The sequence below is a fragment of the Melanotaenia boesemani genome, chromosome 13, assembly GCF_017639745.1.
Source record: "Melanotaenia boesemani isolate fMelBoe1 chromosome 13, fMelBoe1.pri, whole genome shotgun sequence".
Lineage (NCBI taxonomy): Eukaryota > Metazoa > Chordata > Actinopteri > Atheriniformes > Melanotaeniidae > Melanotaenia > Melanotaenia boesemani.
Window position 1 is genome coordinate 29390368 of NC_055694.1, and position 143458 is coordinate 29533825.

Consider the following 143458-nt stretch of genomic DNA (forward strand, 5'->3'; position numbering starts at 1 on the left):
ACTCTTCGTTTTCGCCTCCACTTTGCATCCACTGTCAAAACGGTTGCACATCTGCTGCTATGGCTTTAAGTATGGTTTATAAATGTTGCTACTGCTTAAAGTACGTTGACTTTTTTATGTATGAACAGATATTTAAAATGGTCTGTAGAATAAACAATGAACCATGTAATTCTTTATTATCACAAACAATAAACAAAAAACTTTCACCAGGCTTCAACGACTATCAAACTAGTTTCACTCTACCATCACTTCCGGTTCTGCCTGCAATTCATTTCAAAATAAGAGTCTAGCACTTGACATTGGCATAAGTGTGGGAATAGCTTTTGATGCGTAACTCAGGTTATATATTATTGCTATCATAAATAGAATTCAGAATTCCTCTACTGGATGTTTGTTCACTGTTAAATGTTTTGTGTAATATAAAGAATAAATCAGAGGTTTTCAGCAGTATATTCATTCTTCATAAAGTTTTCTAAGTTCACCTGCTTCATTCATGTTGACAGAGAAATGTTTAAAGAGTCTGGACACACAGAGCTGGAAACATGAGTCTTTTTATTCTGCAGCTGCATTATGCAAACACGGTGTATGAGAGGTGGAGATTATTGTAAAACTTTTCCAACCAAGAAACTGTGATTCAAAGACTTTCACTTTGATATTAAATGACTTGTGAAATAAAATGATAAAATATCTTCATCATGTGATTGTGTGACTCATGTTTCTTTCTGTGATCACCACTAGATGGAGACTAAACTCCCATTTTGTTCACATTTACAATCTTAAAATGTTTTTATTGATTTGTCTTTTCATACATGTGAAATTAAGTTAATTAAATATTGAAGAGCTCTGTGAAGGCATCATCACATCAAAGCACTTTTTCTCCCTTAAAGTCCATGAAAACAAAGTTTGGTGGATTTTCATCTCAGAAATCTAGTTTTAAATCTTAGTGAAGAAAATCTGCTTTATAGAAACTAAATTGTGAGCATACTCTGTCTGTGCAGACGTGGACACAAGAGTCAGTGTTCAAGCTTCTTTATTAACTCCAGATGAAAGGCTTTCTGGTGGATCCCAGTGGGAATAAATGAGGAAGACTGAAACTGAATGAAAAGCATTTCCTCACCTTCATCATCCTGTTGAAGTGAAGTCAGAGCTCAGATCAGATTTCTTCCTGTTTCTGATTTCATGAAATCAAGAAGGAAGCTGCAGTTCCAACCAAAGATTTAAAGCTTCAATGCAACATTTCTGATATTACAGGAAGATTTTAACTATTAACAAGGAAATAAAAAGACATTTTATTGTTTTAGATTATAAAATACTCTGATTCTTCTGAGATGAGATTATTTTTAACCTCTAATATGAGTCAGTGTCACCATAAGGTGCCTTTTGGTGTCGTCATTATAGTCACTCAATAATAATGAGAATGGCAGAATATTGTTGAGAATAAATTGTAAATGTCGACCCAGAAGCCTTGTATTTTAGCACACATGGCAAAGCTACGCAGTAGATCAGCTTCTGTAGACTCACATTTATGACATGTGAGTGAAATTTCAGGAAAGATGTTATGTAACTTCACTTTTGAAAAATAGATTCTATGTAGGACTTTGAATTGGATTAAGCGATGTCTGGCAGGTATGAGCAGGTATGGACATTTTCTAAGATGGACTTTCAAGTGTTTTCAGTAATTGATAGTCCTAATTATGGGGGGGCATGGCTCAGTGGTAGAGTGGTTGTCCAAGGGTTGCTGGTTCGACCCCCACCTGGAGAACTCATGTCGAGGTGTCCCTGAGCAAGACATCCAACCCTAATTGCTCCTGATGGGTCGTGGTTGCCTTGCATGGCAGCTTCTGCCATCAGTTTGTGAATGTGTGTGTGACGTATATGTAAAGCGTATTGGGTAAAAGTGCTACATAAGTACAGACCATTTAATTCTCTCTCCCATTCAGATTTAATCTTTGTCATCTTTGGCAACAGATTAATAAATCCTCCTGTGTCAATAGCACCTGAACTTTGTTCCACCAAGGCCTGCAATGAGTTTGCCACATTCTCCATAGAAAAAATCCAGAAAATCAGACAAACAGTTGGTTCATCAGCAGCAACAGGTTCAGGAATCATACTGTGTCCATTGAAAACCAGCTTAAACACCATGACGCAGTTTAATCCCATCAGCAGCAAAGAGGCGATATCATATGTGAGTTGAACTCCTCCTCTTGCTGCTTGGACATCCTGCCCACAGGCCTTTTCAAAAAGGGCTCAAGAACTCTGGAGCCAGATCTGTTACAGATTGTTAACTTATCTTTAATTTCGGGTGTCTTCTCAGAACTTCTAAAAACAGCTGTAATCAAACCCCTGCTAAAAAGAGACAATCTAAATGAGCAACTACAGGCCGATCTCAAATCTTCCTTTTCTAAGCAAGATAATTGAAAAAGCCGTTTTTCATCAACTAAACGACTTTAACACAAAACAACTGCTATGATGTCTTCCAGTCAGGTTTTAGACAGCACCACAGCACAGAGACTGCTCTGACCAAAGTCATTAATGACATATGTTTGAACACAGACGATGGAAAAATGTCAGTCTTAGTCTTACTGGACCTCAGTGCTGCATTTGATACAGTCGACCACAATATATTACTTAAACGACTGGAGAACTGAGTGGGCCTCTCTGGCACTGCACTACTCTGGTTTAAATCTTATTTAGAGAATAGAAAGTACTTAAAAGGTAACTTTACATCTGAGCGGACAAGAATTACATGTGGAGTTCCCCAAGGTTCCATCCTGATGCCTCTTCTGTTACCATAGCTACGCAGATGACACACAGATATATATTACAATTTCACAAGGAGATCAAGGCCCTGTACAGGCTCTTGGTAAATGCATTGAGGAGATTAATGACTGGATGTGTCTAACCTTTCTTCAGTTAAACAAAAACAAAACTGAGGTGATGCCCTTTGGTGCGAAAGAGAAACGATTAAAGGTCACCACAGAGCTTCAGTCTATAAACCTAAAAACCACCAACCAGGCCAGAAATCTGGGTGTACTGATGGACTCAGACCTTAACTTTGAAAAACACATTAAGGGATTTACAAAGTCAGCCTACTATCAGCTTAAGAATATATCAAGAGTAAAAGATCTCATGTCTCAGCAGGACCTGGAAAAACTAGTCCATGCGTTCATCTCTAGTCAGCTTGATTATTGTAACAGTGTCTTCACAGGTCTACCTAAAAAATCAATTAGACACCTGCAGCTTATTCAGAACTCTGCTGCTCGAGTCCTCACTAAGACCAAGAGAGTGGACCACATCAGTCCAGCTCTGAGGTCTTCACACTGGCTGCCTGTTAGTCAGAGAATAGACTTTAAAGTTCTGGTGCTGGTCTATAAAGCTCTGAATGGTTTAGGACCAAATACATCAGTGACCTCTTGACCCAGAGTCAAAACCAGACATGGAGAAGCTGCATTCAGCTTCTATGCTCCACATGTCTGGAACAAACTCCCAGAAAGCCGAAAATCAGCTGAAACACTCAGTTTATTTAAATCAAGGTTGAAGACCCACTTGTTCTCTGCTGCATTTCACTAGTTTTTATTTAGAAGTCCAGATCTGCATTTGGTTCTTTCATGCTGGAATCTTAATGTCCCAGTGGGGACAGTGGAAGTGGGCCCTGGAGTCGTAGAGGTTGGCTTGATAGATGCTGCACCAAAACAACCGGAGGTAGCTGACGCGAGTCCTGCTTTCTCTTTCCCTAAGGGAGATGAATTGACTGAGGAAGAGCAGAGACAACTGGACCAGCTACTGAATCGATGGAGACATGTCTTTTCCACGCATGAGGAGGACTATAGGCGAACAGGTGCTGTGCAACACACCATACCAGCAGGGGACACTAATCCTATTCGGGAGAGATTTAGGCCAGTACCCCCAACCCTTGATAAGGAGATACGTAGCCTCTTAAAAGACATGTTAGATGGAGGGGTGATTCGAGAGAGCTGCAGTCCTTGGGCAGCCCCCATTTTTCTTGTCCAGAAGAAAAATGGGTCTTGGCGATTTTGTGTAGATTACCGGAAGTTGAATGCGGTGACGCACAAGGACGCTTACCCCTTGCCTAGAATCGAAGACTCTTTAACCAGTCTGACTAAAGCGGAGTAGTATTCCACGTTGGATTTAGCCAGCGGTTATTGGCAGGTGGAGGTAGAGGAAAAAGACAGAGAGAAAACGGCATTCACAACCCCTTTTGGGTTGTTTGAGTTTGAAAGGATGCCATTTGGGTTGTGTAATGCACCCGCAACCTTTCAAAGGTTAATGCAGAGGTGCCTGGGAGACCAGTTATTGGAATCTGCAATGGTTTATCTTGATGACGTGATTGTCTTTTCTAGAAGTTTTGCTGAGCACCTCCAGCACCTAGAGGCAACCTTCCAGTCCCTGGGTCGCTACGGTCTTAAACTCCGCCCAGAGAAGTGCCAACTGTTCCAGAGGCAGGTGAAGTTCCTAAGGCATGTGGTCAGTGGTCAGGGGGTTTCGCCTGACCCGGAGAAGGTGGCGGCTGTAGCAGACTGGCAACCCCCTACTACAGTCAGGCAAGTCCGTTCATTCTTGGGGTTTGTGGGGTACTATAGGCGATTTATAAAAGACTTTGCCAGGATTGCTAAACCTCTGAATGGACTTCTAATAGGCACCTGTCGTGACAGGAGGCGGCACTCTCCTCCTGTTGAGTGGACGGAACAGTGCGAGGCGGCCTTTCAGCAGCTAAAGAGAGAGTTACTGCAGGCTCCCATCTTAGCATATGCAGATTTTACCTTACCCTTTACCCTGTATACAGATGCCAGTAACACCGGACTTGGGGCTGTTTTGGCCCAAGAACAGGGTGGGGTGGAGCGGGTGATAGCATATGCTAGCAGAAGTCTGCATCCAGCGGAGCGTAATGATGCCAATTACAGCTCATTCAAACTCTAGCTCCTTGCCATGAAGTGGGCGGTAGTAGAAAAGTTTAAGGACTATCTCTGGGGTGCTAAAGTTTTTGTTGTGACTGACAACAACCCACTTGTACACCTGCAAACAGCTAAGTTAGGGGCTGTCGAACTGAGGTGGGTTGCACAGTTGGCAACCTTTGATTACTCCATCAGGTACCGTCCAGGGAGAGAAAATACTAATGCTGACGTCCTTTCTAGATTCCCTACTGTCCCTTCAAAGCAGGCCCCGAAGGAGCAGGAGCAACTGGTGGGAGCAGTGGAAACCGCCATCCCCCCACAGACTCTGGCCAGCAACTGGGAATGGGACCTGGAACGATGGAGGAGCCTACAGGGGGAAGACTCGGATCTGTGCAAGGTCAGTGAATATATTGAGAGGGGTGAGCTGCCAAGTGCTACAGAGAGAGAATCACTGGCCCAGCGTGCTAAAACTCTGTTGAGACACTGGAGGAAGTTGGAGCTGAAAAATGGGGTTGTGTGTAGAACTGTCCAAGATCCCCAAACATTAGAGACGCTCCACCAGATTGTTGTCCCAGTATCCCAGGCACAGTTGCTGTGGACCGTGTACCACGAGCAGATGGGACACCCGGGGTTGGAGAAATCAGTGGCCCTACTGCGCAGGAGTTTCTATTGGCCACAAATGGAGGAGATGGTGGGCATCTGGCTACAAGCCTGCCCACGCTGTGTGCTGCACAAGCCCGGACCCCAAGGTAAGGCCCCTTTAGTACCACTTATTGCAAAAGCCCCAATGCATATTGTAGCCATCGATTTCTTGACACTGAGCCGCCCTGCTGACAGATATCAAAATATCCTGGTTATGACTGATTTGTTCACCAAATTTGCATGGGCAGTCCCCACTTTAGATCAAACTGCCCTCACAACAGCACGTGCCCTGTGGACCCATGTAATCCAGCCATTTGGTTGCCCTGAAGTACTACACTCTGACCAAGGCACAAATTTTGAGTCTAGGTTGGTGCAAGAACTCTGTCAGGTGTACGGGTGCCGAAAAAGTCGAACGACCCAGTATCACCCTATGGGGAATGGAGCCTGTGAACGGTTCAATCAGACTGTGTTGAATCTACTTGGTACACTGGAGGCAGAAAAACATCAGAGGTGGGTAGAGTATTTACCTGGACTCATTCAGGCTTATAACAATACTGTGCATGCGTCTACAGGATACGCACCTGCCTTCCTGATGTTTGGCCGCCACATGAGGACACCTGTGGATTTATTGACTGGGGGTCTGGGAACTGAGGCCCCCATGAGTACCACAGAGTGGGTGGCCAAGCACCAGGGTCAGCTGGCTTATGCTTACAAGACAACTTCTGACAGCCTCCAAAAAGCGGGCCAGAAGAACAAAAGACTCTATGACCGCACTGCCAGAGATGCTCCGCTTCTGCCTGGAGAGCAAGACCTAGTGCGGGACCACAGAAGGCGGCAGACTGGTAAGCTCAGTGATCGTTGGAAGAGGAACCCTTATGTTATTGTTGATAGACTTCACCCTGAGCTCCCTGTCTACAAAGTACGTCCAGAGAGAAAGAATGGCCCTGAATGCGTTATGCATCGGAATAATCTCCGGCCATGTCTTTACTATGAGCCTGCTGAGACTGAGATGACTGAGCACACAGACAGGCCACCAGTGCCCATGTGGGGACTCTTACTACCTGCAGGAGGAGGTGTCCAGGAAGGGCCGGCCCTCCCACCTGGGCCAAGAAGGTCCCGAAGACCTAATATGGGGGCACGGCCCCAAAGGTATATGGACTAAGGTGTTCCAGGGACTAGAACACATTGGTTAAGGGGGTGTCCCAGGGGTGATAAGACACCTATAGTATATATAATTAGTCACAGGTGTGTGTGATGAGCAGAGAGAAAAGAGTGAGGCAGGGCTTCAGACGCGAGTAGTGTGTGGGAAGGAGCGGGTCTGACGGTCCAGGGGGAATCGTGTACCAGGTCGAGGACGCATAGAAGACGTCCAGCGGGGTCAAGAGCGTGGATAGTGAGGACTGACCGAGTGACGGGATGGCCATGGGCACAGACCCCGGAGGATTGCCTGTGCGACAGGACGCACCGTGGGAATTTTGGAGGGAGGAATGTGTCCGGCAACCTCCCTCCTCTGAGCTAAGTGTTTATTTTGGTTGTGTGGGCTCCGCTTTGCATGGACTAGATGTTTTCCTTCTTTGTTGGGCTTGAAGTGAATTGTTGCGTGACAGCGGTAGCCCTACTTTGACCAGACAGCGAAACCTGCAGAGTAATTCCTGCCGCCGGCCTGCTGAGTCACGGCCTGTCCCCTACACAGGTGTTCCAGCTTTCGGCGTCCCCAGAGTGGAGGAGCAGCGGAGAGACTGAAAGAGACGCGCAGGTCGAGCCGGGGAGGGGGAGAGTCCAACAACCCCCCTCCTCTCAGCTAAGTGCTCCTTTCTGTTTTCCTCTGGTGGCCTCTCGTGCCATACGATAGAGGATCAGTTAAAATATTACTCACTGGACTCACGGATTCCTTTCCCCCCCTTGGTACAGGATCAGAGGGACCCAGTCACGTATAGGAGCTGCCAGTAGAGGGCCACCCCATTACTTGGACTTGGCTGAGGCCTGGCTTCTACATTTTTTTTATTTCTTTTTTTACTTTGTTTTTATAAAGAACTATAATAAACATTTATTGGTGGGGTTTCTGTTGCATGTTCTTTCCTATAGAGTACTCCCTCTCGGACCTACAGCTGGTATATCAGGGCTTTCCGCCCTGTGACATTAACTTTATTTCTTTATCTGAGCTTTTTCTGGCATTTTTTAAGGTAATCAATTTTATCTGTTTTAATCTTTGTTTTTCTAATGCACTTGTATTTTTTTTTCTTCCACTGCACCTTGCTGTAATGTTTTTTTGTTTTATGTAAAGCACTTTGAATTGTCTTGTAGATAAAATGTGTAATACAAATAAATTTGCTTTGCCTTACCTTTGCTAAATCCATGCAGCCCAAAGCGAGCAGATGTGGACCAATGACAGACGACATGAGCGAAAGAGTTCTGCCAGAGAATGTTTTGAGCAAAACCTGTAGCAATGGCGGAAATTGGTGCAAACGAGGTGGATACTTCCGGTATGATGGCGCCTGTGTTTAGCTTTGCCGCTACCGGCAGCTGTCTGTCTAGCAAAGCTGCGTTACTGCTGTTTTTTGCTCTACTGTTATTGCTTAGTTCCACTAATGTTTTTGCTGCTATAATTTACGACCGCCTGGCACTTTAATCTATTGGATCGTATATGATCGGAAAGGATACCTCATCTCCTTGCGCTGGTGATCTCCATTCTCTACTCCCGGAGGCTGGTTTCCCATCTGGAGTCTCGGGATCACGCAGACCGCGGAGGAGAGGAAAAAGAGCTGGTGTCCGGGTGATGATCAGGCTGCTCTGGAAGCGTGGAGTTTCCGGTAAGCGACGTCGAGCGTCCATGGTCAGCTGAGCTCGGTCGTTTTCCATGGGTGAGAGTTTTTTCTCCGTGTCCCTGCCTGGACATGCAGGGCCTGGACTTCTGAGGCCTTGCTATCTTTGGAGTGTTCATCCAAACTCTTCGTTTGCTTGGTCTCATTTTCCCGTTGTGAGCAGATTACCAGAGAATCAAGGAGTTAATCCACAGTTCCTGCGGCCCTTGACTCGGGCTGTCTCTGTAAAAAAAACAGGCTTCTGCCCCTCTGAACATGGCTCTCCTTAATGCCCGATCTACATCAAATAAAACTTCTGTGTTGAACGATTTAATTCTCTCTAAAAATCTTGATTTCCTGCTTCTGACTGAAACCTGGAAGCACGCCTCGGACTTTTCATCTCTCATTGAACTCTGCCCAGCTGGTTACACCTTCATCTGTCAGCCTCGGACATCTGGCCGTGGAGGCGGAGTTGCTGCGGTTTTTAGGACCCGTCTTGCATGTCGATCAGTGAACGTCGGACACTTTGCTTCGTTTGAACTGCAACTGATTAAAGTGGGTGATTAAAACCCCCTATTACTGCGCTATTGTCTACCGTCCACCTGGTCCAAACAGTCGGTTTTTGGTTGAATTTAGTGATTTTTTTATCCTTTATAGTTGGTGATTTTAACATACATGTTGATGATGACTCTGACCTCTTTGCCAGAGGTTTCATCAGTGTCATGGATTCTTTTCATTTTACCCAGCATGTGTCTGTGCCCACACATGCCAAAGGCCACACATTAGACCTTGGTTTTACTTTGGGGTTGGATATTGATTGTCTTTTTTCTGAGGCCTTTTTTATTTCTGATCACCTCTGTATTTTTTTTTAACTTGTCCTTTCCTGTGTCGATCTCTCCTGCTCGGAGAGAGGTGAGCTCTCGTATCCTCGACTCCTCTAGTGCTAGTGTTTTTTCTGATGCTTTTGATTTAGTCTTATCCTCTGATGACGACCTTGATCTCTCCATTGATCTTTTTAATGATTATAGTCTTTCCATTTTAGATAAAGTATGTCCTGTTAAAGCCAGATTTGCTTCTGTTGCTAAGTTTTCCCCTTGGTTAAACGACAGCACTCGCTTTCTAAAATGCTGCTGTAGAAGAGCTGAGCGGTTGTGGAAGAAAACTGGTTTGCATGTCCACCTGCTTTACTTGAAGGATCTCCTGGCTTCCTTTAATGATGCTGTTAGAGGTGCAAAGGCTGCCTACTTCTTAGATTTAATCGCAAAAAGTCGTGGTAATCCTAAAGTGTTATTTAACACCATTACTAATTTATTTACTCCTACTGCTCCTGCTGTCCCTATTGCTTCAAATGAGGATTGTGAAAAATTCCTAGCCTTTTTTTCTGATAAAGTCAAAACCGTGAGAAGCTCTTTGTCTCCATCAGCTGTGATTCTGTCTGTTCCCAGTCCAGCTCGGCCTGTAATTATAGATAAATTTTCACCTGTTTCTTTATCCTAGTTGGTGACATTAGTTTGCTCAATGAAGGCATCTTCCTGCTCTCTTGATGTTCTACCTACATCCCTATTTAAAGATGTCTTCCTGGCTATTGGTCCCTGTGTCCTCACAATAATTAACTCCTCTCTGCTGCTTGGTCAAGTTCCTGACTATTTCAAGAATGCTGTCATTCATCCACTCTTAAAAAAACCCAAGCTCGATCCCTCCCTCTTTAACAGCTATAGACCTATTTCACATTTGCCATTTATCTCTAAAATTTTAGAAAAAATTGTTGCTAAGCAGCTTATAGCTGCTTAAGAGACACACCATATCCTGGATCATTTTCAGTCTGGCTTTTGCAGGGCTCAATCCACTGAAACAGCCCTGCTCAGAGTCACCAATGACATCCTGATGCAGAGTGATGCTGGTCATTGCTCTGTGTTATTGTTACTAGACTTGGCCTCAGCTTTTGACACTGTAGATCATCGTGTCCTGTTGGACAGGCTGAAACACTGGGTTGGGGTTTCAGGATCTGCTCTTAGATGGTTCTCCTCTTATCTCTCTGGGAGATTAGTTTATGTGGCTGCTGCAAAGTTTAAATCCTCTCTTTCATTTCTTGATTTTGGTGTTCCACAGGGGTCTGTTCTGGGTCCTTTATTGTTTATTTTATATTTGCTGCCTGTGCAGCACATTATAGGCTCTTTTAAAGATATTTCTTATCATTGTTATGCTGATGATATTCAGCTTTTTTTTCTTTTAAACCTTAGGATGTTTTTAAGATTCGGATCTTGCTTGGGTGTTTGGATGCTGTCAGGAGATGGATGAATGATAATTCTCTTCAACTTAATGATGTAAAAACTGAGGTCCTTGTTTGTGCCCCTGACAGATTTTTCCCTGAGATAGCTGAGAGTCTTGGCCCACTTGCCTCATGTATTAAGCCCTCGGTCAGGAACCTTGGTGTAACCCTTGACCCTGCAATGTCTTTAGATGCTCATGTAAAATCACGTGTTCGCTCTTGTTTCTATCACCTCAAAAACATTGCTAAGCTGAGTCCAGTTGTTTCATCATCTGAGATGGAGATGATCGTTCATGCCTTCATCTCATCCAGACTGGATTACTGTAATTCCCTCTTCACATGTTTAAGCAAAAAATCGCTTGACCGTCTCCAGTTGGTTCAGAACGCTGCTGCAAGACTGATAACTAAATCCCCCAAATTCACCCATGTCACTCCTTTACTAATCCAGCTGCACTGGCTTCCCATTTATTACAGGGTGCATTTTAAAATTCTGGTTTTAACTTATCAAGCCCTACATGACCAGGCACCTAAATACATCAGGGATCTTCTACAGCTCTACGCACCCAGCAGGTCCCTGAGATCGAGTCATCAAGATCTAGTGGTTGTTAAGCCAACACGACTGAAAACTAAGGGTGACAGAGCCTTTGCAGCAGTGGCTCCTGCCCTCTGGAACTCCCTTCCTCTAAGCCTAAGATCTGTGGACTCCATGATCTCTTTTAAAAAGCAGCTAAAAACACATCTTTTTAAACTTGCTTTTACTTAGTTTTATTTGTTTTTATTCTCTCTGTATTACTGTTATTTAGTGTTTTGTCTTATTGTTAAGCACTTTGTGATTTTTATCTTGAAAGGTGCTATATAAATAAACTTTTACTTACTTACTTACTATTATTTGTTTTCACATCCATTTTCTTCAATGTCTTTCGAGGAAAAACTCAAGGTGAAGAAGCTGGGGGCACACCATCAAAAATTGTCAAAATTACACAGAAAGAAAAGCGCCAAAATCGCAGCTTTTGTGTAACTTGGTTTCAGAGAAAAGAATGGCTAACAGCTAGCCAAGCTAAAAAGTCACTTTTCTGTTTCCCTTGTAGGAGACACAGCTTGGACTGAGCAAGGTATTGTGGATCTGAAACATTTATCATATAAAATAAGGAAACATGACTGCAGCACAAGTCATATCGGACATGGCGTAAAGCTGTCAGTATTGGGTAAAGTGAACCTTGCCTGCCAACCGCATTGCTGCACAGCGGCACAACAAACTTGTCAAGAAAAACAGGCATTCATTCATTATCACGTATTGTGGACTGTATTAAATTTTGCGGGGCACACAAACTCGCTTTACGTGGATCTGATGAATCTTCCACTTCGCTTAATTGGGCGTGTTTCTGGACCTTGTTGACCAGTTCTCCTTTTAAGATAGCCAGTTAGCTTATCACCTGTCAAACACACAGAATGAGTTGCTTGACTACATGCTATCAGTTTATGAAAAGAAATTGGCCAATGAAGTATCACAAGCACCATTTGTGGCTGTGCAAGCTGATGAGACGACAGACGTGGCATGTTTCAACCAGTTTGTGATTGTGCTCCGGTACATCACTGAATGTTCTGCTGTGGAGCGATTTCTTTGTTTTTCTCCATTAGTGGACAGAACTGCAGAGGGGCTTTAAAAAGTTCTGAAAGAAAAACTCCAACCATATAAACTGGAAAGTAAACTGATCGCACAAACGTATGATGGGGCTGCTGTTATAAGCGGCACAGCATCGGGCTTGCAGGCCTAATTAACAGTAAGGGTTGTTGGGAAAATAGTGGTCTGGTCCAGACCATGGTCCAGACCACTGTAATGAGTGGTCCCTGCCACTAGGGGGCAGCTATATCAATGGTCCAGACCACTGTAATGAGTGGTCCCTGCCACTAGGGGGCAGCTATATCAATGGTCCAGACCACTGTAATGAGTGGTCCCTGCCACTAGGGGGCAGCTATATCAATGGTCCAGACCACTGTAATGAGTGGTTCCTGCCACTAGGGGGCAGCTATATCAATGGTCCAGACCACTGTAATGAGTGGTTCCTGCCACTAGGAGACATTGAAATCAGTGATAGCTACATACTATACTTTCAGATACCAATATAAGAAAGGCTAATTTTATTATTATTTTTCTTTTTTTTGTTCTTTTTTCTTTTTTATGGAAGAACAAAATTCATTATAAATAAAAAAGACATTTGGTAAAATAATATGAAAAATGAAGTATTAGAGCATTAGATTTTGAGTCATTGATAGGTACCATTATTTATGATGAACTGGCTTGAAGTGATTAGTCTGTAAAGGGCCCTGAGATTACATTGTTGTGAGCTGATGTTATACAAATAAAGCTGAATTATATTGAATTTTACCTTTTATGGTGAGGGCACTTGCAAATTGCAAACATGACCAAAAACCAGCCAGAAAGGATGAAGACACAGAAATGCTTGATGGCCACCACGTGCAGGAGCATTCCTTTATCGGGCTGGTCTTGTTAATTCCCTCTTGTCCATCTAATTTCCACCTGTCGTCGGTTCCTTTTAAAATTTATTCACAATCAGTGTTACTTCCATATCCCAGAAGTTAATGTAACTTTGAGTTACATGCTTAGTGAGCAGGCTTATTTCAAAGAATTAATTACCAGGGTAACAGACTCAGGGTTTGACTCGTCTCTCTTTCTGGAACAGAAAACCCAGATCTCTTCCAGGATTAACATAATCAGAGTTTGGACATAATCTGATTTCTAGAACAACCCACATGTCTACAGTATCCTAAAAGATGGATCGTCATGGAAGCTGTAAATCTCAGAGGAGGAATTACAGCTTCTGTCCAAACTCAGTCTGCTGGCTGTGCAGCTTTAACCACTGAGCCTTTGCATACAAGCAGCCCACTAGTGTTGTGATTATCCGAGATGAATCCTGCTTGAAGGCATTGCCTGTAAATGTAGCTGTCACATAAATGCAGAGCAGGGAAAGTTTAGAAAGCTATGAACTTCTATGATTGGATGCACAAAATTAAAAATAAAAAAACCCATCCAAACACAAATAAATAAATCAAAACATTTTAATAAGAAAGTTGAAAAACGGCAGTTAGGTACAGAGGACCTCTACTTTCTAGGGAACGAGCGGCAGAAATGTTGCAACACAACATATGAAAATAATCTACACGTCAAGATGACGATTCTCACAGAAAGATGGAAAAAAGATGACTGTAAATAATGCATATTTAAAAATAAATAAATAATAGAAATTCATAATCATCAAATAATGCAGTAATCTATCTATGTTATTATTGCTGGTATATATTACCTTTAAATGCATTATGAATGATTTAGAAACAGACATATTCTCACCTCATTCCGCTACAGAACAAAATCAGCATGGTCAATAAAACCAGTTTTACATTTAACATGGTGACACATGACTTAACCAGTTATGAATCAGAGATCAACATTCTTTTTTTCTTTTTTTTTTTTACTTTTTTTCCTCTTTTCAACCTCCCCCACCCACCGACCCAGCCGCTGATGTGCTGTGTGGGGAAATTATGCCAAGAACAGAATGGATGTACAACCCCCAGCAAACACTCATTCATTCAGGTTTTAAACCAGCAAACAAACCACATATGACACAAAGTTCTGGAGAGAAAATTCACTCAGCTTTCCACCAGCAGTTGAATGCAGCATGTATTTGTAAGACTGAAAAGTAAGTACGCAGCCCCTCCGGTGACATCTCTAAAAAAAATTATTCCATCAACAGCTTGACCAATGTTTTGGTTTTTGTTTCAAACTGTTCGCCTTCAGCACTTTTTCATCATTAGACCTATTATCACTGCCTCCTGTCTAAAATGACACCCAAAATAAATAAAGTGTATCTTTGACAACAACAAGGGCTGTATGTATAATCCTGGTTTTAACAGAAAGCTGAGACAAGTGAGATTACTACAGAAGTGTCAGAATCAAGATACGTGTTACTCTGCAGAGTAAATTCATCTGGAACACAGAAGAAAATCTCCTCCTAAAGGAAAATCACATGCTTTCTGTGTAAACCAGATGATAGCAGACAAATCAGCTATGAATGAGTAAAGTGATGTCTGATAAGGAACTGTGTGTACAGTAGAAGGTAAAAATTGAATCTGAACAGTTTTCCAGGTGTTGAAATAGAGATGTTGCACCGGTAAATATCTCATGAAGCCATCTGCTGATGTTGATGATGGACGCCTCTATCAGTGCTCAGAGTCAGGAGGATCCAGGGATAGCCCCACATTCACATTAGAAACACCACGAGGATCCAGAAAGAAGTGAAGCCCAAGTTAGTCTATGATAGAAGGAGATAATCCTTCACTATAAAACCTCCTTCATCTCCATGGAAACTAGCCGACCTTTACATTCATTTCAAACAAAGGCAGAGTCATGGGAGAACACATTAGCAGAGTTTTTTAGAGCTGTAAGACAGGATTTATGATGTTGGCTGCTGGCTTCCAAAGTTTTTGTGATGAGACAGACATCTTTGTAACCAGCAGCCTCTGCTTGTTTGTGTTTGGTTTGCTTGGAGTGGAGAAACTAGCTCTGAAGCAGACAGTGCTGTTCTCATGTATTTGTTACATGTCAGTTAGATGTGCTGCATGTTAGGATTGATGCTTCCTGGTGTGTGGACAGATATTCTGTATTGCATGTATTTCCTGCTGCCCCTTCTACAGAGGGGTTGAGTCGAGAAGAGGTTAATTGTCCCGTTGTGATGAATCATGGTGTGATCTGTGATAAATGACTGCAGGATATCATGGTAAGGGACCATCTCGGTCTATAATGTTCTAGGTTTTTGAGTAGGATTTATGTCCCTCCAGGGCAACCATAGTGCAGGCAAACCTTTTGTAGGATTTGTAGTTTTGGGGGAACAATATGACTGTGGAGCAGCTGTTGATGGTGAACCTAGCTTGTTGTTTTGAAGCTAAACTGTTCAGTTAGGTGAAGCCAGAAAGCTCGGTTACAATGTTAAATACAGTAAATTACATCAGGAATGTGCATAACTAACACGTGGCCATAAGTTAGTGATTCTTTCGCATCAGTAATGCGTGGTTATGGGACAAACTCTTGTTGCCAATATTTGTTTGTCATTTTTTTATTTGACTTTTTCTGTCTATGTCACCAGAAAGGCTCCGTGTCTGGACACTGAAAGTAGTCTCAAAACACACAAGCTGAGAAATGTCGTCTGATCCGTGCACATCAGACCATGCGTGCAGTTTTTGTGCAGAAGCATGTTTTTGAAGACAAATGATGACATCTGAAGGTAAAAATCTGTGCTTGTACAGTTCATAATGTGTGTGTGGGAAATGTGTTCAAATTGTTTGATATTTGTGTCTGGATTCAAACACAAGTTTGCAAGAACCCAAAGTTACTGACATGTTTTCCACAGTTTACAGGTCATGTTTTACATGTGTGTGACAATACTGACAGTATTTTCTCTCCATAGCTCAGCTGGATATTCTGGCTGTATAAAACATTCCTAAATGAAAAAAATGCTGGAATTTATGCCCCCCGTCGCTCAGATCAAGTGGAGGAAAAATCATCTTTTCATTTACATTTCTACAACACACGTCTGTGTTTTAATATCCAGATGAATGTGATGTTAGACAAGCCGCTGCTGATTGACAGGAATCATAGCCCCAAACAGCTGCCAGGATTAGAAACGTCACTCATGTTGAAGCACGTTACTTTCACCTGAAATAAAAAGGTTTATTTTTCTGAATGAACAGATAATTATAGAAAATGATATTTTCTGTTTGGTTTCTCTGAATTAGTGAGATTAAAACACTTTGTTTACTCCTGAGAAGCTCCATCATGTCCCGCTGGCTGGGAGATCCTCTGGTCTCTAAGTTCTGGAGATTTTTTTAGTTTGATGACTGTGGTTGTAGAGACCTGTAGAAACCCCCTAGCCCCCACCATGTAGGAAAACATCATAAACTTGTCTAGCGGTCATTTCTGACTTCACAGCTGAGCAGGAGCATTAAAGGAAAAGGACATTCTGCAGGATTAGACTGAATTACTACAAGTTTTTACTCTTTGCATGTGAGAGATTTTCTTTTTTTTTTAGCCAAATGATCTCATCGTGTTTTATCTGTACATTGTGGGAAAGGATTCTGTGTGTTCCCAGTCAGCTGTGATGGAACTAAATGGGAAGTTTGTAAGAAGAAACCAAGAATTGTGGATCTTTTTGCTTTGCTGTGTGAATCCATATTTCTTTCTGACGCTTGATCTGGATCAACATCAATTCCATATGTTGGAGACTAAATCAGAACATTCAGACATTAAATGAAGGTATGTTTTTCTGGATCTTGTGTTTCTGTAATCGTTGCTGGGGGTTGCACGGGTACAGCACCTCATCTGTTCTGCTGCTCTTCGCCTTCACTGTGCACATAACGGAGATCATTCTTCCAGAAGAGTAACACAGACAGTTCTGAAGGACGAGTAGGAGTGACGACTTCTAGTGCTGATCATTAGCTCGGCCATGCATTTACTTTTCAGGAGAAGTGTCCACAGTTACGTCTGATAGTGAAAAAGTGAACAACTTATATTATTTGGGTGGCTTTTGGCTTCATGTTTATTGGAAATCCTGAGGAGAAAGAGATCAATCCAACTCCCAATGAGACATCACCACATTACAGATAAAACAGTTTCTTTTCCTCAAAGGTGGAGGTGGGTGAGCAGCATTACGGTTCAGCCAGCGGCTGGACTCCATAAGTCCCCCCCGCTAGCATCATCCTTGGCTGCCGCAGGATGACAGACTGTCGTACAGAGAATCGCTCAGAGATTCAGGGGTCTCCAGGACCTGAGGCCGGCTCGGGGACAGAGCTTCCTCCGGCCGCTCCCTGAGCAGTTCCAGCCCAGTCTCCCGGCTCATCTCGGGGACGCTCGGGGTGCGTGTCTTCCCCCTGCGGCTCATCCCCATCTGGGCCGGGACAGGCAAGCTGCTTGGGTCCACGCCTCGGTTGGAGGAAGGTCCACTGGCCTTCATGTTCTGGGAAGATGCAGAGGGGTTGGAAACATTTCAGGTCATCTTATGTAACGCTTTCCGGTAAAAAAAAAAAAAAGTGGGTCAGAAAAAAACAGGATTTTTAATAATTAAAGCGATGAATAATTTGTGAGAAGAGAATGTGGTCCAGTTTTTCCCATTATGTAAGATTTAAGTGCAGATTCTAAATTGTTTAAATGCTCAAATTGTTCAGTTTATAAATGACACATTCCTTCCTCATCTGCAGGAAGTAGAGACTAAATATTCATCTTTTGTATCTGCATCAAATTTTTTTTCTGAGGTTCTTTAACCCTTTAATGCACCGTGTTGTCAATATAGATTTTAAAACAATTTGTGAGCATTTGTCTCATTTTCTTTTAGTGTTGTGAGCTTTTGTCATGGGTCTCTGGCAACACACCAGGTTTCATGGTCGGGTTTGTAGACATCGTTGGGGCAACAAATCCCAACGATGGAAAACTTTACAAAGGTGGGAAGACGACAGGGAGCCAGTAACAAAACTTAAATTTGACTTGCAGGAAACCAAACAGAAACCCTTTTAGGTGGAAACAGCTTATATATGCTAATTTCTAAAAGAACATAATTTTCTGCCTTTTTCTGTATTAATGCATTATTTTTCTTAATTAATGTAATGTCTGATATGTTCATTTTATAAGGGGAGAAAAGATTTATTTATGATAGTTTAAATGCAAGTTATTTATTAATTAAATGATGTAAACTAACTGCTGCCCTGGTGGAAAATTGCACATGTTGCTTTCAAGCAACGTTGAGCCATGGTGGAATCAACATGACTGCAGGAAATGTTGCCGTTGTGTGTTTAGGTATATTTACTGTTTACAAATTTACTAACAAAGATAAAGGTGATGTTGGTAACGTCATGTTATGTAGAACAAAGGCTACTATTACAGTGTTTCTCTCTTATTTACTCAGAAATTCCACATATTTTCCTCTGTTTACAGAATTCAGCCACATTCTGTTTCTAGAAAGAAGAGGATAGAAAGTAGTAAAAAAAACTGCTTCATGGAGCTCCATCAGCACTGAGCAGCAACATAACAAATGATGGCAACACATGTCAGGAAAGCTCTAGAAAAGTGACAGAAACATTAAATAAAATGAAGCAACGATGATCAAACTCTAAAATCTGACTCTAGATTCTAGTTCATATATATTTATATATATATAAACATATATGATGTATTTAGGTTCTGTTTATTTAGTCTGTTTTAACACAAAAAGCCTGGCATCATAATGCAACAGTGGATTAAGTTATTACCTTTTTTTTTTTTAAATTTCCTGTCTGATTTGAAACAAAAGAAGCGGGTGAGTCTTAAACCTGTCTGACGTTCATTCAGCATCTTCCTGAAACAGTTTGAGCTCTGGTTGTTCTGCTGTAGCCTATCACACACACCAACCAACAACTACAACAACAACCAAGTTTAAATACGCCTTTACAAAATATAACCCTAACTCTTAAAACGAAGGAATGCAGAGATCTTTAGGGGAACAAAGGATTTTTGCTGGGGTGGTACCCTCAGAGGTACCGCTGCTGTACTCTCAATGATGATCAATGGTAATGTACAATTATTTATACCCTTGAAGTTTGTAAGCTTGGTGGTACCAATAACATATATATATATATATATAATAAAATAGCCAACTGCCTCTATTCTGAGCAGACTTGTTCCCTACTTGTTTGTGTACTATGTTTATTATCAGAGTACTTCACCAGGGGGCACATTAGCAAACTAGTCAACTCTGTGACATTACATCCAATTAATTCAGTCCCTACACTCCCTCTACTAGTTGATGGAAGTTGTGAAAACATAGTACAGATTTCTGAAGACGTGCACAAACAAGCTTAAAAAAGACAAAACTTACTCGATATGCTTACTCGTAATCAAAATTATATTCTCTGCCTAACTCCTCTATCAGGAACTTTCCACTTTCAAAAAGTTTTTAAGTCCATCTCCTTGTCAGTGGTAAAGTAAAAGAAATCACTGTGGTCATTATTTTGCAACTAAGCCCATGTTCACTGAAGAATGACGTCCAAACAAAGTGCCCTAACTGCACAGTGTTGCCCTTAGGCGACAAACAAAAACCAGAGTTTTAATATACAAGTAATAACAAAAAAGTTTTAAAATGATCAAAAACACCTCTTTACATGTTCATGCACATCAGCATATTTTAATTAAATCTACCACAAATATAAACATGTTGAAAAGTGATGTGGATCTTGCCAAATGGTAGCAGTGTCCACCATGAGACATGCACTTTAACCCCACTTTTTATTGGACACAGATATGTCTAGTTATATTTTAAATTTTTGACCTCAAAAAACATAAAGGGGCAGTGTGAGGACCAGATGTGTGGTTTGTTGCCTGCAGGCAACACCATGCTAGAAAGGGCTAGAGTTTCTCTGCTACCTTCCAGTAAAATGATCCTAAAATAAAATGTGATTTTTACACATAAAATGTGGTTTAGAAAAAATGAATCATAAAAATTCTTGTTTCTTTTGAAAAGTTTTTATAGAAGTTTGTGTTTGTTTATGGCTGATATTACAGCATGTCCCTAACGTTCCTCTTTCTGGCACTTTTTATGCCTCCTGATGTTCCAGTTTCCTCATATTCACATGTACAGCTGTGCATGTGCAACAGCCAGAGAACACAGAAGAAAAAAGGCCAAGCAGGAATTTGGGATTTCTCCTCATCTAAAACAGAAGTATGGTGATCCTGAGCAGCAGTAAAATCCAGTGATTTATTTCAAACAGATGAAGCTTGAGTTTTAGCGAGCTTTACCCCTCTGAATGGCGATCCGAAGGTCACTGCCTCCTCCTCTTCCTCTTCCACTGCCAGGTACACCTCTGCAGGTCCTGCAGGTGTCTTCAGGTTGGGGAAAGTCCAGGTCTTGGAGCGAGGAGAGAACATGTTTGCTCCATGGACCTCTTTATCTGCAGATGGACCAATAAAAGCCACAACAGAGGGGTTCACTCATGTGAGTTGTTTTTTCAGAGTGAGGAAGGTTAAAACTGTGTAACAGCAGCGATAAAACAAAATAAAATGGTTGTTTTCCGTATGCACGAAAGTTAAGGATCACCTTCTCGGATGACGCTGGTGGAGCTTCTCCCCTCCAGCGCTGAGCTGTACTGGATGGTGGGAATTAGCTGCTTGTGGGAGACGGAGCACTCTTCCTGCGAGGTCAGCTCCCGGTCCAGGGTCCGGGCCCGTCGTCCAGCCCGTCCCGGGGAGTCAGCCCCTGGTCTCGTCTTGGACAGGCCTCTTCCTGTGGCCCCACTGCTGCAGTCAGGGAGGGGGAATGTCCCAATGCCGCTGTCCAGGGTGTAGGTGGAAGCCCCGGAGCCTGCAGGGCAACACGACGCAGCTGGGACGGTCATTTAATGTCACATTACAGAAACCACTTACCCACAACAGTAACAGACTAGTCACACTGGTCAGACTGGTCACACTGGTCAGACTAGTCACACTGGTCAAACTGGTCACACTGGTGACATAAGGTGGACCCATATGAGTCATCTATCATTCTCACATGGTCATTTTCTGAAGAGGAACACCAGTGATCATACTGGTGGGACTGATTACATCTTTAAATACCAGGAGTTAATATTCTTACTTTGCACCACCTTCATCATTTTATTCCTGGTTTCAGGTTATCATCACGTCCAGGAGTCCCACGTCTCTTACCTGTGAAGTGCTGTGAGTGAACCGGATCTGCCAGGTTTTCATCTGATGTGATCTTACTGATTCTATCTGACCCCTGCATGAGAAAGGAGGAGGAGGAAGAGGAGGATGAGGAAGCCAGTTTTCAGCTTCACATCAGGTTTCTTTGATCAAGGTGAGCTGAACATGAGTCTGAACTAGTGAGAAGTGAGGAGGTACCTTCTCCATGTTTTCATGGCTGGAGGTGTGGCTGATGATGTCGCCCTGCTGGGTGAACACTGGTTTAGATGTCTTACAATCAAACGAGAGGCGGCGTTGGGGCACACTGATCACGTCCTTCCCATCCACTCTGGATCACCAAACACAGAAGTTAGTTCAGATCACAGACATCATGCTTCATATGGAGAGACAGCTGCTGCTTTATGTTTCCATAAGATTTACAGACACAAGACAGATTGCTGGCCTCATAAAAGCTGCTAATGCTTGTCTGGTAACTCTTTAAAACCATTACAAATAAAAACTGATCATTCAAAACTGATAATGTCTGGAGAAGCCATCAATGTTCTATCAGAAAACGTAGGTTTGTTTTAGTCTCCCCTCAGCAGCTGAATGTGGATTTGTTGAAACTTGTTTTATGGAGCAGATGACGCAGCAGAACGCTCGTTATCCCTCCAAATAATCATTTATTAATAGAAAACTGTGTTTCTTGCTCTCTGCAGCCTGACAGCAGGCAGGTAACATGCTGCATGTGGTGATGGTGGGAAATAAAAGGATCCATACAGCTGTCCGATTACCATTAAAGCTTAATTATTATGACACTTCTATCATTTCGTTTTTGAGAGACACGCAGATCTGAAATCTGGAGTGATCTGCAGAAACCTGGAGCTGCACATAAACAAATAGATGGACAATGTGCGCTCTTCCTCAGGTGTTACCACTTAACACGTACATTTATTGACAATTATATGCAAACAAAATAAGAGTGAAAATAACTGGGATAAATCAAAATACCAATCGTTATAACTTATTTAATTTTCATTTAAAACTGCACATAAAATCTCAACCTTTTTAATCCAGTCAACATGCAGACATGATGTTTCCAGGACAGCTTCAGGTTTCAGATTATGAGGCTAAAATGATGTAAAATGAATGTATCAATAGATTAAGCAGCATAAAAGCCGACCAGAAGAAGAAAGGGGAATTTATTACTAATTAAACTTTGTAGAAATAACACATCTCATCTGCACATCATTCTCTCCAGTCTTGGCTTTCAGGAGAAAGAATATTGGCATTGAAACAAACACACAACAGAAACTATTTACATATTTACATTTTTCCTCCAGTTGTATATTTTTTATTATTTATTTTTTGTTGTTTACAGTTATTTATGCTACTATTTACTTACTATCCTCACAAACCAAATACAACTTAGCTGCTGGCGCCACTCTGCTTCAAAACATCTTGGCTTTACTCCAGCCATACAGGAGCATTATTTTTGTTCAGACGTAGAACTTTCTGCTCACTTGTTGATCTTTAGCATCTCCTGATTGGACATTACCATCAATTTAGCTCTCTGATTGGTGGAAAGTTTGACAGGAAGTGGCTTCATCATAATTTACAGGTCTAAATAGAAGTCTCTTAGCAACATAGCAATGATATTTATTTTTTTATGATGAAAATGTGATTGTGGATTTACCATGTTCACGTTACCATGCTACATATTACGGCTGGATTGTAAACCTGGATGGGATATAAATACCTGGAAAACTTCCATAGATAACCTAAAAGATGAGCTGTCCATTTACCCCACAGAGTTACACACTACTGTTCCTGAGAAACTGCTGATGATATAAGTGATAGTGTTTGGGTGTGCCAGAGATTAATCAGAGTTTTAAGAGTTAAATAGTAAATAAACTAATTAAATAATCTAATAATAATAAAAACAATACAGAAATAATAGTAAATAAAAAAATAAATTAAATATGAGAAAAAAAAATGTGAAAAAGGAGCATTAAGTGTTAAACTGTGTAACCATGGAAACATATTAGTTTAAACCAGTGCTGGTTGAGGTGTCACCTGTTCAGCAGCTGCTGCATGAAGCTGTCTGAGCGCGCTCCTCGGTACATGACCGCCAGCTGACCCTGAGCCTGGTCCATCACCACCTCACAGGAGTGACCCCTGCCCGACCTCTCCACGTAGGCCCTCTCCTCCTCCAGGGCCCTCCGGAGACCCTCGGCCTTCTCCATCAGGGTGGAAATGTTCAGACCCTCCACACCTTCCTTACACCTAGTAGCCATCTTGACAGAGTCCCTCCCCACTGATGGGATATTTATTTTCCACTCCTTCTTGTCCTCCTTTGCTTTCGTGGTCTCTGTCTTGCGGCTCAAGGCAGGCAGCTTACTCTTCTTCAGACCGAACCAGCTGGCGATGCCGTTGGAGGCTTTCTGCTTCACCTCACCCCCTTGTCCTCCTCTGTCCTGCTCCTGAAGCTTCAGCATGTTCTCCTCGATGCCCTTCATCACTTTCTGCTCGATGGCGGATTGTGGGCTGGGGGCCGGCTGTGCGGTCCTCTCCCCATCGGATGCTGGTGGTCTCGGAGGAGGAGGTGGTAGGCTGTCCCCGTACATTGGATTCTTCTTCCCTCTACCGCTGATCTTGGTCCTCTCCTCTGATTTGGACGAATAACGCGGGGTGTCTGAAGGCTTCCCCCCTCGGTGGACAGACGGACCTTGGCAGGGTTTGGACGGGGACTTTGGGGGGACTTTGTTGGGGCTGCTGCTGCTCGGAGGACCAAAACCAGGTTTATACGGTAGATTTAATGAGCCAGGACACTTCATATTGTTACGTAGTACCTGTGGAGCGTCTGTGTTGGGGGACGGCAGACTGATTTTGCTCTTGGAGACATCCACCTTGGTGACACAGAGCTCTTGTTTAACCACAGGTGGACCACCTGTCCTCCTGTCCTCTGGTCCAGATGATTTCATGGCCTGTTCATACAGCTGAGAGGAACCCGGGTACTTCAGACCAACGGTGCTACCTTTAGCCTTACCATCAAGAGAGTCTGTGTTCTTTGAATGCCTCTGCTCATCTTTATGGAGCTCCATGGACCTCTCCTTTGTCCTTTCGTCTCCGTGGACACTTTCATTCATGGCACCCATCTGGAGATCCTCTGAGCTCCGCAGCTTTCCAAGAGCAGCCAGTCGGTCTTTGAAGGCGTGGTGACTGGAGTCGGCCTGAGACCTGGATGTCCCGGCTGCAGGCCTCTTCGGGATGGATGAGGACTCAATCCTCCGAACTGGAGCTGGCGGCTGGCTGACCTCAGAGCTGGCCATCCGGATCCCCCTCATGTCCAAATCCTGTTTCTCTCTGGTTTGGGAGTAGTTGGTTCTGCCCTGAGCTTTGCTGGGCAGGCTGTGCTGGTTGACCCACACGGGGCTGTCAGAGTCCTCCTCTTCCTCAGACGTGGACTCTGAAGTGGATGAGGAAGACTGCTTCTGCTGAGGAGGAGGATTCAGGACACTTTCTGGTAGCGATTTGACCAGCTTCCTCTCACCGTTCGTCTTGGCCTGGGATGGAAGCGTGGTTCTTTTCTCCAGACCCTGGGTTGGTTCCTGGTCTCTGGGTCTGGAGATGTCACAGACATTTTCATAATGGGGAATCCTCGGAGGACGTTTGGGGGAAGCAGCAGACGAGGCCCCCAGCTTTGCCCCAGAACTGGTTTTAGGAGTAGAGAGGCTGCTGTAGCTCATGTCCTTATCCTGCGGGGAGCAGACATCTTCTGGCTGTGGGGGGGACGTCGGTGCCGAGTGTGTGGCAGGGTAGGACTCAGACCTGGAGGGTGGGGGTGGGGGCTGCCTGCACCTCTCTGTGGTGGTGGCTCGGCGGGTGGGAACAGGGGAGTGGTAGACTTCGTAGTTGTTGGTGCGACAGGGGATCCTAGAGTTTCGGGTGAGCTGCGGGCTGAGACGGACTGCGGATGTGGAAGGCTGAGACTTCTCCCCGATGGACGGGATCTTTAGGAACTTGAGCAGCTTGGATGGAGAGTTTATGGCGGCAGCTTTCACGTCGCTGAGGCAGGAGGGGCTTGGGCTGACAGAGGCACTGGCTCTGACGGAGGAAGACGGGTCTGAGCTGTCCACCTCGGGGACGGCTGAGGGGTCATTTAACGAGCCATTGGGAACGTCTTGGCTTGTATCACAGATTGGTGCGGTCTCCTTCACAGAACCAGACAGGTGAGAACCGTCAAGCTCTTCCGAATCAGCAGAGTTCTGCTCCACCTCCAGACCCGTCTCCATGGCTGCAGGGTGGGCTTCATTAACACACAAAGTTACAGACTCTCCTGCTCGGGTCTTACTGTGACATTCACTGGCGGCAGCAGCAAGGACTGCAGGGACCGAGGGGGGGGCGAGGCCAGCTCTAGAAGGGCTACAGATGTGGCTGCATGGCTTTGAAGGACTGCCTGGACTCCGTTTGCAGTGTAAACAGCAGCTGTTCCCTCCATCACACTTCACCCCCCCGTCGCCATTGACGTGCTGTTGTACATCAGCGTCGGAGCAGGAGCAGTGGCAGTGTGATTGGTGGGATTTACACTGAAGGGGGTCCGCGGTGGCCAACACTGCCTCCGTGGACATCAGCACCTGGTTGTAGTCGCAGAAAGACAAGCTGGTGGCAGACGGGTGGAACTTCAGGGGGTCCGTCTCCTCCATCTTACGCAGTACTTCTAGGATGTGTGCTTTCTTTTTGAAGAAGGGAGACAGGGCCTCCATAGAGGTGGCGGGGCCACGGGGGCCGGGGGATGCATGTTGTGTGCGGTAGCCGTTTCCCTTTGGAAAGAAAGAGATGAATATCAGCAGAGTAGAACAATTCAGTCCACAAAGACCTTTAAGTGCATGCGTACAGGAAGTGAGTGTGGGAGAGATTAGCAGCCACATTTGAACGCAGCTGGGAAGATAAAATGTCACATCTGGGGGGGGCGAGGGGGTTCTTGATAGTCACCTTGGCTTGTGCTTCAATCTGTGCAGACTCGACCTGTTTGGACGGGTCATTGTGCAGCTGTGCGTTGTAGTCTGGGAGGGGTCCGGCCTGGACCTGGAACGGGACATTCAAGCAGTCAGGATGAGGAGGAGTCAGAGCTTTTCAGTAATAGAACTTCTTTAAACTTCTCCTACAAAACAATAGACCCATCTCGTAACTGCTTCTGCCAGTCAGAAAGCTAAGCTGTCAATTGAAATGCAGGATTTCAGATTTTACCGAGAAAATTAGAGCGATTCCTGACAGGTACTGTGCAGTTGATTTTTGAACTCGTTAGGCAAGAACAGAAAATCCGTTTTTACCCTTTTCCAATTAATTTTGCAGCGATGGACTCAGTCACCTCCTATTCTGCCTGTTTTTCTCTTTTCACATTTTTAGTGACATCACATGCGGCAGGATGGCTCAGTGGGTAGAGTGGCCATCCTGTAACCCAAGGGTTGCTGGTTCAGTCCCGGCCCAAAGAGCTCAAGTCGAGGTGTCCCTGTGCAAGACACCAAACCCCTAACTGCTCCTGATGGGTCGTGGTTAGCACCTTGCATGGCAGCTTCTGCCGTGAATGTGTGTGTGAATGTGGAGTATATGTAAAGTGCTTTGGATAAAAGCGCTATATAAGTATGGACCATTTACATTGAAAAATGGAGACTAAAGCTGGATTTATACTCGCGAGGTGTTGTTTACAGCATATAGGTGAAATGTCTGAAAACATCTGATATGTTGTTTCTGTTCTACTGGGAATAAAATATGGTTTGAAGAGATTTGGAAATCATTGTTTTCTGGTTTTATTCACATTTTACACAGAGGTTTTGGGCCTGGGGTTAAAACATGGCACAGTCCTCCGTGAGCTGACTTACCTGGTAGTGAGAAGTGGGGTGGTTTGGCAGCTTCTGCTGAAAAAGCTCACAAAGCGCTCGGTTCTGTCTCTCCAGGTCAAACACCAACATCTTCAACTTGATGCACTCCTCTCTCAGATCCTGCTCAGGAAGGACAGGAAGTAAGAGGAGTGGAACTACGTTCATGTTAGAATAAAAAGGAAAAGTCTGAAAACTAAATGGGGTTTAACGTTACCTTCTGATTTAGCAGAGCTTGGACCACATGGTTGGCAACCTATTGACAGAAGAGAAGATGAGTTTATGTTTGAAGAAAGAGTTCACAGAACACATTTTCTGTTTCCAGATGAGCTTACCTCATCCAAACATCTCTCATAAGCTTCTCTCTGACTCTCGTTGGCTAACATCAGAGCAGAATTCTCTGCCTGCAAAACACCAAACATAGATTTTACCATCACATTCAACAACAGTCATTAAACAAATCACACATCTTTGGTGGATTCAAGCAAAAAGAAAAGAAACACATTCCAACCCAGAAAAGTCCAGGACAAGTGGGATGATTTCACACTACAACTTTCAGTCTATTTCACGAACAACCATCAGAAGAAGGTTTTAGTCACTTTTAATCAATTCAGTTAAATAAAAAGTTACATTCTAGAGAAACTGGACGATTGCTAAAACTAGCAGGAATTTGCTACAATATCAACAGACAAAACGTGGGAAAGGGGTCCTTTAAAGGGAGCACAACATGTAAAATATACATGGTGAGAATCACTAGGAAAAGCTTTTTTGTCTGTGTGTGCGGTCACAAGCAAAAGCAATGTCCAAAAATCCATATATTCAATTCAACATATAAGGAAGCAGTCCTCAGATATTAGGAAGCGTACTTAATATCACCAGGTGTTTCTGGTGGCTAACAGCTTATTATTACATGCATTATAATTATTATAAAAAAGCTGTATACCGACTACCGATCTCATTATTATCATTATTATTACTTCACAGCCCCATTATAGATTCATGTGCCATTAAGTGGAAGGGACAGTAAATGTTAATGAACATTACATGAAAATATGTAAACCCCAGATTTTGGCTGAAGGCAAGGCAGATTATTTATACAGCACATTTCATGTACAAGACAATTCAAAGTGCTTTACATAAAACATTAAAAGCATTAAAGATGGTGCAAAGGAAACATTAAAAAGTATTAAAAGGCAGCAGCAAATAGCAAAAATCAAAATAAAAACATTATAAAATCCTAATTACATTATTAAAAGCAAGATAAGTTAAAAAGTTAACATGCAGATTTCATGCATAGGTGCATGAGAAAAGAAATGTTTTTAACTTGGATTTAAAAATGTCTACATTTGGGGAAAGTTTAATCTCCACTGGCAGTTTGTTCCACTTGTTTGCAGCATAACAGCTAAATGCTGCTTCTCCATGTTTAGTCTGGACTCTGGTCTGGACTAGTTGACCAGAGTTTTTGGATCTAAGAGCTCTGCTAGGTTTATATTCTCTACATATCTACATATCGCAGATGTATTCTAGGCCTAAACCATTCTGGGATTCATAAAAGACCAGAAGGGTTTTAAAATCACAAAATGTGAGAGTTGTTGACATGCAGATAAATGCAGCTGTCTGGCCTTGCACAGCAGGCCTTGTTATAAAACCTTGACGTGTGTGTGGGGGGGGGGGTGTAATCATTGAGGTATATATATACACACACACAGTGGGGCAAAAAAGTATTTAGTCAGCCACCAATTGTGCAAGTTCTCACACCTAAAAAGATGAGAGAGGCCTGTAATTTTCATCATAGGTATACCTCAACTATTAGAGAAAGTCACACTGTCTGATTTTTAATGAATTAACTGGTAAATTCCTCTGTAAAATATGTATTTGGTCACCTACAAACAAGCAAGATTTCTAGCTTTCACTGACCTGTAGCTTCTTCTTTAAGAGGCTCCTCTGTCCTCCACTCATTACCTGTATTAATGGCACCTGTTTGAACTCTTTATCAGTTTAAAAGACATCTAGACACCTGTCCACAACCTCAAACAGTCAAACTCCAAACTCCACTACGGCCAAGGCAAAGAGCTGTCAAAGGACACCAGAAACAAAATCGTTGACTTGCACCAGGCTGGGAAGACTGAATCTGCAATTAGTGATGGTTCAGTGAAGCCCTGTGAATGTGTTGAGTCTTTCGCGGCAATTGCATCGCCAAAAGTGTCGTCACTCGAGGCCCCTTTTAACAGCTCATTTAGTAGTACTGACATCTGCTGGTCATTTGATGTCCAGCAGTCTTGTAGACTACATATTGGTGGAAATGTTCCTCCCAATCACGCCCCTCCAGGTCTCGCTGTCATTGCCCACGTGAGCATTGAAGTCCCCCAGCAGAACGAGGGAGTCCCCGGAAGAAGTGCTCTCCAACACCCCTTCCAAGAACTCCAAAAAGGGTGGGTTCTCTGAACTGCTATTTGGTGCATAAGCACAAACAACAGTCAGGACCCGTCCCCCTACCCGAAGGCGGAGGGAGGCTACCCTTTCATCCACCGGGGTAAACCCCAACGTACAGGCGCCAAGTCGGGGGGCAATGAGCATGCCCACACCTGCTCGGCACCTCTCACCGGGAGCAACTCCAGAATGGCAGAGGGTCCAGCCCCTCTCAAGGACAGTGGTTTCAGAGCCCAAGCCGTGCGTTGTAGTGAGAACAACTACATCTAGCCGGAACCGCTCAACCTCGCGCACCAGCTCAGGCTCCTTCCCCACCAGAGAGGTGACATTCCACGTCCCTAGAGCTAGCTTTTGCAGCCGAGGATCAGACCTCCAGGGTCCCCGCCTCTGGCAGCTGCCCAGCTCACACTGCACCCAACCCCTATGGCCCCTCCTGCAGGTGATAAGCCCACAGGAGGATTTCAAAATAGAACTTTTCGCAAACACACCACACGGGCAACGAAGGAGTGGCTTCGTAAGAAGCATTTCAAGGTCCTGGAGTGGTCTAGCCAGTCTACAGATCTCAACCCTATAGAAAATCTTTGGAGGGAGTTGAAAGTCCATGTTGCCCAGCGACAGCTCCAAAACATCACTGCTGTAGAGGAAATCTGCATGGAGGAACGGGCCAAAATACCAGCAACAGTGTGTGAAAACCTTGTGAAGACTTACAGAAAACGTTTGACCTCTGTCATTGCCAACAAAGGGTATATAACAAAATATTAAGTTGAACTTTTGTTATTGACCAAATACTTATTTTCCACCATCATTTGCAAAGAAATTCATTAAAAATCAGACAATGTGATTTTCTGGATTTTTTTTTTCTCATTTTGTCTCTCAAAGTTGAGGTATACCTATGATGAAAATTACAGGCCTCTCTCATCTTTTTAAATGGGAGAACTTGCACAATTGGTAGTGTGTGTGTGTGTGTGTGTGTGTGTGTGTGTGTGTGTGTGTGTGTGTGTGTGTGTGTGTGTGTGTGTGTGTGTGTGTGTGTGTGTGTGTGTCTGTGTAATATATATATATATATATATAATCAGTCCACCACCTGGAGCTGTGGGGACTCACTGTGGTTTCAGACACACACACTGAGCATGCTCGGTGGTGAAAAACACATGCAGACATCTGAGTTTCTTAGAGAAGGAATGTAGGAGAAAAGATTTTTTTTCCAGGTAAATGAACTCCAGCTGTTCTGTTATTAATGTGATGACCTGAGCCAAAAAGCTGCAGCTGTACACGAGAACAACGTCACAGAGTTCTTCTAAAGAGACATCCTCTCATCCTCTTCATATATCTCTACAGAAACAACTAAATAAAGTATTTGTAGAAAATGTATTCACTAACAACAGATCAATAAATGAAAGGGTTCAGGGTTTGGGCTTTAAGTTTGTGCTTTTTGTGTTCGTGTTTTTTTTGGGGTGGTTTCAGGTTTTGGAATAAAATGATAAATATTCCACCCACTGATCCATGCTGACCCAAATAAGCTTTCACCAGTGTACCAATCGGCTTCCTCACCTCCAGCTCTCTGACTCGGTCCATGAGCTCGCTGCTGTTGTCCTCCAGGTAAGACTCCACGTCGCCTTCCTCACCCTCCTCATCAGATCCAAAATCCTCATCACACATTCTCTGTTCTGTCTCATCGGACATTGTTCTCATCTGAAACACAGAACATGAACATCAGAGACTCTGGGACAGGGTGGGGACGGCGGATTACTTGTTCACATGACATTAACATTTTATAGTTAACAATGAAATCACGTCCAAATGAAAATTAACCCACTCACACTGATGGATACACCGCAGTTAAGGTGGGGTTCAGTATCTTGCACAAAGATACTTTAAAATGTGGTCTGGGGAAGATGGGGAGCGCTGTGAATAGTAAAACTAGACTTAAAGGTCCCACGTATGATGTTTTCTTCTTTAACACACAGGGTGTAAATCACAAGCTTGAAATGATGTCATATAAATACTGTGCTTCCAATTCAATCGTTTTTATCTATATAACATATATATATATATATATGTGTATATATATATTGTGGTTACCAATGTGCTGTATTTAAAGGCACACAAAGACATTCCACAGAAGCCAGAAATACTGGACTCTGTATTATAATACTGGACAAAGACATAAAAAAGTGAAAAACAAAAATATACTAATGAGTAGAAGACTAAAATATAACTAAAATACACTCAAAGAAAGAAAAACAGATGAGCCACATTCTGGATGTTGGGTCAAATGTTCACATCATGGAAAATTGAAAGAATACATTGCTATTTGTACAAGCCAGACATTAAATTTTTACTATTTGCTCATAATAACCAAGTTAGCACGGTAGGAGCTCATCAAAGAACCTGATCAGAAATATTATGAGAGATATGTTCAACATCACGGATCACATTTCACATAGAAGACAGACCCAGGCTCAGATGTTTTCATCATGATCCAGTTACTCCACAAACTTCTACATGCAGTCAAAGAGGAACCGTGGAGGAACGCTCAGAAACCAACCTGCATAGGTACACGAGTTTATTTTAGAGAAAGGCTACTAGAGCTAAAACAAACTGATCCTGGTTCGTGTTAAGCACTTACTTTAACTCTGTAAAACAACATACTAAAATACTGTGAGTAAACATGTAAAAGTGACATTACACTTTGTAAGGATGAGTCAGACTGAGTTTAATCAGCTGCAGACAATGAGGCAGAGGAGAAGGTGGGATACCTGTGGTTGCTCTCTTGCTGGGTCTCATCTCATTGCTGGAATCCTCCAGCCTACATTAAATGATTGATTCTGTCAGTGTGACACCTGCTTCTGTCTTCCTGTTATCATTGAACCACTTTCTGATGTCCATTGGTATCAGATTTGGAAATTATATACACATAGATTAAATATACAGACACACAACTTGCAAATATCTGGAGAAATCAGTTTTCTCAGTGCAGAAATAGTTATAAGTTATAATGACTTAGTACCAATATAAAAATAGCAGTTAATTAATTATAAATGAAAATTATGTTTAAAAAATATATAAATGAAAAAGACTAATTTCTAGGTGGGATAGCCGGTTTTGTGAATGTGTGGGCCTTGCCCACTGGGTCAAAACAAATGAAAGTTTTTATTATTGTTTAATCTGCTGTGCATAAAAATATGTGAAAAATGTCCATTAAACTCCCTAATCTGATATGTCCAAAACCAAAATATTCAGTTTTCTATCAGGACCTGCGGATGGGTCTGAACTGTGTCACTAAAAGTGAACCAAGGTCTGCTCCACATCCGCCTCCAGCTTCATCTCCAAGAATGACGTTAACATTCGACAGTTTTCTCATCCATCCTGTAGCTGTGTTCAGATAACATTCCTCTGCTTCTACACATCAAGCTGCAGCGCCACGTCGAGCAGGAGCATGGCGCTGTCCCGAGCATATGGCCGAGCATCAGGAGTGGCTCAAGGTGAGTGTGCGTGAGCAGCAAAGGGTTGTGAGAGGCAGTAGGTGTGTCACCAGGAACCCAGATCCAACTGACACTTCTTAAGGAGTCATTAGAGCGGATGAGACCGGCCTGATTCTGTGCTTTGAGGCCAATCAGGAACTGGCACAGTTTCCAGTTTCCTGACTGGGACAGGTGACACAGAAATGGACTTCAGTCTTATGTCTTCTTTACAAGATTAAATAAATATTTTTATTGTGATTAATAGCCATTTTGTTTGTGATACAACTAGAGCACGCTGTATCATTATAATTTTCTTGACATTCATCTCATAATCAGTGGTCTTATCAGGGAATTACTACAAAATAATGGCCCACTTCTTTTGTTTTCTGTCTGTGTATTAACGCTTTTCTTTTTTTTAAAAAAAATTTAATAAAGTTACATATTTATTTCATCCTAAGAACAAAAAATGTCACCTTCACAAAAACTGATGTAAATATTAATATATTAATATTTCTTCCACTTCAAATCAGTCTTTTAAAAAAAAAAACAACTTCAGTCTGTAATATACATATCAAATAATAATTATTATAATTTGTTGTTTTTAACACTTTCAAGGCCAGTTTGTTTACACAACTCCAGTTTTTTTAATGGAAAAAAACTAAAATACTTACAATTATTTCCATTGACTATTTGCTAATTATTATTATTATTAGGCCCTGGAACAGATAAGTGACCGGCAGCAATATTGATTCTCATACATTTTTTTCTATCCAGAAAAAAAAAGAAAAGAAAAAAAATGTTTGATTTCACAAAAATGTCACTTTTGGAAAAACTGCTGTAAAAATATTATGTTTACATATTTATTTCTACTTCAGATGAGTCGGTCTTTTAAAGCAACTTCAGCCTGAAATATAAATATAACAATCTAATTATCATTTGTAGTTATCCTTTTATTAATTAAAAATAATTAAATAAATTCCTACAAAATGCCCTACGTGCTTAGCCCTCTAGGGACGACGGACAGATCACAAATCCCATTTAAGGTGACCAAGCAGCAAGACGCAGCCAACTACCCCTGATTTCCACCGGGTGTGTGTGCGCCACGTCATGGCTGCACCACGGTTTTGTTCCAACCTCCGTGGCGCTACACCGGGAGCATGTCCACCTAGCAGAATGGAGAATCTTGTGATTGCGCCAGTAAGTCTCCTCAAGTCTCCATTTCAACTTGTGTCAACAGTGCAGACTTTAAACTATAAACCAGTTTTTAAATTGTGTTGTTTGATGAAGTAAAACCAGAGTTATGATTATATATATATATATATATATATATATATATATATATATATATATATATATATATATATATATATATATGTTTATTTATATATATATATATATATATATATATATATATATATATATATATATATATATATATATATATATATATATATATATATATTTATATATATTACAGCCAGTTGCTGTAAAAAAATCATCATTCAGTTGCTGGGGCAAAGTTGTGGGAGTGCTGGTGAAACAAGAGACAGCGATAGGATAGTGAGTCTTGAGATTTGTCACATTTACTGTGTTCGAAGTATGTTATTGTTTTATATTATACATTTTAATTTATAATCAATGTTTTTTTTTTAAGTGGCACAAATAACATCTGACATCTGACTGTTTTGTAAATAGTTGTACAAAAAAGATGCCTGGGGTATTGTTTGCATTTTAATGTAAATAATTGTATATAAGTGATATTTTACAGTTTTGTACATGATTTGTTTATAAAATTTTGCATCTACATTTCTATTTGAAATTATAGAAATGCTTCGTTAGATTTGTTTGTGGTAATAAATCCAACTTTGTCCCACTCGGACGTGTGTTTTTGTGTGATTTTGGGTCCAGTGTTTTAATGTATGAGGTCAAAATTAAAAGATAACGGTAAATTCACACAAGTGAGATTATTCTAAAAAGAATGATACTGATACTCAATGCAGGTTAAAGTGTTTTTAAAGGTGAAATAAGCATAAAATCAAAAGTAGTCAAAACTGGCATTTATACCCCAAAGGGTTAGAAAAAGTGGCACAATCTGACAAACATGCAAATTAAAACTAGAAGGTTTCTAGTCCTAATGAAACCTTCAAGGAATGCATTTGTTTATGTTAAGATACACGTGGCATCAAAAAGGACATTTATAATCTTTTTTATTGGGACATTTTCTGTCCATTGGGACCAAATGTAAAATTCTAAAGTTACCTAAAAAGAATATCCAATGGGAATTCCCAGGGATTTAACACAGCTGAAATGGCGTGAAAGTGAAAATCAGAATGGGATAAAAAGTCTCTTGGATCTCTAAAGCCCCGCTTTCAACAACAGGTGTGGCTCAGCATGGTATGGCAAGGTAGGGGATGGGTTAGTAGGGTACAGGTTGGTACGGTACAGTTTGGTATGCCCACTTATTTGGGAATCTTTCCTTTAGATCAGGGTTTACCAAACCAAACTGTCCAGTATAGCCAGATATCACCTTGCTTTGCATGATGTTGTCACTCCAGGTCTGATGGAGAGATGAATCTTCCTGGACAGAGAACAAAAGGCAGAAACATCCAGAGAAGAGCTTTTGTCCTTCATGGATCCTGCAGAACTATTTCTGAAGACTACTTAAAGAACTATTAAGAAAGTTTCTCTCAGGGAGTTCAGACTGGGATGAAGAATAAAGATTGGTAAATGAAATATGACCACCATTATTTAATCCATTGGAACCAGACGTCTTGTGGGTGGGACATGACATATAAATGTGTGTTTACTTAGTCTCCCTTCCAGGTTCCTACAAATGTTAAACACCATTGGAAAGCTAAGATTCTTAGGATATGAATGAAGATGACCAGAAATCATAAACTCTGGTCTTCAAGGGCCGGTATCCTGCAGGTATTGGATGTGTCCCTGCAGCAACACACCTGATTCAAATGAATGGGTCATTAACAGACTTATTTCAGACCAGTCGCAAATGCAGTTTGTTTTTGAAGCCATACTGTACTCTAGTAACAGATGATACTGCAACAACAAGCCTGTTACATCAGCAAGAGTCCATTCAAAGTAGTCTTGTAAAACAGTCAATAACAAGTCTTTTATGCATAAAAACCTGTTTTTAGGCAAAAATTGCAGGATTTTAAGGGGTTAACTGTTTTTACTTATATCCTGTGCATGTTTAAATAAATCAGTGCACCTCTTCTCTATTTTCTTGGCAGTATATAAAGAAACTACACTGTTAACTTTAAAGGTCCAGTGTTGAGGATGTGATGACATCTGAACAGAATTCACACGATGCAACTATTGAGTGAAAGGATGAGGAAGAACTTTGGAGCTAATGTCCTCTTTTTTAGGAAAATAAAAAACACCAGTTTATAATTTCACAAGTTTTCACACCAATTAAAAATTTGCAAAGTATATTCTAGTGTACTGCTGCAACTGTTTCACATTGGGGCTTTAAATGAATTTAAAGTAAACAAAGTAAAAGCTAAATGTAAAGATGTGGAAAGAATGAAATCAGTGATGGGAAGTGCTGAGCAGAAATCAGCAGAGACCTGTCAGTTTGTGTAACTGGACCTGTTTGTAAAGCATTTACAGGAAGATTATTGAACTTCACTGACTGCGAACCCTCATGGACAAACCTAAGCAGCGCTATCCAAAGTGTAGGCTGCTTATTGAGCTGTGAGTGACTCAACACAGACAAACCTGAATGTATAATGGAGACCCGATCAATGAAGCCCATCTGAGAACGGAAGCAGATATTCCCTGTTCAACTGACCTTGGCTGCAGGAGCAATCCTGAGTGCTTATAAACAGCTTTTTCTTTACTAATAGCACATTACAGCTTGACTCTGCAGCTCCAGGCAACAATGCCCCGAAACATGCACACATCTGTATGTGACTGCAAACATTCACATGGAAATTACAGTGTGGAGCAAACGACAACAAGAGTGAGACTAAATATAACATGAAAATGTGGTGCTGTGGTTTTTTTTCAAGTGCAAAGTAAATGTCAGAAGATTTGCAGAGAACGCCCCAAAGAGAAACAGCTCTGAAGCTGTGTCTCATACAGAGAAAATCCAACAATGACTGGGTTCAACACCCCCCCCAAAAAAACAAGCTATTCAGTTATGGTCATCACATTTTGCCACTTGTGTTTTTTTTTTTCCACAATTTTCCTAAAAAGCTGTAAAAGTTTGGCCTCTGTAATACATTTTGGTCATTACTGAAGGTCATTTTCACTCCCACCAAATCAGGAGTGACTAAATTAAACAAATCACAAATGATTTCCAAACTTAAAATGGCCTTTACTCAAGGTCTACAAGATGCTGTCAATCATTCAGATAAGTAAAAGTCTTTGTAAATGTCCACATATAATTCAGCAAGAAAAAGATTATTGGTGTAAAGGTCTAAGATTAGCTTCTGAACAGGGTAAAAGAGAGCTGTCGGTTCTTCCCCATCTTCAGATAACTAAGCTTAAACTTGCCCCACAAGTCTATCTGCATCAGTTATTGTCTAACTTTAACTAATCTTCATTTTTTTGTATCTCAATAATGGGCCCTTAGGCCCAGTGTGGAGATGCCTTTTTTATCCTCTCCAGCTACATCTTACTCCCCTAATGTTACCTTTCACCTATATCTAAGACAAGGAGCGCTGTAGAAATGGCTGCTCCGTCAGTATGCCTGTTCTGTTTGTGTCATCATATGTTGTTTTGTCTAGTCTTGGATGGGTTGTACTGAAAACATGAATTTCCCTGCAAAGGGATTAATAAAGTATTTTTCATTCATTTCATTTCATTCATTCATTGCGCTGAAGATCTTCTGACTTTTCCAAGATGATGTCGCCAACATTGAGGTTTCTTTCTGCACCATGCCAGCGTTGTCTGGAGGAAATGTTGGAGATATTCTCTTCCCCAGCGACTCCAAAATTGCTCTGGCAGATATTGAACCTGACACCAAATTTTGCAAGCATACATGTCTTCTGATGAATTTGCCAGGGCGTGGCAAGGCTCCAACAGGTTTCATAGTCAGCAGATGATTGAGAGGCAGTGGTTCAAGACTGTTTGGGTCACGTAGTTTGTCAACTATGAGTGGACAATAGTGCTTCATAATGAAAAGTGCAGAGTGAGGCATCGTCCCTTCTGCCTGATAAGAGAGAGCTAAGAACCTTTCTCACCATTCTGATTTGTCTCTCTGGTACTCCTCTGACGTGACTTGAATGAGGAGAATTCATGATGAAGTCACACTGCTTTTCAGCCAGAAATGTAGTCAGCCAGTCCGAGTCCATTTGCTTTAGTGCATCATTTAATTCATTCTTAGCTCCCATAAAATTTGTCCCCTGATCACATCTTACTCGGCCTACTGCTCCTCTAACTGCAATGAAAGAGCGGAGGCTGTTGATAAAGTTGGCTGACATGTCATCCAACATTTCAACACGGCTGGCTCGACAGCAGACGTGAAAAGCAGGCTTACCGCTTGTGCACTTTGCAATCTTGTTTTGAAAAGAAGAGACCAAAGTAGTCCATTCCACAGTGGCCATGTTTTTTAATTAGGAATTCATTATTCAGAATTAAATCATTCACAATTAAAGTATTCTACTTTGCATTTACATAGAAATAGAAATTCCGAATTGAGGTTTACAACACGTTTAATCACCTTTATTCAATTCTGCTTTAGATCTGGGGGCTGGGAAAGGTTCTGACTGGACAGGGGACGGACATGACGTATTTACGTCTACCGGAAGAAATTTGAATTCCTGCTTCTTTTCATTTCATCTACAACATGGAAGACCATGTAATAATAACCTTTTAAGCTCTGATTTTGATTCTAGTTTTGAAGCAGCAGCTCAAAATGACAGCATCATCATGACAGGACAAGGAAACGAGCATGAACAGAACGACCAAAATTGATTTCAAGCAGAATGAACATATCGAGGAATTGTTCATTTTGGATTTAAAATCAGAATAAACCAGCCATTTACTTTGGATTTAAATTTAACTGGAAAGGCCATTTTCATTCAGAATTATGTGTTTACAATGTCATTTTAAAGAGGATTTAATTTGTATTCTGAATTAAAGGGGAATTAAAACTCTCATGCAAAAGCAGCCACTAAGTGAAAGGTGGGAATGGGTCTACACACTCTGCTGGCAAGTTTGCCATTCGCTGCTCTTCCACAGCTCTCTTGAGCCTTTAACATTTGACACATTTAGCACGTTTGCTGCAACAGCCCTGTTGATGCCAGGTATCCAGTATCCGTTTAATCTGATCTGATTTACGGGGAGTCCCTGTCCCTGATGTTAGACTTGCTAGTGAAAGTGAGCTAGCATCATTGTGATGTAATGATCCCTTGAAAAAATAACGGGGTGTTTCTGTGAGGCAGGCATGGATGCACTTTTCAATCTCCCTACCACCTTGATGATTCAATCTCTGTCCAGAAAGACATCCATCTGATAAAATTCACTCTGAGATGGAAGCTGTGTGCCTTTACTGAGCAACTTTATCTCCTTTGAATACACTTGTCTCTGCAAGTCCTTTAAAATGACACAATGAGGAGATTCTCGCTCCTCCATGGTGTTGTGACTGGCCCATGTGTCTCCTTTGACACGGCACAGAAGAAGCTTGTGTGGTCTTACCATAAAACTTTGTCAGGTGTTGTGATAGATTTAGATGCTCTTTTGTCTGTACATTCAGTATCTGAACTCTTGACTTCTGGGTCTCGGTGAAATTTCTGCGATGACCTCTGCAACTATAGATATTAGCTGTGTCCCATTTCAGGGTCTACGCACTTCAAAGTGCAGTTTTTTCAGCTACATATGTCACAGTGGAGCGGCAAGCACTGTCCTATTGGGAAGCGCCTCTGAATCCACCCTACAAACCTGCACTCTTTTTAGACCATAGCGAAGGGTGCTGGTGGTGCATCCCTTACGGCCTCTTTTCTCCCAGAATACATTTTGCACATGATTGTGGCAAATGAGCAATAGAGCTCAGAAGAGTATGTTTTAAGTGTATTTTGTTTTCCTCACCTTAGTAGAAATGTGCCAATACCAAATACATTAGAAAACATGTTTGTTAAACTGGCAATAAAATCGTCTAATATTTGATATTCGTGGATACTTAAGGGATTATTGTCTATTGGCTAGAAAACAAGAGAATGTGGTATACTCAGACGAACTGGTTCCTCTCTTCTGGAACCAGAGGCCAGTTTGGACACTGGTTCCTCTCCTCTGAAACAAAACACCAGTTTGGGTACTGGTTCCTCTCCTCTGAAACCATACACCAGTTTGGGCATTGGTTCCTCTCCTCTGAAACCATACACCAGTTTGGGCACTGGTTCCTCTCCTCTGAAACAAAACACCAGTCTGGGCACTGGTTCCTCTCCTCTGAAACCATACACCAGTTTGGGCATTGGTTCCTCTCCCCTGGAACCAGAGGCCAGTTTGGGCACTGGTTCCTCTCCTCTGGAACCAGAGGCCAGTTTGGGCCGTGGTTCCTCTCCTCTGGAACCATACACCAGTTTAGGCACTGGTTCCTCTCTTCTGGAACCAGAGGCCAGTTTGGGCACTGGTTCCTCTCCTCTGGAACCAGAGGCCAGTTTGGGCCGTGGTTCCTCTCCTCTGGAACCATACACCAGTTTGGGTACTGGTTCCTCTCCTCTGGAACCAGAGGCCAGTTTGGGCACTGGTTCCTCTCCTCTGGAACCATACACCAGTTTGGGCACTGGTTCCTCTCCTCTGGAACCAGAGGCCAGTTTGGGCACTGGTTCCTCTCCTCTGAAATCATACACCAGTTTGGGCACTGGTTCCTCTCCTCTGGAACCAGAGGCCAGTTTAGGCACTGGTTCCTCTCCTCTGGAACCAGAGGCCAGTTTGGGCCGTGGTTCCTCTCCTCTGGAACCATACACCAGTTTGGGTACTGGTTCCTCTTCTATGGAACCAGAGGCCAGTTTGGGTACTGGTTCCTCTCCTCTGGAACCAGAGGCCAGTTTGGGCCGTGGTTCCTTTCCTCTGGAACCATACACCAGTTTGGGCACTGGTTCCTCTCCTCTGGAACCAGAGGCCAGTTTGGGTACTGGTTCCTCTCCTCTGAAATCATACACCAGTTTGGGCACTGGTTCCTCTCCTCTGGAACCAGAGGCCAGTTTGGGTACTGGTTCCTCTCCTCTGAAATCATACACCAGTTTGGGCACTGGTTCCTCTCCTCTGGAACCAGAGGCCAGTTTGGGTACTGGTTCCTCTCCTCTGAAATCATACACCAGTTTGGGCACTGGTTCCTCTCCTCTGGAACCAGAGGCCAGTTTGGGTACTGGTTCCTCTCCTCTGAAACCATACACCAGTTTGGGCACTGGTTCCTCTCCTCTGGAAAAAGAGGCCAGTTTGGGTACTGGTTCCTCTCCTCTGAAACCATACACCAGTTTGGGCACTGGGTCCTTTCCTCTGAAACCATACACCAGTTTGGGCACTGGTTCCTCTCCTCTGAAACCATACACCAGTTTGGGCAGTGGTTCCTCTCCTCTGAAACCAGTCAGTTTGGGTACTGGTTCCTCTCCTCTGAAACCAGTCGCCAGTTTGGGTACTGGTTCCTCTCCTCTGGAACCATACACCAGTTTGGGCACTGGTTCCTCTCCTCTGGAACCAGAGGCCAGTTTGGGTACTGGTTCCTCTCCTCTGGAACCATACACCAGTTTGGGCACTGGTTCCTCTCCTCTGGAACCAGAGGTCAGTTTGGGCCGTGGTTCCTCTCCTCTGGAACCATACACCAGTTTAGGCACTGGTTCCTCTCCTCTGGAACCAGAGGCCAGTTTGGGCACTGGTTCCTCTCCTCTGGAACCAGAGGCCAGTTTGGGCCGTGGTTCCTCTCCTCTGGAACCATACACCAGTTTGGGCACTGGTTCCTCTTCTATGGAACCAGAGGCCAGTTTGGGTACTGGTTCCTCTCCTCTGGAACCAGAGGCCAGTTTGGGCCGTGGTTCCTCTCCTCTGGAACCATACACCAGTTTGGGCACTGGTTCCTCTCCTCTGGAACCAGAGGCCAGTTTGGGCACTGGTTCCTCTCCTCTGAAATCATACACCAGTTTGGGCACTGGTTCCTCTCCTCTTGAACCAGAGGCCAGTTTGGGCCGTGGTTCCTCTCCTCTGGAACCATACACCAGTTTGGGTACTGGTTCCTCTTCTATGGAACCAGAGGCCAGTTTGGGTACTGGTTCCTCTCCTCTGGAACCAGAGGCCAGTTTGGGCCGTGGTTCCTCTCCTCTGGAACCATACACCAGTTTGGGCACTGGTTCCTCTCCTCTGGAACCAGAGGCCAGTTTGGGTACTGGTTCCTCTCCTCTGAAATCATACACCAGTTTGGGCACTGGTTCCTCTCCTCTGGAACCAGAGGCCAGTTTGGGTACTGGTTCCTCTCCTCTGAAATCATACACCAGTTTGGGCACTGGTTCCTCTCCTCTGGAACCAGAGGCCAGTTTGGGTACTGGTTCCTCTCCTCTGAAATCATACACCAGTTTGGGCACTGGTTCCTCTCCTCTGGAACCAGAGGCCAGTTTGGGTACTGGTTCCTCTCCTCTGAAACCATACACCAGTTTGGGCACTGGTTCCTCTCCTCTGGAACCAGAGGCCAGTTTGGGTACTGGTTCCTCTCCTCTGAAACCATACACCAGTTTGGGCACTGGTTCCTCTCCTCTGGAACCAGAGGCCAGTTTGGGTACTGGTTCCTCTCCTCTGAAACCATACACCAGTTTGGGCACTGGGTCCTTTCCTCTGAAACCATACACCAGTTTGGGCACTGGTTCCTCTCCTCTGAAACCATACACCAGTTTGGGCAGTGGTTCCTCTCCTCTGAAACCAGTCAGTTTGGGTACTGGTTCCTCTCCTCTGAAACCAGTCGCCAGTTTGGGTACTGGTTCCTCTCCTCTGGAACCATACACCAGTTTGGGCACTGGTTCCTCTCCTCTGGAACCAGAGGCCAGTTTGGGTAGTGGTTCCTCTCCTCTGAAACCAGTCAGTTTGGGTACTAGATGCAAACACATTTTAAGTTCTTTTAGCCTAATAACTGCACTTCTTTAGTTCTGCTGCTAAAGGCCCAGTCTGCTACGATGCACTGGGCTCTCTTCTTCACTGTCTATGTCATGATCTGTTGGCTCATTGTGAAGTTCTGTCCCAGGGGAACTGGTGGGTTTCTCTCAGCCTGGACCTCAATTTCTAAACTGAGACATAGAAACAAGAATCACGCCAGTGAAAATAAAAAGGAGAAAACCGATATTAGGACGGAGCAGAGCTTTTTGTTTGGTTTTTGTGAATGCACCCTTCTCAGAAACACACCACTCAACCCAACATGTCCCAGTGTAAACAGAGAGTTCACGGCTTAATGCTTCAATCACGGAACAAAACAGACCGGATCAAGTGTTGGCCTCAGGCCCAAACCAGCATGTGGAGCTTTTGTTCCTTTAAAACGCCTCAAACAGTTACCTGCTTATGGAGAACATGAGCAGTGAGATACTGCCGTGTATCCATCTGCAAACAAATATGTTGCAACACGACACCAGAGGAGAAAGCTATCCTCTATTGTAAATATAGACCAGTGTCCTCTATAGGGGTGTGAAACATCTGGCCTGGGGGCTAAAACCAGCCCACCACAAGGTCCAATTTGGCCTACAGAGTGAATCTGGTTAATGTGACAATAAAAGAAGATATTAACTGTAATATTTTAATAAATGTAACTGTAATTCTTACTATATCCACTTGAGGTTTTAATTTTTTATGTGTAAATGTAAAACACTTCCAAAGCAGGGGGATAATTTGTTTTATCTTTTCGATCTTATAGACTTATAGATCTGCCTTCAGTTTGTATTACAAGGCGAGTCATTTCAGGTCGTCAGAATTACTACACACATGTGTAAATGTAAATGTATGTACATTTAAAATAACTTCTAGATATGGAAAGGTTACTCTGATTTATTACTTCCAGCTGACTGGGATTAAATGTTTGGTGATTTTATAGATACATTGTGATCTGGGAGTTGCAATAAATGTGTACATAAGTCTAAAATAATGTAAATTAATAAAATGAATTTAAAATGTAATAAAAACAGAATAAACATGAAATGTAGATATGAAGTTTAAAAGTGCACTTTCCCGCAAATACAAAAGAAAAAAAAGAAAAAAACTTTACACATAGTTTTTGCGTCACTAATCTGGTGTCTGTGTCGGCTGCAGACGGCTGTCAGTGATCAGCTGATCGGCTTTTCTGTCGCTAGTACCCTCTCGCTTGTTGCGTTTCTTTATTGTTTAGCAGTTCATGGTTCATTCCAGCAATTTTTTACACAAAAGTATTATTTTTGGAGGTGCTACCAGTGGAAAGCTACATTTATCAGTCTCATGTCAATCAGACCCATGTCACTATCAATTGAAGCTGAACAATGGAAATGCTGACAACAGCAGCCTATTTCAATTAAATATGGTTTTATTTTGTATAACTTTTCAGCATTAATGATTGCTAGAGAAACAGCTGTATAATCTACTAGTCATTAGACAGCCATGCACTCATCTACGAAGATGATCAGATTCAGAAATCTAGTGAGAGTGAACCAGCGAAAGGAAGCAAGTGATGTCTTCTCTAAATCATTGCTGCTGATGTTGGAGTCCTGCTCATATTAGGCCATGAATGTGATGAGAGAAATTATGAACAGGGTCTAAACTACAAATCAGAGCAGGACCCTTCTTTCTCAAAGTAGCTAACAGGTGGTAGAAAGGATTTATACTCCAGATATGCAGAAGCGAGTCTTTAAAAGTGTTGATAAGGGCCAGACAGGAAAAGGAGGGCATAAATGAGACATATATTTTAAGGTCTTGATTTTATATAATACTGAACTGATTATTACAACAAAAGTGATCATGTAATGCAAAAAAAAAAAAAAAAAACCCAGGCAAGCATTTGCTTGCTGTTTCTGCTCATACAATTCAATAAAAACGGGCAAATTTCAGGTATAGTCGCGAATGGTGATTAATCATGATTATATATATATATATATATATATATATATATATATATATATATATATAGAGAGAGAGAGAGAGAGAGAGAGAGAGAGAGAGAGAGTAAAATATATTTTTATTTATTTGAATTAGATTTTATTATAAAAAATATAATAATATATCAAATATAATAAAATATGGAATAAAAATAAATAAAACAAATTGTTTCCTCCAAAATTTTCAGGTTGTTTACAATGTTTTAAAAGGATAGTTCATTAAATGTAAACATCTTGACAGTTTAGTAGTACATTGTAGTAGTTTGCAATGTAGTAGCTTCAGTACAATGTAGTACTTTATTGTAATACTTCTTTTATACTAAAACAAAGGTAAAATGTGGAGTTTTCAATCATTTTATATGTTATTATGCTGTTATCTTACTGGTCTGATCAGATTGGTTAACTAAGATGAGTCTGACCCCCTGATCGAGACCAGTCACTGATTGGTTTATTTTGGTTTTCACCACCAACACAGAGGAAGTTTGTTGTTTTGCCTGATGATGATGAAGAAGCACAGACAAAGGAAAATAAAAGAAGGAAGTGACATCACAGACATTCCTCCATCAGGGAGTTCACCTACCTGTGGGTTGAGCTCTCGTTATGACTCTTGAACAGGATCTTCGTCAGGCACCTCTGACCCCAGTAACACCACCACGGAGCTGACGGAGAGAAACACCAGGACAGGTTTTAATAAATCGGCTCCTGGATGAAAGTTTCTTGTTCAGGTTTTCAATCATGAGACTAAATAAAACACACAAGAGCATGAAAGGTGCCAGGGGAAGAGTTTGGGGATAACTGAGGCCAATGTCACCTCTGTGACGGACCGCAGGAAACTGAGAGGACAGGAAGATGGTAATTCCCCAAGGAGATACCAGGGCTGGTCAGAAACCAGCATTCCCTTTTCTCCTCTCGTCTTCCCTTTCATCTCTGAGTCATTGTGAAATGTAATGAAAGAAAGAGTAATGAATTATTCAGCTTTTGGAGGCATCCATAACAGTCCTTTCAGTCTGACGTGGGATTTCTCCATCAAGCTATTTGATTAGCTTCCCTCATTCTGCAGAATCAGGATCTAACAGAAACCAGTGCCTGCTGCAGCATTAACTCTTCATTTCAGAAAGCAGTCTGCAGGGTAACCGGGTCTGATCCTTTCAGATCCCGTCCGACTGCAATGAGATTAGCGGTGTCGAGCATCTGCCCACTCAATCTGGGTTTTAATAGATCAACTGGTATGGCTGGTCCAAGGAACCCAGAACCGTGATCCATGTCATGCCCACAGAGAGCAGGTCAGCATTTCAATGATCCCCAGAAACGTTTCTTTCATTTCTGACGGATGAAAAACTGTGAAACAGGAAGTAAATAAAATTCAGATTTGTAAAATGCTGCAAATAACGATAAGCAGAACCAGAGAATGAAGCTACACACAAAAAAAATCTAAATCAAAGGCGACTCGGCTGCAGCAGAGAGAATAAATGTACAAAAGCTTCTTAAATCATGTCAGTGTCACTGCTGGGGATTTGGCACAGCGAGGCCGTCTGAGGATACATCCAACACCACCGTCTCCATCTGCCAATCTGGAAAGGTGCAGGCTGAAGTTGCTGCTGTGAAGGTGGGAGATGCAAACAGCATGACAAAATCCAGTGGAATTGAAGAGGAAATGTAGGCCATGTTTAGATTCTTTCCAGCAGATGCAGCAGTTCCTGTCATGAATTCACATGTGGATGAATATGAAAGAGGAGAGATGTGGGTGAGGCAGAATCAGGCCGGCTGCTGCTTCCTGTCTGATGTTTGCCTGCATGAGCCGAGACCAATCGTACACAAGCAATATTTGGGATGAGGAGCAGAGGCGGTGGAAAGGACGTGGGGGAAGGGGATGAAGGAGAAGGAGGAGGAGGGGAGCTCCTTTCTCAAAAGGAACTGAAAATGTGGCTGTGAGCCATGTATGTCTGAAAGCAATCAAAGAAAACAGGGATCCCTCTGAAATGTGTGGCGGGCTGCCTCCACACCCACCGGCAGAGGCAGAAAACACACCACAGGCCTTCATCTGTGATATCACACACACTGAACACACCACCGCCCAGCCAGGAGATTTATGACACTTTGTTAGCTGAAGCCAAAACAGTCCAACATGCCTGAGAGTGGTGACAGCGCTTAGCTAAGCCTCCACAGAGCCAATCAGACCTGAGTGTGAGTCTGGACAGCTCCAGGAAAGCAGACAGAAGTCAAACATCAGCTTAGTTTGGACCCAGAAAAGCCGGACCCAGAGCGACAGCCCCTGAAAACACCCCGTCACCTTCCTGAAGAACAGACAGTGTGTCAGCTCACCTTGATCCTGCCGGCTTTTCACTCATCCAGTCAGAGCATCTCAGATATCCTTCAGCAGAAGCACATAAGGCACCAGCAGGGAGGGGGGAACAAAATAGCTCCCAACCTTACATTTCTGCTTTCCGGCTGCAGAGGAGATTTCCCCCCCCCTTGTTAAAGTGTCGTCAGTCGGCGAGCGTGGCAAGGAAGCTGGTTTCCTCTACGCTGCAGCTACAGGCCTGTCCTGTGTGTCTGCAGAGGCTGCCATGTCTCCCATTGTTTCAGGACGACTGAGGCAGCCTTCCTACCCCGACAGACCCTGCCTACTACAACAGCTGTGGACCAGCCCCCATCTCTCTGCTGCTCTCCCCTCCTCCTCCTCCTCTTCCTCCTACTACTTCTGCCTCTGACTGCGCTGCTGCTAAACATTAACCCTGCAGCTGCTGGCGTGGGCCATGACAAGGAGGAGAGGGGGTTGTGTTTCAGAGGAGGCCCGTTGCATGAAGCAGACAAAGAGCCAGGACAGAGAGGATATCCGGCAGGGAGAAAACAGGCTCTGGGATAAGAGGATTGTCTTTCTCAGTCACTTTAATTTAAAGGTGTTGTGCGTGAGTGCAGGATAACTGCAGCGAGGAAAAGCAAAGTCAAGGCAAATCAGGGTGAATTGACAACCAGAAGCTGCAGCTCAGAGCACATTATTGATTGACTAGCTCATGAAACCACAGAAAACTAGAGATAGGTGATACCAAAATATTTCCTGTCAATACTATACCATTAGTTTACGGCACTTTAGATGCTTTTTGTCCCTTAATGGGACATCACACAACTGCAGCGCGTGCATTAATATCTTTTTTTAACAAGGGGAATATGAAAAATGAATAAAACTTTTGATATTTGTCCACTGATCTGTCTTATATGACTCCAATCATTTTAACATTTTCTTAAGTAAAATTGCTAAATTCACACATTTCCTGATCTAAAAAACAGGGCAGAAAAAACTGAGATGAGGCAGCGGTCAGCTAAGCTGAGCCTGAATGATCGATCCCATTCACGCTGGGTTGTATGGCACATGCCCATTTCTGCTCCTCAGCAATATAAAGTTTACAGAAAGATTTATTATCCATCATTACGTTCTACAGTCTGTGTAATGTTTTTAATGTAAATCTGTGACAGTTACTCTCACTGATTGGACAATAAACTGCATAGAAAAGTAATGAAGTGAGGCAGACAGAACTTTGCAACACCTTGAGGTGGCGGGTGCTTGTTGCTATCATGCTAAAGTGTTAGCTAAAGTCAGCAGGTCACATGGTGCAGCGGTTTGATTATTTTATGCTTTGCTTCATTTGGCTGCCCAGATGGAGAATAATACAGGTGAAATAAGACTGATCAAGAAAGACTAAACTCTCGGGTAATCCGTTTTCTCTTCAGAGGCCGAGACACTTTTAAAACTACAAGAAAATAAGTGAATTATTCTACTTTTTCATTAGCCTCTTGATGAGGTTCCTGTATTAAAATTGATTAAAACACCACAATTAAAAATAATTAGGAGTTTAACTAAGAATCAAAACTGAATTTGTGTTCACATCTTTATACTTTATGTTGTTTAGAATTAATTAATTTGATTGCTGTTCATCACTTAACCTTGAATATAGATTGTTTAAAACACGTTAATTGGAGCAAATTTTCTTTATTCATCATCTTTTTCAGCTATAAAAGAAACGTTCTGTCAAGGCCAAATATGGTCATGTGTGTTTGTTTCTGTTGATGTGTGACTGAGTGAGATGAATGCTGATGAAACATTTCCAGTGGTCAGTATGCTGCCATTTGAATAGATCTTGAGATCTTACAATTGTAAATCCAAAGGAGTCAGGGCCTCACTAGCTATGAAGCTGATGATGATGATGTAAAATGAATTTATCAATAGATATAGCATCATAAAGGTCAACCAAAACAACCAAACAGATCTTTACTAACAGAACTTTGTAGAAATAACACACAGATCAACCGTGACCAAGTCTTTTCTCATCTGCACATCATTCTCTCAAGTCTTGACTATCAGGAGAAAAAATATTGGCACTGAAACAAACACGTAACAGAAACTGCTTACATATTTACACGTTTTCCTCATTTACAGTTATTTCTAGCACTTTTTACCTGCTATCCTCACAAAACCAACTCCAACTCAGCTGCTATTTGGCACAACCGTGCATCAAAAACATGTTGGCTTTATTCCAGCCATGAAATCCGATATTTTGATGGGCAGATATCAAAGTATCAATTCCAGAGTGTCGATAAGCCCATCTCTACAAAAAACCACAGGAAATTAGATTTTTTATTGTTGGACTCCTAGTGAGACAAAAACAGCTGTGCATATCTGAGCTAATTTCAGATGCTGGTGTGACTGTGAATCCTGACAGAGAAGCGGCTGGAGTTCGAATATTAACACCTTCCAGTTGGGTCCTTCGGCAAGGCAAAAAAGTGTCTGCTAAATGACTGTAGAGAATAAAGAAGAATAAATAGAGACGCAATGGCCATCTTTCTGACAAGTTCAGAAGATGGCTTTAGAGGGGTATATATACATATGGACGGGGGAAACAGGCAGAACAAAAACACAATGAAAAACAGAAAATCTACAGATGAGCTCCATCCATTAACTAACCATTTATTATCCTCTAAAAACAAAAAAAATCAAAAATATTAAATGGAAATAATCTAAAATCTACTTTTTTCTGGAAGATTTACTTAAAATCAGTACAATGTTCAGGACAAAAATCCTAATATGGCCGATTTATGCTCCCGTACTTCCATGTGTGTTTTGCGGCGCCATGGTTGTTAAGTCAGTTCCTCCACTAGTGGGCAGTACTGAGTTCAGGCTTCACTCCCGCGAGCCGACGTCAGTTTCAGACACCGTTTGGCAGCAGCAATGCATCACTATGTTTCCACCTGCCCAACACATCCTAAACATTCGTTTAAAGTCTTTCTTCAAATGCTTGTGCAGTTTCTACAGTTTTTATCCTCGTCTTCATTCTTCTTCTGCTTTTTTGCTCCCTTCCGGATTCTCTTCTTCTTCTCTAGTTTGTTTCTTTCGCTGGTTGCATATCAGCTATTCTGCTCATCACTGTCTAAAATAATTTCATGATATGTATGCAACAATCTTGACTCAATAATCTTGATCACTGTACAGGAGGCAGCATGAGATACTACAGTCTAGAACAGGGGTGCCCAAGTCTGGTCCTCGAGATCTACCATCCTGCAACTTTTAGATGCAACCCTTCTCCAACACACCTGAATCAAATGACTGGCTTGTTACCAGGCCTCTGCAGAGCTGAATGACATGCAGATGACATCTGATACAAGTGTGTTGGAGAAGGCTTGCATCTAAAAGTTGCAGGATGGTAGATCTTGAGGACCGAACTTGGGCACCCCTGGTCTAGAAGATGTTTGTACACACTAGGAAGAAGCAATCCTAACATGCAGCATAGCAACATGACGGGGAGAAACTCCATTGTACACTTCAAGCAAACCACACAAACAAGGAGTCATATGAAAGCAGAGACTCTGTTGGTTACAAAGACGTCTGTCTGATGACTGTGGGACAAAAACTGGGGGGGGGGCTATCATCCAGAATCAGAAATGATGTCTTTTGCTGTTTTGAGGTGAAAAGTTTTATTCGGGCTCTAAAAATAACTCTGCTAATGTGTTCTCCTATGACTCTGCCTTTGTTTGAAATGAATAATGAAGGTTCTGGTAGTTGCTGTGGAGATTAAGGGGGTTTTATAGTGAAGTATTCACTCTTCCTATCATAGACTGTCTTGGGCTTCACTTCTTTCTGGATCCTCGTGGTGTCTCTAAGATGAATGTTGGTTCTATCCCCGGATTCTCCTGACTGACCGTTGCTAGATGTGCCCATCATCAACATCAGCCAATGGTTTCTTGCTGTTGTGAAGACACACTTTATTCATTTTGAGTATGTCATTTCAGACAGGAGGTAAAAAAAATTGGCCTCATGATGAAAAGATTATTTTAAGAATGAAAAACAATCATCCTCAGTGTTCAGTAAACAAATGATTTAATCTGAAATCAGCTCAGCTGGTTGGTGGTCCATCTCAGCCCACATGACTCATCTGCTATCCTTGTTAATGAAGCCACATCATCATCCTCATACTCCAGACACACCAAACACAGTCTGAAAAAACCACTGGGAGCCAATGCAACAACAGCTGGACGATGATGAGGAGCGCTCGATGGAAACGACCGTCCTCCGCCATGTCTGATCTAAACAAACATAAAGACAACACATCCACACGGAGGATCCACACATTCTCATTTAAAGTTGACGTTTTTAATTTGACCTGAATTATTCAGACTGACCCCTGACCTGGTGCCCCCTAAAAAAATAAATAAACAAACACCTCGCTATGGTCAAATCAATGTCTCTGGGCTCTCACATGAGTTGTTTCAAACTATTATCATTCTGAACTCACCACAGCAGTCTGGAAGCCCCAGAACTGTCCCAGATTTCCAGAGAATTCCAGCTCCTGTCTGGAATCAGAAGTCATGCTTGGATTTCCAGGATCAATCTGATAAATCCCACATGGAAAATCAGGGGAAACCCAAGGATTAAATATCATTTAATTAACTCAACTCAGCTCTTTATCTTTAGCAAACAGCACTGGTCATCATCAGGAGTAAAGCACAGCAAAGCAAGAGGCCGAGTTTCTCATCAGGAATCACCTGATCAGAGCAGCTTGTGTAATGTGAGGATTTATCCTCTTAAAGCCAACACATGCTGATCCTGCTCAGTCCCCAAACCTCTGATCTGTGTCCACCTAGTGGCTAAAACCTTCCATTTCTTTTATCTTCTGCTGCAACGACCAGTTCATCTGCAACTAGTTTTATAATAAATTTATTTTTAATGAAAAAACAAAACATGTTTTCTGTTTACAGCCTCTCAGATGTCCCCATCTGACCTGTTTACAAGCAAATCAACTTCTCTGACTTCCAGGAACTGTAGAAGACTCTATACAGGCTAAGGCACTATTTAGTTAATAATAATAATAATAATAATAATAATAATAATAATAATAATAATAATAATAATAATAATAATAATAATAATAATAATAAACCAATCAAATAAATTAATTCTGAAAATAATCATTTGTCCTTACAGTGTTAATGCTAACCCTTTCAGAAGGGCCACGTTTTCAGAAAAACCTCCTAAAAAGACCTTCCCAGAGCACAATAACACAGTTCATCTTCATGTTCCTGGAGTCTAGGGTTCACAATGAATCCTCTCTGGCAGATAACACCATACTAACAACGACTCATGAACACAGATGTCATTGATCATTTTCAGCAACTAAATCATTTCTAAACATTCAGTCTAGTTTAATGAACATTATGGTCTAATATTTAAGCAACAATTGAAAATAAACACCCCAGTCGTGTTTTATAAATGCTGATCAGGCTTTAAGGGTTCAGTCTCTGTTAAAATCCTTTCCCTGAAGCTCAGTATGGAACCTGGCAGAACTCTGAAACTCAACCTTTTATATTCACACTTTCACTTTTTTCATGAAGAAAATTATGAAAGGTTTTGAGATTTAAAGCGCTGGAAAAATTTTTTACACAAAGCAGCAGTAGAAAAGTTGGAGTGTTAACATCCAAACTGCGACACACATTTAACCAATCAGCATCCAGGTAAATGTAATTTGTGACTGGTCACATGCTGACAGCAGTGAAGAGTCCTGCACACTAGTTTTCATCTCCACCAACAGAGCTGTGCAGCTGCATGCCGTCAGTTATGCCTCTGCAGCAGCCAAGTGATGAAACAGCTGCAGAGACAGTAAACAGTCAGGAAAATGTCCTCGGGACATTGAAGGTGGCAACAGATCAGTGTTTGAGTCCAACTGTAAGAGTTCTCATTTCCCACTTCTTCTTTATTCCAGTCATTATATTTACCTTCTACCTTTCCACCAAAGGTAATCTGTTTAAAGAAGTCCCTAACGCTCACTTCCTGTCCCACTGCTGCTGGTAGAAGGTCTCGCTTGGTGACCCTTACCCATCCCTTCACTTCTGCTGCTATAGGTCGAGGCTGCTGAGGGACGTCCCAGTCAAAGAAAAGATTTGATCCAATCTGTTGGTTTCCATGGTTGGGTAGTGGTTACAGAGGTGGGCTTGGATCTGGTGGACCTTGGTTAAAGTCCCCAGTGTTGCAACAGAAGGGAACCACTGTGGGCCCCTGAGCAAGGCCTACACACACACACACACACACACACACACACACACACACTTCCCCGGGCACCTACACAGGTGCTGGAACATGATAGCCCACTGCCGCTCTCTAGTAAAACTAGGAACGTGGATTAATAAAGAGAAAATTATTATTATCTAGTATACGAACACAGTAATTATAATTTGGACTAATGTGGATCATATAATGGATTTGTTTTAACTGGATTACAGCTGGACTACAATGAACCGGATTGATCTGGACTGGATCTTGAGAGACTTTGCTGTGAATTGGTGTTGTACAAATAAAGCTGAATTGAAATGAATTATAATGCTGATGGTTGTAATGGAAAACAGGTTCTGATAATCCCAGTTCTCTGAGATAAATCGGCTGGTGCATTATTATGATGGGAGTCCAGACCCAGAGCCCACACAGCCGTCTCACAGATGGTCTTCTCATTGAATCATTTCTATCACATTCAGAGGCTCCAGGTGAAACCTTACAGCGGGTAAACAACTACATCTGAATGAAAGTACTTGAACCTGAACCAGAAGTACTTGGTTAGGGTACAGAAACATTCTGGCTCAATGTTAGAATGGATTTCATTGTGGAGAGTTTCTCCCACCTTTTCCACATTGGCATACAGAGACATCCTGTTACCGTGACAACAACACATCAAACTCCTGACGAGAATCGGTGTGTGATGGGGTTGTTGGACCTTTTAGGTTCTGGGAAGCTCCTGGTTTTACAGATTCTAAGAACTGCTTTAGTTACCAGATCCTGTAGTTTGTTTAAAAGCTTTAAAAGGGTTTCACATCTTTTGCATGGAGCTCGTTCATTATGCATGTTTTCTGATAACACCTCCACCAGTAACTGTTTATTTGCATCTGACTGCAGAGCTGACATTGTTGATTGTTTTGTAGATATTCCTGATTTACCTAACATGAGTGGATGCATTCAGCTGCATTTTTCTTTTGCACATGTTCAGGAAGTGCTTATGAAAATTCATCTAAATTTGAAGAATGATGTTGGCTACTTAACTGCATGATGATGCAGTTCTTTGCTGGACATCAAGTAAGAACAGTGAATCTATATCCACATAATTTCACAGATAAACAGTCACAAGTGTGTTCTCCGGCGGCCAAGTTTTGCCCACACACAACAGTTTGTGTTATTGGCAGCTGTGCAGAGATGTCTCCAAACAGCAGCGAGGACAGTCATTCCTCAGCTGAATTAATGCACACAGACTTCAGGGTGAAATGAATGTGACATTGAGGAAGTTGCTTTCCTTTTAAAAAGGTCAAAGGCTGAGCAGGCCATCATGACCTGAATGAGAGCTGGTAACATGTTCCCCTGCAGATGACACAAGGAATGACATATCTCTCCACATAAAAGGCCCATTGTCACCCTGTTTTACCATCCACATCCCCCGGAGTGAGGATCTTTACTAACAGCCCAGAAAAGCTAAATAAAGAGTGTGTGAATGTCATGAGCCAATAAAAAGCATCTCGATAGAAGGAAACTTCCTACAGGCAAACTGGAAGCTCACAGTTGTCAAATTTTATTCAAACAACATGCAAAGCTGCTTCTGTTACACACAGAAAGCTGCTGATCACACAAGGTGACCCAAAAAAATCCTTTTAGCCCAAAACTTCCAAACTTCAAATGAACTGAAGCTGCAGGAAAAACTTCATTAATGTGATTTAAGGAAGCTGTACCCTATTAATCACTGAGCCCGTTAACATTGACATGGTCATGTAAATGGACTCATGACAGTAATCTGATTACGAGAAATCAGATTAAAACAACAATATTCCCCAATACTTTAATGTCTTCCTTACATCTAGTGTAGACCCATTTATCAGATTTATTTTTTACATCTGATTCCACCTACCTGTCTGTCTGTCTGCTTCCACCTGTCTGTCTGCATCCACCTGTCTGTCTGCATCCACCTGTCTGTCTGTCTGTCTGTCTGTCTGTCTGCATCCACCTGTCTGTCTGTCTGTCTGTCTGTCTGTCTGCATCCACCTGTCTGTCTGTCTGTCTGCTTCCATCTGTCTGTCTGTCTGTCTGTCTGTCTGCTTCCATCTGTCTGTCTGTCTGTCTGTCTGTCTGTCTGCTTCCACCTGTCTGTCTGCATCCACCTGTCTGTCTGCATCCACCTGTCTGTCTGCTTCAGGTCAGTTCTTCCCACCATCTGGTACAACACAAAGGAGAAGATGTTGGTGTTGTCAGCTCCATCACCACGGACACTTAATCTTCACTAGGTTTCTGTTTTCCTTACTAGCCCTTCCTCCCTCTGCCTCAGCAGTAATTCAGTCATTGCTTTATTAATAAATGACAGATTGAGGAGAAGCTTTGGACATATGATCCACTTCAGAGGAGTCTCATCCAGAACTGCAATCCTCCCATGTGAGAAGACTCAGAGTATTCTCTCCAGTTCGCTTCTGTGATCATAGAAGCTGGTAATGAAAATTTTTTGTTGTGATCTTTGCATTTCATTAAACTCTATTCTACATTTCCACAAGTGTCACGAAAGCTTACACTAAACATCCACACACACCTCATTTCTTCATCAAACCATTGAACCCTGACGTGCTGGAAAAATGTGTAGGTTGAACAACACAAGCTGGTAATTCCCAGCTGAGACAGCCATCATGTCCAGTGTGTGGAGCTGCTGTGGTGAGGACAGAGTTAGAACTAACCCTGGATATTTCATTCATAAAAACAGCTTCCCCTCTCCCACAAGGCGTTTTCCCTTCATCTTTGTTCCAACATCAGCACAAGTAACTCTTCATCTATGAGGCTCTGCATCACGCCACACAGAAACCACAATAATCACATAAAACTGACAGTAAAGGTCAGCTGATGGAAGAGAGTGATCTTTATGTAGTTTGGAATATTCAGCTTTTTATCTGGATGAATGTAAAATCCACTATGACTTTAAACAGGTGAACTTTACTTGCCTCTCTCTAAACTACTTGCTAACAAGATGATTATATAACAGTAGCAATCGCATTGTTACGAGCAAACTGTCCTTTTCCTGTAAAAGAAGGCCTACTGCCATTTGATGAAAATGCAGTAAATTTTGGTTTACAAACACTAAATCAGGGATCTGCAACCTGCAACTCTGGAGCCTCAAGTGTCTCTCTGGACCTCCACAATGGCTCTTAACACATGACTAAAAATGCTAAAGAATGAACTAATATTTTTAATATAGATATAATAAGAAATCCAGGTTTTTAGAATTTATTTCTTTTTTTTCATGGAATAATTGCACTAAATTTCCACAACATAATGACACTAAAAGTACCAGTAATATTTATATATTTTGTAATTTATTATTCTTGTCATTTTGTTGGGAAGTATGGGCTTTTTTTTTTTTAAATCATTTTCCACAGATATCTGTATCTCATAAAAGAAAGTCTGTCTATCCTCTTTTTGCAAAAGCTTTATGTTTTTCTTTATTTTAAAACCAAATAATAGAAATAAAAATGCGTTTCTTCAAAAATGACAACTATTGTAGATATTTATCAAAAATTATAAGTTGTCTGGTTTCATAAGGTCTTCTAACTTTTGCAGCTCTAAAGGAGTTTTATTTAGCTGGCTGAGGGGAAAATGGCTCTTTGGATTGTAAAGGTTGCAGACCCCTGCACTAAACACATAAAGATTTAGCAAAGTTTTTTTCTTTAAACAACAGACAGACAGACAGACAGACAGACAGACAGACAGACAGACAGACAGACAGACAGACAGACAGACAGACAGACAGACAGACAGACAGACAGACAGACAGACAGATAGATAGATAGATAGATAGATAGATAGATAGATAGATAGATAGATAGATAGATAGATAGATAGACAGATAGACAGATAGATAGATAGATCAGCAGTCAGCAGGATGAATTTAAAGCTGTGAAGCTGCTTCCTTCTAAACACAGAAGGAACAATATGTGATGAATATCAGCATCAGGTGAACAGACAGAAAGCAGGATGAGAATCTCACAGCTTCTAGATGGTGAGGAGAGAGAAATATTCACAATATGCACAATAACTTCCATCCATGCACCTTTAGTGTTATATTATTCAGATTTCTGGCCTATATGACATTCTTAAATTGACTGTTTAGCTTAACCTCTTGCGCTACCGGGAGTTAAGGGGTTAACATCCGGTTTTACGGGCGTAACTTCGGGTCAGTAAATGTAACTATAAACATGTGTGGTATCCACACAAATACCATAATCTCCGCTAACAGCCCAGTAAAACCATTTCTATGACCACCAAACACAGTTAAGACAACAAACAAAAGACCAGGTATACAAACTGAAAAAACATTTAAACACAAATTATCGCTCCCCGTGTCCACCCGACGGCATGAACATGGATAAATGACACCTCTACTAAAAACACACCTCACAGATTCCAAAACTCTTAAGTTTCATCTCACTATGACCAAGATTCACTGAACCAGAGACAAAAGAAGCCCAGTTTATGCTTAATGTTTGTAAAACAGTCATAAATTTTATCTCACCTTTGCTGTCTTGCTTCAAAACTTATATCCACCAAGATAAAACTGCATTTAGTTGAAAAAATAAAAATAAAAAACTATGTTTCTCATAGTCTTTTGGGAGCAGTTTCCCACCCCCCCCCCCCCCAAAAAATCACAATCTTTTGATGGACAACGAGAAATGGCAAGTGTTTGATTTTCTCTTCATCTAATAAAACGGCTCTCTTCTGATAGTTTACATGAGACACTGCTGCAGCGGGACAAGACATGGAGGAAAAGGCCTTGGACTGCACTGCGCAATAAAAAAATTAACGCCAATAATTAATTAATGCGTTAACGTAAAATAGAGCAACAGTTTTGGTTTTAATTTTCTATATTAAATGAATGAATAATACATGGACCCTGTTTACACCAAAGTTTGTTCCCTTACTGTACCAAAATAAAACCATGACCTTAAACCAGGTTCATACCAAACCGTGATTTTGGTGTACCGTTACATACATATATGTACTTGGTTCATAATGAAAAATGCTTTTTCCAGATGAAGGTCCCATCCATTCCTCATCCCTCACATTCAGCCCAGAGAGTCCAGTTAACCCACAGACAGCCGGACTGGGACCAGCAGGTTTTGTGACCGAGGTGGATGAGTGATGTGACGATTGTCAGTCTCTCCAGTTCTGATCACATCTGCTCACCAGCCACTCAGCAGAGCTCATCGTTCACATCCTTTTTCCTAGAGCATGCCAAGAGGAAGACCTATTTTACACCTAACGAAGGGGTGCTGCAGCAGGAAACATACAAAACCTGCATTACAGCGGCCCTCAGTGACCAACTTTGGACACCCCTGCCCTAAAGATTTTATAGAGGGTTAAAAACCCAACCCCCACACCCAACTACCTTACTGGGAACTGTGCTTGTGTTTTCCAAGAGGCTTTGAAACAGGAAGCGCATGCGAATTTGAGAACACTTGAGCAGCTCACAGAGCACTTTGTAGAAGAGATTAGAGGGTGAGGGGGTGGAGATGGCAGTGTCCAAAGCTCCTCAATCACAACTTATTTTATAACTAATGAAAATAACATTAAATAAACAAAGAGACATAATTAAAAAAAGAGGAAGCCTAGATCAATAGCCTACTAGATCAATCACACATCATAGCTCATAACTTCAAGCTACATTTGCAAGGAAATGAACAAAACTTTGGCTATTTAATCCCTTTTTGGCCAAATAAGACATGCTGGGGACCCAGTCAGCTTTTGATTAAAGCTGCATACCAAGCCATATTTTCTCTGACCGGCTGATGAATCGAGTGTTTGTTACAGCTGCAGTGGCTGAGATGCTGTTTGTATGACTGCAGAAAAATGGGTGGATTTTAAAAGAGACGTGCTGTATGGGCTCTCAGAGTTCTTCCAGCATGTTCAGGCAGATCATGGGGGTCTCAAATGCAAATTAACATGAAGATGTTAAACAAATCTGAGGCTTCAGGTTGTTCATGCAATGCTTTGCATGCAAATCACTACGAAAGTGAAGTTGGAGGAGGGTCAAAAGGGAGAAAAAGCAGGGCTGTGGGGAAACAATGCAGGAAGACATGATTCCTTTGATGTGAGGATCTGCACAGCGTGCATGTAAACAGCTGTGATGAAGACGATGATGAGTTCTCAGTTGGCCCTACCTTCTGCTGGGAGCTCTGTTGTAGCGTGGGGGGTAACTGATGAATATTTTGCTAAGCTAATGCAGGTTGTAGAGACACCTTTGGTGTGTAACCATGGTAACTACAAATACCTGCATGCATAAGGCGATAAGGCTCTGAGCTGATAACTGATAAAAGGGGTCTCGGCCCCAGCCTGCCCTTCCTGTCTGCTCTCTGTTCTCCCCTTGATTTTCCCACTTGTCTCTTCATCCTGTAAAAGCTGTGAACTGCGACTCAACAAAGTGATACTGAAGAGTAACTCTGCTCCATAAACCCACAAGTGGCCCATAACAACAAAACCAGCGCAATGAAAAAAAAAAAATATATAGGCTCGAGATTTTCATCTAAACAGAGAATCATTTCAGTGGTTAAATAATTATATCCAGTACATGCAGTAGTGATTTGATCATCTAAGTGTATTAGTCTGGTTTTAAGTGCTTCTGTTTTATACAGTTTTAGTCACATTAACATGTTTACATGTATGTTCGGTCTGACTTAATAATTTTCTTTTTTATTTTTTTTTGCTTTCTATTGTGATATCAGCATTTAGTAGATTATGGTATTGGAGGAGTTGCATATGACTAGTTACAGAGTTATTTAGAGCAGTGGTTCTCAAACTGGGGGTTGCAAACACCTTGCAAACACGTACGTCATCTTGGGGGTTGTGGCTTAAAGACTTTGAGAACCACTGATTTAGAGGACAGATATCAACATGTACGAGTAAATAATACTGATTTCTTAGCGGTACCAGGTGGGGTTCCACATGGTTCTCTACTTGGTCCTTAAGTGTTTATAATGTCTATTAATTATTTATGTTTTGTTAAGCAGTCGTTGGAGTTTATTTATTTTGTTAATACCCTACTTTTTTTGTAGTGGGAAAAGGCTAAAGCAGCTACTGGATACAGTGGAAAACATCTAATAACTACAAAAAAATTCAAATAAAGTTGAAATTGACATAATTATGGATACTACGATTTCTGGATTTATTGATGACAATAAATTAAATCAGAAATCACATAAATTATGTCAAAACCAAAATGTCAAATTCGATAGCAATACTGCACAAAGTAACATCACTTTATTTTCTAAAGCTCATTGATTGTGAGGTGAAATGTGACGTATTGTGTGGGGAAACACTACACAAATGCAAATTTGGTCTTTTTTTGGCAAAAGAAAAGCATGTAAGTATGTAAAAGCAAATCCATTATTTATCCAATGACACTTTATTTTAAGGAAATTTAAGAATTTAGCAGGTTACAACTCAATTCAAATGTACAAAACAAATCACTAAGAAGCACTCTGTATCCAGCAGCTGTTTAAAATGACGATTAAGTCAGAGGAAATAAACACAAAGATTCTCTATTGGTCTGACCACATAAAGCTTAACTCTACTGGGAAATTTTATTTAATGTATAGAAATGGATAAATGATTAAATATGACAAATGATATCCTAAAGAGTAGTTAATCTATAAGTTGCTCCTATCATGAATTGTATGTCTATCGAAGGTTTTGTTATTGTTGATTTTTTTTCTTTTTAGTTAATTTTACTCATGTTTTCACATACAGCTTGTAACAGGTGGGTGATATGTAAGCTCTAGCCTCCCCCTACATCAATTCAGTTTTACATTTTGTATTTCATTTGTGTATTTTTATTTACCTTTTACTACCAAATAAAGATCTATATGACATGCTAACTGTGTGAAAAACCAAAAATCCATCCCATAATTTAGCAGCTTTTAGAACCACTGTCAGCACCGTGATTATGGGGAAATTTTACTTCACTCTTCTTCTGAACGTTGCTTCAGTTTACTGAGGTTTCTGGACAGCTCTCTGGAGGCCCATTTATACTCCCTGTTGTACGTAAAGCGGAACATCCATTTCAAACAATGTTATCCGTCCTCGTCCTCATACCTCCATGCGTCTTTTGCGTTGCCATGGTTGTTGAGTCAATTCCTCCACTAGTAGGCAGTGCTGAGTTCAGAGTTCACTCCTGCAATCCGACATCAGTTTCAGACACCGGTTGGCAGCAGAAATGCATCGTTATAAAGTTATTTCCAACCACCCAACACACCCTAAGAGCTCGCATATAGTCTTTCTTCTAAAGCGCACGCAATTTCTCATCTTCATTCTTCTTCGGCTTTTACCCCTTCCTGATCCTCTTCTTCTCTGGTTTGTTTCTTTTCCTGGTCACATGTCAGCTATTCTGCTGATCATTTCACATCTTCCAGCTTTTCTTGTTTGATTGTGACCACTAACAAATAATTTAATGAAAACTAATTTAATTTAAAGCAAAAAGCTAAAATAAACACTTATTTCTCCTCTGTAATAAGGTCTTAGCAGCATGTGTAGCGTTTGCAGCAGGAAGCAGCTGCAAAGATATGAAGGCGTGCAGAACACCTGTAAACAATTACAGGCACTTATACTGCCCATAAGTCACAGGTTTGGCTTTTGTGGATGTAATGCAGCACAGCTTGGAAACACTCCCTCAAAGTTTCACAGGGACTGAATGCTCACAGATCCAAACATGAGCACTGAGATCATAAATATCACCTAACAAGGGCCAAATACAACCAATCCCCACCTTGGTGGTCACACTTCAGGATGTTAGCAGCTCTGCATGTTCCTCACCACATAGTGTTCCAGATATTAAACACATTCAGACTCAAAAAACCTGAAATGCTCCCAAAATAAGAAAAAATATTCCAGTTTTTCCTCCCACAGTTAGTAAAGACAGACTGGATATGTGCTACATATTATTTAGAGAAGTGTGTCTGAAGCAAAGTCTTTAGGACCCACTGCCCTGTATGTTTTACATGTGTTTCTACTCCAGCACAGCAAATTCAGATTAATGAACTTCCTCATTAAGTTCTTTGCTAGCCTGTTAACAACCCATTCATTTCATTCAGGTGTATTAAAGTAGGGTTACCTCAAAAGGCCCATTTATGCTTGACACAGAAGACGGACGGATGGACAGTTTCGTCCGTCTTCTGCGTCAATTATGTGTATAATTTAGCCCGTTTTCAGGGAGCTTAGCTATCCATCACTTGACGCAGAAAACAGAGCAATACCACCGGAAATCGTGGGGCCAGTGCTGGGATTGTACTGGGATTGTCCTGAGGTGGCATCTTTTTGGAAATTAGTATTTTCCACTTTATCAGATCTATTGCAGGTAGACATACCATGCTCTCCTAGAATACTACTTCTAAATGATACCTCTTCATTGAGCCTGTCGGAACTGCACTCTATTAGTAGAGTTAACCGCAGCTAAAAGACTTCTAGCCTTGCGCTGGCAGCATTTTGGACCACTGCTCAACAGACCAGTTAATTTTTTCTGTTGCCCAGCTAAGACGCTTCTTACTTGTTTTGTTCAGGAGCTGCTTGACAAGATGAATACGACATGAAGTCCAGGACCAGGATCTGACTGTGTGTGGTGGCTCTTGAAGCACTAACTCAGGCCTCAGTCCACTCCTTGTGAAGCTCCCCCACATTTTTGAATTGCCTTTTCCTGACGATCCCCTCCAGGCTGCGGTCATCCCTACTGGTTGTTCCACCTTTTTCTTCCACACTTTTCCCTACCACTCAGCTTTTCATTGACGTGCTTTGAGAGCATCCAACTTCTTTTGCAAATATTTTTTGAGGCTTTCCCTCCTTGTGGAGGGCATCAATGTTGGTTTTCTGCACAACTGTCAGGTCAGCAACCTTCCCCATGATTGTGAATTCTACTGAAATAGACAAAAGGCAAAAAGGTCAGTCTACTGCTCACATTGTATTTCCGGGTCATCAGCTCCGAAAACACTTCCAATTTGTTGCCAACTGTTAAGTCATGAGTGTTTATCATTGTGCAATGGGTAGGAAAAATCATACAGATGCTGGTAGTTAAAGGGGCAATAAGAGAAATCATTTCACCGCAAGGTTTGCTGTTGTGTGCTGCCTTTAGACCAAAACAAAGTGTGTAACGAGCCAAACCTCTCTCTACCTCTTCCACCCACTCGCCTTGTTGGCAAACAAAAGTGCAAACACACTGAGCAAAACATCATAATTTTGTGAAAAATGTCAAAGCAACTTATAACATTTATGTTGTTACTGCCCAGGAGAAGAGCTAGCTCCGAGTCAAACTGTAGCTTCTTTAGCTCTCGCAGTGCTTTCCTCTTTGAAAATACAAGGCCAATGTCAATCCGGATTATGTCCCTTTCTCTATCTGACGACTTCTTTGCCAACGACCGTTGTTTATTTCGAGGTAATGTTGGTTCCTGGTCGTCTTCTGGTCAATGTTTCGTTCCGTTCTCCACCATTTTGCTTTGAAAATATGTGCTGCCATTGTTCGCTGGCTGAAGCCTTTTATAGGGAGGGAGGACCGAGGGCTCCGAGAGAAGGTAGGAGGTGGCGATTCACATGAACGTACATGAACCGGCTGATAAACACAGGGCTGGAGAGCAACGAGAGACGGTGTGTGGCGTCATGCTATACTCCAGATGAAATTACACGTCTAGTTCTTCACATAGCCATTTTTTAATTCCTCCAATCTAGAAATGATGTTCTGCTTATAGCCCCTTTAGTGCAACTCAAGCACAAGACACGCTACCTCACGTCAACACGTGCCAAACGAACGCGTGGCAGTCATGATACGTACGCAAATCCAGCACACTGATTATCTTTAAGATCAACGTTTCATTTGTCAGGGAGATGTGATCCCTCTCACGTGCCTCTGTGATATGTCTTTTGTGACGTGCAACAGAATGTTCAGTTGATTTTTTTAAATTTTGAAAAATTTATATTGCGAAACAATTTGTGAGCGTTTGTCTGCGCGCCAGCTAACATGTACAGCTAACGTGATAGAGCCTAACATGCTCCAAAATCAACCTAACATACAACATATACAGCCAACACGTGTTAGAGATTAACATGCTCTAACACCAGACTAACGTACATCTAACATGTACATACGTAACAAGTACTTATTCCAAGGACTACCTTACTAAGTCTTAGAACAACTTTATTTATTCCTAGGACTACTTTACCCATTCCTTGGATTGTGTTACTCATTTCGAAGACTACTTCACTCATTCCTAGGACTACAACACTTATTCCTATGATTACATCACTACTTAGGACTACTTGAATAATCCCAAGGATTACTTCACTAAATCCTAGGACTGCTTCGCTCATTCCTAGGACTACATTATTTATTCCTAGGACTACTTTACCCATTCCTTGGATTGTGTTACTCATTTCGAAGACTACTTCACTCATTCCTAGGACTACAACACTTATTCCTATGATTACTTCACTACTTAGGACTACTTGAATAATCCCAAGGATTACTTCACTAAATCCTAGGACTGCTTCGCTCATTCCTAGGACTACATTATTTATTCCTAGGACTACTTTACTATTTCCTAGATGAATTGAGCTGCTATCCTCTGGTTTCACTGAAAGTAATGTGCTTTTCTTTTAGGATGATACAGCTATTTACATTTTCTACCGTGTTTCAGGTCATTTTACTCTGACACAGTAACATATATCTTGATTCTGACACTTCTGTAGAAATCTCACATGTATCAGCTTTCTTTTGAGACCAAGATTATACACACAACCTTGTAGCTGTGAAGATACACTTCATTTATTTAAAGTATGTCATTTCAGACAGAATGCAGAAAAAAATAGGCCTTGTGAAGAAGAGGATAAATTATGAGCTCATAGCTTTGAATGGGCCTTTGTCAAGATATCTTACATGACATATGGTGTTTATTATCATCTGCCAAAACTAACAAACTGCAACACAACCATCAGCAGAGCATTTAGATGACGCAAGGAGCAGAATTAGGCAAAAAAGAGCCTGCAAACACTAAAAGATTTATGGATCGTTTCAGCAGATCTTCAGTGAAACTTGAATATTTTACAGCCTGAATTCTTCCTGTCTGTGTGAACCTTTTCTAGAAAGTATAAACAATAACTGCATCCTCATTTCTTCTGAACTCAAGCTTGTTCTTGGCTCAGTAAACAATGAGACAATGAAAACAAGTTTCTGGCCTCAAACCAGACACAGATCATTAATCTTCCAGGTTTTTCTCCAGCAGACTTTTTAAGAGCCACACAACAACTTTTGCATGTTTTAAACCTTATTTCACCTCTGACTGAGACAACTTGGCATTACTGGGACATGTGTTTCAGCTAATAAAATCCTTGGTGAGGTGAAAACAAACAAGAAACAATCCCCTCCTCGTGACCATGAACCATTCAGAAAATGTGGAGTCACATTTAGTGAAAAGCAGCATTGTTAAAGTGAAATCCAGTGAGATGAATTCAGCGCCTGCTGATGATGATGTGGCCTTCTCATTTAACAGATTTTACTGCAGAAGAAAAGCAAATCCTAAAAAGTGAAAGAAAAATTGTGTTCTGGTTCCAGCCCTCTTTAGGTTTTTGGCTTTGGAAAATTCCAACGAGATTTTATTTACTTTCTGATGTTTGAGGTCAAACTGGTCATTCTGAATCCTGCAGGTGGTGACGATTCGTTAAATACTGGCAACTGGACTTTTCAGGCCAATAAATACAGCAATATTTTCATATCATACGACACAATGACCAGGTCATGTTTTCATCAAATGGATTATTTCATATGGACTGCACTCACTGACATTTTTCAATGTACAAACAACTCTGCAGTCACATTATTTATTTATAGTCCAATGCAAACATTCATTAAATCTGAGTGACTTCATTTCAGCTCTATTTAAAGTCAATATACAACCCCAGTTCCAAAAAGAGTTGTGTCTCTGTGTAAAATATAAATAAAAACAGAATACAATGATATCAAAATCTCATCTACCCATATTTTATTCCTGATAGAACATGAGCAAAGTATGTTGAAACTGAGACATTTTACCATTTCATGGAAAATATGAGCTCATTTTGAATCTGATGGCAGCAGCACATCTGTAGTAAGTTAGAACAGGGGTAATAAAATGCTGGAAAAATAACTGGTACAATTTAAAAAACAACTGGAGGAGCATTTTTCTAACTAATTAGGTTAATTAACAACAGGTTAGTAACATGACTCGGTATAAAATGAGCATTTCAGAGAGGCAGAGTCTCTCAGATGTAGAGACGGACAGAGGTTCACCAGTCTGAGACAAACTGGGTCTAAAAATTGTGGAACAGTTTCAGAAAAATGTTCCTCAACGTAAAATTGTGAAGACTTTGAAGATCCCACCATCTACAGTGTATAATACCATCATAAGAATCAGAGAATCAGGAGGAATCTCTGTGTGCATGGGTCATAGCTGGATGCTGGTGATGCACTGCATTTAAACCCAGACATGATTCTCTACTAGAAATCACTGCATGGACTCAGGAAGACTTCCAGTAATCACTGTCTGTGAACACAGTTCACCCTTAAATCCACAAAATTAAAGTTCTATCACACAAAGAAGAAGACATATGTGAACATGATCCAAAAACCACCATCTTTTCTCACTTACTTAGTCCTGCAGACTAAAGAGAAGAGAGAGCATCCAGCTTGTTATCAGTGGACAGGTGAAAAGCTGCATCTCTTATGGGATGGGGCTGCATTAGTGTCTATGATGTGGGCAGCTTCCACATCTGTGAAGCTCCATCATTGCTGAAAAGTACATGGAGGTTTTAGAGCAACATCTGCTCCATCCAGACAACGTCTCTTTCAGGGAAGTCCTTGCAGATTTCTGTTTGTATTTACATTTTACAATGTCCTGACTTTTTAGGAACTGGGGCTGTAAACTCAAATTTGATAAAAAAAAAAAAAAACAAAACAAAAAAGGTTAAATTGTTTGTATCCATTAACAGCAATATATATATATATATATATATATATATATATATATATATATATATTTTATACCCAGTCAAACACTGAGGACTGGAAACCACAGGGCGGTTACCATCTGCTTGGTTCTACACAGATTAGATATTTTTGCCTTTTCAGTTATCACTTTATTGCATTATCTTTTCATCGCTGCAGCATCCAAATTCATTTTCATGCTTCATTTCTGCAATTTCACCAAATCTGTTTTATGCAGAAACTGAAACAAGTGGATTGAGAATTTACTAGTTATGATAAAGTCACCATTTCTGCATCGTTTGAAGCTTAATATCCCAACAGATCTGGGTGACTGACTCAGTCTTAGTGAGAAGATTTCTGCAACTGATTCATCACAGACACTCAGTTTTTAAGTCTTCTGTGATATGAAACTGAGGTTAAAGTCGTTCAAACTTCAGGTATGGAATCAGACTGGTCTGTTGTGCTAAAAAAAAAAAAAAACACAAGCCTTTTTTCACCATCATCACTAAGAAGATGAGGATGTGGAAGCTCTCTGATGTGGAGGGTCATCAGCAACAGAATTTTCATTTCTCTTTTTTCCCCCATAAGCTGTATTTTATCTGAACAGGGGTGTGATGTATATGTAAAAAAAAGAAATAAAACAAATAAATGAATAAAAAATAAATTAAATGAAAACAAAATAAAAATACATTTAAAATAATGAAAAAATGTTCAAATTAAACCAATTAAATGAACAAAAAAAATCTAAACTATAAATATATAAATACAAAAACAAAAAGAATACCATTTTAAATAAGAGAAAAAAATTCAAATCAATCAATCAATCAATAAATAAATAAATGAATAAATAAATAAATACTGCTGTTCCATGTTGTGGAACATCCTACATTGTAGGTTCGGTCTGAGACTCGCTGTTTTCCAGAGAGGAGCAGATCCAGAACTGGATCGGAGGTGGAGGACTCAGTGAAGCGGGTTTCGGGGCCTCCGACCGGAGACCGGCTCTAAACCGGGTCCCTTTGGTTCGGATGAAATGCCGGAACGCCCTGTCGGACTCAAACGTGGAGATCGACTCCACAATTCAGGAATTTCAAGCAGCGGTATTCCAGACCTTTTCCTTTCACTTCACCGGGAATCACACAGCGAAAATCACGGGAACGGTTCGGTGTTCCGACAAATCTGGGCCCAGCTAACCTGAAGAGACCTGAATGTGGTTCCCTGGTCAGAGGACTCACCTCATACGGTAGAAGGGGGCATCCGCCGCTCCATGTCGGTGAAAAACGGTTCAGATGGTCCGTTTTCTGCCTTCCGAGCTGCGGGTCAGCCTCATTGTTACAGCGGCAGACGTCCCTCCTCCTCCTCCTCTTCCTCAGTGCTGCTCATGTTTGGGTTGGAGGAAAACTGATGTCACTGCCTGAAAACGCCCCATTTTCACTTTTTTTTATTTTAAGGTGACCCTCTGCAGAAAACATCACGCCACAAGCCGCACATGTATGAGAAAATATTTTATTTCCGGTTTACATGAAGTTGAACAGTGCAGATTAAGGCCTTTCATCCCATCAGTGACTGAAAACATAAACAATAAATAAACATGACATGAGAAGATGTGTTAGAGGAATTTGCTGTGTGGAAACGAAACATGGAAGTCACATATTTACACACTTCACCAGGTTTAAGTCATTTAGAGAATAAAAATGACTCTTTGTAAATATGGAAGAAAAACAAATAAAAGATGAGCCATGTGAGTTAGAGTATTTTATCAGGCTGAAGTTCAGTGAAAACCTTACAAACATTTTTATTCCCAGATGGACTACCGAAGCAGCCGGCAGCTCAAGTAAAGTTAACATGTTTATTAACGTGTAATGAACACAAAGTGGATCAGAGCTTTCATAAAAACTATCTCTGCTCCGTCTGAGCTCATGTTTGCTTCCTGGCGTCTCAGATTTAAGGAAGTGAGCAGTCGTCTGTCTCTTCAGAGGAGGAACAAGACAAACTGTCCAAATAAAGTCCAGTCGTTGGTCTCTTGTACTGCATGGTTAAAGTAACGGAGGGTTTTTGATAGCAGAGGAAGACAGCGTGATGCTTCTTCATCATGGAGCAGCAGCGGTATTCATGTCTTGGACTGAACTGTTGGTAGCATCATCTTCACCCCCAACCACCTCCGACACCACCTGAGTGAAAAATAAAGTTTTAGTCAGGAACACAACGGCTGTTTAAACCAGACTGGAGTTCTGCCATCGTCTCATTTTGTCCCAACATGCCACCACAGGATGAATTTATACAAACATCTGTCCATCTGTGCTACCCCTTCAGAAAAGAATCGCTTTTAAAACAATTCAGCTTTGTTCTATAAATAAAGATTCACAGGAAAGAGATCAAGAAATGACGATACAGGTGTTGAAAAGTCAAACTGAATTCATTTCTGCAGTTAAAGCGCCTCAACTGGGAAATAATCTATTTATTTTAATGAAAACCAAATGTATTATAGACGAGTTCTAAGAAAATAGATGAAATATATCAAACTTTCTAATTAAATAACTTATTAATCAAAAATATTTAACACTGAAATCTCTTAAAGTTTATATTCATTCAGTCTGTGCTGGTGTTTGTTTCCTGGCGTCTCAGATTTAAAGGAGTTTGATGTAGTTTTCATGGGTTTGCAAAAGGGGTTGTCTAAAAACAAAACTGAGGTGGAAGGTTAGTAACTGGTTACTAACTGGTTAGTGGGTTACTTTTTTCCTTGCTGGAAAAAATAATATTGTCGTTCAGCATTTTCATGGAAAAAAGTAAATTAAAACTATTTAAATGTGCCTGCTTAAATGCATTCAGTTGGATTTCTAATCTGGATCCTTTCTCAGGAAAAAATGGGGCTAATGAAAACCTGACTGGTCGTAACTTTGAACTGAACAGCCATACAGGCGGCTGATCAGATCCCTGCTCTTCTCCTTCCTGTCAATCCAGTTCAGTTCTATAAACCAAAATAATCTGTAATAAAATGATCAAGTTAATGTTTACTGAACAGTTTGTGTCTTCTAAGCTGCAGCAAACATCTACAAAAAAAACCCAACAACATGAAACTGGAAGGTAAATTTTATGAAAACAAATATTTGTGCCTGAATGAGAACAGATGTTATGAGAAGAAAACAGACGTCTACATTTTATCCGAGCCATCCCGTACTCGTACACATCATATACATTCAGGAGATCAGAGATGATAAAATCGTAAACAGGAAGGTGACCTGGTCATCTATGATGGCATCCACATCTCTTTCTGAAAGCTCCTGTCCTGAGGTGTCCAGGTCCACCTGGTCTGGGTCTTCTCCGGTCAGGATGTCCATCGGGGCCTCAGCGATGGCTCTAATGGTCTGGTCCTCCAGGGCGAGGGCTGTGTCAAACTGTAGAGGAGAGGGGGGGCCCTGCATGCCGTCCCCTTCAACATCCAGGTCCTGAAAATCCAGATTAATGAAAGAAAATATTAAAACTCAGAAGGTCTGCAGGTCTCTGCAGTATCTGGATCGAATCTTTAGTTAGAACCAACAGCCAGCCAGAGGATGCTGATGGACGAGGATTTTAAAATGTGTTGAGCCCGAGTCAACATGTCAGCTTTTTCATTTTTTTAAAATAAACACCCACCACTGCTGTAAACATGTAGTTTCCCTTTGTGACACGAGATCACACAGACATGTTTACAACTTCTGCCCATTACTGCAACGCTGTCTGGTTCCCCAAACATCCCGTTTCCATCATCTCCTGATGAAGATCCCGTCTGCCCCTGCAGCAGCGGCGGCTTTCCTGTACGTCGCTGAGCGCTCACATTAACCAACTTCAAGTCGTCACAGTGCAACAGAAAAAAAAAAATCAAACCACAGCCATTACCTGGAGTGTTTTCTGAACCATTTAAAACCCGTCACTTCTGCTTCTATTCTACAGTCATGTAGCAGACGCTTTTATCCAAAGCGGCTTACATTTGAGAGTAAGAACACAAGCAAGAATTCAAACAAGCTGGGACGTCATAATTATGTGGTAGTCAGACTGCTGTGAGACCGGTTGGACCCAGGTGCTGTCATGTAGTGCTAGAGGCAGTACATATCTTTTTTTTTTCTTAAACAATATCAACTTGGGCATAAGTGCACACAGACTATTCAGTACTTGGTTGAGCCAAAGAGCTCAACCTTCACTTGACTTCAAGTACCCAAGGGCTCATGAACAGACTATGAGAGCAGAGTGGGAGGATATGCATGTTGAGGTCTGACAGTGAACACAACACTAACAGTAATATATAACTAACTACAGTAAATATGAATAAAAACTACCAAGATGTATCATCTGAGGCCTTCGCAGCTGAGGTAGCCTGATGTGGTTATTTACACCTGATACTGTTATAAACCTCTACATCAGTATCCTGAACATGTCTGTGTTCGGTTAATTCTATCCATCTCTGACTGATTAGTTTCCAAATTAATTATATTTCTTCCAAACTTTCAACGTGTTAAAAATGCTCCAGTGTTCGGTGTGAAACAGCAGCTGCAGCAAAGATGTGTAATTACTGAAGTTAAAACAAGGCTTAACAAATAAGTGAGACTGAAACTGAAAATCAAAAATTGGAAGAATGGAGTGAAACTTCCACAGAGGTTTAGGAAGAAGCAGCAGAGCTAAAGAGGAAAAAACATGCAGGTTTTTCCAGGAGAACGTCTACTTTCTCGGCAGGAATCTGCGTTTCTACTCCAACCTGAACACAGATGACAACATCCGTCAGGACGACTTCACAGCAGCTTTTTCTACCTGAAATTCAGACGTTTATAGCAGCTTTTCTGAAAAGGTGCAACAAATGTTATGTTTTTTTACATCAGAAATGTATTTAAAATATAATCATAAAATAATTTTTATTCCAGCCTTTTTTCCCTGAAATATTCCCACTGAAGCTGAAACTGACTTAAATAAAACCTCTTCTTCCATCATCTTTAGATCTGGATGCTCTAACCTCCATCGTGGTGACTCATCCAGTCTGTTGTCTCATCTCAGACCTCCTCTGATGAGTTTTTCTCTGTAGAAAAATGTCCTCCACCACCATGTTGCATCGCTATCAACAGTTTACCTCCACTTTAATCAGAACTCTGGGAAAGTGGCGTGGAGGAGACTTTTGATGGTAGATGTGAAACATTTCTCTCTTACACATCTACTTGTTCATAATCAGAAACAAGAAGCAAAGCTGGTGATGTACAGATATCAGGTAACGTGGAGGAGTGCTGTGATTGGCCGACATTAACAGTGCTGTGATTGGACAAAAGGAGGTGCAGAATTTAGGACTGGCTGAATTTATGTTGAAAGTTATGATGGTGTGACTGAATTCCTGGTGGGACTAACACATGATCACACTGCTGATTTTCCAGGGATTCACTTAGGTCTGGATGGGAATCCTCAACAGAAAGTCCAGAGCCATATTAGACTGATACCAGAACATTCCAGGCCTGTATGAAAACAGACTTTTACCAGCAGATTCTTGTCTCAGATCAGCTACCAGACAACCACAGCCATCCTCTGATATACTAAACATCTGAGGGAAAATCCCTCGTACAGTCTTTTTGATACTAGATTTTAGGCAGATTTTTTATAGCTATTGTGTCAGATATCAGATCAAAGTCACTGATCTGCATCCTGAACTGATGAATCCAGACTCCATAGTCTATAAAAGGTTTAAGCTTACAGCCTAAATGTATAATGAATTACTTCTCCATCAATCAAAGCAATTGATTACCCTGTAGACTATGTAGATTATATTTATATTTCCTTGAGTCCAGATGTGAATGTTTTCTCAGGATTTAGACACGGTACAGAGATGAATCCACACGACCACCTTCAGTTTATAAGCTCGGCATGTTCTTCATTTAGATACTTTAATTAAATAACAGAAACCGCGGTGTGAAAGGATTTTTGTTCTGTCAACCAAGACAAAAATTCTGCACAGCAGACACCAGCTGATGTTTACCAGAGGAGCCGTAAACCTGAGCTAACTAATGAATGGACAACGCAAACTTTCTTTGCTTCACCATCCTCAACAATCCAGGCATTTATGTGCCATCCAGGAGGTTTACAATCCAGCCACAAAATGTGGTGTGTATTCAGATATTCTACATGGTAAATCCACGAGTGATCCATGATAACCATGATGACACCATTATTTATCACATTTTCATCATTTAAAGAAAGATCACTATCACTACTATGTAGCTAAGAGACATCTATTTTGACCCAGAAAAGATGATGAAGCCACTTCCTGTCAAACTTTCCACCAATCAGAGAGCTTAAATTGACAGTAATGTCCAATCAGGAGCAGCCAAAGATCAACAGTTGAGCAGAAAGTTCGATGTGTGTTTGAAAAGAACAAAAATAATGCTCCTCTATGTAATAAATTCTGTTTTCTTGTTTTGGTTGGCCTATATGCTGCTATATCTATTGATAAATTATTTTACATAATTTCAGCCTCATAATATGACAGCTGAGGCCGTCCAGAAAAACATGTCTGGATTTGAGTGAGATTACACAGGATGAGCTTCTACATGCAGTTTTATATAAAAAACAAATACAGAGAAAAAGGCTCGGAATTTTAAGGATTAAACATGCATTTTTGTGTTTTTACACAGTCAGAAGGAAAACCAGTAAACAAAAGATTTCTGAACTGTGTGTTTTGTGCCTTTTTTGTTTAACAGCTTTTCAGGACCTTAAATGATGCATCTTTAGTTGTTCAGGCTTTTAAAAACATCAGAGATGACTGATCCATGTTTGATAACCAGACATGACTTTCTACACAAATACAGAGTAAAACTGGTGGGTCGGTGCTGTCTGGTCTAAATGTGAAATAGTTCACATGGAAACAAAAGGCAGACATGGCTTATTTGTAGTCAGTTAATGTTTAGAGTGTAAAGAAGTGTTTGTCACAATGAATATATCCTAACATGGTGTGTGCATACATCACTGAACTCCAGGGGGAGGCTCTCTGTGGGCTGAAGCTCTGCTGCACTCAGATACATGTCTTTGCTTGCAATGGTGAACTGCTCCTGTGGTGGAGGTTCCTGCTCTGGCTGGTACATGGGTGGAGGCAGAGTGAGGTGGAGAGGGCAGCGGGGATCATCAGACTGGCCCATGTGTACAGTACGGTCACATGGGACATCTTTAAGACCTGGACACATCTTGAAAAGCACCTGATTGCTGTCCTGGTAGATATCTGAGCATCTGCTGGTCAGGAAGAACTTCCACACAGAAACAAAGAAGAACACTGCAAGAGAAAAATGTTCACCCAAGATACCAAATAAACTTAGCATAGACTTATTCTGATGATTCAGAACTGATTCAATCTAATATTATACACGGATAACAGCTGGGATCCACACATGAATCCAGACTCTGTATGTCTGTATACTGTCCATCCAAAAAAAGGTCACCACCTGGATCTAACAAAGTAAATGGGTACGAGTCTCCTGCTGGATAATTTCTGCATGAGTGATTATCTTTCAGCCTAAAGTTATTTAACCCAACTGATGAAATAAGTAGCTTTTCATTTCTTAAACAACCATGTGGGAAGACAAATCCCGTGGTCCTGGAAGAGATGTTCATCTTTTTCCAGAAGGGTCAAATATTAGCAACAAGCAAAAAAAAACAAAAAAAATAAAAAATAAGGAGATGCAGGAACTACTGAAACTGGGTTAAAAACATTAAAAACTGGAAGGATAGGGGGGAAACCATCATCAAAAAAACACCAGTAGAACTCAGAGATGTGTTTAATAGTGAAAGTAAGAATGTTTCCACATGAACAATGTGAAGAGAACTTAAGGGATTGTGACTAAACAGCTGTGTAGCCATAAGAAAACCACTAATTATGAGGCTCTATTTGCTAGGAAGCGTAAAGACTGGATTTACCCTTTTCCAGACTGATGGGGGCATCAGGAAAAAGAGAGGATGGAGTGATGCAACCATCACCTAGTGCCTACTGTACAAGCCTGTGGGGGCAGTCTATGATCTGGGGTTGCTGCAGTTGGTCAGGTCCAGGTTCAGTTTCAGGTCCAGGTTCATTAAATGTCCAATGAGGTCAACTGACTACCTGAATATATTTTATATATATAAAAAGGAGCGCTGTAGAAACGGCTGCTCCGTCAGTCTGCCTGTTCCTGTTGTGTTATATGTTGTTTTGTCTAGTCTTGGATGGGTTGTACTGAAAACATGAATTTCCCTGCAAGGGATTAATAAAGTATTTCTGATTTCTGATTTAGATATATATATATATATATATATATATGGACTGAATGCCCACAGAATGCTGCTGGAATCAGAGATAAAGGAGATCAAACAATGTATTAGAGGGACTCGGGCTGTGTATTTCATAGTAGAAGTTGCATTGTTAACAATCAAAAAGAAAAGAACATCACAGACAACATGCTCCGTTTCATGAAACTCAACCATCATGTTGAGTAAAATGTTGAACTCTGCAGCATGTTGGAAAACATCAAGCCAAGGTTTCCAAGCAGAAACGCACAGACTGCTGTTTCCCAACTTAGCCCAACGTTAGTTATAATACATGTCATGTTCACAGTCTCATTTATGAAACATGTGATTGATAAACGATTACGCGTGGAAGGAAGACTCACAGAGTTAATAATGTTTCAGCAGATATCTAAATTCCGGCATCAAAATCAGATCAGGACCAATTCCAATGGTTTTTTTAACATGTTTTCCATTAGGTAAGTGATTTTTGTCTGTTACAAGTTCATCTTGATGAAGCCTAGGTTCATCAAGATGAACATGAACTCTGTACATTTTGGCCCCTTTTAACCTGGAGAAACAATGAAAATCCAGCTGAAAGAAAAATATTAAAAGGCATGAAACTAGTTTGGTTGCAGCAAAAGTAGGTTGGCTGGAGATATTGTTCCTTCCAACTGAATTGATAAGTCCCTTTGTAATTCTGGGGAAACTAATCAACAGACCACAGGAAGGAGTTTACTTTAGGCTCCGTTAGAAACTAGCAGCTACTGCAAGCTGCTGCTCTTGATTGGGGCCGAGGTGAGAAAGAGCTGAATTACAGTTGCAATCAGCAGAAACAGAAACATTTGTTTAAATAAAAGAAGTGAAATGTTCTGCTTCTGTCAGCACATCTGAGTTTCCTGCTTGGAAACAAACTGAAAGCATCACTAAGGATACGAGAGAGACAGTGTCGGGCCATCGGCAGGCAGGGGTTGGTACATCTGGTTCCCTCAATGAAGGAGATGCATTTTTCATTCAGTGTTCTCGTCTGGAGCTACAACAGGAAAAGAAAGTGTTAGACACAACAAGAGTAAAACATCTCAATCAGTAAATCAGCTGAAAATGGACTTTTCAGCAACACTACAGTTATGTAGTACCATTTGAAGAATAAAAAGATGAGCTACAGAAATAAAGTGAGATGTCGTGATTAAACATTATCTCGGTACGATTAATGCCAGAGAAATTAGAACAATTATTATGTGTTAATTTACCAACAACATAAATTGATCTATAAAATCTATGCAATTTAAAACCTGGAGACATAGTCCGACCCTACTTTTGTTCCCACCTGTGTGACCCCCTCCGTCACAGCCTGCCTCCTCTCCCTGAGCTGCCGATGCAGCAGGGCCTCTACGCCGTACCGCCGCCGGTATCGCCGCAGAGCTTTCAGCTTCTTCAGGTCTTCCCTCTCCTTCACGGACAGACCTTCAGGCCCTGTCAGCAGACCGCTTCCTTATATCAGCATAATCAGAATAAAGATTATCAATGACAGCTTTGAAAACAGGCCACCTTCAAAACATTTAATCTGCAGAATGTTTTTAGTTACCAAGTGTTTCATGCTCCACTTTGCGGTTATGCAGGTATCTGCGTTTTTTTTCTTTGAGCAGGTGCTGCAGGCGCTTGAACTGGTCGATGTAGAGGGACTGGAGTCTGATGAGTTTCTCCCGTGTGATCAATGCCACTTCCTCTGCTGTGTAAACTCCAGCATGTCTGCAAATAAACAGACATAAAATTTAGTTATTAGTTATTTACACTACAACATCGTATTTTTGGAGTTAAAAAGCTGTACATGAAATACTTTGGATTTTTATTCTAATAGGAATTAAATATATCTGTAAAAAATTATCCATCCTAGGGCTGGGCAATTAATCGAATTTTAATCGCAATTACGATCTGGGTTTTCAACGATCATAAAAATGAAATGGTCCGATTATTTTTTGTCCTTCGATTTGTGCTGTTTTCAAATCGAGCACAGCTGTCATTGCAGCGCTTTGCTGCAGACTCCTCCCACAGCCCGACCGCTTTAGTTTTATTCAGAACGAGTTGCAGACACCTGGACACACGGGAGGCGGCGTCGCTCCTTCTCCATCATTTTCTATGTAAACTTGCGCGAGGAAGTGAAAATCGCTGCCCTCCTCCGGCCAAGCGACAGGCGACAGTCGTGCATGTAAAATGTTGCGTTCGTGCACGCAGACGTGCACACGGGGGCTTGCGACGCAACACAAAAAAATAGAAAAATGTTCAATTTTTGTGAGTCACAACTAAATAATCCACCAGCTCCCAGAGTCACAGAGAGACAAACGTTATAAACAAACAGAACTTTTTTCTCAATTAACACAGTGAACAAACAGGGATTTAAAAACCTCATCAACACTTTGGACAAACGGCATCACTGCCATCTCAACACCATGTTAGTGGACTGTCTCTTTCTTCCCTGTATGATGAGTGATCTGGCTGAACTTATCCATCATAAGAACACCCTTTGGCGGAAAGCCCGCTCCACACAATCCCCAGCGGACTGGCTTGCCTTTCGGCAACTCAGGAACAAAACAACACAGGCCATCAGGAACGCTAAAATCTCCCATTTTAAGGAGAAATTTTCCACCTGTGGCTCTGATGCGAGGAAGTTCTGGAAAACTGTCAAGATCATGGAGAATAAGCTTGCCTCCCCTCAGCTACCAATCTCTATGATATTCAATGACATTGTTATTACTGATAAGGCTCGCATGGCCTCACTTCTCAACCATCACTTCGTCAATGCGACCCAAGTTTCCCCTGTCGCAGGTCCAGATTTGGCTTCAGCAAGTGAGGTCGACTCAGCCTCATTAGATTCTCAGCCTTCTCCATTGAACAACACACCTTTTTCCTTCTCACCTTTCTCCATCTTAGAAGTGCAGGATGAGCTCACTAAGCTGGATCCAAACAAATCTGCTGGCCTTGATGGTCTTCATCCCATGTTCCTGAAAGCAGCTGCTCACATTATTGCAGCACCTGTCTCAAGTCTGTTTAATAGGTCCTTACAGTACTCCATCCTCCCCTCCGACTGGAAATCAGCCATGGTTTCTCCACTCTTCAAAGGTGGCTGCGGCACGGATCCAAACTGCTACCGACCCATCTCCATACTTCCGTGTTTAGCCAAGGTCTTGGAGAAGCTAGTGCTCAAACAACTAAACTGCTTCCTTGACTCAAACCACATTCTATCTGACCTGCAGTCTGGCTTTCGGCCTGGCCATGGATGTATAACAGCCACCGCGAAGGTCCTGGATGATGTCATCACAGCACTAGACTCCAAGCAGGTCTGCTTAGCCACCTTTATTGACCTTGCCAAGGCATTTGATTCAGTTGACCATAAGATCCTTCTACAAAGGCTCTCCAGTATTGGTCTGTCCATCTCCTGCTGTGACTGGTTCTCCAGCTTCCTTTCTGACCGTGCCCAGTTAGTGAAAGCAGAAAATATCATGTCAGAACCACTCACTATTTCCAAAGGTGTGCCTCAAGGGTCTATTTTGGGCCCCACCCTTTTCTCCATTTACATCAATGACATAGATAAAGCTGCTGGCAGCTCTCGGATCCACCTGTACGCCGATGACACCATTCTGTATTCAGTCGGCCCCTCCCCACAAGCTGCTGCAGCTGTTCATCAACTCAGCCTCACTTCAGTAGAGCAGTCCTTCCACAACCTTCACCTTCGCCTCAACTCCAGTAAAACAAAGTGCATCCTTTTTAGTCGGAAAACTGGCGCTGACACCCTACCAATACTCACCTGCCTAGACGGCACGGCTTTGGATTATGTCAACTCCTATAAGTACCTGGGCATCTGGCTGGATTCATCTCTGTCATTCGTCACCCACATAAATAATCTCCAAGCCAAAATAAAAGCCAGACTAGCGTTTCTTTTCCGTAATAAAGCCTCTTTCACTTACGCAACCAAATGCACTTTAGTCAAACTGACTTTACTCCCAATTTTTGACTATGGCGACATCATTTATAAAATGGCACCAAGCTCAGCCCTTAAAAAACTAGACACTCTCTACCACTCAGCCATACGCTTTGCCACAAACGCCCCTTTCCACACCCACCACTGTGATCTCTATAAATTGGTGGGCTGGCCCTCCCTTCACACTCGGCGACTCCATCATTGGTTTCTTTTTATTTACAAGTCAATCTTACACAAGACACCTTTCTATCTCTCATCTCTTCTCCACCTCGCTCGCAGCACTTATCACACCAGGTCAACCGAATTTATTAAGCTCATCATTCCCAAAACCGCCACTGTTTTTGGCCGTAACGCCTTCCACTTTGCCGCTGCATATGACTGGAATACACTGCAGAACACTCTCAAACTTCCAGCTCTGATATCTGTTTCTCTGTTTAGACAGAGACTTCAACAGATTATTGTAGATACTTGTTCCTGCTGACGATGCTGACTCGCCCTTATATACAAACATTTACCCACTACTTTTTCTCTCACATAAATCCGTCTTATACACTGTGTTCTACTCCCTTTCCCCCTTTCATTTTTATATATTTGTACTCACTCTGCGTTTTTTTTTATTTGTATTGTATTGTTGTATTGTGGTCCTGTGTATGCACAGTTGTCTGTTTATATGTATGTACGTTATTTATTCCTGCTGGGGCCTCTTGGCCAGGTCATGTTTGTAAATGAGAACTAGTTCTCAAACATTTTTTTACCTGGTTAAATAAAGGTTAAATAAATAAAAAATTAGTGTAGTGAGGGTGTTGTGAAAGACGTGGTGACAGTCCGATGTTTCGCCACCGCTACGGACCTGTGGTAAAGCCGCACCAGAGCCGTATAGAAATGTCACGCTACATTTTATTGACGCGGATTTCAACGTGAAAACAAAATGTCTCCAGACTATTTTTTTCCAGATCACACCAGGCGGAACATAGCTGCTGGTCTGAGACAAACAATAGCTATGGGGACCTGGTGGAAAGAAACTAGTCGACATTACCACAGTAAACCCCTCCAAACCTCTTATCTATAATCGTGTTAAATAATCGAGATCTCAATTTCAATCAAAATAATCGTGATTATCATTTTCCCCATAATCGAGCAGCCCTAATCCATCCATCCATTTTCTACCGCTCCTGGGTCTCCTCCCAGTGGTACGTGCCCAGAACACCGCACCAGAGACAAGTCCAAGAGGCATCCTGACCAGTTGCCCGAGCCACCTCATCTGGCTTCTCTTAATGCAGAGGAGCAGCGGCTCTACTCTGAGCCCCTCCAGGATCACAGAGTCTCTCTCTGAGGGAGAGCCCGGCCACCCCGTGGAGAAAACTCATTTTGGTTGCTTGTATTCGCGATCTAGTTCGTTCGGTCACTACCCACAGCTTGTGACCATAGATGAATGTAGATCGACCGATAAATTGCGAGCTTTGCCTTTTGGATCAGTTCCTTCTTCACCACAACAGACCAATGCAGAGTCCGCAGCAGACACCAAACCGACCCGCCTGTCGGTCGATCTCCCGCTCCATCCTTCTCTCACTCACTCATGAACAAAGCCCAAGATACCTAAACTCACCCACTTGAGGCAGGATCCCATTCCCGACCTAGAATTGGGTCTCAAAATCAAAAAATTATTTAGTAATTAAAAAAAGGGGGTCACTTTCTTCTACAGGGAGATACCTGACCTATACCACACCTCAAACATCCATCTAATCCATCCAACTGCAGCAACCTCATCAGAATAAGTGGACAATTTGTTAAAAAAAAAAAAAAAAAAAAAACTGAAAATAAAAATTAATGAACAATGAAGGAATCAAAACATTTTCCCTTTCGGATTCTCCTTTTTAAAACACAAAACATATTCAAAATTATTTCCTTTTTTAAATTACAGGCTGCTCTGTTTCTTACTTACAGCTCATATACCTATGTTTATTTGCCCATGACAACGCAGTAATACCATGAAAGGTCTGTAGGTGGTGAAAGCACTCAAAATACTAAAAAATCTCAAACATGACCCAGTAATGTGGTCTGAATTTGATCAATAAAGAAAACAAGCCTATTATGCAATTTTCTGCTGCATCTCTGATAATTTCTTCATCAACACTCAGCATCTGTTTATAAGATAAACAGCCGAATCTTTTTATTCATTCAGTCGTACCTAAATGACACCGTGTTATTCCACATGGTCTGGCATTTACAATTCTCCTTCCTGATGTGCACACACAGACACGAATGTGTGCACAGATGAGGACACTCCCACCAGCAGAGGTCTAGACCAGGGCTGCAGTCCTGCAGGTTTTAGATGTTTCCCTGCTCCAATCACCTGACTCAAATGAGTCGTGCAGAACTTCATAGGCTGTGGATCCATTTAATTTGACTCAGGGTGTGTTGAAGCAGGGAGACATTGAAAACCTGCAGAATTGCAGCCATCAGCAGATTAATTCTACGTGACAGTAGTCCACAGTAGTGCTCACATCAAGTTAAAAAATTGTCTGTCTTTTTTTTCTTCCCTAAAAAAAAACGTAACTTACTTCAGAGGATCTTCATGATCACTGTCAATGCTGTCAGCCTCACTATCAGGATCTCCTCTCCATGTCTGGTCGAGTACCAGGGGTCCCTGCTCCTCCTCACTCACACTGTCTTCATCTGGCAGCAGGTAGACAATAAAATCATTCATTTATGTAAACCTGCAGATTTACAGACATGTATTCACATCCTAGTTTCTAAGTTCAACAGAGGCCCTTTACCTAGAAAGCGGTTAGCTGAGGAGCGTCCTCCATCTACACCATGAGTGTCTGCACGGTTGTAGCTGCTGAGCTGAGATAATAGAACCTCTGGGGATGGACCAGAAGAGGCCTTCCTCATCTGAGCTCGGAGAGCCATGGCATTCCTTCGAGCATGTTCTGCACAGAACGTCACTCTACAAAACAAAAGATGAGAAAGAAAGATGTTAGGAAGCAGTGTGGTAACCTCTTCAGGCATTTTATAAATTTTGATAAACTGTTTTTTTTTTCGGACATCATTTTGGCTGCGTTACTACTAGTGGCATGATTTTTTAAAATAACTTGTCTCTTTTTTTTTAAATCTAGTGTCTTTTTCTCTTCTTTTGTGTCGTTTTTTCATTTGGAAGACAAGTAGTGATACTTGACATTGAACAGAGGGAATATTTGACAGTAAATAAAAAGTACCAATGCAATCAAATTAATTTTGTTTTTAATCTTTGACATATCACAGACGTCAATCACCACCAAAACCCTCCCCCTGATATTTATTACATTTTTGCAGGTTGATTTTCAATATATAATTAATCATTCACATAATTAAAGTGGCATTTAAATGCTCATAAAGTCTTAAAACGATTAAACGTTTCTGAGCATATCTGAAGTCATTTAAGCGATTAATGAAAAAAGTAGAAAAAAATATTGATAGCATTTTTGGCTACAAAGGTCTCCGGGAGGTGGTAAATTTGAGGAGGTGAAAACATGAGGACACAAAGCTGAGGTAAACAACCTGGTGAAAATGTGATTTTGCACCCACCCGTCTTTCCGCTCAGCTTTGGGAGCAGCATTGGGGCAGCGCTTGCCGTTCTTGGCGGAGACGTAGCTGCACTGCTTATACGGCGCGTTCTTGTCCTCCAGAATGTGTTTGATACAGAACTCCAGGCCTTCCAGACGAGGCTGTGAACATGGTCGCTGAGAGAACGAGCAGGCTTGGGGCTCCGGAGGTCGGGGCGTCTGGGTTACCCGATTACGACTGGAGGGCAGAACATGTATTCGTATTCTGTTCATTTCAAGTCTGGGGGAAAACAACATGAAAAATACTTCAACTGAAAATTGAACTTCGATAAGCAAACAAATATATTTACAGCTGTATAGTAACAAAAATTGTCCAAATGTAACGGACATATTCTAAAAAAACCTAATGTCTGGATTTAAGTTTTAACGGTTAAACATTCTGTGTAAATATCGAATCCAGCATTGAGTACAAAGGTCAAGTTTTTATTTTTCATTGTAAGATCGTTTAATCAGGCTGTAGCAGCAGGTCAGGTGGCTCATCTTCTAACATAAATGTACATGTTGTTTACAAACCTGTTGTTTACAAACCTACAAACAAAAAAACGTTTATGTTTTAAAATTGCACCCATATTTTTTAAGTATAAATTTTAAAAATCCAATATTTCAGTAAGAGCCAACTCTAACCACGCGCTAAGACAGGCTTTAACCCGCCTCTTTTCACTGCGTCACTGCTTCAGTTAAGGAGCAGCCATCTTTGTTTGGCCGCTAACAAGACAAGCTAACTGCTAACCTTAACAACGCGAAGCTTAAATAACATGGATGTTTGCCGATATTTGCAAGTGATCATCTGCACTGATATCAACTAAATGTATTCACGCCCATACTTAAACAAAAATCTCAGTCTTTTGGTAAAAACGGCTTACCTTCCTCTAAGTCGTCCGACCAACTAACACCCTCCACAGTACAATCCGGAGATATTACTGCATTCCCCCAACACTACTGCCACAGTCCCGGAAAGCAAACTAACCCCGCCTATTCAGAACTCTGACTGGCTACAACGTCACACTCGAAGATCGTCCATTGGTCAAGCTAGTTGCCATTCACAGTTAAACTAAACCAACCTTGTCGATACACCCAAACACAAAAAGGTTAAATAAAAAATATATATATATAATATATATATTTTCTTAAAGCATTTTCTTAAAATATTTATTGACTTTGAAGATAAAGCAACCACATTATATCAAAAAGAACAATGCTCACATGTAACATTTGAAATAGCAAAATTCAAAACAAAAACATTTATTTCAAGACCTGAGTGTCAATAAAAACACCTAGACATGAAGAAACGTGAAATTTCGGCTATTATACCTGTGATTTTTGCATTGTTAGGTTGCATGAGTCTCTTCAGTTTTTCTCACATATGGATTCACTATGAAATGTATTTATTACTTTCTCACAGCATGTTCATCTTAAATATTTGCCCAGATCAAATAACATGTATTTTAAAATGACAATGATATATTGGAATTCTATTCTAGTTAAACCTTTATACACGTAACACTTTTTCAATTGCATTGTAGGCAAACCTACTAAGATAAATATTCAGTGCTTTCACCATTTCCCTGTTACAACAGAGTTAAAGAACTGAAATCCTCTGCTGCCTGAGCAAGAAGCCTTTCTTTACAGCATATTTTTCATTATCTAAGAAAAGTATTTCATGGTTGTATGGCTGGTTTGTTGTACTGCATTATTGCAAACTGCCAAAAATACGCTTTTAGATGAACTGAAAGTAAACCAGGTTAAGAGTAATATTACAAAATCAAACCATATAAAGCCTAAAATGAACGAAACTTCAAGGTGATACCCAATTCCTCTGCCAACAAACTGAACCTATTCCACTAAATTTAAACATTCATCATTGGACTTCATGCTCAAAATCGCATAGTGGAGGTATATCAACAGCTTGTTAGCATCTATGATTTTTTTACAAATATAAAACACATGCAAATATCTGTGAATGGTGGTTTGTGGACAGATTATAAACAATCTGAAGATAAATATCCTACAATGTTTGAGGGTATGGAGCTAAAAGATAACTTTCAACAGTGTTAAATCAGAGCAGTATAACATGATTTATTCATTTAATCTGCTAAATAAAACAAAGATGGCCAATGAGAGATTTATATAGCAAATTATTAATACGCTTGCATACTGGGACCACAAAAAATACAAAATGAAATCATGAACAAGTCTGCTCACTTGTGTAGAAATTAACACTGCTGTTTATCTAGACATGCAGACGTTTCCTCATATTTGCTCTGATCATAGAATTCCAGAAATAAACTCATACTTCAATTTGTTCTATTTTGGTCTTTTGCTGGCTAGGGCTTTCTGAACAGATCAGGTGATAAATATGTTTAAACATTTCCAACAGATGTACTTTGTGTGAAGTTAGTGTATTCAACAAAGAAGTGAATATGAATATTTTACAACCATTTAAAACAATGACTGCAACACTCAGTCCAACAAGAAAATACATATTTTTCTCTCCCATTTTTTCCTCGCAACTTTCCATAACAATGTAAAAAATATTTTGTGTCAAACAGCTTGCAATCTTCGTAGAAGTTAATGAAATAATGCAGTAAATAAAAACTAGGTATGGGACTAGGTGTTTTTCTTGAAAAAGAAAAGACAACATTGACGAGATGGCTTTGGAGACATGCACTCTCAAACTAGCCTGTACAGTCTAGATGAAAAAATTTCCCTTTGCCCAGATAGAACAGTGGGGAACCTTAAAAAAGTACAAAAAGAGTACAATGTTGATTTTAAAAGCACTCAATAAATAACATACTATAAAAACATTACAAAAAGATGGTTGGTAAGAGGACCTAGCAGATGTGTCACTGCAATACAACTTTCTCAACCCGTGTAGGTCATTATTGTCAGGAAATTTTTTCCTTCAATTTTTGATTATGTTTCCCGAAAAAGGGCAAATTTTTTTTAACAAAAATTAGAAGACAAACAAGTAATCTCCCAAGAATTGCCATAAAACCTTAGATTTTTTTTTTGCTCAAATCTCTTAATCAGCTTGTGTCCTTATCAAAAATAACAAATATGTAATTATTCAAATTTAAACCTTTAAATGCCAATTTGATAATTTTTTTTCTTCTTTCATAAAAACAATGACAAACGAGTTATTTCCCATATAATGCATGCTACTGGATTAAGACTTTTTTTAAAGATCAAAATCAATGGTTTTTGATCATTTTTATTTTTTTTAACTAATATTTAGTACATTTAAGATTGATTAGAAAAAACTTTTAAACTCCTAAACATGCATTTTATGGAAATTAACACATTTGTGGGTTTTTTTTTTAAATTATTTACAAAAATGTTTTTATAATTACATATTTGGTAGTTTTGAGTGATTTGAGAAAAGAAAAAAGAAAAAAAGTGGAATAAAATCTTTAGAGCAGTTTTAGGGAGAGGACTTTTTGTCCTCTAATGACCAGAAAGGGTGGAGAATTTAAGCGATTTACAAGACAATGAGATTTCTCCAAATCAGCTCCTGAATGCCTTAATTTAAACAGAGCAGAAATTAACATTATCTACACTTTCTGTTGCAAATATTATTATTGCCCCACAAGTTAAAAAACAATCACACCAGTACATTTTTCTGCTGTCACCCTGAAGCCTACAAAATATTGGGTGAGTATTTAAAAAAACAAAACAAAAAAAAACACATCATACAATACTTTTTATAAGAAGGTGGATGTCTGATGTCAAGTACAATGTGGTGGTCTCCAGACCAGGAGCTCATTTGGGTAAAGGTGGAAGTGGGGGTGGTGGTTCTGAAGGCAGGGGGGGAGGCCTGGGGTTGCCTCCTCTGGAGCCACCAGAGAACCGGTAGTCCCCGTACTGAGATCTGTATTCAAACATAGACGGCTGGGACGGCTGGACCCCTTGGGCGCTCAGAAGAGAGTTTAGCATTTCAAAAGTATCCTGGTACTCGTTTGACTGGGCTCCGCCTGTTGCACCGTGCCCATTAGTGTCCGTCTTGTCACTTTTGGAGTGTGAAAAGGTTCCTTGATGGTGGGAAAGGCCCAAAGTCGGAAGAAGGTCCGGAGCATGAGCCAGAGTTTGTCCAGAGGAGGAAGACAGGGACGGCAGCTGGTAGGGATTCCTAGAGGACTTACTGGCTTTGGATGCAGTGTGAGACCCTGCTGTGGGATCCTGGGAGTGTGTCCTCTTCCGTGAGGAGGAAGATGACGAAGAGCTTGTTCTAGAGGAGTCACTGGAGGCCTTTTTGCTGCTTGCTAATGCTCCACTGGAGCTAGACGAATGTTTGTGTGAAGAGGAAAGTGAAGCACTAGAGGAATGGTGGTGGTGGTAGCGATGGTGGTGGTAGTGATGATTGGACCGGTCTCTGTGCTTGTCTTTGCTCTTCCCCTCCTCTCCTGAACTCCCACTTTGCTTTTCAGGCACTCGTATTCTGACTTTGATGTCTGGATCCTGACCGCGGCTACTGCCACCATGTCCACTGCTTCCTCCGGCTGGAGGAAAGCGCGCCTTTACAGACCTGTCATGCCTCTCCTTCTCTAAGGGAATTTTAAGAATAATGGGGGAAGGGTTGGACATGTCTGTGGAGGACGAGCTGGACTGCTGGTGATGATGCTGCTGTTTCTCCTTCCTCTGCTGCTGACCAATGAGAGCCTGGGCTGCGTTGGCGTACTCCCTCTTTACGCTGGCCTCCATGTTCTCCAGCTTCCTCTTCTGTGCAGCCAGGACATCAGCGTTCTTGGCCCGGTACTCACTGAGGGAAACCTTGGCTGGAGTGTGGACCTCGTGCTGCTCAGCTCCAGTCGGTACTTTTCCACTCCAAGTCTGAGCACTGCCACATGTGCCTCTGTCTTTGTCACCCAGGGAGGAGGAGGAGGAGGCAGACGGAGGAGCTGACAAACTCATCAGGCCTGCCACGGTGCTCTCTGACGAGGCCATAGAGATCATGCTGATCATAGCATCCCTCTGGTCACCCTCCTCCTGGACTTTCGGCTTGGCTTTTGGTGTTTGACCTCCAGCCTAGAAGCCAAGACACCAGTGTATCAAAGTTAACGTCAGTGAATGAATGAAGACAGGTTGTTTCAAACTGGTGGACAAAAAGCTGTACCTTCCAGTTCCGAATCCGTTTCAGACGACTGGGAGTTTTCTCAAGGATCTGCAGGAACTCATGAGTAAGTTCTAGAAGAGATTTAAACAAGAAAATCATCATGAATCCTGGTTAATTATCACACAATACAAATAGTTTAAGCTAGCAAGAATTTCCTACCACACAACCTATAAAACCCTCTGCCAGCAAGATGGCGGGTCATTTACACAACATTTAAACATTTAAAATGCACTCAGGAGCACTGCATGATTGGTTCTCACTAACAGTTTAATATTACACACACATGTGTAGTACATGTATTATGATTATTATTGTTGAATATATATACACCGAGTACTACTACTACTACTACTACAACAACACAGCTTCAATGGCATCAAACGTTTAGGATTGATAGTGGTTTTATATATACTACAGAATTGTTATTTTTCATTAATATGAATAGAATTTTTTTTAAGCTTTATCATAACCATTAATAATATTTATAATACTAAATACATAGCTTTACTATTGTGTATTTTAGACCATACATGATTATTGACTATATAAACACTGTACACATCACTGCAATATTGTTATTTCTATCAAGAGATCTAACTTTTTTAGTAGAATTATTATTATTGCACATTACAAACATGTACAGTTTCACGTAATATTGATATATATATGCTGACTGTTATTATTACCATCATGGTTTTTTTTATATGATGTATTGTGTAGTGTTTATTACTAATAATGAATGTGAATGTGGTAGGTATAGTGACTATAATAAGGATATTTGTTACAATTCATGGTATGAAGAAGGGGTGGGAATAAATTATTTTGGCCTCTTACTCCTTTTGAACAAGAACGTTATTTTTTTTTTTTTTTTTTCATTTCCTTTTTTAAAATTTGCTTTTACGTTAAAAAAACTCAAATTAAATCCTCCATGTTTATCCGGTTCATTTCAGACTAAAGCTAGGTTCACACTGCAGGGCATGATGCTCAATTCAGATTTTTTTGTGAAATCCGATTTTTTTGAGAGTCCATTCACATTTCAAATTCAATGCGACTTGTATGAACCTTATGTGCACCAAAAGTGTCCTGCATGCATAGAAGACAGGACGACGTGACAGCGAGCGTGCGTGTGACGTGTTCATGTTTGCAGTAACAGCAGTGTATGTTGCAATTTTAAAGTTATTGTCCAACCATCACCATTTTCAATGGCATCATTTTAAGGAGGAGATTAAAAAAAGAGGAGAGCCAGATTTGTGACCATGACAGTTTGTGGAGCAGTGGCAGCAACGTCTGTACAGAGAAACGTGGGTACGAAGTCACATCCAGGAGTGGTGGAGAGTGATGCGAGCGCCTTTACATATAAGAGTTTGTTGTGTATGACGTGTAGGTCGGATTAATGCAACCTGGCCGTTCAGACTGAAGTCGCATGGCAAAAGATGAGATACGTATCGGATTTAGGACCACATATCCAAGTGGCCTGGGTCACATTTGAAAAAAATCGGATCTGTGTTGTTCAGACTGTTATGAAAAGATCAGATACAGGTTGCATAGGGAAAAAAAATAAAAAATAAAAAAATCAGATTAGGGCCTGCAGTGTGAACCGAGCCTAATGGAACATCTTCCTTCTTTTTAACTGGAAGTCGCAGTGCACGTACCATCCAGCAGCTCCAGGGTAACTGTGGGATCAACGTACTCCCACCAGTGTTTGCCATCTGTAGACACAGGAATTTCCCAGTTGGACCACTTGCAGGCAAGATGGATGCATACGCAGGCTACAATGGGGGGGCTGTACTGCAGGCAGAATGTTGTCAAATGCAGACTATGTGGCAGGATGCGTCCGGAGTGCACAGCAAATCAGAAACAGAAGAGAGAGAAGACAACAGCGATTCAGCAGATCAAAATTTAAGCAGTTATGTAAAAATGTGTGGAAAAGAACTGTGCATCACGTAAAAGCTGATATTTTAGATTTTACCTGTTAGTAGCCATAAAGTATGATGTTTGAGCAAGATCCTTACTGGCTGGAAAAACAAAACAACCAAAAACATAAAAGAGTTATTTTGCAAGTTTAAGTGCAAACACCCAAATAGTGTTGAAAGACCAAAATGTGTTTATTTTCCTTAAAATCAATGACCTGATGCTCACCTCTGACAAGCTGAGTGCACTTGACAACATGTGTGTGAGGATGGTCGATAGTGATTTCAAAAGCTGCCAAAAAAAAATAAACAAAAAAAAAACAAAAAAGAGACAAAAACAATTCAGTTTAGTAAGAAGAATCCAGGATTAAAGATTCAACATATATATGAACCAACTGGACTTCATAAAATCCGGTTTCCATGGCAAATTTAACATTAAAGTCCCTGGAAAACAAAAAAAATGGATATTATCAAACCAGACTAAGTGAAGAGCGATGAGAAGTATTTTTATGGAATACAACACCTCAGACAAGATGAAAACATCAAAAGCCAATGATGCCATGTAAGCAAGTTATTTTCAGCTTTTTCCTGGCCCGTGTTGTTCAGCACAAAGTCCTCAAAGAAATGTCTTAAAGCTATGTTTACTTTAAAAAAATGTGGAGATGTGAAAAGTTAGGAGCACGAGAGAAAGAGAAGGTGTGGAAAGCTGCTTCTAGTAGAAAACGTGAATGCCACTTTCCAAAACTGCTAACTTCATGTGGACTTTCTGTGAACAAAAACTGAACAGTTTAGCTTTGTGTGTTGGGGGGGGGGGGGTTAAGGGACCCAGTTCTTCCCTGCAAACTTACCCAGGGTCTGGAGAATTATGCTCTCAAGAATGACCAGGTCTTGAGCTTGTTGCAGGTAAGCCTGAGGTTGAGAGGACAGGCACGTTACTCGCCGGGAGGCCTCTGAGCATTGTCAAACAAGAGCAGCTGAACACACTGTCGGGCTTTGAAAATGATTGATTATCAATCTGAGAGCACTTTCCTTGTTCGAATCAAAGTTTTAGCTCTACGACTGAAATACGTGATTTAGAGTCCCACATATTTAACTTGTGTTTTTCATACAGCCAAAGATAAATGATGAAATCCAAACAGCAAATACAGATGCTCTTGTTTTTCAGCTTGTAGACATCACATTACCTGGATGACAGAACTACACACACAGGCATAACACTGTCTTTTGCTATATCAAAGAATACAGCAAGCAGCATCTTGCTGTAGGAGCAGCATCTCAGAAAACCTGATCGACCCAGATTATATACAATGTGAAAAACAGGGGCCAAGAGTTAAACGTTATTAGGTCGGTCCCAAAATTAACGCGACATAAAAGTTAGACCCTGAGAACCCACTGAAGCATAGGGGTGCTCTGACGTTCTTGGCAAGGTTAACATTCATCAATCAACTGAGGTTTTCCACTTTACCACTTCTCTCTGGCATCATGGCAGGTCATTTTCAGTCTTGTCCTACACTTACATCACTGCGCACATCAGGTGAAGGCTCCTGGGGATTCAGACATGCATGGGCCACCTTGATGACATGTTCCAACTTTCGGGGCTGCTCCTCAACCTTGGCAGCAAGGAAAAGAGCGGCAGGAGCAATAACCTGAGAAAAAAAGAAGAAGAAATACTTCTTACCTTTGGAACAAATTTGTAAAGCTGTAGGTGAAGCATGAAAAGCAAAAACTTACATTTCTGTTAAATCTGGTGAATGACTGGACCATGTAGAACCGATGCATGTAAACGATGGCTGTATTAATTGTAAGTTGAGATCTGACACAAAGCAATTAAGGACAATTCGGAAAACAGTACACCTGCAGAAACTACATGCAATACAACTAATATTGTGAAAATAGCTGCGGTGTTTAAGTTATTTACAAAACAACACAGCAACAGTGGGTAAATTTAGCTAATATTTAAAAAATGGTTTTACAGGATCAGGAAGAAAGCAAGGAAAGTTGAAAACTCAGTTAGATCAACACATCAGATTAACCAAAAGAAACGTTAGATTCGCGTGATAACAGCATGTGGCAGTTTACATCTTTCATTTTGGACATTTAAGGCAGAGATTAAGCTAATGCTAACGTCTCGAAGGCCTGTCGACCACACAGGCCTACTTGGCCCCGGTTAGCCTGCTACGCCGTTGTCAGATTACAGTGAGCTAACGTGGACTAAGATCGTTGACCACTGAATGAAACTCGTGGAAAACATTCAATAAAGACAAGAAGCGGTCGAAAATGAAAACACAACAAGCCCATGCTCTCGGTCGAGCCGGCTTCGGAGAAGCTAAACTTCGCTAGCTAACTAGCTAATGTCGAGTACGTGCGATGTACCACGACAAAAGATACACATTGAGCCGCTGTCCCATGTCCTGGAGAAGGTTCGCCGCCTGTTGTCTGTAGGACAGCTCCTTGTCTGGATCAAGTCCAGCTCGCCGAGATGGGCTGTTGTCGATCTGTTGTCGGGTATAATACCATTTGTTATTACAGCTTTCAGGGAGAGAACGAAACGAAGCCGCCATTACTAAGAAGGACGATAGTTCAAAATTTCTGCACGTCACAGGAACATGCGTCACACGTATGCGAGGCCCGCGCAGTTCCACTTATAACCGGCAGAGGGCTCTAAAGCCACGCAGTAATTTTCCAATTTCTCCTCGTCGTCTTCCCAACTATTAAATATTAAAGACATGAACGTAGACGCCGCGTTCAATAGTGCTGGGTTCAACCGATTTACACACAAAGTACTACTAGAGGAGAAAGTAAAGTCTGGATACAAAAAAGATTTTAAAAAATCAGAGAGAGTGAAAATGAACTGAGGGGCAGCAGCCTCTCTCATTTCTTTGTGAAAAGGTGAGCAGCACCTGAATTAATACAGTTTGAGCAGTAACATGTTAGGATTCATTTAGGGATAACACATTATTTACTATCAAATATTTATTACTTATTAGTGCAAGTCATTTGACTTCTTCAGACTACACCAGAAAAGTGTTCAGCTTTTTCCTTTCTCACTGATCAATCGTGACATATTTGAATTAAATGATTGTGATGTCACTATTTCGCGAAAACTGAATGCACCAGGACTCAAAGCCCAATGTTAACAAATGATCAAACATTTTTAAGTTAATCAAATAAAACCAAGGTTGAGACTTTTCAACTTTAAGGCCATCATGAAAGATGAATAAAACAGTACCTTTGAGTCTTATTTAATACAAAGTTCTCGCTTCAAGCTACCGATGAGAGAGAGACAGAGAGAGAGAGACTGAGAGAGGGAGAGAGAGAGAGAGACAGTGGAGCTCGCTGGCCTGTCAGAGTCTGAGCATGATGGATCAGAGAACATCCATTTTCTGTAGCTTATCTGGAGTCGGGTCGCGGGGCAGCTGCCTAAGCAGGGAAACTCAGACTTCCCTCTCCCCGGCCACATTCCCCAGCTCATCCAGGGGGATCCTGAGGCGTTCCCAGGCCAGAGACGTAGTCCATCCAGCATGTACTGGTTCTTCCCCGGGGCCTCCTTCGGGTGGGACGTGCCCGGAACACCTCACAAGGGGTGCGTCCGGGAGGCATCCCAAGCCACCTCGTCTGGCTCCTCTCGATGTGGAGGAGCAGCGACTCTACTCTGAGTTCTCCCGGATCACCAAGCTTCTCACCCTATCTCTAAGGGAGAACCCGGCCACCCTGCAGAGAAAACTCATTTCGGTTGCTTGTATTTGCGATCTTGTTCTTTCAGTCACTACCCACAGCTCGTGACCGTAGGTGAGGGTAGGAATGTAGATCGACCAGTAAATCGGGAGCTTTGCCTTTTGGCTCAGCTCCTTCTTCACCACGACAGACCGATGCAGAGTCCGCATCACTGCAGATGCTGTACCCATCCACTTGTCGGTCGATCTCCCGCTCCATCATTCCCTCCACTCATAAACAAGACCCGAGATACGTGACCTCCTCCACTTGGGGCAGGACCTCATTCCCAACCCGGAGAAAACACTTCACCCTTTTCCGGCTAAGGACCACGGTCTCGGATTCGGAGGTGCTGATTCTCATCCCAGCCGCTTTACACTCAGCTGCAAATCGCTGCAGCGAGAGCTGAAGATCATGGCCCGATGAAGCCAACAGAACCACATCACCCCTAAAGTGCAGAGATCCAATCTTTAGGCCAGCAAATTGGATCCCCTCAATGCCTCAGCTGCGCCTAGAAATTCCTAATTAGATTTCTTAATTAGTTCGTTCAGCTTCTTTAAGTCTCTGGTTCTGGGTCTGCAGAGCAGATTGAACTCAACACCACAGACTGATCTTGGTGCAGACAATGGATGATCTCATCTTCCTCTAGAAGTTGAGTCCACTCTGTCCTTTATTCTGTGTTGCATTTCCAGTCCAATTTGTTGTCCACTCCAAGGTACTTGTATTCCTCCACCACCCCCACCTCTTCTCCCAGGATGTAAACAGTGCTTTGTTTACTCCTGTTCCTCCTGAAGTCAACAATCATTTCTTTTGTTTTGTTTGTGTTCAAGATAAGTTGATTTTTTTTCTGCACCATCTCAAAAACTGACAGACTAGTTCTCTGTACTCAGCTTCTTGTCCACCACTGATACACCCCACAGCTGTAGAGTAATCAGAGTATTTCTGCAGATGACAGGACTGAGTTGTATTGGAAGTCTGAGGTGTACCGTGTGAAGAGAAATGGCAAGAGTACAGTCCCTTGTGGTGCTCCAGTGCTGCTGACCACCATCTCAGACACACAACCTTTCAGTCTCACAAACTGGTCTGTTAGTCATAAATCCGGGTGGTTGTAGAGGTATCCACCTGGAATTTACGGAGCTTCTCAGATAACAGAGAAGCTGAATTGTATTAATGGATCTTGACAAATCAAAGAACATGATCTTCAAGCTGTTGCCTGATTGGTTCAGATGAGAGTGGGCTCTCTGAAGCAGAACATTACATCATGATATACATACTGTACTCAATTAAATCCTTAGAGGACGCTTACCATGTCTCCCCAGAATAACACATACTAAATGCTATAAGGAAAGCTAAACTTGAACTTAATGAAATAATAGATAAAAAGACGCAGTTCTTGGTGCAAAGACTTCGCTTGGAGAATTTTGAGCATGGCAACAAATCTGGAAGGTTCCTGGCTAATCAGTTAAAAACAAATAAGGAGAAAACAACCATCTCCTCTGTCAGAGATCCAGAAGGAAACATCAGCCACGACCCTGACAAGATAAATAACACTTTCAAAGAATTCTATAAAACATTATATACATCACAACTAACTACAACAGATGACAATATTGATAAATTTCTTAGTAACATCAATCTTCCACAATTAAAATATGAAAATAAAATGGTCTTGGATTCCCCCAGTCGGCGAACTCCAAGAAGCTCTCCAGCATATGCCCAACAACAAAGCTCCAGGTCCAGATGGTTACCCAGCAGAATTCTACAAAGAATTCTCGACAATGCTGGCACCCATTTTCTACAATATGATATTAGAAATAAAGGAAAAACAAAAAATACCTTCAAATATGAACCTAGCCAATATTACTCTACTATTAAAACCAGGAAAAGACCCAACATTTCCATCCAGTTACCGTCCAATTTCATTAATAAATGTAGATCTCAAAATAATTAGCAAAGCTTTGGCCAGAAGAATAGAAAAAATAACCCCTCTAATAATACATCCTGACCAAACAGGCTTTATTAAAGGTAGACATTCCTCTACTAACATGCGTAGATTAATTAACATTATAGATTATTCTATTCTACATAATCTGGAATCCACAGTAATTTCTTTAGACGCAGAAAAAGCGTTTGACCGAGTAAACTGGAAATTTTTATTTGCAACGTTAAACAAATTTGGGTTTGGGTCATCTTTCATAGATTGGATAAAGATATTATATAACAACCCAAATGCATGTGTGAAGACCAATGATCAAACCTCTCCAAGCTTCTGTTTGCAGAGAGGCACCAGACAGGGCTGCCCGCTTTCTCCACCACTCTTTGCTATTTTTATTGAACCCCTAGCTGCTGCCATAAGACAAAATAAAGAGATTAAAGGAATCCATGCCAAAAATATAGAACACAAGATAAGTCTTTATGCTGATGATGTATTACTTTTTCTCCAGAACTCACCGACGTCTCTCCCCCAGACAGTCACACTTATTAACACATTCTCATCAATATCTGACTACTCTATTAACTGGTCTAAGACTATTATTATGCCCATCAACTGTGACCTACAAAACATACCCAATACTACAATACAGTCTGGAAACATTAGATATTTAGGCATAAACATTTCCCCCAGGTTATCAGAACTAACAAAGCTAAATTATGTCCAGCTACTTAAAGCATTAGAGGATGATCTCTCACGGTGGAGGAGCTTACCCCTATCACTCATGGGGAGGGTTGCCACAGTTAAAATGATGGTTCTACCTAAAGTAAACTACCTGTTTTCAATGATACCCACTAAACCATCCTCCAGTTGGTTTAAGTCACTGGACTCACATATATCTAAATTTTTATGGAAAAATAAGCCATCACGTATCAGTCTAAAAACTTTACAAGAGACTAAAGATAGAGGCGGATTGGAGCTACCCGACTTTAATCATGTTTTCTTAGCTAACAAGCTGCAGTATATCTCCAAATGGCTTAAACCTAGCAGTCTGGATGAAACATGGTTAGATGTAGAGCAAGTATTGTGTGAGGATGTGTTTATCTCTGACCTGCCATTCATCAGCTCAACCATCAAAACACATAAGTGTTTTAAAAGCATCAATATCAGTTCCTCCTTAGTGGCTTGGTGGGATTTCCTAAAAATAACCAAATCCTCACTTTTTCCATGTAAGTTTACACCCCTCTGGAACAACCCTGACATCCTGCAAAACAAAAAGCTTATAAATTTTACTCAATGGAAAAATAAAGGAATAAAACAGAACATATAATAGAAAATGGAAACTTCTTATCATTTAATATTCTCACTTCACAATATGGAATCAGTAGCAAAACACTTTTAGAATATCACCAGCTTAAATCTATTATATGTAAAAGAAATACCATTAATCAATTAAACTTACAGCTACCTATTAGGGTGGCAGAATTCATGAATCTTAATGCCCCAAAGCTATTATCGAAAACATATAGACTATTATCTAAACTAGAAGACTCAATCTGTCTTCCAACTTCAAAATGGGAGGGTGACTTATACAGTAACTTTAATAAAGATAAATGGTCACAAATATGTTTAAACACCTTTAAAATGACTAAAAATTCAAATATGCAACTAATACAATTCAAAATTCTGCATAGAACTCATTATACAGGACAAAGGATGTTCAGGATGGGTCTGTCACAATCAAACATCTGCACACACTGCAATGAAAACACACCTGACAACTATCTCCATGCCTTGTGGTCCTGCACACCTGTCCACAGGTTCTGGCTTCAGGTATGTGTGGACATGTCAACATGGTTTAAATGTAATATTCCTACAATCCCCGCACTATGTCTACTAGGTGACTTGGGTGACATTAATATGGCAATTAACTCTGCACACATGATATGCACAGCATTATGCATCGCAAAGAAAACTATCCTTGTGAACTGGAAAAACAAAAATAATCTGTGTATTCAGCAGTTTAGGAATCTCTTAGTTGACCACATCAGTAGTGAGACAATGTCTGCCTCCTCAAAGAACTATTTGGCTGAATCTCATTCCTTCTGGTCCCCTGTGCTTAGTTCCATCACTTAGTGTAGGTGGAGGACTGTGACCTCGTTGCTATGGGGGTCTGAGAAATGGCCGGGAGTGACTGGTAGTTGCGGGTTCTTTGTGGTTGCCTTGGTGCGGTGGGGGTGGCTCTGGGTCTGGCCCCGTCGGGGGCTGTGGGGGCCAGGGGTTGGAGTCGCCTCGTGGCGAGGGGTGAGGCCACTGGTGGTGCCTGGGTTGGTGGGCGTCGGTCCTGGGCGGGGTGGCCGGGCTATTCTGGGGCGGGCTGGGCGGGGGTTCTGGGCTCTGGTGCCCGGGGCTGGTCCTCCTCCCTCCGGGGTGGTGGGCTCCGTATGTGCCTGGGGTCTGGGCCTGCCCGGATGTGCTGCCGTGGTGTGGGTTGGTGCATGCCCTGGTGTCTGGTTGACACCCTGGGACCCAGGGTATGGCCCGGGGGCAGGGGGGGTGTAGGGGTTTGAAGGAGGGCTGAGTGGGATTCGGGGGATTATAGGGGGAGGTGCTGGGGTGTGAGACAGGGATGCTTGTATGTTGTGTATGTGTGTCTATACTTTGGATGTTTGTGTGAATGGGGGGGTATGTTTATGTGCGTGCGTATGCATGTGTTAGGATGAGTGGGGGTGTATCTGGGGAGTGAGAGTGGGAGGGTTGGATGCTGTGCGAGTGTTTATATTTTTTGGGTGGGGCTGAGAGGGCATATGTGAGTTAGGATAGTGGGGGTGTGCAAGGAAATAGGTGTGTGCATGTGTTTCTGTGTGTGGTTGGGGCGGGGTTAAGTGCACCTGTGGGGGGGGGGCCTGGGCGGGCCTGGGGGTGGTGGGCCGTGGGTCTGCCGCTGTCCCCATCCTCTCATTCCCCGTTAGGGGTGTGGGAGGGTGGGTATTTTCTGGGGTGGGTGGCGGCTCACTGGCTGCGGTCCCTGAATGGCCTGGTCGTGGGGGGCGGCCTCTCCTGGCCTGTCTTGCAACACACAAACAACACCTGGGGGGCATGGCATGAGGTGCATGGCGGGCGGGGCCACTTAGGTGGCCCGGCTCCCGGCTCATTGCAGTCACTGCCCCTCAATTTTAATTGCACACAACACACAATACATAAACAGTCAGGAGAGGGGAGGGAGAGGGTATTGGGGACCTCTTACACCCCTGCTCCTCCTGTGTGTGGCTGGGGGCGGTTGCCCCGAGGCCGGGTCCTGGGGTGGCAGCGCTGGTGGGCTGCTGGCTCTGTGGGGGTTGGGTCAAGGGGGGGTGCTTGGGGCTCGCTGTCCGCTGGTCCGCCTGGGGTGTCCCCCATGGGGCATGGTGGGTGGGTTGTGTGTGGCGTGACTGTGTGGTGGTGAGTGATTGTGGGTGCGGCACGGGGGAGGGTGTGAGTGTGGGGTTATATGGGGTGCAGGTTGAAGTAGATGGGGAGTGGGGGGAGGGGGCCGATAGCACCCTGGTTCCCGGGGTGTGCGGCGGGAACATCGGGGTGTGTGCTGGCCTACGCCGGGTGGCTGTCTGGGGGGGCCTGGTCCTCCTAGGCATGTTGCGGGCCCTCTGCCTTTGGGGGGTGGGGCGGCCGCCTCTGGGCTCCTGGGGCCCTGGGCCCTTCGCTTGGGCTGCCCTGGGTGGCCGGTCCCTGGCGGGGCCGGCGGCTGCTGATCTTGGCCCACTGGGGCCTGTGCCCCGGGACCGTGGGGGGCTCTTGCTGGGGCTCTCCTCTGCCGCCCTTCGGGTGGGGCTGGAGTCGTCTTTGTGGTGGGGTGGCTTGGGTTGGTGCTCCGGGTCTGCTGCTGAGGGCCCGGCCCAGGCCTGGTCTGCCTCTGGCCTCCGTGGAGGCGAGGTCGCATTTGCATGATCTCACTCACCACTCTTCATCACTGATCACTCCTTGTTTCTCATGCTCTGCATGCTGACACAGTCACTGAGTTGTCTAGTGGGTTTTTAATACTAAGCGATAATTATTAAATTTCTTTTTTTTTTTTTGTATTTTTCCTGTGAGTTAGTATCTGGTCACTGTTATGTCTTTTTGATTAGGTTATTATTTAAAAACTCTTAATGACTGGCAGCCCTGTTTTTTTTGTGTGTGTGTGTGTGTGTTTCTGCTTTTGTAAAAGTTGTAGGAAATTTTCTGGTGTGTTCATGTACAGGTGTAACAGTTTGTTGTCTGGTGATGGTGTGGATTGAAGGGTCGTTTCCTTCTGTCTGTGATCTTCTTGTCTCCTTTCTTCTTTCCCTTTTGCTCTTTTTGCTATTTTCCATCTTTTTCTGTCCCCTCCAGTCAGGTCCAGCAAGATTACATAGATTCCGTGATTCAAAGTAAATAAATAAATAAATTAATCACATTATCAAGAGGAGCCTTACCCATAGGCCTCCCCTTGGCAGAGCAAATTTGTTCAGCACGATACAGCAACCAGATTATCATTTTGCTTGCTATGATGCTGGACAGGACAAGTTAAAAAAAAAAAAAAAAAAAAAAAAAGATATACATACTGTGATGGGATCTGAAAAGTGTTGATTTGCTTATTGAGCTGAGCCAATAACAGTCTCTGCAGGACTTTTGTGATGTGAGCAACTGGTCTGTAGTCATGTCACCTGGTTCAGATGGTTGGGATTTTTAAGATACTGGAACAAGGTAGGATATTTTCCACAGCACAGACACTTTTTTTTTTTTTAGCTCCGGCTGGTGCTGAAAAAGTGCTGAAGACGCGTTCAGTCTGAGCTGGTTTTCAGCCTGACACCATCTGAACCTGCAGCCTTGTTCTGGTTCAGTTTCCCCAGGTGCTTCTTCATCTGACTGTAGGAGACAGACAGGCTGGAGGTGGAGGCAGAGGTCTCAGTGTGCTCTGGTGTTGAAGGAGATGAGGTCCATGACTGAGCTGCAGGGTGACAGAGTGGAGGTGGGACAGGAATGCTGTTTCTGTGCTGTCTTCAGTAATAATGGATTAGATTTATATAGCGCTTTTCAAGGCACACAAAGCGCTTTACGTTGTGTCCATTATTCCTTCATTCCTCACTCATACCTGCTGATGTTAAGCTACGTGTGTGGGGCAGATTGTTGGAAACATGGCTGCCATTCAGCCTCTCCGACCACCACCGAACGTTCATCCACATTCATTCACCAGCGATGCCAACACTGGAGGCAAGGAGGGTTCAGTGTCTTGCCCAAGGACACAACGACAGATGACTGGGGGAGAGGGACTTGAACTGCCAACCCTATGGTTATTGAACGACCCGATCTACCACCTAAGCCACTGCCGCTCCGTCTGTCTCCCTTCAGGCTTTCTTTGTGAAGTTTAGCAGTTTCTTCAGGCAGCTGGTGATCCCGGGTTTGTTACTGGGTAAAGCATCTCACTGTTCTTGTTGGAATGATGCCGTCCACACAGAAGGTGAAATAATCTGTCTCACACTCAGTCGTGACATTGATGTCCCTCCATGTGGTTCAGAGGACATTTCAATCTGTAGCTTCAAAGCACCCTCTCAGAGCATCTTCAGCTTCATTAGACCAGGTTTTAGTAGTCTTTATACAAATTTAATGACTAAATTTTATGCTTTAATAAATGCCATCATAATTTTATTATAAACTTAAAGATACTATTTATTTTATATATCTAATTTGGTAAATTATTCCATCCATACATTCCTCTATAAAAAGCTGTCCTTGTGACGGCATGTGTTTTGGCTTTATAGTGTAGTATAGTGTAGTATATGTTATTTTTCTGCATGCCTGCTGGTGTACCCATGTCTACTTATATCAATATTTTGGTCTTTGTTACCGAGACAGTTTTGATGAGTAGTGAGTATAATATTCTGTCTTTAACCAATAGCCAACTCAGATTCTTGTACATGATGTTAGCATTGATCATGTAATTAGATGTATTACACATGCTGGAAGACCCAAGTCTGAATCTCTGGGTTGGCAATGAAGATGAAAGTTAAGAGAAGGGTTTGATAACTGAAGGTTCTGTCTCCTGTTCTACTTTTAGAACCTCTAGGAACCACAAGTAAACCTGCAGTCTGAGAGTAAAGTGCTCTGTTGGGAAAATGTGGAACTCTGAGATCTTTGAGATCCAATGAGACTTGGTCACTAAGAGCTTTATATGTGAGGAGAAGGGTTTTAAAATCTATTCTGGACTTAACAGGGAACTGATGACAAGATGAAATGGAAGCAATGTGATTTCTGATCATTCTGATGCAGCATTTTCCATCAGATGGAGACTTTTCAGAACACTTTCTGGGACAGAGCAATTATCAGGAACTGGAGCAGGATTACAGTGATTTAAAGTTGTTGAACTTATCTATTGTTTCAAGTGCCTTGATAAAAAAAACAAAACAAAAACTAAAGTCAAGCGTTTACAACAAGGTTTTCTGTGGTAGGGAAACTGAAGATTGTCCAGTGGAGCTGTTGTCTGTTAGTTGTTAGTTTTCAGATGACTACACACCTGCCTGTCATCCTGTAATGTTTCATAATCCTGCTGTCCACACCGTAACAGAAATGTCCCAGCACTGAACAAAGCAGCTTTCTGAGCTCTCTCAGCTCAAAGCACGGTCAGTCCTCAGCTCCCAGCTGGCCGGACTGACGCTGACCCAGGTCCGTCAGACCGGACGGCACATTCAACTTCTATTTAGTTGTTTTTCTCATTAATTCATAGTCAACAGTGATTCAATCCAGAAATAATAAACAAAAGAGACAGATTTTAAAAACTGAAAATTTATTAAATCACAAATTGTTAGAAAATGGACAGCTAACCAAAGCAGGTCAATCCTCCTCCCCCCTGAAGAAAAAACAGAAACTTAACAGACTGTCTGAGAAATCAAAAGTGCAGTTAAAAACAGTTCATTTAAAACCGGCGAGAAACATAATCAGAAAAATCAACACGTTTTCTGTTAAAAATATCTTTTGGCAGACCAGAGGGACATCTCTTGATGAGTAACTGACTTTTTATTTAGCTTTTATTTAAATTATTCATGTCTAAGTGTAATCAAATGCTTTTTATTAGTTCATGTAATAAATCCTCAATAATGTCCAGATTTAGCCTGAAAGTAAACTTAAACTGAGCCACTTTCTGGTCCACAGAAACAGGATTTTAGCTCTCAGGCATTGATTGATGGTTAGTTACTAAGAAGTTTCTAAGTTTCTCAAGCGGGCATGGTGACCTAAAGCTCTGTGTTTTAGTGTACTTTTGATTTCTAGAAATCGTTTGTTGCATTTGTTAACCTGCAGCTCTGACATCATACAGCCATAAAAACACTTACAAAAACAAACGTCATTTACACTTTTCCAAATCTTTCAGCGCGCTTCATTTTCTTCGCCTGCAGAGACAAAAAGAAAGTAGAAGCCTTAGAAATTCCCTGAGCTCATTTTTGGACCGACCACTCATCTCACAGAAATTAAATTATACCTCAACGTCCTCTCCACCGGTCGATGACGCACTTGTTAAGATCCCAAACCTCTCCTTCCTCTTTTTCAGCTTTTCATCCTCTTCCATCTGAAACAGACAGTCTGTCAGTCACTTCAGGATCAATAAGTTTACCTGAATCCACCTGTTCACCACATGAATTCAACACATAATGAAGCAGATCCGGCTCCTGGGTTTTTAATAAGACTGTGTCTTGAAAAGAAAGATGAACAGATGCAGAAAGGGGAGGTGAGTAATCGGTGGGGACATCTCCGGTGGTGGTTAATATTGCCAAACTTTAACAACTTGTCCTCTTTCTTTTCATTTGGTCACCAATTAAAAGGCCTTCCAAACCCTCAGATGTGGCTTTTACAGCAAAGAGGAGGAAGAATGGAGGTCCCAGTGTAGAGATATGTCATCTTTCCGAACATTAAAAATGTTATTTAACTTTTATTTCTTCCTTCTAGAGGCTAGCTGGTGGTGGAACGGTATAGATATTTCCTTAATCTTGTCTAGGACAGCAAGGTGGCGAGAGCTGGCTATTTAATTCTGCAAGTTAAGACAAATATGAAAAAATAAATAAATAAATAACCTCAGTACAACCTCGGGAAATGTCATTTCTTTGGAGGAAGAGGGTTTTTTTTTTTTTGACATAACCGATGTGAGAGAAAAAGTTTCTCCTCTCAGAGCTTTTTGGTAACTGAAACAAACTGAGGAGACAGAATGAGAGAAAATTTATCACTGTCCCAAAACCAACATTTTCTCTAAATAAAAACTAAATACTTTTATCACCAGTCGCTCTGGGAGGTAAAAGCCGACGGTTTCACATAAATATAATTTAGTAGACATTTGCAGAAATATGTCCATAAGCAGAAACACCTGTTTGACCAGTTTAACCTGTTAAACCTCAGGATTTTTGAAGGTGTGACTTGCCTAAACCAGTGTTTCCCAAACTAAGGGGTGGCACCCCCAGCGGGGGCTCAGAGTTATGTCAGAGTGGGGCCTAGCTAGGCTAGATAAAACATATTATTGTTGTACTACTAGCAAATCATGGACAAATTTGTGAAAGTACCAGTTGGCAAATGATGATGGGCAACTGACATTTGAAAAGAAAAGAAAAAAAAAAAAAGAGACAAACAAGAAAATATGAGAAGACATATCTTGGCCCTGATCATGACCTCGTAATGGTCAAGTACTGGTAATGGTGGATAAAGAGGAAAAACCACAGCGTGTCATGAGACTCAAAATATGAAATCAAACAAGTTGCAGCTCCACTTTGTTCTAAACACACACAAAAAAGCTGTTGATTACCTCAGAAATAAACTACTTAACTGTCAAAAAACAATCAATAACGCCACAATGATCAGGTCAATAATAATTTGGTCTAAGCTGAAATCCCACAGATCCAGCGGGGCGGCTCAGGAGGAAGAGCAGTCATCTTCCAACTGAAAGGAGGGCAGACTGATTCCAGGCTTCCACTGACTACATGTTAAGTGTCCTTGAGACATTTAACCCCACGTTGCCTCCCGATGTGCCTATCGAGGTGTGAATGTGTGTGTGAATGTGATATGTAGTGTAAAGCGCGTCAAACTGACTGGAAAAACACTATGTAAGTCCATTTTCCATCCAGTATAATCAGTGCCAGAAACATTGTGAATGCCTGAGCAAATTATAATAATCCAAAGGGAAAAATTACATGTTTATCCTTGCATAATTGTTTTTTAGTTTACACAGTAGAAAACATCATGATAGAAATATTTCTATAAAGATGTCACTGCATGCATCCAGCAACGTCTTGACCACAACTGTATCAAGTTACATGAAAGTAGCACAAAGCTTACAATTTTATGAAGGTGTTAGTGTAGATAGTACCATGCAGGCTATATTTGGCCACTTGAATACCCAGATGTGCCACATGGGTTTTCTACTTCTTGGAAGGGAATCTAGCTACAAAATACTTATGATTTCCACTACAGGAGGTTGTGTGCATATTAGCCACCATTTGGCCCTGACACTTAGCCACTATATCATCAGTTTCTACCACCGTGTTCAGTATAAAATCAGTCATAGTTAGCATTAGCATCGCTGATAGCTTCAGAACTGGATATAACTACATCTCTGTATGTCCTTGAAAGCTTCTAAGAGGGAGTATTTAGTTTGTTGAGGTCTTTTAGAGATGCTGATTACTTTTAGTCTACGTTGTAAATGATTAAAATCTCTAAATCAGAGAAAGAAATCGCTGCCGATGCTCAAAGATCCATACCTGATGAAGTCTCATTCAAGTGTAAATCATCGTTTGAAAGCTTGTGAAATTTAGAATGTCAACAAACTTTATTTAGACAAGTGCTGGGAGAAATCAACAAGATGGCTGCGAACGGCAGCACATGAAGCAGTTTTACTACTATGGACGGGTACGCTGAGAATTTTGGTAAAAATGACCACAAAACGGTAAGGAAATAAAATATATTGCTTTGGTAAGAATAGTTTTGGGATTTGGTGATGTAGTATGTGATAAACATGCCATCTGATGTGCTGGTGAAGGTTGGCTTTGTGTTTGTTTTGAGACTGACGTGAGGCGTCGGTCCAGAGAAAATTATGCTTGTTTCATCTGAAACTGAAGCTTTTCTAGTTTCATATTATACCTACGTATGTTGGGGTGGGAGCAAACTGATCACGTGTTTTGTTTCGGGTGTTGCTCATGCTGATGGCATTGTTATTTGTTGCATATGTATTTTAAACAAATTCTTTGTTGACAAAATGCACCCAGAGTCAAGGGTTGAATAACAACCAGAAGAGTTGGGTCACCTTTTGAGAAATGGACGAAACGTTCATTCCAAATCTTTCTGCCCTCTTCTTCAGCTGGTCCACGTTCACCTGAATGAGACACAAACATCTTAAATTCATCGCCTGGAGCAAACGAGAAGCAGAGATCTGAGCTGGGACGGTTACTGGAACACTTACAGCAGCTTTACTGTTGGCAACGACCCCTGTGGAAGACAGCAGGAGGAAAACAGTCAGAAAAGTCAACAAGCTGCCAAACATGGACATATGTGACACATCTTCTCATCAACAGCTGTTTTTCTGCTCACTTTTAAGAGTTAATAGAAGCTTAATTGATCTAAAATATGAACGGCATTCACAACTGAATATAAGCAACATTTAAACAGGTCACTACAGCTTTACATTGAAGTCAGGACGCTGGGTGAAAACATACCTGGAGGAGGACTTGAATCATCACCAGGTAAACCAAACCTGCAGGAGAACGAATAGTATGATAAATATCAACATTAGGACTAACAAGGATTATTCAGCTGTACTTTAACTTGGCTGTTGTTTATTTCTCCTCCAAATAGAGATTTTTATATTTATTTCAACGACCTTGATAACATGTAGTTTCGTGAAAATACAGGATCAATGAATAACTGCATTATATCCACTTTTTTAGCTCCACTTGTTCATTTGTTTACACAAATATCTAATCAGCCAATCACATGGCAGCAACTCAACACATTTAGTCATGTAGACATGAAGACTTGCTGAAATTCGAACTTAACATCTGAATGAGAAAAAAGTGGGGATTTATTTGACTTTGAACTGGTTGTTGGTCTTAGTATTTCAGAAACTGTTGATCTACTGGAATTTTTACACAAAACCTTCTCTAAGGTTTACAGAGGATGGTCTGAAGAAGAGAAAATATCCAGTGAGCTGCAGTTGTCTGTTGATGTAGGAGGGAAAACTGGTTGGAGATGATAGAAAGGCAAGAGGAAGTCGAGCATCGGCTCCGACCAAGGTCTGCAGAACAGCATCACAACACGTCCAGCCTTGAAGCAGATGGGCTACAGCAGCAGAAGACCACACCGGGTGCCTCCTGTCAGCTAAGAACAGGAAACTGAGGCTACAATTCACACAGACTTACAAAAACTGGACAATGGAAGACGGAAAAACGTTGCCTGGTCTGATGAGTCTCCATTTCAGCTCCACATTCAGATGACAGGCTCAGAATCTGCTGGAAACATCATGAAAGCGTGTATCCATCCTTCAGGCTACTGCTGCTGCTGGTGTAATGGTGGGGAGGATATTTTCTTGGTCCACTTTTGGCTTCTTAGTACCAGCGTGACCTGGTTTAACCACCACAGCCTACCTGAGTATTGTTGCTGACCATGTCCATCCCTTTCTGACCACAGTGTAGCATCTTCTGATGCTACTTCCAGCAGGATAATGCACCATGTCACAAAGCTCAGATCATCTCCAGCTGCTTTCTAGAACATGACAATGAGTTCACTGGACTCCAACGGCCTCCACAGTCACCAGATCTCAGGCCAGTAGAGTAGTTTTGGGATGTGGTGGAACGGGAGATTTTCATCAGACCTGCAGCAACTGTGTGATGCTGTCATGTCAATATGGAGCCAAACCTCTGAGGAAGGTTTCCACCACCTTGTTGAATCTATGCCACCAAGGATTAAGGCAGTTCTAGAGGAAAAAGTGGGTCCAACATGGTACTATAAGGAAGATCTGATAAAGTGGATGGTGGGTGTAGATCCACAGTCAGGATGAACAACATTTCACTGCTCCGCTGTAAAACCATAAACAGCACTTTCCCACCAATGCTGCATTAAACAGGCCCAACATCCGGACTCAGCCTGCAGCAGTGACTGCTGCTTGACAAAGATCACAGCATACAAATCACTAAACAAACAAGTACGATAGAATCCAGATTATAAAAGAACACGAGTTGATCCTCACCTCGCTGCACGTATGGCCTTTTTGCTGTCAGATGTTGCTGGCATGTTGAAACGTTCAGCTCTCTTCTGAAGTCTCTGCTCAAAAAAAAAAACATTATAAACATCTTCTATAAAACATTTATCAAGGTTTAAATTGAAATTACCCAACAGTCCCTGAATCAGTCTTCCTGGAATAATCTGACTCCTTTCTGAAGTGAACAGCTGTTCAGATGTGTTGGACTTTATCTTTGATATGAACAGAAATGTCTGGAATGAATGGTGTGATGGGAAGAACTGGATCAAATGTTATTAACAACATGTATAAAGAGGTGGTGGCAGCTGCTTCTCTGGCTCTCCTGAACAATATTTCACAGCTGTAGTGTTTCATCTCGACACAGGATGAAGTGGTAAGGACTGCTAACACCAGATCAGTGCTGAAGAAAACTGGTTTCTGTGATTGTGTGAGAAACTTTTATAGAGGGTGAAAGATGGCAGACGTACTTCACTGGCAGATAACGGAGGAGTTATTTTCACCACCTTCTTCTCCGCAGGTCTGAAGGCAGAAAAATTCAAGAAACAATGAATCAAAACAACATCACTTTTTCACATATATGTACACACACACTAAAAAAGGGGATTTATTGAAAGAAATATTCATTCTAAAATGAGTCTATTAAACTTTTAAAAGATAAATCTACATTTAGTTTCTGCTGTTTTCCACATATCAGGTCCACTAGTGGATCATACTGAACACTGAATGTATACAAAATACTTAAAACACTGATTTGTGAGAGATGTGTTGGAGTTATTTTTAACTTGTGCATGTCCAGCGTTCCACCGTTTGATGACGAATCTGGACAACATTCTTATGAACTGAGTTTGCTTTCCTGCTGCTCTACTGAAACAAACCGGACCTTTTACATAATGTGTTCCACTTTTCACCAGAGTGACGCTGCATCAAGAGTTACTGAAGGAGAAGACACACCATGAAGAAGGAAGCTGGTTCATCTGTTGCTTAACGCAGGAAAACTTGTTTCCAAAGTAAAACATGGAGCTGCACCAGATCCTAGCAGTCTTGGGTTGGTCAGAACATTCACTTAGTTCTTCCATGTCCAACTACTAGACAATTCTTCTGGCCTATCATCCCACACATGTTTCAGCTGTGTTTACCCACAATGCAGTGCGCTGAACCCACAATGCACTTTGTTTCATAGTCCGCTTCCTGTCTTTGGTCCACTTTAAGCAGACCGAGATTCGCATTTGTAGGCGGACCAAGTCAGCTTCTTTGATATGAATCAGAGTTTGTTTGCCGATCACAATTCCCCAAATGAAGCAAACTTTTCCAGCAACCGTACAAGGATTCACATCAAAAAGGTTGGAGCGAACACACTCTTACTGCACAAACATGAACGTCACCAATGATACAAGGTCTCACGTTTATGTTTACTACAAAACCACTTAAGTGTTTTTTTTTTTTTGACTTCAGCTGTAGAAAAGAAAATTACTCTGCACGTTTCACATCTCTCACAAATTCAATCATATTCTTCTCAGTCCCAGTTTTATTCCATCCATTTTCAGCTTCTTGACATTTTCGATGAAAAATAATATATATTCTAAAAGGGAAATAATTTCTTTCAATTGCCTTACTAGAGACATGAAAAACCTACAGGTCAAAGATAATGGCATGTCCTACATGCGGATGGACTTACGGATCACTGTCAGCTGTTTCAGTGTGATTGTCTGCTTTTATGTTGTTGGAACTCTCAACTTTACTGAAATCCTAAAAATAAAAACAGAACCATTAATACTTTCTTCAGAAAATAGTTAAAAGAAGGCTCAGAAAAAGAAAATAAAAGTTACAATAAGCAGAAAATAGTCACATTACCACTGTATCCTCCGCCAGCACGTCATCGACATCCACATCTTCCTCTGTTGATCAGGGCAGAGGAGAAAGAAATTTCCAGGTGACATGAAGAGGAACAAAAGACATCAGTGTGTTTGTCTCAACAAAATGAAAGGAAAAGATTCAGAGGACAGAGTATCTAATTATACATCAACAAATAACAGCGTGCGTAATCTATATTGCTGTGCCTGTCAAAGTCTTGAATGTATAATTAAAGTATTTATTAAATGAATTTAATGTATAAAGAAACTTGGCCATTAATATTTCATCCGTAGTTGAATCACAAAAAATGACCATTGTCATGAGCGCTGGTTTAGTTAGCAGGATTACTCATGAAGCTCCATAAAAGGTTTATAAGCATGACTGATTCTCTAAAATTCTGTAATTGATGTGTTTGTGTGATTTGATCTTCTAGATCACCTTGTAAATCTAAACCTAAATACCATGACTGCGGTTAAAACACTGAAGCATCTCTCAATTAAGTTTTTCAACCATCACATATCTAGGCAATGTTTAAACTGATATGTTTACATCTTAAACTGACATTACATCTCTGAAACTACTCCAACGATAACATACTTTTAACGACTGTCCTTGTAAGGTAAGGTGTAAAGTCCTTGTAATGTAAGGTGTGCCAGCCTCACCGTGCTCATCCAGGTAGGCTTGGAGACGTGCGATGAGCTCTCCTTTGTTTCCCTTTGTTTCCAGACCTCGGGCCTCACACTCCTGCCTCAGTTCAGCAAGCTGTAACATAACAACAAACAAAAACAGGATTTTCAGTGATTTACCACCAACTTTAAACATAAAATAAATAAACCCGTAAACTTGGGTTACTGAGTATAGCGCGTGGAGGTGACGTCAGCTGTGAGTTATTACTGAACTGATGAGACGCGGTGACACGCTGAATAAACTGGTGATGATCAGGTAATCATTCTCTAAACTCTTTTATTCTTCCAGCTTGTGAATGCAATCTAAGCGTGACACGGGACTCCCTCACGCCGCTAATGACCGTCTGCTATTGAACTACACAGAGTAGCTGTAAATAAATAAATTAGGGGAAAATGTCGGCGTACACCCACTGTGTCAACACTGGGTGGTTTAAATTAGTCAAACACATTATCCAAGTTTTAATTTTCATTTACCCGAACTTGGCTAACCATTTATGTCTATCTGCTAGCTTAGCTGCTCAATGAACACATGCCGGGTTTTAGCCGACACTAGCGGAGGAATTATCTTCTTCTACAGATACCTCCGTCAGTGAAACCTGTTCTGTCTTTATTTAGCTTCAGTTAAACTCAATCCCCATTAATAGTCCACCAATCATAATAAAACACATATTTTATGATATTACCAACCTTCAGCTTTTGCAGTTCTACCACTTCAGCCATCTTTCGTTGTTGATTTATTACTTCCTCCAATCAGATTGGAGCTACTCTTCTTCAGCTCTTTTTTTAACCTCCTGCATTCTGAACAGCGCCTCCTGCTGTTCGCCCTGTTGACCTGTAGGCCCAGAGACATAATAAATACAAAATAATCATAAATAAAATAATAATAAAGACAAAATAAAGACTCTTTATTATGTCCTTACACCTTTCACTCTGCCACATTATATATATATATATATATATATCCTTCTCTCCCAGAACTCTACTCCTCCAGAACCCTGAGGAGAGCAGGGAGGATGGCAGCTGACCCCTCCCACCCTGGACACCATCTGTTTGACCCCCTCCCCTCTGGCCGGAGGCTGCGGTCTATCAGAACCAGAACCTCCCGCCACAAAAACAGTTTCTTCCCCTCTGCCATCAGGCTTTGGAACTCACCTAAAGACTTACCTGACTAACTGACACAACGCAACTCGTTATATTAGCGACATCTGGATGTTCGTTATCTTAACGCACATCCAAGCACACAGGAGTTATATTAACACACTCCCCCTCCATTGGTCACTTCAACTTGTACATTTTTATACTACAGACTGCACATTTAATGTAAATACACTACTTTACTTTTATCTTATTTTTATGTACATAACTTTTTATTTCCACTCTTATATAGTTTTTCAGTCTTAATGTTATATGTTCAGTTGGCTTGTTCATATCTTTATGGTTCATATTTATTTATTTATATGTAGGCACCGTCAAATCACAACAAATTCCTTGGAATGGAAGTTACTTGGCAATAAATCTGATTCTGATTCTGATATATAAACAAAACAAACAATGTGCATAACAATGTTAATTCCGTTAATCAATGATCTAGAACTTGGGTCATAAAAGTGTAATATTCAGCCTAAACGAAGAAGTAAAAAAGCTAAGGGTTCCTCTTTCCTCAAAGGCCGCAGGTCTCCGACAATATCCTGCACAAGGTTTTCCAGCTGCAGCTGGCGATGAAGACAAAGGAGCTACTGTACACCATTATTTAGTGTTGACTGGTAGAAGATCTGCTTTAGAACGCTGTTGCGAAGTCTTTAGATTGATTTTAGTGACATTTAGTTCACTTACCTTGGAAGGCTTGCCGGGTGCTTTATTTCAATCTGCTGTTTCAGGTTTGCTGTTGACATTGGTGATGCCTGGAGTTGCTTCTTGACACCTGGTGGGCAAAGTTTACACAAAAAGACAACATTTCTCCCTTCAGGCCCATCACTGACCTTTTCAAAAACATTTTTAATTGAAGATGCTGTAGTTGGCAGAGCTGCCTTCATTGGATTTTGCCTCCACGTTTCACAGTCTGATTATGCATGCGCATCCCTGCAGTATAATGCAGCCACTACCATGTTTCACTAGGGGATGGTGCATTCAGGGTGATGTACAGTGGCTTTTTCACACATGCCTTTTTGCATTTACACAAAAAGATCAACTTTTATCTCACCCGACCAGATCATCTTGTTTTTTTTTTTTATTTATTTTTAAATGAACATGTCTACCATAAAACTCACATTTTTGTCATTGTTTAATGAACAATCTTTTATTCTAACTGTGTTGTTTATACTCTGGCCACTGATCAGTTGATGTCTGAAGGTAACTGGTTGAACTGGATTTTATTTAGTTGTATCACAGTTCAGGAGGGCTGGTTACAGATTTACAACTCATTTTAAAGAATCTTTTAATTTGTAAAACATGTTGAAAACCACAATTCATTTTCTTTCCACCTCACAGTTCTGAACTACTCTGTGTTGGTCTGTTACAGAAAATCTCACTTAAGTTTGTAGTTGGAACAGGAAAAAATGTGGAAAATTCATGAGATGTCAATACTTTTTCAAGGGATTGTGTAATAAAAAAAAACTTTTTCTCTCACACCAACACTGACTTTAAACTAAACTCACGGTTTCTTCTTTTTACCTTTAAAATATGATCAAAAATTTCATCCAAAGTTACATTTTTTCTGGCTCTGTGTCTCTTTGGAAGAAAGATGGAACATGCTCCATATTACTGTTGCTAAGCAACAAGACGCACCAATTCTTCTGGCAGCATTTTGAAACCGCGAAGCTGCATCAACAAATTACAGCATAATTTTCTTTGCACTTGGAAGAGAACAAATCTACAGCACATTTGTTTTTTGATCCTTTAGAAATCGACAGCACTTAAATTATTACTTTTCCAGTATCGTTCATTTATACGCTTACTTCCTGTTTACCTACAAAAGCAAAAGCAGCTGCATATGAAAAGGCAGCAAAAACGTTCACACTTTAAATTCTGAGACTGTAGAGAGAGAAAGCTTTAATCATTCTGTGACATTTTCTCACTTTTGGAGACAAAATAAAGATCCCGTGGCCAGCTTTGATCCTCAGAGATGTTCATGGCTCTAATTTCCTGGTCAACTGACACAGACCGAAGGTCCCTGCAACATCACAGGATGAAATGAGGATTGTAAAAGGATGGATGGATCTCTGTACATGTCAGAGATGGGGCCAGAGGGAAGTTACAGAGTTCACGGCCAACATTACCAACAGATGAAACACGTTTGACCCGGATTTGCTGTGAATGCTAACATTGTTTAAAAAGAGGTTTAAATTTAAAAAAGTTCTGCAGTTTGGCTTATGATACGAAGACAAAAAACTTTTAACAAAGTAACTTTAAAGTTTTGGGCTTGAAGGACAAAGCCGGATAAATGTAGAGTCACAAGTGCTTCAATAATCCTTATTAACTCTGCATTCCTTCCATTTTTCTCTGCTGGCATGTGTGAGCTATTGTTCTTAAGACATGGAGATAAATCCCCTCCTTATTATATTTTATTTCAACATTTGATTGAAAAACTGAAAGATGTAGCCATAAGCTTTAATCTGATGCAGAACCTTTCTTAAAGTTTAATAAGAGGATTTGACGGCATCAGGACTTGAATTTAGAGATAATCTGCAGATAATTAGGAGTAACAAGAGAAGCAGAACAGAACGGGTCATGTGATTCACAGAGAATCTTAAACTAATACCACAAAAACAGTTTTAAGTTTTTATTGAATGCAACATGTAAACAGTGACAGTCCAGGGTGGGATACTGATTAGTCTGACCACAGTCCAGGTTTCCACTGTGTGATGGTCCATCCCAGATGCCTCTGCGTCCAGAGACGATGCAGGGATCAGAGATGATGGTGTCCAGCTCAGACTTGCTCTTTACACACTGAAATTCCTCCAGATTGTTAAATGATTTAATAATATTTTGACAGTAGAGGGAAAAAAATAGGGAAAATCTCAATCCAAGAGCATTTTTAAAGTAGAGATGATCTGCTTGCAGAGGGCGACTCATGACAACAAGCTGAGGTCTGAAATAACCCTCATTTCATTTAACATTAGCTCCAACTTCCTCCTCTCCCAATTTTCCTCTTTTTTTTGATCTGCTGCAGCTTTATAAAGCTAAATGATAATTAAAAAAAATTAGACATTTACAGAATATTTATATATTTATTTGTTCATCTGTTATTGTTGCTGTGTCTGATTTGACAGTTTATTTTAACATAAGATAATGACAAAAAAAGACAAATGAAGACACAAAAAGAACCAATACAACTAAGCAATATAATACATTACATCATATTAGGATGAAACAACAATAATAATTATAATAATAAAACGAGTAATAATACTCAGCACATAAATTATTGTCTCCTTATAAAACTGTACATGTTTGTAATGGAGCTATGCAGTAATAATAATCATACTAATAACAATAACTATATAATAGCTACAGCAATGACAGCAATAACAATATAGTGATAATAATAATGCATCTGGTGTTTATATAATCTATAATCCTACATAACTTACAATAGCTAAATACAATTTTCACTTTTATAACCAGAGACCAATCAATGATCCTGCTTATGGAAAATGGTAAAAAGGATTTATGCTTTTTCTTATCACTGTTTTTAAAGTTTTACTAACTACATATTTTTGTGTATTATAATAAATTGAATTTATTGGACTTATTCATATCTTGTTGCGCCGGTCTATTTGACTTTTAGTTGTACGAGTGAGTTTTATCATCACTCCGTGGCTGCAGCTTGGCAGGGAAGGGAAAACTGTAGAAAAACAGCAGTGACGGCTTAGAAACTAAACTTTGGTCTGTGCCTCTTCACAAAAATAACAACAAAAGTGGAAAATAAATTAACATATAAAGAAAAAGCATGCACACTATTTAACTGCTGCAGAGGTTCAGACAAGGTCCTCATCAGTCTTTAACCTTCAAAGAAGTCCAGAAACACGACACAATATTCTGTACTGTCCTCATGGGAGGACAACGCTGTCACATAAGCTGCCTTCTCAAATCAATCAGTCAATAGGATGTCTTTGACCCATGCAGTCTTCTCAAGATTATTTCCTTCAATCAGGTCAGGCAGGTTGAATTTCTTGCAGGATGTTTTACATCTTTTCTTCTGTGTAACTTTGATGCCACAGTGCTGCTGGTTGTGTAAAGAAACCAGTAAGTCTTCCTGGGGGAGGGCCAAACAGCAGTAGGGCGGCTCTCTGCAGATAAAAGATCAGTTTGGCTATAAATCTGGTTCTCTGACGACTGCTACTCATTAAAGGGATATTTCACAAGGAGGAGGTAGACTAACCATGGGGATGTTTGGCGGGCTGCTGGTGCTGCTGGTGCTGCTGGCTGTAGCTTCACAAACTGTCGCAAGTGAGTAGCACATATTGTTTAATACTGAAAACAATGTAAATGCTAAAAGTTAGAGGAAGCATCATTTTCATTAACATTTTCATAGCAGGAAAAATGTCTAATGTCCCCCAAAAAACTGTCATTAAACCTATTTAAATTAAATCTAAACTTTATTCAGTTGTCTCTATGTTTTAATATAAAGTCAAATCTGCTTCTTATTCAGCTAATTTAGTTTTAATGATGTTTCCGTGGCTGAAAAATGTCAATAACTGTTTAAATTTAACCCTTTAAGTCTGAGTGGTATGAAAAAAGTGACAGGCATAATCAGCTGCTATTAAAATAATCATTTATTTTCAGCTGTTGCTCAAAGTTTAGACCCATTAGTTCCCAGACAGAAAGTATATTTTAGGTCAAACATGAATGCTTAGAAAATGATTTAGTTGCTAAAAGTGATCAATGAATCATTGTTTTTCAGCATGGTGCTAGCATGCTGTTATCCTGTGTCAGATAGAGGGAAAAAACATGTAGCCTATGATTTATTGTAATTTACTCAGGCAGAGCAAAAGACACAACATATCTGACCCTAATGTTCCTAGGTGTCCCCAGATGTCTCCAGATGTCTCTAGATGTCCCTCTACATCAAGACGTTTAAGATTAACCAGATTATTGTGGAGACATTGTTCATTTACTTTGAGGACATCTTTTTTAATGAGTATTTGGACGGGGTTGAAGAGGCTGAAGAGTTTTTTATTTAGGTTATAAATGACTTGAAGAATGTTTTAATTACATCTACAGGATGAATATGTGCTACATGTCATCAGATATTGGTCTGGTGCAGTAATTCTTCTTGTCCAGACTTTGAGCAGATTCATTTTTACATTTTAGCTCAAGTGAGAAAATCCAGATTTATTTAAAAGTTTAGACTTAAATAAAATTTAAAGTTTCCTTATTTTCCAACAACCCTCTTCATTCTTGCTTTGGAATGAATTGTTGACCAGAAAGAGGTCATTTTCACCCATCAAATAATCTAAATAATCTAAAAAACTTTCTTCCTTGTGTAGCCTTTCAAACAGACCTGACCTAAACAGACAAAACAGCATCTAAAGGGAACATAAAGTCCATTAACTGATTAACAGAGAAACTGTAACTGTGAAAATAAATCAGGTTGAACTCAAAACTACTGTGATTAGGTTTAATCCTAATTCAGCCGTGTGATGCTGTTGATCTTTGATGTAATCCTGCACACGCTCAGCTTAACATCACATGGGTGGGATTGGTACCTGAGGGTTAAACTGGTATTAACCCTTTATTGGGCAAATGATCATATTTGTATGCTTCACTGGAGATACAAAATTCCTCTGCATGTTAGTCCATGAAATCATAGAACCACACTGAGTTCTCCACTCATCAAAGATCAGGCTGCATCCCAGATACAGAGATGCGTCTTCAGCATAAAAAAAAAAAACAAAAAACAAAAAAACATCAACAGAAAAAAAACAAAACAAAAACCAATTAGTACTGTCCACCTACTGCTACCCAACTTTGGTAATTTAAAAAAAAAGTATCCAAGTTTTAAAATCTTGTAATAACTTCCAATTTTATGATAACACTCTTTTCTTTGGTTGGAAATCTACATTTTACTGAGTGTCCAATAAAGGGTTAAAACTTGAACATTCTGACATATTTATATGCTTAACAAGTGGAACTAATTAATTTCATATGTGTTCCACTTCACTATAACTACATTAATAAAGTCTAGTGACGAAGAGGGTTCATCTTGTGTTTTCAGTATATTTATTTTAAATTTTTTTAGAGCCCAAAAACCGCTTCATTCGTTATCCGTCATGGAATAGCAAGATGTACCCGGTCTGGAAAGATGGTGACCAGAGATACAAAGACTCCTGGAAAGGTGTGTGTGTGTGTGTTGTCATGCTGTGGAAACAGATTCTTTGGCTTGGACAGATGTGTAACATGTGTGTCTGTCTGCTGGTGGAGGTGGACGAGTGAGCTTCAATGTCGGGAACGACTCTCCCACTCTGACCGGAGCTAAAGTCACCTTCACCATCGAGCTGGAGTTTCCTCACAACCAGAGGGTGGAGCCAGATGGAAGCGTGGTCTGGGCTAAGGACTGCACAGTCAACGGTAACATACACATACACACACGAGATGAAGATGTGGCTGAAAGATAAAGATCTGTAACATATATTTTTGCTATTGGGTTTTTTCAGAAATGTTTTCCTGAAATATTTTCTTCTCTTTTTATTTCATTCATACATACAATGTGTGTTTCCATCTAAGAGTTTTTAAGCATCACATCTGTAGAACGTCCAGCAGCTTTAAAGACTTTTTGACCCTTCAGAGTTCCACCCAACCATCAGCTGTGGCTGCCCAACATGATGCCCATCAAGCAGGAGATGGTTACGAGAGGATTTCTAGGGGTTTTTAATCAGCCATTTTCGTGGTTTAAAATGATAGCTGACAGGGATAGAGGAGGTCAAGATGGAGTCTTAAAAACAAACAAACAATTCTGTTAAATGATCTTGAGTACAGTTTGTTGGGAACTGACCCAGAACCAGAAACATTACTGACCAGGACCTGACTTTGAACAAATCCTCAGCCTAATGGTAATGATTTACCACATAGGAACCTAATTTTCTTCCTCACAGTGTGACTGGAAGCAGAGTTCCCCCAACACGAGAAATACATAGAAGTATTTTTGCGTGACTACAAGTTAGCAAGTCCAGGCTACGGATTACTCATGTCTGTGACCAGGTGTTACTGAACTAATCTATGGAAAAAGAACAAGATAATTAGGCCCTGCCTGATGTTGGGGGCCTCCAAGCCTCTGCCTGCTGGCTAGCAGCACCTCTGATGAGCTAGCATGTTAGCTAAACCACAGCCTTGAGATACCGCTGCAGTGTTGGTGACCCTCCGTATACCATACATCAATCCATTTGAGTTTTTTTGTACCTCCTTTTTAGGAACCAAGTATTTTGCTTCTGACCCAGTATACCCACCACACAGCGCTGACTGGGAAGCTGTTTTCCCTGATGGAACACCAGTGGGAAAAGACCAGAGGCCAGCCTATGTGTTTGTGTGGAAGACCTGGGGTATGTGAAGCTGTTTTCTGTTGCTTCATCTATCATTTGACTCACGTTGGTCTTTAAATGTTGTGTCCAACAAGCAGGGACATCCCAGCACGATAAACTGGATGAAGTGAATTATTTTCGGCTGAATATTGTGCTTGTTTGGCAGGTCAATACTGGCAGGTTGCAGATGGACCATCCTCCTCCCTGACCATTAATACAGACGACATCCCCCTGGGCTCGTACACCATGGATATTGTTATTTATCACTATCGGAGCAAAGAGAAGTTCATTCCTCTGGGATACGCCTCCACCCAGTTCTCCATCACAGGTTAGTTTGACTGTAGCGTTTGAATGGGAGGTAGGACAAATCTAAAACCCCCACAGTTCTTTCACCAGCACTGAACTGGTAATATGACTGATTAAAATGAAGTAAACAACATTTGCATTTACTCCACTGTCTCATTATTTGGTGTCCTGCTCAGATCAGATCCCCTTTGCTGTCTCCCTGGACCAAGTGAACGATGCTGTGGCTGGGGATTTTAACTTCATTCAAAACAGGGCGATTGCCTTCACAGTCACCTTGCATGACCCCAGCGAGTACCTCAGTAATGCAGATATCACCTTCAACTGGGACTTCGGGGATGAAAGTGGAGCCCTCATATCCAGAGAGCTTACAGTCACCCACACCTATATCAGCTCTGGGTCCTACAAGCCTCAGGTGGTGATCCAGGCCGTCATCCCAGACAAAGCCTGCGACCCACCGGCTGATAGTCCAACCACGGCCCCTGGTCCTCCTGCTGATCAGGCTACCACAGGTAAGGACCAGTACTCGTTTTTCTATAAATTCTTCTTCATGTGGACGTTAAAAAAAGCTTGTGACGCGCTAGTGATGGCCTGTTTTATCCTTTAAAACGCTGCTAGATCTCCGGTGCCCCTGAGCCCCCATCACTTATATCATCAGCAGTTTCTTAGGAACGGTAGTGTGCAACTCTGTGGGGTAAATTGTGATGGATAGTTTACCCTTTAGCTGATCTACAGACATTTTTTAAGGAAATTTAAATCCTGTCCAGGAGGTTTACAATCCCGCCGCAAAATGTAGTGTTTATTCAGACTCTATGGTAAATCCACAGTGATTGATCCATGAAAATATTATTAATCACATTGTCATTATAATAAAAAGATCAATATCACTACTGTGTTGCTAAGAGACCTGAAAATTATGACAAAGCCACGTCCTGTCAAAGTTTCCACCAGTTTCAGGAGCAGCCAAACATCAACTGAGCAGACAGTTTTATGTCTGAACAAAAAAAGAAGAAAAATAATGCTCCTCTATGGCTGGAATAAGATGTTTTTGATGCACAGTGCGCCCAAAAAGCAGATGAGTTGGAGTTGGTTTTATGAGGCTAGTAAGTAAATAGTAGCATAAATAACTGTAAAAAGCAAAAAACAGCTGGAGGAAAACGTGTAAATATGTAAATAGTTTCTGTTGTGTGTTTGTTTCAATACCAATATTTTCTCCTGAAAGCCAAGACTTGAGAGATTGATGTGCAGTGAGGAGACAAACTGGGGAATAAGCATAGTTACTGGGGTCTGTGGGTCATAAGTATTATCATATGGTGATTTCAACCCCGTCGTAACTGCAACAAAACAATCAGTTTGTTTGGCTTAAAGGACACTTCCACAACAATCAAATTCCAGCACCCCCTGTTTACTGTGTAGCTCTACTAAACAGCTGTAGCTGCAGTAATGTTACACAGGATGGAGTAACTTCCAAAAACTAATAACCTGCATTATCTTAAACAAGGAATATTTGACAGAATATTTGAGAGAATATTTAACAGCTTTAGGATGTTAGTTGACGTATTCTGTTTTGATTCTTGATCAGTTATAAATTCTTGTGTTGGTGGTGGGGGTGTGGACTGGGAAGAAAAGGCAGCAGGTCCGGGAAATGAAGGTTATCTGTCAGCTTCAGTGAACATTTGCAGAACTATAAGAGAACTTTCCAGTGTTTTTGGACAACGTTGCCCAGCGCCTTGTCAGCTGTCGGAGTTTACCAATGTCCTCCTTACTGTTCCGCCAAACACTTTGACGTCCCTCAGGAACCCAAATCATTCCTGATATTACACTGGATTTAACCGAACTGGACCTAGAGGAACACTTTGCTGGGATTGGTTAGTCGGGTTTGAGAATTCACAGTTCACTTCTTGAAGAGAAGCACCCAAATCCAGTGAGATCACCAAATGATTTATTCTTTTTAATAAAAGAAAATTAAATAGAAATTGGACTGCAAAATAAAAGTTCCACTTTAAATGAAATACATTTATAAAATAAAAGTGATAAATAAATAATTTAATAAATAAATGAATAAATAAATAAAAGTATTTATAAATAGATACATAAATAAATAAAAAGATAAAGAAATAAGTGTATAAATAAATAAATAAAATATTTTAAATAAATAAATAAAAATAAATTAATAAGTGCAATTAAATAATACATGAAAATGTAAATTTTATTCATTTATTTTATGGGATATTTATTTATTTATAAAACTATTTCAAAGCTAAGTAACCAGCAATCTCTCAAAAGCACCTATAAGCGGCTCAGACCTGCCCCCAAGTGGCAGGAAAACGCCATAACAAGTTTGTTCAAAGCATTACAGTCCAAAGGGAACAGCTTGAAACTAGAAACTAAAGTTGGGCTGTCAGCTTGTTTAGATGAGTCTGATGCAGGAGTTTGGTTCTAAAACCCAGTCTGATGACGGCATGTGTTCATTCCCTTTACTCATTTTGTTTTTTAACTGTAATTATATTATTCATGCATGTCAGATCATTTGGGCTTATTAAATTAGTTAATTGTCTCTTCTTGATATTTAAGTATTATTTTTTATTTTTAAATGAGTCTCTTGGTGAATTTACATATTAATGCTGGAGCTGACAATGGAGGTGGGGGGCAAAAGAAAGAACAAAAAGGAGACATGGCTTTACCAGACAGAAAGCAACAGCATCCGTTGTTTAATCTAGACAAGAAAAACCAGACAACCATCTGCTACACCTGTAAGGAAACAGAAAACCTCCTGCAACATCGTCAAAAAACAAAACTGAGTCATTACCTTTTAAAATTCAGACTGGCTCAGAAAAAAACATGAATAACAACTATATGAGCAACGGAAGTAAGTAAGGAAGGAAATTAAGTAGTCACCACTTGGGTGGCTCACAGTAAACAACAAACAAACAAACAATGCTGCCACAGTGATGAAAGAAACTGCATCATTTGGAAAATTTAAGGTATTAATTGAATAAACACACAAAGCTGACAAATTAATACTATAATTTTCATTTAAGACACAATAGGAACTTTTTTCTTTAACACTGAGGTTTTGGGGAGGAGCAAGCTGTACTTTATGTCGGTTTGATGCCTGATTCAAGAGAAATATATGGCAAAAAGAGAATAACTGCCAGTATGACCAAACCTTGGATGTGCATGGAGTTGAAATGTTACTCTTTTATGCTGACATTATATTTATTCCTGTTTATTTACAAATGCATCTATAGACCAGGATTTTAGCCTCTCAGCCACAAAGATAAATAACTAATTCTACAATATTTTCTTTGTGAAGTGAGAGCTCCTGCTCTGGTGTCTGCTTTACCCCTACTGGTTTCCACCAAGCCAACTGGAATGGATGCCAACCTGGTTCTATCGGACACAGAGGAGGACAACGGCGAAGGTGAGGCCTCCACTGCCTCCGTTCCGCAGTCAGCCCAGGAAACACCCACAGTGGAAAAGACTTCCACTCTTCTAAACCAGCTGCCGGCTGCAGGCCAGACCAGGAACAAGCTAGCGGCAGGTAATGATGATTGTGATCATGATTATGGTTAATAAAGAAATTCTGTAATTTATGGTCACATTCAGATTTCTCCTGATAAAGAAGCTGAGCAACAGGCAGAAACCAGACTTTTCTATCATTTAAATGGCATGTAAATCTTCTAAAAGACGTGGACACTGTAAAACAGGCAGGGTTGTTAAAGAAAGCGAAATAATTCTCTTCTAATTTGTTTTGCGCTGATATGTAGAATTGTTTTTTTCTCAGCTTTTAAATTGTTTTTGGTAAAATTCAGTGAATTAATACAGAACAAATGAAAAATTTTGAAAATGTGAAACATGAAAAATCAATTAAGTTAATTATCAACATTACATTAATAAAAGTTAAAACATGTTTAATTCCTCAAATAAGCTTTTAGTTCATCATCTCAACCAGCTGGTGTCTTTCTTAATAAGCTTTTCACTACATTGTTTAATTAATGTGCATGTGTGAGCCCAACGTGATATATTTGACAGATACAGTTACTGAGACATTTTGCATCATTTTATGGTAAAAACTACACAATAATAATACTATAATAACTATAATATTAATTTTGACATATCACATGGTAATAAATGGTAAATATCCATTTTGTAACATTTTGTTAAAAGGCCAAATAAAGACCTCATATTAAAAAATGTTACTTTTCATACCAGTTTTTCATGGGTCGAGCCTTAAAGGGTTAAAGAAGTACTTTTGTAAATTTGAGTGTCTGCAACATACTTTAGAGTTTACTATCCTGACATAGACGTTACTGGGTATTATTGACAAGATTATAATTCCCTGTTTGCTCTCACCAGATGCACGGAGGACAGTGATGCTAACAGGCCGAGCTGCAGCCGTTGTTGTAGCTAAGAGGGCTGCTGACAATAAACCGTCTGATGATGACTGTGTGATCTATAGATATGGCTCCTTCTGCACTGGCATTGAGATTTTTGGTGGGCTACATTTATCAGAGCTATTTTAATTTATAAAAGTGAATTAAACCATTTAAAATCACCATTAATTATGCTACTTCCCTCTTTTGTTTTAAGAGGGCATTGAAAAGGTTAAGATTGTGCAGATGGACAACACTGTGGTAGCAAAACCTGGAATGGACACCAGTGTTTTAGATGTCACTGTTACCTGCCAGGGAAGGTGAGTACTCCTGCCTTACACTTTAAATCATTAACCCAACAAATTAGCTGTGAAGCTTATCTTTACTTCTTTCAGTTTTCCAAAGGAGGTGTGCAGTATGATTCTGGATGCAGAGTGTTTGAAGCCAATTCACACAACATGCAACGTGGTGGAGCCCTCCAAGGAGTGTCAGCTGGTGTTGCGTCACTTCTTGAATGACTCTGGGGTCTACTGCATCAATGTTTCCTTGTCAAATGATGTTAATTTAGCCGTCACCAGTGCCAAAGTAAACGTCGACATGGGTATGAAGCATTACCACAATATAAAGGTTCCTAACATGTCTGCTCTCCTTACTGACAGTGAGATATTTATTTCAGGCTCAGGTGTTTCCTCTCCTGGACCTGTTGTCATGCTGCTGGGTGTCCTTGTACTACTTCTAGCAGTGGGGATGGCGGCATACTCCTACAAGTAAGAACTATAGCTGTACATGTAGATACCTGTCTTCGAATGAATAAATGAACAAATGAATGAATGAATGAATGAATGAATGAATGAAACTTTATTGTCATTGCAACAAGTACAACAAATTTTTTTCCCAGTACAAACCCGTCCAAGAGTAGACAACAACAACATATAAACAAACAGGATCAGGCAGACTGAGGCAGCAGCCGCCGTGCAGCACAGATGGAAAAGATAACATGAAGGAGAGTAACGGGAGGAGGCTAGAAAAAAAAGGTGTCTCTACATTAGGCCTGACGGGCCCAGTGTAGACATACAAACAAAAACACACCTCAGTACATAAAAGCACATAACTCAGACATTCACAACATAACAAACAAAAACATGGCAGGGGGGAGAGGGTCTCCCAACGCAGCTAAGTGAGAATGCTGCTGAACTCAAGCACATCAAATTCAGATTTTCACTCGAAAGAAGCCTGTGTCTTTCTTCCATTGCTTTTACATGAACTCATTTAGCTTATGCAAAAATTTATCCAAAGTATTGCACAAATTTATGGGAAAATATGGGCTTCAGTATTTTCCCTAAGGAAGATGTGACCTGAGAAAACCAGGGACTCTCCAACTGATAACCACACTAGTTCTGAGCTACAGCTGCCCACTGGCCATTCACCCATGAGTATCTTTAAACTCTCATGTCTCTTTGACTTGATGTCCCCATGAAATCAAATGTTGGTCAAATATTTATAAATGATCTGTCTTGTAATATATTATTCATGCACCAGTATCTGCCCAACAATAACAAAAACATTTGGTTTTAAAATGAGCTTGATGTTTCACCCAAGATGTGGACACAACTCTTGCCCTTGCTTTTGGTTATACAGTTTCTACTGTTTCTACCTATGAGTCCGGGTTAGTACGGAATGGGTCAGTGCACATTTTTCTCTGTTTCCACAGGGAAAAACTGGGAAGGGTGCCAGAATATTCAATCTGACCCATCCTACTTTTTGGGACCTTTCCACCGGGGTCCCGATTGTAGTGACACAACCCTAACGGGTGGAGCTTGATACACTGCAGTCCATTGATCACATTAATCACTTCCTGTGCAACTCCACAATAAGAACAAAGCAAGAATAGCTCCATGTTGAAATATACAGTTGATTTTTTTGTATCAGTACAACAACCAGAGTACCAAAGACACATAATCAATCAATCAATCAATCAATCAATCAATCAATCAATCAATCAATCAATCAATCAATCAATCAATCAATCAATCAATCAATCAATCAATCAATCAGTCAATAAAAATATCCTAAACAAAAGTAGCTCTTCTATAAACCCACTGGACATCTCAGTGACTGTGTCAGCAAGCAGAGTATGAGGAATGAGGAGTGAGTGGAGATGAGTGTGATCGTGCAAATATGACCAAGCCTTCGCGGAGGCTAGAGGCAGACTAGGGAACCCAGAGACCCAGGCGATCAGCAAGGTCTCAAGGTCAGGGCCAGAGGGATGATCTGGGTTGGCATAGGCCACCCCTAACATCTGATTGGCCAGCAGGTGCCACCCTAAGAATAGGCAATCAAATTCTAACAAATTTATCGTAAAATTTACTTTACCTGGGTAAAGCTGAGATGTCCAGTGTCAGTGAATGTGACATGGCAACAATGGATGAGATTATTAGAATGTACATTCTCAGAAAGAAACATAAAAAAGGGCAGTGCAGTACACAGTGGTGGGCTGTGCAGCCATTAAATACATTTCAGCTTCTTTGCTCCTTTTCCTGGTTGCATATGAGCCAGATTGCTCAAGGCTACACCTCATGGTTTCTGGTGGTACTGCTTCATTTGGTACAATGGGTACGCATGTGCAAGCTCTCTGAAATACGACAATGATGCAGAGAACGGACTGTCTGTATAAGTTATAAGATATTTTAGACCTCTCACATAGTCACTGCATTATCTAATTTTCACTTAGTACTTTCTCTTGAATAAATTGAAGTGTTTAGCAGCTTGTCTGTTTGTGGTTTTCTCCAAAGGCGCTTTAAGTCCTACCGTTCTTTGAAGGAAGACATCTCTGCATCTGAAGGCCTTCAGCATGTGCGGGCCCTCAACTGTTCGGGACCATCAATGTTCTGGACCTCCCTTACCAGACAAGGAGCCATTGACAACTGTCCCCTGCTACAGGACAGGCTACAGTGAATTCTACAAAACTCAACAGCATCTAATCTAAAAAAAATGACAAACTCCTGGGATCTTTTTTTTATATACTTTTTTAAAAAACATGTTTTTTCTTTTTGTTACTTTTGGATTTAAAAAATTCAAATGTGTAATCAGCAAAAATCAGATGAATAAAATCATACTTAATCCTGAAATCATGTCTTAGAAATGCAATTTGTTTTTTGTTTTTTTGTATGTTCTTAAAACAAGTTTGAATGTGAATTGTTTAATTTGGACAAAACTGAATTTGGATGTTTTTCAAATAAAATTTATTTAAATTGTGTTGCCTGAATTACTTGTTTGAGAAAATAGTTGACCCATCGTTATAAAGTTTCAGAAAAATAACCAAATCATCCAACAATCCTACATGAGATTCTCATTAACTCCTCCCCCTCTCTTCAGACAATAAATGAAAATGCTTGAATGTAATCAAGGACCCTCAAAATATTGTAAAAATGCCGTATTACCTTCTGAACTCCAAACACATTTAGATTCCAACTGAGACGTCTGCTTACAGTTTACTTCTTCTAGTCAAGACCATAAAATTCTGAATTTTAGAGTTCTCTAAGAACATTCATGCCTAAAATTTTATATTTGTAATGAATAAAAAGACAAAACTTTTTGTCACAGAAATTTTATTCAGAACAAAGCCAAACGACATTTTCAGGAGTTTGAATTGAACAGCCAAACTGATACTTAAACTGATGGACCAACATTTCCTGTCTAATTTCTCCATGCTCCTTTAATACTCTTCTCCTTCTTCCTCTCCCTCACCTTCAATGGAGTCAACTCCGACCTCCTCATAATCCTTCTCCAGAGCTGCCATGTCCTCTCTGGCCTCGGAAAACTCTCCCTCCTCCATACCCTCTCCTACATACCAGTGAACAAAGGCCCTCTTGGCGTACATTAGATCAAACTTGTGGTCCAGCCGAGCCCAGGCCTCTGCAATGGCCGTGGTGTTGCTCAGCATGCACACTGCACGCTGGACCTTGGCCAGATCTCCACCAGGAACCACAGTGGGGGGCTGGTAGTTAATGCCAACCTTAAAACCAGTAGGACACCAGTCCACAAACTGGATGGTGCGCTTGGTTTTGATGGTGGCGATGGCAGCGTTGACATCTTTGGGCACCACATCACCACGGAACAACAGGCAGCAGGCCATGTACTTGCCGTGACGAGGGTCACATTTCACCATCTGATTGGCCGGCTCGAAGCAGGCGTTGGTGATCTCAGCCACCGAGAGCTGCTCGTGGTAAGCCTTCTCAGCAGAGATGACGGGGGCGTAGGTGGCCAGAGGGAAGTGGATGCGGGGATATGGCACCAAGTTGGTCTGGAACTCGGTCAGATCAACGTTAAGGGCGCCATCGAAACGCAGAGAAGCAGTGATGGAGGACACAATTTGACTAATCAGCCGGTTCAGGTTGGTGTAGGTGGGACGCTCGATGTCCAGGTTCCTGCGGCAGATGTCGTAGATGGCCTCATTGTCCACCATGAAGGCACAGTCAGAGTGCTCAAGGGTAGTGTGGGTGGTTAGGATGGAGTTGTAGGGCTCCACCACAGCAGTGGACACCTGGGGGGCTGGGTAGATGGAGAACTCCAGCTTGGACTTCTTGCCATAGTCCACAGACAGACGCTCCATCAGCAGGGATGTGAAACCAGAGCCAGTACCTCCACCAAAGCTGTGGAAAACCAGGAAGCCCTGAAGACCAGTACACTGGTCCGCCTGAGAACAGAGAGGTAGACCAGTTAGGAAACTCTTCATCATGTCTTACTGAATATGAAATCATCTGCTCTGGTTTTACCCACCAGCTTACGGATCCTGTCCAGAACCAAGTCGATGATTTCTTTTCCAATGGTGTAGTGTCCACGGGCGTAGTTGTTAGCAGCATCCTCCTTACCAGTGATCAGCTGCTCAGGGTGGAACAGCTGCCGGTAAGTTCCAGTACGCACCTCATCTAAACACACACACACACACACACAAGAGAATTAGGAGTGGTTTACAAATATCCAAGCATTTCACTCTAGTTGCAGCCAGAAAAAAAAGCAGATTACCGATGACAGTGGGCTCCAGGTCCACAAAAACTGCCCTGGGGACGTGTTTTCCAGCTCCAGTCTCACTGAAGAAGGTGTTAAAGGAATCATCTCCTCCTCCAAGAGTCTTGTCACTGGGCATCTGTCCATCAGGCTGGATCCCATGTTCAAGGCAGTACAGCTCCCAGCAGGCATTTCCAATCTGGACACCAGCCTGACCAACGTGGATGGAGATGCACTCACGCTGTGGGAAGGAAGGAACAAAGAAACTGTCATTTTCCCTTTTCAATATAGTTTCAGAATAACATTCACTCACTCATTTTATAGAATCTGTCACAATAACTGCAACAAGAATGAACGCAGTTCTTCCCCGTCTGAGAAACAGCAGCAGTGCAGCAGGAGGCACCTCCCTGCACCACAACCCGCAGGGGACAGAAATGCCTGAATGCACCCCCCCGCAGAACCACAACACTCTCCTCTTTCCTCCACTCTTTTTTGTCCTGTCTTTTCATCCACCCTCACCCCTCTTTTGCAAGAAGATGCACAAATGCAAATTCATTTGCCTGTGCACAGGCTCGTGCACCTTGTCAGCCTGGAATATTCCACTTGCTCTTTTCAAAGATGTAGGGGCTTTAAACTGACGCAGGAGGAAACAAAAAAGAAAAATGTGTCTCTGCTGCAATCTGATTATGGAACTCTGCAGAAATTGGACCAATAAGAGAAAGAAGATTTATTTCAGTTTATTCTGTGGTGTGATTTTAGAATTGAACACTTGTTTAGGTTTGCAATTATTTTTACTGCATCCCATGAATTAAAAATGAAGCCAGTCTCCATCCTTCCCCACCCAGTCTACCCCTCCCTGCCACAACAACCTCATATTTCAGATTTAATAGTAATTCATTGTATTCTGTTATAAAATAGTAATAAAAATGATTAAATATATTGTTGCTGGATGTCAGAAACATTTAAAGCCCTATCTGCGCGCCTGGACGCCACCAGTCGGTGCATTGTTCTCGTTTCAACACAATGAAAATCAGATTCTGGCCCAACAGAACCAATCTGAACCACCATCTGCAAAATCAGAAAGCTCAACTTCACCCTCACTACTTCTAAAACAGACAGGCAGAAAAAATGTTCTCGTGCTTTCTGAAGAGCTGGAAAATCTTTGTCGGCGTCGTGAACGCGCAGAGACACCGGCTGCTGATGGAATCTGGATTTCTAATCAATCAAAAACAAAACAAACGCTTCAGCAGACAGATGATTAAAATGTTACTCACCATGTTTTAATTTGGGCTTCACAGAGGAAGGAGAGAGGGAGAAATGGAAGGAGAGAGGCTTTGTAAAAACGTGGTGTTTGCGTTGCGTGTTGTACCCAACGGGGTCGAAGCAACAACTGCTGAATGAGAGGGCGGCGCAGCCGGATTTATACCCCAGCGCAGAAAAACTGCCGCCATTTGGTGATGCTGCGCACTGATCTGCGACCAGCCTGGGTTCTGGATTCTCATGTTTTACTAAATCAGTATCAGAGAGTTAGTTTTTAAGTGGCCTTAGTGACTTAAATACTGACAGAAATAATGGATTATAAAAGTGAACGTTTGCATATTTCAGCAAATGTCTATATTGATGCGTTGTTTTATTTATAAGCCTATTTTCTTTATTTCATTCTTTATCTGAGAGCATGAATTTGGCGTTATTTAGAGGAAAAAAATGAATGTTTCAAACAAAGCTAATTTATTATGCATACATCCCATTTGAGCATTTTCAGAGTGGCATCATCCCACAGAAACACCATGATGTCTGGAGCCATCCATGTTGCAGAGACATGCTAGTGTTCATTTGACATGCCATCTCTTCCTCTCTCCTCCTCCGTCTTTGTCCTAGATTCTCTGCAATGATGTCATTCAGTGCCGATCACGTGACTGCATGTTTGCCTGTCTGCAAGCTCCTCAGCTGTTCAACAGTGGAAGCTGGACTCAGCTCCTTCTCATTCTGTCGTGTTTGAGGAATTGAAAATGCCTTAAATGCAGTTTCTGTGACACAATGAAGGTGTCAGGAGCTGCAAATGCAAATTCTGCATTTAAGCTGTCTCCAAAGCAGCTTGGGAGGCGACTCCCCTGTCTCACATATCTAAAGATGATGCAGAATAAACCAAAATGCTGATAATGTGGTAGGCTATATCTCATCAGGGAGGTCGTTGATCTGAGCGGTACGGGACGAGAGGGAAACACAGGAAAGGCAGATATCCAGGGTATTTTAAGAGAACATTCTTCACTCCCCCTCCTCCCCCTCCTCCCCCTCCTCTTCCTCCCCAGCAGCTGTGAGGCAGGAGGGTCTAAGCAGCTGCTCACTGAGGAGAGAAAGGAGGATGGAAATGCTAGAAAGATGGGAGTGGTCCTTCATGGCGTGAAGCTGACTGCATTGCATCTTTCCAAAGAGAGAACATGAAACCCAACCATGTGAGGAAACATATTTTCCAGCTGACCTCCTCTGTGAAAGTGCATGCACTCCATGGCTGTGAGATTAAAGAAAAGAAAAAATTATTCTCTTAAATCAGGTGTTTGTTTCTTTTAGCTTTTGTCAGAGCTGTTTTGGGCAGGGTGGGGCAGTGCCTTGCCGGGAGTCAAATAACCCCAGAAGCACCAAAAAAATGCTATATCTTATATCTGTGAATGTGAGAATATGTGTTATGATAAATTCACTTACACATGACCACCAAGTATTCTGTTGTTAATCTAAATGTTAAAACCAGTTAGTAGATAATTAGTAGATAACAATGACTGAAAATAAATTTAAGAAGATTATAATTTGGGTACCAGGCACAAGGTTGTTATTTTGTCATTGGTTTAATGGGAAAATTTCAAGCTTTTACAATTTCACTATTGTTGCTATTAAATGCTTCTGTGTGGAGTTTGCATGTTCTCCCCGTGTATGCATAGGTCCTCTCCAGGTACTCCGGCTTCCTCCCACCGTCCAAAGACATGCATGTTAGGTTAATTGATTACTCTAAATTCTCCCTAGAAGTGTGTGCGAATGTGAATGGTTGTTTGTCCCCTATGTGTTGGCCCTGCGGTGGACTGGTGACCTGTCCAGGGTGTATCCTGCCTCTCACCTGTTAATGCTGGGATAGGCTCCAGCTTACCCACGACCCATAATGGAACAAGCGGTACAGAAAATGAATGCTATTAAATGTTATCTCAGCCATTTGTTTAAAAAAATTATTATTGTCCAAATGAAAAAAGAGAAGCATTTTTGTCTTGCTTTTGTCTTAGTGTGAACATTAAAAAGTTGACCACATTATGACTAGACCACCTGTACAGGAGGCAGCATGGGATTCGTGCAGTACAGAAGATGTTTGCACACAGGACCCTAACCCTAAACCTAACATGTAGCATAACAAAATGACAGGAAGAAACTCAGCTTAAAAAACTGCTCAGGTTCACATTTTGTTTTACTTTAACACATATCCTCATCAGACATTGCTTTACTCATTCCTATAAGACTTCTTTATTAATTCCTTTACTTCTTTGGGCTGCTATACTAAATTTATTTTATGTATGTCATTTCAGCAGGAAGAAAAAATAGGCCTTGTTAAGACGAGGTCAAGGAGACTAAAAGAAAACATAGATGCCAACAAACAGCTACAAACATAATCTGTTTTACAATAGGTGTCCCACAATGATGGAGATGACACCGTTAAATGTCTTTGCTAAAGAAAAACTTTAAAAATGGTAACCATTTTAATCAGCCTTGTATTCACAGGCATCATGTTTCTAAGACAGCTGTTACAGTTTCCTTTGTTGTTAGCAACCAAGCTGTTCACCTCCATGCTGGTCAGGGGCTCTGTGTGGGTTTTGTCAGGAAAGATGATGATTTTAAACAGGCAGCAGCAGCAGAGCTCACAGCAGCCACTGCATCTAAAACGAGGACGGTTTCCTTTCAACAATCCTGTAGTGGAGAGCAGGGCGTTTCCTTCAGACAGACAACCTGCTGCTGGTTTTGGGGACAGACATGGATTCACATCCCCCCACACAGCCAGCTACCATGCTGCTATTTAAGCCGGGTCATGTGACATCCACATAAAGGCAGTCTGTGTGGATAACTGTATCCAGGCAACTCCTTTATTCATCTCCTAGCAACCGCAAAATCTTTAGAGCAGGGAGTGGCGAGTGTGGAGGGGATGGGTTTCTGCAGTCCGTTGCGGCCTATATCCCTCATGCATGACAGGGCAGTTTAATCTCTTTTATCTTAAAGACAAAAGGAAAAAACAAATAAGTTGACATTAAAAGACGCAGAGGTAACAAATTCGATATGAGTTGCAAATATTATACCTGTGTTGAACAGGTGTTACAGTACACACACACACACACACACACACACACATATGTATATATATGTATATACATATGTATACATATGTATATATATATATATATATATATATATATATATATATATATATATATATATATATATATATATATATATATATAAATGATTTTTACCAGGTCATAAGCAGACACTAATTTTCTCAGCTGTCAGACCGCCGAGGCTGTAGTACAATGATGGAGGGGTTCGGGTGGGGTCTGGGGGCGGTCTTTACATTTTTCCAATAGGAAGCCCCAAATTGTTTCAAAATGACAGACTGACAGGAAAACTGACCAATAGCTGGACATAACCCACCAGCGCGAGTCCTGCCAGCATATATATACACCTCTGTCATCCTCATGATCGCCATTACATCTTACATCGACCCCATAACTGTCGAACTGTAAGACTCTTTACCGAGGAGACTCTTCTATCCTCCGATTCAGCTTCAACTAAACAAATATGGTAAGAACCTTTCAGCAGTTTTCTTAAATGTGTGTTTTTCAGGTCTAACATCCACTTATAAAAAGAAAAAGATGACAGGAGTAAAAGAACTCTTCACTTTAATATAAAAGTTAATTAAATGTTTAAATCCTACCAGCGCCGTTAGTGGGACAGTCCGTCAAAATGTGAATTACAGAGGTTTCACTCTTGGTTTGATAGGGAGATGTTCTGGCGCGGTTTGGGGTGGAGACGTGGCGGGCCGACCGGACAAAGGAGGTTTTCATGATAGACAATGAGGAGTTCAGACTCCAGCTTATTGTCTCTCCGGGACTGTTTCAGTCCCGATATTCACGGGGACAGAAGCGGCTCGTGGCGGTTACATTAGCGACAGCACGAGCTGAAAATGTCGCAGAAAGAGAAACCCTACCCGCAGGGAGATGGGATGAAATGCACTGTCAGCATGGCGGCTCTCATTAAAAATTCATGCTGGAAACGGACCCCCTCGACCGCAGCATCACTTCTGTAACCCGACTAAAGGTCTCCCTATCGCAATTAACTGGTTAATTAGCTGGTTTTACTCTCACTTCAGAGTTCAAACTTCAACCTCAACCATTGCTTGAGTTAATGGCTTGTTGCCTAGCAACGAACTTAAGACACAACTTAAGTGCGCCAGAAAAAAACGTTGAAACGAGCGTTAAAAAAGTCAAGATTATTTTATTTAAATGTCTGAAACTGAAAAATTAACAAAGTAAATCGATTAATTAAAATTTTATAAGAACAAACCCACAGTTCCTCGTTGTGGCGTTGGTTTATGAAAAAATGTCAGTTTAAATAAGTATCAGAATTTTTTTATTTTAATAAATAAAACCCAAAAAACAGTAAATAATTTTTTTTGGGGGGGTTATTTTCCTGAGAATAAACCGTTTTATATAGTTATATATTTTTTTTTTAAGTTTTTTTTAAATATTTTTTTTTTAATTATTAGAATGAACCTTAATTTCCTCATCCTATACACTTTTGATTTATAAATCATTTTCCCTAAATATATATATATTTTTTACTTTCTTTAATCATAGTTTCCTGTGTTGTTATCATTTGTAAGAATGTGTACAGCTGAATGACCTGTGTTTATTCTTCCCACAGCGTGAGTGCATCTCCATCCACGTTGGTCAGGCTGGTGTCCAGATTGGAAATGCCTGCTGGGAGCTGTACTGCCTGGAACATGGGATCCAGCCTGATGGACAGATGCCCAGTGACAAGACCATTGGAGGAGGAGATGATTCCTTTAACACCTTCTTCAGTGAGACTGGAGCTGGAAAACACGTCCCCAGGGCAGTTTTTGTGGACCTGGAGCCCACTGTCATCGGTAATCTGCTTTTTTTTCTGGCTGAAACTAGAGTGAAATGCTTGGATATTTGTAAACCACTCCTAATTCTCTTGTGTGTGTGTGTGTGTGTTTAGATGAGGTGCGTACTGGAACTTACCGGCAGCTGTTCCACCCTGAGCAGCTGATCACTGGTAAGGAGGATGCTGCTAACAACTACGCCCGTGGACACTACACCATTGGAAAAGAAATCATCGACTTGGTTCTGGACAGGATCCGTAAGCTGGTGGGTAAAACCAGAGCAGATGATTTCATATTCAGTAAGACATGATGAAGAGTTTCCTAACTGGTCTACCTCTCTGTTCTCAGGCGGACCAGTGCACTGGCCTTCAGGGCTTCCTGGTTTTCCACAGCTTTGGTGGAGGTACTGGCTCTGGTTTCACATCCCTGCTGATGGAGCGTCTGTCTGTGGACTATGGCAAGAAGTCCAAGCTGGAGTTCTCCATCTACCCAGCCCCCCAGGTGTCCACTGCTGTGGTGGAGCCCTACAACTCCATCCTAACCACCCACACTACCCTTGAGCACTCTGACTGTGCCTTCATGGTGGACAATGAGGCCATCTACGACATCTGCCGCAGGAACCTGGACATCGAGCGTCCCACCTACACCAACCTGAACCGGCTGATTGGACAGATTGTGTCCTCCATCACTGCTTCTCTGCGTTTCGATGGCGCCCTTAACGTTGATCTGACTGAGTTCCAGACCAACTTGGTGCCATATCCCCGCATCCACTTCCCTCTGGCCACCTACGCCCCCGTCATCTCTGCTGAGAAGGCTTACCACGAGCAGCTCTCGGTGGCTGAGATCACCAACGCCTGCTTCGAGCCGGCCAATCAGATGGTGAAATGTGACCCTCGCCACGGCAAGTACATGGCCTGCTGCCTTCTGTACCGAGGCGACGTAGTCCCTAAAGATGTCAATGCTGCCATCGCCACCATCAAAACCAAGCGCACCATCCAGTTTGTGGACTGGTGTCCTACTGGTTTTAAGGTTGGCATTAACTACCAGCCCCCCACTGTGGTTCCTGGTGGAGATCTGGCCAAGGTCCAGCGTGCAGTGTGCATGCTGAGCAACACCACGGCCATTGCAGAGGCCTGGGCTCGGCTGGACCACAAGTTTGATCTAATGTACGCCAAGAGGGCCTTTGTTCACTGGTATGTAGGAGAGGGTATGGAGGAGGGAGAGTTTTCCGAGGCCAGAGAGGACATGGCAGCTCTGGAGAAGGATTATGAGGAGGTCGGAGTTGACTCCATTGAAGGTGAGGGAGAGGAAGAAGGAGAAGAGTATTAAAGGAACATGGAGAAATTAGACAGGAAATGTTGGTCCATCAGTTTAAGTATCAGTTTGGCTGTTCAATACAAACTCCTGAAAATGTCAAGTTTGGCTTTGTTCTGAATAAAATTTCTGTGACATGAAGGTGTTTGTCTTTTTATTCATTACAAATATTACAACTCTGGAAAAAAAGGATAATAAAGAGGTTGGGGTGTCCAGTGAAGATGAAGAGGAGTACTGAAAGAGACGTGGAGTATTTTTAATCATGCTAAATAGAAATGTTAGTTTTGAATAACATTTACAGCTTTTTTTTTTTTTTTTTTTAAATACAATAAGTAAAAAATCTCTGAAGAAATTTTGAAGGGTCCAAATGTAGCCACTGCTAGCTGAGATGTATATGTAGCTGCATAAAACAGGCAGCATGGGTGCAGACATGGTGGAAAATATCAGAAAGAAGTGGAGAGGGGGTTGTTGCGAAAATAGTGGTCTGGTCCAGACCATGGTCCGCACCGCTGTAATGAGCTGTCCCTAACACTAGGGGGAGACAACATCGACGGTCCAGACCTCTGTAGAGAGTAATCCCTGCTACTAGGAGACTTTTAACCTCCTTAACCCTAGGGTTTTTGGAGGTGTAGTTTGCCTGAACAGACCTACCCAAATTAAATCAATAACTCTGTAATTATCAGGTCAATATACATAACCTTGGTCTCGATGGATACGTAAGACCCTATGGAATATACATCCAGTGTCAGAAACATTGTGAATGGTCATATGCCTGTGCAAATTGTGATAAACCATAGGTAAAAATTAAAAAAATATCCTCGCATAATTGTTTTTTTACACAGATGAAAACATCATGATAGAAACCATTCTGTGCATAAAGATACCACTGCATGCATTCAGCAACTCCCTGACTACAACTGTACAAAGTTTCATGAGAATAGAACAAAGCTCATAGCTTTTATGCAGGTTTTAGTGTGAATAGTACCAAGTGGACTCTCCATTTGGCCACTTGGATACCCAAACTGTGCCAAACTGTGCCAAATGGGGTTTTTTTTACTTATTGGAAGAAAATCTAAAATCTACACCACTATAGGAGGCTGTGTGCATACAGTCCCTTGCACAATATAAAATCTATAAAAAGATAATGAGCTGTAACCTTTATTCCAGTTGAAGCATATTTTTTTCAATAGTGCACTATATAAACTGTCAAAAATAGAAAAAAATAAACACAAAAGCAATGAGCAAAATGTGGTAGCAAAACAGTGAAGAAAACTACGTACAATCAGTTTAAAAAATATATATACATATAAACTTACTTATAAACTGGATCCGCGTTTGATAAAAAAAAATCCTCCTCGTCCAAGTCATATAAATTATCACTGCTGTCTTCAGAACTGGATATCTCCACATCACTACGTCTCTGTATTTCCTCTAGAGCTTCTAACACGGTGTATTTGGTTTTTTGTAATTTCTTGGACATGTTTATGGCTTTTATCCTTCGTTCTAAATGGATAAAAAGTCAAAATGAAGCAAAGAAATGAATGCTGTTCGATATTCACTCTTTCCGGTGCGACCACGTGCGTAACTGCAGCAAAATGGCAATGATGCTCCTTTGTTTATACCTGACAGAGAGTGGACTTCCGGTGGATGGAGAGCCGGACAAGTTGGGAGTTTTAAGCTCGCTGTCTATTGCTCCCGAAATTGCCTTTTACCTCAAAGTCAGTCATTCGATAGACCCAAAGTTAGAAAGGGACACTTTGGCACGGCCGCCCTTCATGAAAAAATCAAACACCCGCCTTTAATCTAGTCTCAACTACGCTGAATTCTATCAAGCAAGAAAAGAGAAATCAGGCTAACATCAACCTCTGGTCATGCTAACAAATCTGATCATACACACAAATGGAATCCTCTGGCGGCAGCTACGGTAAGAGGAAAGATCACCCTGCTACCCCAACAAAATCTTCTGCTCCTCCCAGCAAAGTTAAAACCATGCAAGAACAAACAGAAAACTCAAGCGCCCTTGTCAAGCTAACTATGAAAATAGACACATTTGAAGAGCAGTTACGAGAGACCTCTAATATGGTAGTTAACATAGCCAAGCTTGCTGAAATGAATGCTGCAGATATCAAGGAGTGCAAAACACAGTTAAAAGCTGTTGAAAAGGAAATGCCACAAGTTATCAAAGACAATAGAGACCTTAAAGAAAGAGTCACGGAGCTGGAAAGATACAAGTGGCGCTGGAACCTTCAAATACAAGGTATTAAACAAAAGGAAAACGAACAGATCCGTCAAGAAACCATAAGTATCCTTTCAGAGATTGCACCAAAGTGGGCCTCTACCACGGAAACAGTTGTTGACAGTGTTCATCGACTTAGGAAACAAGAAGGTAGGAGGGATCGCCAAGTGATCATCCAATTCGTTATGAGGCATCATAGGGATGAAATTTGGAGACTGACTAAAAACTCAAAGTTCTGCAAAGAAGCTGGGATCCGTTTCAAGCAGGACTTTTGCAAAGAAGACCGGGAGGCTCGAGCAGCAGTTTGGCCAAAAATGAAGCAAGCCCGTGCAGTAGGAAAGAGCATCTACTATAGGGGCCATATGGGTTTTATTGACAGTAAAAGAGTTATTATTGACTGTTTAATACTCTGATATCTTGAATATCTGACCACTTAGGCAACTCTGGCTTCATTTAATATCTCATGTGCATAATATACAGGTTAAAGTAACCAAAAAAGAAGTTTAGATTAATTAGGAAGCTGTGGCTGTGCAAATTTGCACAGCTGGTTAAGGATATTTACTATATTTTTGCACTCACGTTGCCGCCTCTGTCTATGAATAGAGGTTGAGTTCACAGGCAGTCTGTTATACTCTTAAGTTCATTAGGTAAAGCTGCTTAAGACGTTCTCTAAGAGATGTTATTAAAATAAATTTGATATCTGATCTTAAAATTAAATTCCACCAATTTACTCAGGGGCTTATCACAACTCTTCATTACAACTAAAAAAAAACTACATTTAACAGCCTTCCATCTCTTTTAAGTTGTTATTTCATTAATTTTTCTTGTTAATTTGTTATGTCTTTACTTAACTTCTCTTTTGCAACACTTAACGCTCGGGGTTTAAGAGATTCTATAAAAAGAAAAGCCACATTTTTGTACCTGAAAAACGAAAAAGCACATTAGGTTATCTTATTCAAGAAACTCACAGCAATGAGACAGATGAAAAATGTTGGTCAAATCAGTGGGGAGACAAAATAAATTTTAGCCACGGTTCAAATAGGTCAGCAGGGGTCGCCATACTCCTGAATAATTTTCCTGGGAAAGTAGAAGCCTGAAAGAGGGACCCTCTGGGTCATTGGATAATTTGTGTTTTTGAAATGAGTGAAAGATTTCTTGTCCTTGGGAATATTTATGGTTATAACAAGCAGAACCAGAACAAAAAACTAGTAACAGAACTAACTACTATTGTAAAAGACTTATCTAAAATTTATGTAAACTATGATATCTTCATTGGAGGAGATCTTAATGCAGTAATGGATGATTGGCTTGACAGATGCCCCACAAGATTTCAAGATCATCATTATAATACAGTTTTAGTTGAATTCTGTAACTTGCTCAAACTGTCAGATGCTTGGCGCTATCTAAACCCACACACTCCAATGATTAAACCAGATGGAACAATTAAACCTAGATTAGACTATTGGCTTTTCTCTAATATTAAACCTGACTCCGAAATAAAATGCATACTCTCAGCTGCACCACTAACCGATCACTGTCTGGTTAAAATTAATGTTGCACCATCAAATATGGGCCAAAAAAATTATTGGATTTTGGAAATTCAACTCAAATCTCCTCAATCATGATCCTTATTGTCAAGAAATAAAATAAACTATTAAAGACACAAATAGTGACTCATCACTCACCAGTTTTAGAGCCAAATGGGAATATTTAAAATACAAAATACATCAAATCTCCATCTTGTTAAGCAAAGTTTTAAATAGAGACTGTAAACAAAAAGAAATGCATATTATAAAAGAAATATTTGCAACAAAACTTTGTTAAATGAGGATGATAAACAAAAACTGTCCACTTTGCATTCTTCGCTGGATAGCATAATAAAACCAAAGGAGCTTATCTCCGTTCTTGAGCGAAATATAGACAGAAGAAGGAGAAAAGAGCATACTTCTGTCGTCTAGAAAAAAGAAGACATGAGCGGAAAAAACGTTAATAACTGACGATCAAGAATGCGGTGATCCAGCTAAGATCTCCAAAGCAATTTTCCAGTTTTATAGTCGATTATATTCCTCTTCTTATTCACATGTTGCTATGAAATTTATTTTTAATCAATCAAGGAACAGATCCCTAAGATTGATGAATGTTTTAAAAATACTTATGATGCTGAAATTAAAATAGTGTTTCGTACACTAGAGCTATTCGGTTTCGGAGAACAATTTATTAACATAGTTAAATAAATTTATAAAGATACAAATAGTACAGTTCTTCTGCCGCAGGTTATGTCCCCAAAGGATGTCCTATCTCCCTGCTCTTATTTATTATTGTAGCCGAGATGCTATAGATTCTTATTTAGAAATTGGATTTTGAAAAACTAACCTTACTTGATGAAAAACGGACAATAAGCCAACTTGCTGATGATACAGCCATATTTATGAAAAATAGCAACCAACTCCCCAAAATCCTTGGGACTATAGATCTCTCTCTTCTCAAAAGCGTCTGGCCTTAAATTGAACCTTAATAAATGTGAACTTCTGCCTATTCATGATTGTAATTTGTCAACCATTCATTCCATCCCTGTGAAAACAACAGTTAAATATTCAGGCATGCAAATTACTAAAGATATGAATTTAGTAACCAAACTTAATAACTGGGGAAACTTGGAAAAATGTAAAGCCCATCTCAATTCATGGTCTCAGAGAGAACTATCTTCTATTGGTCAAACACTACTTACAAAAACTGAAATCATTTCTCGTTTCATTTATCCAGCTCAGTCCCAAAGAAGCAATTAAAGCGATAAACCAAGCAAACTTTAATTTCATCTGGAAAGGTAAAACACATTATATAAAAAATAGCACAATGGCCCAAAATTATGAAGAAGGTGGCATCAAGGCAATTGACTTTGAATGTATTAATGACACTATCAAAATCAACTGGCTAAAACAATTTCTAAGGCAACCGAAACAAACTTGGTTTCACATTCCTAATGAAATATTTATGAAACTAGGTGGCATTAAATTTCTCCTTAGTTGTGATTATGACCTGAAGAAAGTCCCATACAAACTCTCCTCATTTCATCAACAAACTCTGTTTTATTGGAAAATTATTTAAAAACATAATTTTAGTCCCCACAATATCCCAATATGGAACTGCAGATATATTTTATATCTGATTACATCTGATTTTCTTTATAGCCGTTTTGGTTTTGACTGTAATAACTATATAATCTGTTTCAATCATACTGAAACCACAGATCACATGTTTTATCAACAGTGTCTTTTGGGAAGATTTATTACATTACATTATTACATTATATTATACACATTATTACATTGGTTTTCTAAATTTCTGCCTGTTCCTGTTCTAAAAAGAGAAAACGTTTTATTTGGTTTTATAGTTAAAAATAACTGTCACAGTATGTTGATCAACTCCATAGTAATACTTGGAAAGTTTTTCATACACAAAAACAGATTTATGAAATCCATTCCCAAACTGTTTGCTTTTCACAAAGAGTTATACCAGTATTTCTATTCTCTATATCACATGAAAGGAAAAGAATGCTGAGACTCTACACAACGATAGAAGCTCTACATATGTTAAAAATCCCTTCTTTCTCTTGTGTTCTTTTCTTTTAATCTATCTCTGTCTCTTGTATACTCGCATCCCTTCTGCGTCTGTTGTATTTGACTGTCAGCGTGTTGAAAATTATTCTGTTCTGTTTGTAATCAAAAAACTTTGAATATATATATATATATATATATATATATATATATATATATATATATATATATATACCTGACAGATAAAGTCTAGTTCAAGTGTAAGATATCATTGGAAAACTTGTAAGATGTAGAATTTGACCAAACTTTATTTACGCTGCCAAGACCCACAACAAGACAACAAGATGGCTGTGAATGGGAGCATACGAAATGTAAGCACATGACGCAGTTCCATGATTATGGATTACTAAGCTGTGAGTTTTGGTCAAAGAACAATGTGGATAGACGGAATATGACCACAAAAGGTAAGGAAATAGAAAATATCGCTGTTTGTGAGAATAGCTTTGGGATTTGGTGCTTTATTTGGTGATAAACATGCTGTCTGATAAGGCTGCAGTGATATGCGAAGGTTAGCTTTGTGTTTGTTTTGAGACTGACGTGAAATGCTTGGTGAATAATATTTTTATGCTTGGTATAATATGAAAGTGCAGCTTTTCTAGTTTCATTTGATACCTAATATGTTGGGGTGGAGTGAAAGGATCACTCGTTGCTTTGCATTTTGTTTCGGGTGTTACTCGTTATGGTGGCACATACATATTTTAAAGTTGTTATTAAACAAATACTTTGTTGAATAAATGCACTTGTTGTGTTTACAGCTGTTGGACCCACCGGTGGGTCCGTCGGGCTTAAGGAAATCAGAGCTAGCTACATACTATACATTTCAGATACCAATACAAGAAAGGCTAATTTTATTTATATTATTTTTACATTTAATTATGGAAGAACAAAATTCATCATACATAAAAACGACATTTGGTAAAAGAGTATGAAAAATGAAGTGTTAAATTTTGAGTCATTGG

The 143458-nt window shown here is 41.0% G+C and overlaps 8 protein-coding genes and 1 non-coding gene across 13 annotated transcripts; 2 read left to right on the forward strand and 7 right to left on the reverse strand.

Annotated features, from left to right (window-relative positions):
* Positions 1–13689: 13689 nt before the first annotated feature.
* On the reverse strand, positions 13690–69094 carry nckap5l (NCK-associated protein 5-like). 3 transcript variants are annotated; one of them, XM_042003122.1, is made up of 13 exons: positions 68939–69094; positions 45743–45821; positions 31197–31337; positions 27551–27619; positions 27433–27471; positions 27219–27338; positions 26332–26424; positions 23413–26159; positions 21556–21685; positions 21361–21433; positions 20756–21019; positions 20458–20609; positions 13690–17650 (listed from the first exon to the last, which is right to left on the reverse strand). In XM_042003122.1, exons 3-13 carry the CDS (start codon positions 31335–31337, stop codon positions 17390–17392), a joined length of 4089 nt encoding a protein of 1362 aa, XP_041859056.1. In that variant the 5' UTR covers positions 45743–45821; positions 68939–69094; the 3' UTR covers positions 13690–17389. The 3 variants fall into 3 exon arrangements, with proteins under 3 accessions (XP_041859056.1, XP_041859057.1, XP_041859058.1); XM_042003123.1 differs by lacking the exon at positions 68939–69094 and adding an exon at positions 51948–52206; XM_042003124.1 differs by lacking the exon at positions 68939–69094 and adding an exon at positions 47485–47712.
* A 101-nt stretch (positions 69095–69195) lies between these two features.
* Positions 69196–84518, reverse strand: kansl2 (KAT8 regulatory NSL complex subunit 2). 2 transcript variants are annotated; one of them, XM_042003125.1, is made up of 10 exons: positions 84401–84518; positions 83500–83757; positions 82710–82882; positions 82494–82608; positions 77542–77705; positions 77284–77447; positions 76893–76989; positions 74672–74925; positions 70943–71149; positions 69196–69874 (listed from the first exon to the last, which is right to left on the reverse strand). In XM_042003125.1, exons 2-10 carry the CDS (start codon positions 83748–83750, stop codon positions 69794–69796), a joined length of 1506 nt encoding a protein of 501 aa, XP_041859059.1. In that variant the 5' UTR covers positions 83751–83757; positions 84401–84518; the 3' UTR covers positions 69196–69793. The 2 variants fall into 2 exon arrangements, with proteins under 2 accessions (XP_041859059.1, XP_041859060.1); XM_042003126.1 differs by having other exon boundaries at positions 83500–83715; positions 84401–84489.
* Positions 76616–76753, reverse strand: LOC121652431. The gene has a single exon (XR_006012617.1). It is a non-coding gene; the product is annotated as a small nucleolar RNA SNORA2/SNORA34 family (small nucleolar RNA).
* A 152-nt stretch (positions 84519–84670) lies between the features above and the next one.
* Positions 84671–90498, reverse strand: LOC121651520 (cyclin-T1-like). Its single transcript, XM_042003787.1, has 3 exons — positions 90300–90498; positions 88648–88718; positions 84671–88559 (listed from the first exon to the last, which is right to left on the reverse strand). Exon 3 carries the CDS (start codon positions 88494–88496, stop codon positions 87297–87299), a length of 1200 nt encoding a protein of 399 aa, XP_041859721.1. The 5' UTR covers positions 88497–88559; positions 88648–88718; positions 90300–90498; the 3' UTR covers positions 84671–87296.
* A 114-nt stretch (positions 90499–90612) lies between these two features.
* On the reverse strand, positions 90613–93147 carry LOC121651521 (cyclin-T1-like). Its single transcript, XM_042003788.1, has 6 exons — positions 92946–93147; positions 92289–92370; positions 92075–92203; positions 91406–91466; positions 90787–90849; positions 90613–90662 (listed from the first exon to the last, which is right to left on the reverse strand). The coding sequence occupies exons 1-6, from the start codon at positions 93116–93118 to the stop codon at positions 90613–90615; spliced, it is 558 nt and encodes a 185-aa protein (XP_041859722.1). The 5' UTR covers positions 93119–93147.
* Positions 93148–102979: 9832 nt separating this feature from the next.
* LOC121652111 (SAP domain containing ribonucleoprotein) lies at positions 102980–111764 on the reverse strand. Of its 2 annotated transcripts, XM_042004691.1 has the most exons (12): positions 111667–111764; positions 110956–111055; positions 110294–110337; positions 110118–110188; positions 108910–108961; positions 108431–108504; positions 106902–106939; positions 106649–106674; positions 106493–106561; positions 103691–103777; positions 103545–103601; positions 102980–103063 (listed from the first exon to the last, which is right to left on the reverse strand). In XM_042004691.1, the coding sequence occupies exons 1-11, from the start codon at positions 111697–111699 to the stop codon at positions 103560–103562; spliced, it is 636 nt and encodes a 211-aa protein (XP_041860625.1). In that variant the 5' UTR covers positions 111700–111764; the 3' UTR covers positions 102980–103063; positions 103545–103559. The 2 variants fall into 2 exon arrangements, with proteins under 2 accessions (XP_041860625.1, XP_041860624.1); XM_042004690.1 differs by having other exon boundaries at positions 102980–103601.
* A 4596-nt stretch (positions 111765–116360) lies between these two features.
* Positions 116361–127349, forward strand: pmelb (premelanosome protein b). The gene is made up of 12 exons (XM_042004972.1): positions 116361–116427; positions 118220–118315; positions 118402–118548; positions 119388–119516; positions 119662–119823; positions 119978–120310; positions 123115–123342; positions 124161–124298; positions 124395–124497; positions 124573–124778; positions 124854–124944; positions 126970–127349. The coding sequence occupies exons 1-12, from the start codon at positions 116361–116363 to the stop codon at positions 127130–127132; spliced, it is 1863 nt and encodes a 620-aa protein (XP_041860906.1). The 3' UTR covers positions 127133–127349.
* Positions 127350–127791: 442 nt separating this feature from the next.
* On the reverse strand, positions 127792–130616 carry LOC121651298 (tubulin alpha-1B chain-like). The gene is made up of 4 exons (XM_042003376.1): positions 130459–130616; positions 129203–129425; positions 128957–129105; positions 127792–128873 (listed from the first exon to the last, which is right to left on the reverse strand). The coding sequence occupies exons 1-4, from the start codon at positions 130459–130461 to the stop codon at positions 127893–127895; spliced, it is 1356 nt and encodes a 451-aa protein (XP_041859310.1). The 5' UTR covers positions 130462–130616; the 3' UTR covers positions 127792–127892.
* Positions 130617–133867: 3251 nt separating this feature from the next.
* Positions 133868–136786, forward strand: LOC121651297 (tubulin alpha-1A chain). The gene is made up of 4 exons (XM_042003375.1): positions 133868–134011; positions 135134–135356; positions 135452–135600; positions 135684–136786. The coding sequence occupies exons 1-4, from the start codon at positions 134009–134011 to the stop codon at positions 136662–136664; spliced, it is 1356 nt and encodes a 451-aa protein (XP_041859309.1). The 5' UTR covers positions 133868–134008; the 3' UTR covers positions 136665–136786.
* The last annotated feature ends 6672 nt before the right edge of the window (positions 136787–143458 follow it).

Coding starts and splice junctions, on each gene's coding strand:
- nckap5l (XM_042003122.1), bottom strand. CDS start 31,337: ATGAGAACAATGTCCGATGAGACAGAACAGAGAATGTGTGATGAGGAT. Junction 21,020..21,360: donor TCACTCACAGCACTTCACAG/GTAAGAGACGTG, acceptor GTTGCCCTGCAG/GCTCCGGGGCTTCCACCTAC. Junction 20,610..20,755: donor CACCAGCGTCATCCGAGAAG/GTGATCCTTAAC, acceptor GTCCATCTGCAG/ATAAAGAGGTCCATGGAGCA.
- kansl2 (XM_042003125.1), bottom strand. CDS start 83,750: ATGAACAGAATACGAATACATGTTCTGCCCTCCAGTCGTAATCGGGTA. Junction 77,448..77,541: donor AGTGGAGCATGAAACACTTG/GTAACTAAAAAC, acceptor TGCTGATATAAG/GAAGCGGTCTGCTGACAGGG. Junction 69,875..70,942: donor ATGCCATCATAGATGACCAG/GTCACCTTCCTG, acceptor TTTTTCACTCAG/GTGGTGTCGGAGGTGGTTGG.
- LOC121651520 (XM_042003787.1), bottom strand. CDS start 88,496: ATGATCAGCATGATCTCTATGGCCTCGTCAGAGAGCACCGTGGCAGGC.
- LOC121651521 (XM_042003788.1), bottom strand. CDS start 93,118: ATGGCGGCTTCGTTTCGTTCTCTCCCTGAAAGCTGTAATAACAAATGG. Junction 92,371..92,945: donor ATGGGACAGCGGCTCAATGT/GTATCTTTTGTC, acceptor GCTTTGTGTCAG/ATCTCAACTTACAATTAATA. Junction 90,850..91,405: donor CATAATTCTCCAGACCCTGG/GTAAGTTTGCAG, acceptor TTTTTTTGGCAG/CTTTTGAAATCACTATCGAC.
- LOC121652111 (XM_042004691.1), bottom strand. CDS start 111,699: ATGGCTGAAGTGGTAGAACTGCAAAAGCTGAAG. Junction 110,189..110,293: donor TGCTGGCGGAGGATACAGTG/GTAATGTGACTA, acceptor TTTTATTTTTAG/GATTTCAGTAAAGTTGAGAG. Junction 106,675..106,901: donor TGATTCAAGTCCTCCTCCAG/GTATGTTTTCAC, acceptor TGTCTTCCACAG/GGGTCGTTGCCAACAGTAAA.
- pmelb (XM_042004972.1), top strand. CDS start 116,361: ATGGGGATGTTTGGCGGGCTGCTGGTGCTGCTGGTGCTGCTGGCTGTA. Junction 116,428..118,219: donor AGCTTCACAAACTGTCGCAA/GTGAGTAGCACA, acceptor AAATTTTTTTAG/AGCCCAAAAACCGCTTCATT. Junction 124,945..126,969: donor ATGGCGGCATACTCCTACAA/GTAAGAACTATA, acceptor TTTTCTCCAAAG/GCGCTTTAAGTCCTACCGTT.
- LOC121651298 (XM_042003376.1), bottom strand. Junction 129,106..129,202: donor CCTGGAGCCCACTGTCATCG/GTAATCTGCTTT, acceptor GTGTGTGTTTAG/ATGAGGTGCGTACTGGAACT. Junction 128,874..128,956: donor TGGACAGGATCCGTAAGCTG/GTGGGTAAAACC, acceptor CTCTGTTCTCAG/GCGGACCAGTGTACTGGTCT.
- LOC121651297 (XM_042003375.1), top strand. Junction 135,357..135,451: donor CCTGGAGCCCACTGTCATCG/GTAATCTGCTTT, acceptor GTGTGTGTTTAG/ATGAGGTGCGTACTGGAACT. Junction 135,601..135,683: donor TGGACAGGATCCGTAAGCTG/GTGGGTAAAACC, acceptor CTCTGTTCTCAG/GCGGACCAGTGCACTGGCCT.